This window comes from Salminus brasiliensis, chromosome 23 (assembly GCF_030463535.1).
Source record: "Salminus brasiliensis chromosome 23, fSalBra1.hap2, whole genome shotgun sequence".
NCBI lineage: Eukaryota > Metazoa > Chordata > Actinopteri > Characiformes > Bryconidae > Salminus > Salminus brasiliensis.
Window position 1 is genome coordinate 28,514,530 of NC_132900.1, and position 144,179 is coordinate 28,658,708.

The following is a 144,179-nucleotide window of genomic DNA, read 5'->3' on the forward strand; positions in this document are numbered from 1 at the left end:
TATTCCCAAGTCTTCAGCTGTGTTAAGACGTTAACATGTACTCATCATGGATATGAATGTCATGGCAATATCAGGCTTTCAGTAATTTCTTGAAACTGTGAAGAAGCCCCTACTCCAAAATGGTCCAAAAAGTGTCAAGCTCTCCCAATTCAGTGCTGCCAGTTAACCCAACTAGAGCTCCCCCTAGAGCTTGCACCCAATATGCTCCCGATACTAGCAAAGCCAGGCAGTTCTTGTCCAGTCATGTCGCCGTTGCGGCATTGCCGGGAGCTAAACACGCTCCAAGGAAATTGACACACCAGTCAACAGACTCCTGTGCATGAGCATGGCCAATTGTGCTCTCTTGGACTCTAGCTGCTGATGGCAAAGCAGTCCTAGGCAGTGCATTACACAACTAAGCCACTCAGAGTTTGACTAAAGTTTGTAGCTGATCACCTGGACAAATCCAGCCCACAGTAATGCCCATAATGAGGCCTTCAACTCTAAGAACATTGTACCAACTGTTAAGCATGGTGGTGGAAGCATCATGCTCTAGGGGTCGTTCTGCTGCCACTGGAACATCCTGAAAGAACATCCTTTGGAAATACGGCCCTTCAGTTCAGTGCCCAAAGCTCACTGAAAATGCTCCAGCAGCTCATAGTGGCCCACCACCTTATTTAGCTCAGCATGGCCCATTCAGGAGAACAAGCTCAGTTGGTTTTCTTGGTTTTACCAAGAAATAAGAACAAATAGAGGAACTGCTGCAACAGATTGCGAAACACAAAATGCTCTCATGGCTGACTTTCTGCTGATAAAGGAAGGAAACCACTTTCAGATGGAGCACATCAAGTCATGACCAAGAGCAGAAAACAGAAATCAAGCTAAAGCAAGCTGTTCTCGACCTTGAAGCTTTGCTTTGTTTGTCTAGGGCAGATTGCATTAGCCGTTTGACTGAGGGGCTCAGAGTCGAACCAGCAGAGAGCCCTCTGAGCACGGTGTTTGAGGAACTGCTGTTGATGTGTCCTCAACACTTGCATCGCTAACATGCAGCTGACCTTAACAAGGCCTCTTTCACACTGTTAATGTCTCCGAAGTGTGAGGGTCTGCCCATACTATGGCTTGATACTCAGCAAAGTGTGAACCCTCAGGGTGTGGTGGAGTTGAGAAGCAGCTCTTGAAAACAATTTGCAATAAAAGCTATACATCAGTGAGGAGAGAGATACTGACACCAACAGTAAGTCCATCTTATCTGCCGCTTAAACATTTACGCTTTACACAGGTATTATTTTAACTTAATACTTGTACATTTACTTTTTTTTACTAGTTACATTCCATTACTTCACATGGTAGCATGCAACTGAACTGGGTTTATTAAATAATTTAAAAATTTTAAATATTAATTTAAATTATTAACACTGATAACTAGCCATAACATTAAAACCTTTAAGCCATAACATTAAGTAAATAACACTGATTATCCAGTTCCAATGGCATCCGTCATAGGAAAGGTATCTACATTCAGCAAGTGAACAGTCAGTTGGTGTTGGAAGCAGGATAAATTTTAAAGGGCATGTTTAAGAAGCTGATCCACTTTAACAAGAACCAAACTTGGCTACATGATGGATCAGAACATCTCCAAAACATCAGGCAGCTCTTTGGGGTTTTTTTCTCGCATGCAGCGGTCAGCACCTACTGAAAGTGCTCCAAGGAAGAATCATGGGCACCCAAGGCTCATTGATGCTCATGGAGGACCAAACACACAACCTACAGGACTTGAAGGATCTGCTGCTAACATCTTGACTCCTTCAGACATCTTGAGGGGTCCATGCCTCAACTGGTCAGAGCAGGCAGGGTGTAAGAAAGGCCAGTATTGAAGCATGGAGCTTTTGTAATGGTACATCAATGCTACAGTAACACTCTCCAGCTGAAGGAAATGCTGCTCCTTATACCGCCACAACATCTTATCTCAACTGAAAAACTTTCATAGTTGATTACCACAGATAATTATTTCAAGGTATTTTCTGATACATAGTAAAAGAACACAGAGAACCTTAGAATAGATGGTGCTGAAGCAGTTACCCATTGACTGGAGTATCCCTATAAACCCCTGTTCTGAAAACTATCATAGGACATTTTACCATTAAGAAATGAGAAACGGGGGAACCTGGGCTTTCCTCCAGACTCACCACTCGGCCTGTTGATTTCTGCAGCGGCGAAGCTCCATATCTGTAACCTCTTTAAAGCAAATTGGATAGAAGTGTCATATTGGGTTAGGAATCATAGACTAGGAGAGGACAGGGTGAAGCTCTTCACCAATCTTCTATGGGAAATGTAATCTCAGAGTGTGGCACACTAGCAAGACAGTATGACACCCATCCCTGCCCTTTTCATTAAGTACCTGTAACAGTGAGGGGCAGATACGGTGGAGACTGAAGCTACAGAGAGAATTACAACCTTAAAATCAGACGTCCTGAGCTACAAAAACAGCCTGATTTAAATTCAGTTTCTCTGTTGTCACAAGAAGCAACTCATTTACCTAGCTCCGCCTATTCAACCTACCACAGCAAGGGAACAGTCAGTTCTTGAAGGTGATGTTGGTGCTGGAAGAAGGATAAATGGGCAAGTTTAAGGAACTAAGCCATTTTGACAAGAGCCAAACTGTGATGTTCTAGACGACTGGGTTAGAACATCTCCAAAACATCAGGCAGGTCTTGTGTCCATTATGCAGTGGTCAGTACCAACCAAAGTGCTTCAAGGAAGAATAATCGGTGAACCAGCGACAGGGTCGAGAGCACCCAAGACTCACTGATGATCATGGAGGCCACACCTCACAACTTAGGATTCAGGACTTGAAGGATCTGCTGCAGACAGATGGGTGACAAATACCACAGGACAGCTTCAGAGGTCTTGTAGAGTTTGTGCCTCGGCTGGTCAGAGCTGTTTTGGTGGCACCCCCACCTACTTAACATTCAGCTGGTGGTTTAATGTAGCATGGATTCAACCTACCACAGTTTAGCTACGCCCGTCTCACTGAACTTCTCTGGAGTGTTTCAGCGCTTTGTAATTTTTTAATGATTCAAAATACAGGGAAGCCAATCAAAACAGAACTGAATAATTCCTAATAATTCTTAATTACCTTAATAAACAAAATAAAAGTTTAATTCTAAAACATAAAAAGAGGTGGTAAATGATTGTGTAAAAAATCATTTCTGCCCATTTTTGAAACATAAAAACATACAAAACATACAAAAGTGGATTTCTTGAGGGATAAATTAATAAAGGGTTAAATAATAAATATAACATAAATTCTATTTATGTTGAGTTCTACAAGGTGTTAAAATAACTAAAAATAACTAAAATTCATCTAAAGATGAATGTTAAAATTAGTCTAAAATGTCTAATAAAGTCTTTCCTAAAGCACATTTAAACAAATGTAAACTTAACTTTCTGTTAAGTTAAATAAAGAATAACTACAATTATTATTTAATATCATTTAAAAAGTTAAAATAGTGAAACCAAGATTTTGCAAAACCAGGAATTAATCAAAACATTGTATTTTAAACAGGTATCAATTACACTTAGATTGTCATCCTTCTCGAGAACTGCTGGTTCCCTTTTAATCTTAACCGTAAGTTTTTTCTAACTTTTTATTTATTGGCATTTTATTATTGATAATATATACATTTAACAATAAAACTTGTAACCTGATCAGCTTTTTTTTCTTGTTCCATTAGACAAAAAAAATGGAAGATGACTATGAAGGTGTTTTTGGTATGTTTTCTTTTTTCTACTTCTACTTTTTATTTTTTTTTTTTTGTTTGTTTTACTTCTTTTGTTTGTTTGCCGCACTGACTAAACTATACACTGTATGAGGAGAAAACCTACACAATTAAATACTACAAGCAGTGTACAATCAACAGTGAGTGTTCAATTGAACACAGAACATGTTGAATGTTGAGACAATCATTGCCAGATGTGTTGTGGGAACACAATTAGCATGATCAGACAGTGTCCAGAAATTGGTTCAAGACATTTTGCAATGACTGCGTTCAATGAAATCCAGGATGAGTCCACAGAAATCAGTGACATGGCTCTGGCCATACCGAGAAAAATGGCCCAATGCAGAGACTCTGAAGCCAAATGCTAATCGGCAATTACCTCGGCTAACACTGCTAGCCTCGCCTCAGTCTCAAAGTTATTAAACTGATACCAAACATGATAACTTCACAAAATGAGGTGGAATGTCTTGCACCCTTAGACATTTGCATAAAAATGATGGGCGGAAATCCCCTCAACAAGAACTGAAAGACCCTTAGCTGGCCTTCAAAAAGGTGCTATACTGGCTAAGCGGAGTGTTACTGTTATTGTTATGTCATCTTGTACTCACTTACAGGGATATACAGTAAAATATACTTTGACCTGGGGTGCCCAAACTTTTAATGTACAACCACTGTAAATGATCTTTGTCAATATGAGCAAAACCAGCGTTCATTTTTCACGTCTTCTTTAATGTACAGGTTTTATATCCAGTTGGGCTCACACCTTGCTGATAGGCATCGGGGGGTTCAATATGTTCCTCACACTCATCGTCACATACTTGGAAATAGATTTGAGTAAAAGAGTTAAGAAGTTTGAAAACAGAATGTCTGAAATCAGAAGACACCAACGGTGTGATGACAGCGAATGTGAAAGCTGGTGGTTTTAAAGCTAAGCAAATGTAATTTTGCCTTTTTCTGTGTATAATATATATATATGTATATATATATATATATATATATATATATATATATATATACTCCTTCTATGCAAATATTAATAGCGCTTAGGTCAAAACATACGTGGCTGTAATAAAGGTACTGATTCACAATGAGCTCAGTTTTCTCTTTTCCTTTTTGTTTTAAACAATCTGGCAATAATAGTAAGAACAGTGCTGCTGTGGCTTCTTTGCATGATGGAAACCAGCACGAGCTCTTATCTACATGTCAGAGCACACGTGTAATGAGATGCTTCATTAGTCAACCTGGGGTTTCCACAGCGCTCACCGGCTGCTGAAAAATAATCTTAATTGTTGGTAAGAGCATTCAGATGACCTTATCATGGCCTTATCAACAGAGAAGCCTGTGGGTGACCAGAGCCTTCAGTGTGAGTGCAGTTAGTAACTCCTGATAAAACTCTGTGGTGCTGCGCAGGCTGTAACGTAGCACAATTCAGAAGTGTGTAAACAACTCTCATTGACAGCTAGCCAGGCAAAAGCTTGGCCTCCACATGGCGGGGTTAGTTATAATGTGGTGTTGAAACCAAGCCGCCCCAAATAAACAATGCGAGAAGTCCATATCTCCTCATTGAGACTCAGGAGAGTTCATTGTTTGCCAGTTTTTCTCCACAAATGTAAAGATTTATTCTTTTTATTTTTTACTTTCTGTTTGCATCCACTGATTTTTTAGCTACTGTTATGATAAGCCCCTTTGCCTTTTACAGTTATTCCCACCAGTGCCAGACTCACTACTGAATTGTTCATACACATAAAATTAGCATGAAACCCCTGCTTAATAGCAGCCCAGAACTTTCCACCAGTGCAAAGTGGCCCTGTACTGCTTCTAACATTAGGGCCCTGTCTTACATCCTGTGCAAGGCGCATCATGATGCTCATCTTACACCCCACCAACAGTCTGTTTTCATGCCGTCCGCCTGTATCGTTTAAATAGCAATGCTTGTGAATATATCTCGGACGTTGTGGTCTTTCCAAATTTGGTGTATCCAGGTCCATTTCTGGCATATTGCTGTGTATCTTGGCAGTGAATTGTCAACACAGTCGCGTGCAGCCCAACGCTTGTACACTAAAATAGCAACCCACCAAAGTCAGACCACACCTGGCCCTTAAAGGGAATGGCGAATGACACGCTGATTGGTTTATTGAACGTTACTCCCAAAACACACCCATGATTAATAAGGAGACTTAGTACATGACTTTTGTGCGTTTTGAGCCGAGCAAGGCGAACTTTTACATTTACTCACCTTGCTCAAAAGCTTAAGCATTGAACTACATTATTGAACAAACACCCAAAAGTGTTAGGCTGTGCCTCGCTCTGTCCTGCATTATGTCATGCTATTCTTCGGTAACCACCCAAATGTGGCACAAATTAATCTATGTGGTAATTAAAAAAAGCCACAATCACCGTCACAATTACTTTCACACATGGACGGCGTGCGGTGGCCTTTAGAATCAGTTTATTTTGAAGTAGAATGCTAGTGGACACTATTGTGAGGGAAGAGCTGTTAAGAGCTGGGGAAAAGAAGAAAACATGCATGCCAACTTGAGCGCTAGTTAGCTAAAGTACAACGTATTAAGCTATACGTGCAGCAATATGTGCAGCAACCTGAGGGTCTGTGTCATTTTAACGTGCAAAAACAAATGGATTATGAAAAATATTAAGTCCAACTTAATTTTGGTTAAATTTGACAGTAATTTCAAAATAGCTTGCTAGGACAATTGAGGCTGAAAAGAAAAAGCTGTAGCATGATGAGGGCATTCAGCATTGTAGGTCCACTGCGGAAGCCTTGGTTTGACTGACTGACTGACCCCATGGACTCTGAGAGCGAAATGGGACTGACTTACTGCATTATCAGCCTGCTGGACATTGGGGAACGGTCTCAGGTGGTTCACCATAACAGGCTGAAACCATACATCCCACCGCTGCCACCAATGTAACCAAGCTTCACAAGGGTTTGCCTAATAAACCTGATATTCACTGAAATAAGAAACGTAAATGGACACCACAGAACTTCAACTTTTACAGAACTTCCTACAGCACCCCTAACAGGACATTCACTGCACAAACACATTTAGTAACATATTCTGCCGCTAGAAAGGACTGTTACACTCACATAGCATCACCATTACTAAAGATGAGTGTGTTAATATTAATACTACATTAATATTTCCCGGCACGGCCTCGCAGAATTCCAGCAGGCCTTAAATCTTGTGATTGAGTAACAGCTGGCCTCTTTGTCATTCTATTCCTCATCACATTCCTCGTTCCTTCACCTTGGAACCAAGCTGTGTGTTAGCATGTTTCTCACTGTGAGGAAAAAAGGTTAGCCTCCACCATTATTATACCAACTCAAATAAACTAAATCAGCACACACAGCTCCAAAACAACATGGATGTAGTCCATTAATCAAACGTCTGAGGCTCAGTTAGCTAGCTAGCTTATTTAGTCTTATGCTGGAGCTGCTATAGGCTAATCTTGCTTACAGCATTGTGCAAACTGGATGCCTAATTAATCACACACATACCCTAAACCACATTTACTAGCTGAGTAATCTCAAAACAGCCTGGCCTATGTGGATTCTGACACTTAGGCCTCAAGATGGCCGCTAGTTCCGTTTTTAGCTATATGCTGTATTTTGATTCTGGTACAGGATGTAAAATGCATTCTGTACTACGTCTTAAATCACAGAACTCAGTCCACTAGAGATTACTCAGCACCTTAACGTAACGATTTGAGCCAAGTGTGTAATGATTTAGCCGTGTATTTTCCCATTATGCTACAGTGTATCCCAAAAGTGAGCACACCCCTCACATTTCTGCAGATATTTAAGTATATCTTTTCATGGGACAACACTGACAAAATGAAAAGTAGTCTGTGTGCAGCTTATATAACAGTGTAAATTTACTCTTCCCTCAAAATAACTCAATATACAGCCATTGATGTCTAAACCACCGGCAACGAAAGTGAGTACTACACCCCTAAATGTCCAAATTGAGCACTGCCTGTCATTTTCCCTCCAAAATGTCATGTGACTCGTTAGTATTACTAGGTCTCAGGTGTGCATAGGGAGCAGGTGTGTTCAATTTTGTAGTACAGCTCTCACACTCTCTCATACTGGTCACTGAAAGTTCCAACATGGCACCTCATGGCAAAGAACTCTCTGAGGATTTTAAAAGACGAATTGTTGCGCTACATGAAGAAGGCCAAGGCTACAAGAAGATTGCCAACACCCTGAAACTGAGCTGCAGCACAGTGGCCAAGATCATCCAGCGTTTTAAAAGAGCAGGGTCCACTCAGAACAGACCTCGCGTTGGTCGTCCAAAGAAGCTCAGTGCACGTGCTCAGCGTCACATCCAAATGCTGTCTTTGAAAGATAGGTGCAGAAGTGCTGTCAGCAATGCTGCAGAGATTGAAGAGGTGGGGGGTCAGCCTGTCAGTGCTCAGACCATACGCCGCACACTACATCAAATTGTTCTGCAAAGTGTCATTTTGTCAGTGTTGTCCCATGAAAAGATATACTTAAATATCTGCAGAAATGTGGGTGTACTCATTTTTGTGATACACTGTGTGAGTATATATATATATATATATATATATATATATATATATATATATATATATATATATATAGCTTCATAGCTCCAGTGCAAAACTAAAGTAGCACATTTCAGATGCCAAACATGTCCTGGCTGCATTTTAGGCAAATTTTCTTTCTGAGCTTCTTTCCTTTCACTGAACTAAGATGTAGGGAGTCTCCTGTAGAAGAAGAGCCAAAGCATACAAAGTAGAGCCAGTGCCATCAACACACATTCTTACAGGGCTTACAACAGGCAGGACAACACGCCTCACTTTACCTCCAGGTAAGAGGAAAAAGAAGGGCACTGATTAAAGAGTCTAATATAAAAAACGTGGTAATTTTGTGGTAACTTAATGAGGTGAATTTCCGGACGCTTGTTCTGAACAAAGGCAAACTGCTTCTTGACATGTTTGTCTCTGCAACTGGATCATTATCTTCTAAGAAATCACGCAACAGTGCAACACTAAAGTGAGTGATTCATACACAAAGAACAGGCCTATGATTAACCTATGCAAAGCCCTCTCCATCACTCCGTCTGTTTATCCTTTATGCCATGTCATTGGCTAGATCATCTTATTTGAAGAAAAACTAAAAGAAAAGGTTATTTTATGAAACATTTATGAAATCACATTAGTTTATTAGTGTGATTAACATTCATAACATTTAACAGAAAAAGTTATATATAAAAACAGGTTGAACCTAACTGAAATCATATAATGCAGTATTTCACTAATTTCACAGTCTGAAACAGTTGTGACCTCTGCCAGAAAATAAAAGCTTAAAAAAAAACAAGGGGAAAAAAATATTTAGTGCCCCTTTAGTGCATGTAATATTTAATAATACTTGTAAACAAATACACATTTAGCACTGTAGTATAAAATGACTGTAGTATAAAATTAAGAAAAGGTTAGTTAATATAAATGGTATAATATCAGTTTATGTTTATATGTAAACACGTTCAAACTGAACATGAAATTAGACTTAAACCAACAAACCTGATGTAGCATCAGCATGTAACTGACTAAAGTTTAAAATTGACAAAAACTGGGTGTGTGATAACTCGCCATGGTTGCATCAGTTTGCGTATATACTGATTTTTTTAAAAATCCATTAAATACAGCCATACACACGTAACAAACATGTTTTACGTATCCATGTTTCTGCATTTTTGCCCAGTTTTGCAGTCAATTTAAGCAGAATGAGCCAACAGTAATTGTAAAATTTATAGCGTTTATGTTCCAAAGGAAGGAAGAGAGTGTGACCTATGTTTTACCCGGTGAGTTAATATGATTGCGCCATTGGCTTAAAACCCACTTTGAGAAGCAACCAAACACTTCCCGTAGTTTTTCACCTGACTGAGACGGCTGTGGAGAATTCTCGCCAACTCCTCAACTCGTCAGCACTGAACTGCTTCCATTATGTGAGTTAAATGGGGTTTTTAGAATTGTTCTCATCAGTCTCTTTGCCTGACCTGGGTTCAAATGTTCTTCATGGGCCATGCTAATTAGAACGTGTGGAAAATCACCTCAAATAGTTTATTAAATTTGATTAAAATTTGGTAGGAAACAATCACAAAATTTCACAACTTATTGTGATAAATATTCAGATAAATAAAAACAATGAATACACAAACATGCCTTTGGAAATATCATATTTTACCAAATATTTTGGTAAATTTCAGATTTGTTTAAATGATGGAATACACAAATCTGATATCAAGTAGTCTCAAATGTTGACCAGTTTTTGGGGATAATTTTGGATTTTAAATAAAAAGGAATATTAATATTACCAATTACTACTCATTTTTTTATTTTTTATTTTAAATAAATACATTTAAAATGTGAATATCAGGTAAATATTTTGGTGAAAGTTGTATTTTTTTTTACTGAATACACAAATCTGAATATCAAGAAGTCTAATTTTTTTTTTCAATTACTTAGGTTTTTTTATTTATTATATATTTATATAAACACATTTAAAATTTGAATATCAGGAAATGTTCACTGATTTTTGGTAAAGAGACTGTTGACAGCAAGAACAGTTTCCACTGTAAATTGTGGAAAATAAAGTGCATACCTCACATACATTATAATCAATTCCATAATTCCACAGCTGATCTTAATTCCTCTTTACACCCAGACACACTGGCATTTTTGCAGCATGATTTAGCTGCATGACCATTTTCACACTGATGTCAGATAGACCCGTGGTGTCCCGTTAGAAACTGATCAGCAGAACTCAATTCTTGATGATCAAACCACGTATAACTCTAAATTTAGAATGCCTGGCTGGTTTAATTATGATTGTTTACTCAAGTTTTCTGACAGCTGACCATAATCATTTGTCCAACTGTGTTGATTTCACCAGAGGGAACACATTTCCCCCACACGACTAATTCAGATTTAATTATCTTGCTCTACAAACAAATAAAACAGACCAAAAAATGAAAGCAGCAGTGTGGGAAACAATGAGCAAAAATGCAGAAAAACATTTTCTAATGACTGTCTACAGAATATCCTGACCGATTATTATTGTAGTATAAAGCCAATATGAGCATTATATAAACACAAGCGTATTGCATGGCCTCCATGGTCTTTTCTTGATGGCACTCACACATTACCCAAAACACAGGATGGTTGGTTTTTAATGTTTAAGATTTTAAGGTTATTCAGCTGCTTTGGGGTGGATATTTGATAAGTATGTTACTGCTAGAAAGCTGAATGTCACGTCTGTTTTTATTAGCATCATCGGTGGTTAGCCTAGCAAACAGCATTTTCTGTCCCCATTGGGGGCATTGTATGATGTATTTGGGTGATGCATGCTGGGTATTGTAGTGACGGATGAATGAAATCACTGATTGGTGAACAAAAACATACAAAATCGTGAATTCAGTAAAACTGATGATTACTAGTCCCCTTTTAACCCCTCGGTTCCATAAAACATACAAACACAGTAACGCACCCCTGTTAGATCTGCTTGTGTCACAATTTGTGCAACTAGAATAAACTTTACTTGACCTCGCCTTACTTAATTCAGAACACTGTAGCGTTAAATGCAATGTGGGTGACAGGTTTGAAAAGAATGAAGTGCTCTTTGGTGGTGTTAATGTACGAGTGTGCACTGATGTATGGTCCGACCTGTCAAAAAAGAGCACATTCCACAGTGCATACTTTGGTGAGTGGTGCTTTATCTTTAGAGTAATGGAAGACCTGTGCTGCTACTTGTCTGTAGTGCTTACAGGCCTCATCAGCCCCTCAGCTACCCCGTCCTGGAACAGAGGCTGAGAGCGGTGTCTCCAAATCACCAGAACCACTCGGACTACGAACAAAACGCAGGCCAGCGCCAGGAGAACAGCTGTGGAAACACACAAACAGGGAAACATCTAAGCACAGAAGTGGTGAAGGGTGGTGTAGAGAATCTTCTCCTCGTCTCACTAATCAATCTAGCATGGTGTTATCTACCAGTGACCCTGGCCTGACCTTGACTAGCTCAGCCATATACATCAGCCACTCTTGGAGCTACTTCTACACTCACCATCTTGAAAAGTCTAAGCTCATTACTTAACCTGTAGAGGTCTAGAGATGTTACTGATGGACTGTTTGCCATCTGTTTCATTCGCATTACACATATATTTAAATGTAATTACACAAGGATTACACAATTACATAATGCATTTCATTCAATTCCTCTGTATCAATAGGTTCAGGCCTGCACTTTTAACACAAACAGGGCAAAAAACATAAATAATGTAAAACACGACTGCATAACTTGATCAAATTCAACAGTACAATTAATAACCCCTCAATTATCAAAGGTTTAGGATTCCCCTGCTCATTTAAATGAGCTACAAGTGATTTAGATCAATTTGCAGCTTTGAGTTTGGAAAGCACTTTCTCGATTTCTAACAGTGTGATTAATCCTTGCCTTATTCTAGTCACGCCACCTTGTGGTGGTCTGTGGCACAGACGGTCAGTGGGCCTGTAATGCAGAAAGGAAAGGAGCTGTGAATGGTCAGTGAATAGCGCACCTGTGAAGACAGCGTTTCTGCCTGGAGCCGTGGAGTCATAGTGTCTGCTCAAGCTTCCGACGAGAGCATAGATGACAACGGGGTAGACGGTCAGGATGTAGCGTACGTGCTTCTCCACCACAAAGTTCTCCACAGCAAACCTGTATACACACACACACACACACACCAGTGAGTATGGCTCACTTTAATCAACCAAAAGTGGCAGATATGACATACATAGGTTCATATACACCAATCAGCCATAACATTAAGACCAGTGAAGAGAAGAACATTATTTGGTTCCAATGGCACGTGTTCCTATTAAAACACTGATGCTCATGGAGGTCCTACCTCACAACTTAGGGGATTTGAAGGATCTCCTGCTAACGTCTTGGTGCCAGATACCACAGGACACTGTTCTGGGACGGCTTTTTTAAGTTTTGCCCATTAATCCAGAAGAGCATTTGTGAGGTCAGACTGATTTTGGGCAAGAGGGCCTGGCTCACAATCACCATTCTAGCTCATGTCAAAGGTGTTTGGGGTTGAGGTCAGACTCAACCCAGTCACGCCTTTAAGGGCCTTTGTGAATAGAAGAAAAAACTTCCCCAAACTGTTTCCACTAAAGTTGGAAGCATACAATTGTTTGATATGTCTTGGTCTGCTCACGCATTAAGATTTCCCATCACCGGAACTACAGGACCCAAAGGCCAACCCATGAAAAACAACCTCTACATATGAGGTGGCAAGGGAACAGTCTTGAAGGTGCTGCTGATGTCGGAAGCAGGTAAAATGGGCAAGCACAGTATCTGAGACACTTTGATGGCTAGACAACTGGGTCAGAACATCTCCAAAACAGGATCTGCATCTAATGTCTTGGTGCCAGATACCACAGGACACCTTCAGAGGTCTTGTGGGATCCATGGCTTGGCGGGTCAGAGCAGTTTGGATGGCACAAGGAGTGCCTTTACAAATATCGGGCAGGTGATTTTAATGTTATGGCTGTTTTTTAACTGAATATAAAGCAGTGGGTTTGTATAAAGTCCACCCTTGTTCTCGTGGGAAGCCATACAATTTACCCTACTGCTCTACTGTACAGGTTGCTTGTATACAATACTTTCATGTACTGAATAACTCCTCAAATGTCCTTAAAGTGTTGGTCACTACATGTTATTGATGGTATTTCATCGTTGCCAAACTGCCCACACCAACTTAGCAACTTACCATACAATCACTTCCACCAAGAGAAGGCACAGAGAAGCAGTGGCAGCATTAGTGGGAGACACTGATGCAAGATTCAGCACAACGGCCAAGTTGAGGAGCGTGGCTATCGTAGTCCATGTCGCATAGGCAGCAACACCATTCTGAACCTGAAACACACACAGACACACACACACGTCCGTACATACCATCAGTTCACACAGCAGCCGAAGTTGCCTGGCTACCGCTGCCACTATATCGGCTGTTCGTACACAGCGCTTCACTCTAAAGCCAAAAACAAAGCTTGTCAAACATGACTTGAAGCAATTCAAACAGCAGCCATCCGTCATCTCCACCACATTTGATTGTACACTAGCTGGATTTAACAGGAAGTAGGCTGCCGTAAGCACACACCAGAACGCGGATGCAGCAGAGGTCAACTGGGTGGTTCTGTTTGAGCCTCGCTCCATGCGCTTGCAGGCCGACACAGGAGAAGAAGATCAGGAGGTAGTTGGTGAGCGCAATAAGAGCTAAAACTACTAGTGCTGGGATCATCAACCTGCAGAAAAGGAGATGAATACGACAACGTCAGATCACAGTACTCTTAGTATGCTAAGGCAGCAGTTCTAGTGGCACTTTAAGGCTAATCGAGCCAGGTCCAGTGCCTTAGGGGGTACTGGGACACCTACACATTAAACCTACGGGAGCTTTAAATGGTAAATTCATCTGTGTTACTATGGAGTTTGGCTTTAACAGATTCCACTCTTCTGGAAAGGCTTTGCCAAATCATCCAGAAGAGCATTTGTGAGGACGAGAGGACCTGGCTCGCAATCTCTGTTTATCCCAGTTCATCCCAAAGGTGTTTGACGGGGTTGAAGTCAGGGCTCTGTGCGGGCCAGTCGAGTTTTTCCACACCAAACTCACCCAACCATGCCTTTATGAAGCTTGCTTTGTGCATTGGGGCACAGTCAGTCATGCTGGAAGAGAAAAGGGCCTTCCTCAAACTGTTTCCACAAACATTAGCTGATATGTTGACTCAGCTGAGATTTCAAGCAGAAAAATCGCCCAAAATGTGCTGGACTCTGGACCTCCAAGACCACAATTGATGATCCTAGCTTCCCGGTCGACTGGAGCTCATGAATCAGATTACAATGTGTGTTAGAACTTACTCTCGGTCCCACAGGACGAGCCAGGTGCAGTTCAGAACCATGTTTACCACCCAGGAGAAGAAAAACCCATAAGGAAGGATTGCAGGACTACAGTACATCCATCCAGTCGAAGTCCTGAAGAAAATGTATATAGAAATGTAGATACCAAGTAGTTACGGACTTTTTTCAGATCTAAACATGTGCGTTATACAGATCAGTCTGTCTTTTACTCCACCGCAGTAAATACAAATACAATCACGCTTTGAGCGCCCCCTCATTGATGCCTATACACATGCATTTGCTGACAAGCTGAGACAACGTACAGGACTTAAATGATCTGCTGCTAATGTTATTCTTGGTGCCAGATACCACAGGACACCTTCAGAGGTCTTGTGGAGTCCATGACTTGAATGGTCAGATTGTGGCACAAGGGGGGGGGGATTACTCAATATTAGGCAGGTGGTGTTACTGTTACGGCTGTAAGTTCATAGGCTCATCTGAAGAGGCAGCCTCTACTCACTGACTCACTTACTCATCAGACATGAAAATCTAGCAATTTCCCTCCTTTAGTGTTTTTAATAATAATAATTGAGCTTACAGTTGAGCTCAAATCTTTCCCAGACTACTATTATCTGTTTGCGGAGAAGGCCACAAGTAATCTTCCAGGTTTTGGACACATGATTACTGGAACAGAACATCAGTTTCGTCAACCATTTGTTATGCAATGAGGCAACTGCCAGTAACTCAAGACTGCTGGGGGGGATACTCCAACAGGCAACATTAATCTCACTGACAATGAGCGTCTGTGTTTAATTCCCATTATTTCTACAAAACACCTACCTTCTACAGAGCCAGGTGAGAATATATATGTTCATGAGGAGGAGCCAGGTGTAGAGGAATCCCCATATGGAGAAGGCCCATCCAGCAGGGGTGATCTCCGTCTCATACAGCGCCGACACGTTGCCGGTACTTCGCAAAAACAGACCTAAAAGACCATACAATGACTGACAACACAGGACTGATCTTTACATTGAGACGGCAGACAGTTCTGATAAGCTCTTCAGGAGTGATCTCTGCATTACTGGCAACGGTCTGTGCATTCGAAGAGTTCGAAAAGTTCCTAGAAGGTGGCAAATTTCATTACATTCAATAAAGTAGAAACCAGAAATTGCATTTTCTATATTTTGGAATTTGGTTACAAAATCTAAGCTGGCCAGGCTGGGTGACCAGTTTAGCTCTTGGTCAGCATAGGGTATGTTTGCTTGAGTTATATGGTCATTTCCAAGTATGACCAAGTTTGCTGACAAGGATGACCAACATAAACAAGACAGTCGACCAGCAGGAACCACACTGGTTGACCAGCATGACCAGACAGGTGGTCCACTAGGCTTGACTACCTATCTAAGCAGAACGCCCAGCTCATCATGCTGGTAGACCGGTTAGTCCATCAAGCGCCGATGAAAACACACACTAGGCTAGGCTGTCAATCCATCTTGGGCTTGATGTCCAGTTTTCAGTTTTACCATCCTGACCAGAGACTAACTTATACCAGGGTACTGAAGTACTGAAGTACAAAAGTGTCTCAGAAGACAGTCTTGACCAAGAATGGGACTTTCGTACTCTAGGACCGAACTCAACTCAACTGGAGGACGAGGAACACGTGCACAAGTGCGCAAGGACTCAAGTGCACAAGTGCGCAAGGACGCAAGGACGCAAGTGCGCAAGGACGCACAACAACGTGGATAGAGACACCCCTAGTTTCCACTCTGCCATGAGTCTGCTTACCTTTCCCAGAGCCAGCCAGAGCGTTGATGGCCAAAACCACGGAGTAAGCCAACAGCAACAGCACAATGGCTACAATTCGCAGCAGGTTGTGCTCCCCCATGTTTCCAACACCTAGCCTGGCGTCTCCACAGCCAAACAAGCTCAACGCACAAACACAACTTGACTAAACTTGTGACCCTCGCAGCTGACAGTGATTACAGAGGCACATTAGATCAGCTGTGCTCTCGTTTCCCCTGAACTGCCTTTTACACCCAGACTAATCTAGATTTATTATTGCTGCTATTTTTCAGCAACTTTGTCCAAAAAAAGGGTCAATATTAACCAGTCGACTCCCTCCACGATGTTTTGCTTACAAAAGCGTTCTTCCCCACCCGCATTTGGTCAAGCCTCCTGCGCTGTGATTGGCTGGAAGTGCTCGTTCCTCTCGCAGTAGCCAATTGCAGCGCAGGAGGCGAGGCTTGTCGGAAAACGGGTGTGAAAAACAATGGCGCTGTGCGCAATGAGGTGCACTGAGGCCATCTGCTGGTTTGCGGCCAAAGCTGTCCGAATTTACCTTTATGAGTTTATTGTATGAAATATATTATTTCTATTAAAAAAAAATAAATAAATAAATAAAATATATAAATTTACATCTGTTTTAAACATCCATAGCAACCACCTAGCAACAACAACCGAACAACTCCATTGCAACCACCTACACTATATATCTACATTTTTGTAGACGCCCATTCTAATGAATGTCTTCAGCTGCTTTAAGATATGCAAATCAACACACACACACACACAGACACACACACACAGCTTGTCTAGTCCCTATAGAGAAGTACTGTCAATAGAATAGGACTCTCTCTGGAGCAGATAAACATGAACCTCTTGGCACCATGCTGCTTAATGCTAGGCGTGGGCTAGAGGGGTATAAAGCCCCCCATACAATGCTTGTGGTGGTGCCCCATACAATGCTTTTGGGGAGAGTTGGGGATGATGGGGTGAGGTGGTGATCATCATCAAACATTACCAACCTTACTAACATTTTTGTTGCTGAATGCAATCAAATCCTCACAGCAATGCTCCTTCAGAATCGAGAAGAAAGCTTCTTCTCTGGAGAGTAGAGACAGTTACTCCAAAAGAAGCAGGTTCAACTCTTTTTTACAACCATTGATTTGTGAAGAGACAATAAATGAGCAGGTGTCCCAATACTTTTGTCCCGATAGTGTCACAGCAACCTAGCAGCCATCTAGCAATGCCACAGCTTCCACTTCGCACCAACTGCCTAAAATGCCATTGCAACCTTTTAGCAACATCATAGCAACCACATATCAACCACCTAACAACACCACAGCATACACTTAGCAACTACCTAGAACCCTATTGCAACCTCAATGCAACACCATAACAACCACAAAGCAACTACCTAGAAATACCATAGCAACTACCTAGAACCCTATTGCAACCTCAATGCAACACCATAACAACCACAAAGCAACTACCTAGAAATACCATAGCAACTACCTAGAACCCTATAGCAATGTCCTAGCAACACTATAGCAACCACAAAGCAACTACCTAGAAACACCATAGCAACTACCTAGAACCCTATAGCAACGTCCTAGCAACACTATAGCAACCACAAAGCAACTACCTAGAAACACCATAGCAGCCACCTAGCAAAAACATAGTAACTGCTTAGCAATACCACAGCAACAGCCTAGCAAGGCCCTTTACCCTCTCTGCTCCCCGGGCGCTGGAGTTGGCTGCCCACCGCTCTGGGTGTGTGTGTGTGTACTCACTGCCCCTAACACGTGTGTGTGTGAGTGTGTGTTCACTACCAGATGGGTTAAATGCGGAGGACACATTTCGCTGTGCAGTGACAAATACGTGCACCTTTACCTCTAGTAACCATCTGGCAACACCATAGCAACCACATAGCAAAAGTAGCTCTATGCAGTGACTGCGTAGCAAAAGCCTGGCAATTACCTGCAAGTAAAAACCACTTAAGTTGCACAACCATTCTGCATTTCTTCATATTCACAAGTCACAAGTTTGGCAACTTTACACATTTCACATTGCACCATGAGGATCTGTAAGATGTGACTAATGCTTAGAGATGTGGCATTCTGCAGTAAAGATCTGCATTGGTGAAATATGCTAAGGTTTGCAGAAGCGGTCAACACAGACCTTCAGTGGCTACATGAAAGGGGAAGGCTATTTCAGGCCTGAGACAAAAAACAAAGTTCAAGCAGCCGCTGCTTTCTTTCAAAGCCACCTCCTTTACATTTACTGTTTCAGGGGAACAAATTGCAGAGATGCAGACGTGCACAAACATATCTACTGACCTTCAGCTTCTGCTGTGCTGAAGAAAACTGTAAGTACAAAAAATGCTCTACAAACGTTTGTTATGTAGCTGTATTACACATCAGTCATTTTAAGGATCAGTTAAAATAATATTTAGTTTATTACAAAATGAATAATTGCTTTTGGTTTCTGATTTTGGTTTAGGGACACATGAATGAGTATACTGGTAAGTTAAACCGCATGATGTCATATAATAACAGAGGTGGATAAAAGCTGAACCTCACTTCTATGATAAAATACTGGAACATTTGAGCAGATGGAATGATGCTGGTAAAACTTGCTATCAATAGTGGGCTACTGATGATGGGGGGAAAAAGAAAGTACAAGGGCAAAACCTCTTAAAGGACAAATGAAGTTTTTAATCCAGTATGAATCTACAGTATATAAAGTTATTACTTTCTGATAGTATTATTTATTTGAGTTATTTTACGTTAATTCGAAGAGTTTTTTTTTTTATCCAGCATGAATCTACAATGCTTTCACAGTCTGGGAGTATTAATTATGGAGAGACTTTAATCTTTAGAGTTTTTAGATTAAGATTTAAAGATTTTAAGATTAAGAATATTCAGTATGAATCTGAAATGTTGCAGTCTTACAGTGATAAATGTGAAGTGACATTAATCCAGTATGAATTTGCAGTATGTAAAGTTGTTACAGTCTTACGGTAATAACTGTGAAGTGACTAATCCAGTATGAATTTGCAGTATGTGAAGTTATACTTCTCTGATAGTATTATTTATGTTATTTATTTTATGTCAATTTAAAGAGTTATTTTAATCCAGCATGAATCTACAACGCTTTCACAGTCTGAGAGTATTAATTATGGACTTTAATCCAGTATGAATCTTCAGTATATAAAGTTGCTACAGTCTGACAGTAATAACTGTGAAGTGACTAATCCAGTGTGAATCTGCAGTATGTAAAGTTATTACTCTCTGATAGTATTCATTATGTTATTAATTTTAAGTTAATTTGAAGAGTTTTTTAATCCAGCATGAATCTACAACGCTTTCACAGTCTGAGAGTATTAATTATGGAGAGACTTTATTCCAGTATGAATCTGCAGTATGTAAAGTTGTTACAGTCTGGCAGTAATAACTGTAAAGTGACTTTAATCCAGTATGAATTTGCAGTGTGTTGTTTAACTCTGGAGTGTTTTCTGTAGGATACATTCGTTACTTCTTGTTCTCAGTCTGGCTGTTCGATATTGTGATGATCTTCCTGGTGACGCACATCCACATTGATGTAATACGGATTCAGAAGAGGTGTGAGAGAGCAGACAGAGAATGCAGAGCTCGCACAGAAACCACCAGCATCGGACACGAAGACAACGTGGAATATGAAAACACCTGAGAAAATGAACGACTGTTAACCCATTCATGACCAAATAAATACACTTAGCATTATATAGAAAATACAACAGAACCTGTTCTGATTGGCTGAAAGTGAGAAAATTCTGCACAGTCGCTTCAGATAAAAAGAAATCTGTACACCTCTTAATTTTTTTATTATTTGTTTTTTTTTCAATGTGTAATTTTTATATTTCCATTTTTCAGAACTTAGATTTCTTTTCTCTTGGGTTCAAGAATGATTTTGTTTTATAATAAATGATCAGTGGAAATGTTGGACATGCATGTTATACGCAAAATAGTTTTGTTTAATGTTAAATTGCTCAAAATTATGGATTTATCTGAAGCAAAAGAAAAATTCTTCATTATAAGAAAATGTGCTTCTGACATCGGTAGAATGACCAGAGTACTGCACAAGGTTTCTCACAGGGTTTAGAAGTCTCACTCTTTTTCTTAGGGTGTATTCACAAGTATTAAGTAAGTGTGAAAGCTGTTTCCTGTTCATTCAAAAGGGTGGTCCGGAGCAGCGAAACCCAGCCCTGTTGACCTCAACTCAGGAAGGGCTTGCTAATTAGCTGATTATCTGGATCCTCCAGGACTACTGGCACCTGGTCCTCCTGTGAACAAGTGGGATGGAGTGGGTGTTAAGGAAGCCCTGGTGTGGTCCAATCCCAATGTGCCCTGTAGACTACTTTAACTGTCGCAAAATACAACAGCCTCACGCTGTCATAGGTGGACAAAAAGTAAGGGGCAACTTGCGGGGCCCAAGCACTGACCACAATCAAATGACCACAGTTAGGTGACATCATCTTTGCAGTTCACATAATATAAATATCTTGCGATGTATTTTGATTGTTCAGACTACTTCTAGCTAGTGTTTTTTAATTAAATTTAAATAAATATAAAATAACAATTTTATCAAATATATTTTTTTACTGAAACCCTGTTGGTGACCAACTATGCTGGTGCTGTGAGCTTTTTTTTTTTTTGAGAAAAAACAAGCTGTTTTTTTTTTCAGCAGGGAACTAAGCATCAATCTGTAAGTATCAGGCATGTAGTTATGTGCTGAAACCTGATATTTTACAAATAACAAAGCTGTAAAGGTGTCAGAATCAGAGGAAAGATCTTCAAGCGGTCCATGACTTCAACTTGAAAACCTGGAATAATGACAATGATTTTCTTCCCATGGCCAGCAGATGGCGTAGTGTGCAAACACTACTGAATGACCAGGTTTCCAGGACAGCTCTACTATCAGATCCTATTGGAAGTCTTTTGAAATGTCAGGTTTGTCAGGTTTCATTCAACAGTCTGCAAAATCAAATGTCACATGGAGCTGAGGAGCTGCTCTGATTGACAAGCTGAGCTAAGTGCCAATATGGAAAAAATATTTATGTATGTCATTAGACAAGACAACCATCTTCACCATTTGTGACATTTTGTGGATGGAATTTGGCTTCCGCCCTTTATCCCATTCGTGCAGTGAACACACACACACACACACACCAGTGAAACACACTCAGTGAGCACACATGCCTGGAGCAGTGGGCAGCCATTCCTGCGGCGGCCGGGGAACAGAGAGGGTGAAGAGCCTTGCTCAAGGGCCCAACAGTGGCAGCTTGCCGAGCCCCGGTATTGAACCCACAACCCTGTCATCAATAGCCCAGTGCTCTAATATAATATATAAATGCAACAAATAAAACATGTAAATGTTTTGGGTTTTTTTTTTTTTTTTTTTTTTTTTTTTACAAAATATACAACTTCTGAAGAACTGCATTACAATTGTGCAGAACTAGAAGCCTTAAGTAAGGAAAAATGGGCAAAATGCCCAAACAAGATCTGAAAGACTCCGAAAGACTGAAAGAAAAAGCTTTTATCCTCATTTGCAATAAAAAGATGGAAATAAAGAAGTAAACAAATAATCTTTAACTTTGAGACCTTTTGGAGATCAGATATTTTTACAGTAACAGATATTTCGACCAGGGGTGTCCAATCTTTAGCTTGCCAGTGGAGTCATAATGTCAAGTCAAGTCAAGTCAAGTCGAGTCAAGTGGGTTTTATTGTCATTTCAACTACATACAGAGTACACAGTGAAACGAAACAACGTTCCTCCAGGACCATGGTGCAACATAGACAGTGCATACAAAAACACAAGTGCAACACAACACAGTACAGACAGAGAATAATAAATAATGGCCGGTAGTGTGCAAATTCTGCAGTGTGTATAAATATTGAGTCCAGTGAGGTAGTAAGGTTATTAGTGCAAATGCTTTGTGCAAAAAAATGCTTCCCATTTTATCTGGGGTAAATGGTTGGAGAGAGAGAGAGAGAGAGAGAGAGAGAGAGAGAGAGAGAGAGAGAGAGAGAGTGCATGTAGCAGAAAAGACATCAGTTCAGAAGTTGAGTTGAGAAGTCTGATGGCTTGGGGGAAGAAGCTATTGCAGAGTTGCAAAGGTTTCCAAAAGTGGCCCTTGTAGGGAAGAGATGAGCCCCAGGCCCCCAAAACCGCACACATGCTTTCAGAGAAAAAAGTGTAACAGGGGAAGTGGTCAGGCCTTCTCACTGCGTCACTCATCAGTACCTCCACCGCATCTATTCTGCTGCTTTGTTGGTATAGAAAGCGGAACACACCGGACATTCATGACTGAACTGAACAGCTGTAATGGATTCAACTGTAAGTTCCTCTAAAAGAATTTAATATACTCTAATAAACTTATTACTGAGTGTTATGCAGATCAGTAGTGACAGTACTCATAACCAAGAAGTGTCAATTTCTGATTGGCTTAGGTGCTGGATGAATATTTTGGTAAGTTAAGCCACATCTCTTTCTATTATAAAGGACGATCTTTATAATAACATAAATAATAAAATTTCAGCAGAAGGAAGTATACTGTATTTTGTTCTCTGATAATCACTCATTTTTTATTGCATGGTATTAATAATAATGTTATGAATATTACAACATGGTTGTAATAGACTTTCAGATGGAGTCGGTTTTAGGTATGAGTTAGAAGTCAGATCAGTAGAATTCTCTTTAGAATCAATAAAAACAAGGATCCAAAATTTGCAAAAGTAAAAAGAGAACATTCTTAATCTTTACTGCAATTTTATCTAGACTCTAAAGCTCCTATAGTATGAAAAAAAAACTTAAAATGAGCTTTTAAGGTTTAAAATGTTGTCTTTGTTCACCTCTACTGGTTTTATAGTGTTATTCCTCTAATCCAGTATGAATCTATCTGACAGTAAAAACTGTGAGGTAATTTTAATCCAGCATGAATCTGCAGAGTGAGTAGTTTTTACAGTCTGACAGTAGTGATCATAGAGTAACTTTAATCCAGTATGAATCTGCAGAGTTTTTACAGTTTTGACAGTAATAATTATAGAGTACCTTTAATCCAGTATAAATCCAGTATTAATCTAGTATAATAATGGAGAGCTTAATCCAGTATGAATCTGTAGTGCTTTTAACAGTTTTGACAGTAATAATCATGGAGAGTTTAATCCAGTATGAATCTGCAGAGCTTTTACAGTTTTGATAGTAATAATTATAGAGTAAATTTAATCCAGTGTGAATCTGCAGAGATTTTATAGTTTTGATAGTAATAATTATGGAGTAAATTTAATCCAGTGTGAATCTGCAGAGATTTTATAGTTTTGACAGTAATAATCATGGAGAGTTTAATCCAGTATGAATCTGCAGAGCTTTTACAGTTTTGACAGTAATAATTATAGAGTTTAATTCAGTATGAATCTGCAGAGCTTTTACAGTTTTGATAGTAATAATTATAGAGTAACTTTAATCCAGTATGAATCTGCAGAGCTTTTACAGTTTTAACAGTAATAATCATAGAGTAACTTTAATCCAGTATGAATCTGCAGAGCTTTTACAGTTTTGACAGTAATAATCATAGAGTAACTTTAATCCAGTATGAATCTGCAGAGCTTTTACAGTTTTGACAGTAATAATCATAGAGTAACTTTAATCCAGTATGAATCTGCAGAGGTTTTACAGTTTTGACAGTAATAATCATGTGAGTGACTTTAATCCAGTATGAATCTGCAGAGCTTTTACAGTTTTAACAGTAATAATCATAGAGTAACTTTAATCCAGTATGAATCTGCAGAGCTTTTACAGTTTTGACAGTAATAATCATAGAGTAACTTTAATCCAGTATGAATCTGCAGAGGTTTTACAGTTTTGACAGTAATAATCATGTGAGTGACTTTAATCCAGTATGAATCCGCAGAGCTTTTACAGTTTTGACAGTAATAATCATGTGAGTGACTTTAATCCAGTATGAATCTGCAGAGGTTTTACAGTTTTGACAGTAATAATCACGTGAGTGACTTTATTCCACTGTGAATCTGCTGTGTGTGTATTTTAAAAATGGTTTTAGTGTTTTTTTGTTTGTTTGTTTTTGGAGGATACCATCGATATATCTTGTTCTCAGTCTGGCTGTTTGATATTGTGATGATCTTCCTGTTGACGCACATCCACATAAAGAATAGACGGCTCAAGCTGAAGTGTGAGAGAATAGGAAGAGAATGCAGAGCACGCAGAGCAGCCACCAGCACCGGACAAGAAGACGAAGCAGATTATGAAAACATATAAGTCATTTATGCCCAAGCCCTACAATTGGCGTGATTGTTATTACACATTAGCATAACTTAGCATGATTTGTCAGTACACATTTCAATTGTACTGCTATATCTTTAAAATTTTCATTAAATCAGATTTAACATATGAAATGGATCATTGGAAAGTTTGAACATACATATTAATGGTTGTTTAATGTTTTATATCTTATAATGACGGATCTATATGGAGCAAAAGTAAAGTACTCAAAAATAATATCTTTTAATCATCAATTCTATGTGAAATGTCACATTTGCTAATTAGCTGATTAGCTGGATCCTCCAGGAGTACTGGTCCCTGGTCCTCCTGTGAACAGCAGAATTTGGAGTTGGTGTGGTCCAGTCCCGATGTGCCCAGTAGACTAATATAACTGTTTACATTTGGTCTCATTATTTACTATTTTTTGATGGTCATGGGAACCAAAAGTGGTACAAGGTTTACAATAAAAATACAATGCCTTGGACACAAAGTGAGAACCAAAAATATGAGTATTAAATTCCAAGCAGTCATTTGTGGCGGCCCATCCCTACTTCAAGATTAAAGTAGACTTAAAATGCTACAGTCTAATTACATCACTTTTGCAATTTGCATAGCATGGTAGACTTTAAACTGATATCTTGTGGTTTTCATAAAATTCAGACACTTTTTTTGAATGCATGTTTAAGTTGAACTTGTTTAAGTTGTGAGCACAGGCATTGAAATCACATGCTGGTTTTTAATGGTGAGTTTTTTTAAAAAGGGAATTCATGCTGTTTATTTCAACAGCATGAATTGGTGTGTTGCAACAGATAACACCACTACCTTCCAGTGAGCTACCACACCACGTCGGAGACTGGGGTTCAATTCCCGGTGTGGGTGACTGTGCTGCGCTACACCAATAAGAGTCCTTGGGCAAGACTCCTAACACTACATTGGCCCTCCTCTGTAATATAAGTAACCTTGTAAGTCGCTCTGGATAAGAGTATCAGCTAAATGCCATAAATGTAAATGTAAACATCAATCTGTAGGCGGCGATTCTCTTTAATTTTAGAATGGGTTATAATACTATCAGTAATGCATGTGATCAAATGGTGAAACTTGAGATTTTACAATTAATTGAGCTGTAAATGTATCCAAGTCATATCAATCGTATCTGAAGTATATCAGGTGGCCCACAACACGACATTCTATTTGTAGCCTTATTAGATTAGTTAGATTTCATTAAACTATCAAAATTGTCCTTATCAAATGATAAAAGAGGTAAGGAGCTGCTTTAATTGAAAAGCTGAGCTAATTTTATATGTAAAAAAAAAAAAAAAGGCAGCAAGTAAACTGTCAGTTTTTGAAGGTAATGTGTTAAAAGCAGGACAAAATGGTCTGAGCCAATTTGACTAGAACCAAACTGATGGCCAGACGACTGGGTCTGAACATCTCCAAAACATCGCCCGCTGATGCGATCCATTGTGGCCCAACTTCACAATTAGCAAGACTTTAGCAGGAGAATTTGCTTGGTGTCTTGGTGCCAGATATCACGGGACACCTTCAGTGGTCTTGTGAAGTCCATGCCTCGAATGTTCAGATCTGTTGTGGCGGCACATAGGAGACCTCCTCAATATTAGTGTGATTTTTTTTCATATCATTTAAACAGCCTATGTAATAGCAAGAAAAAAATGATGCTAGTAGAAAAGCCATAAGCCATAAAGTTAAATATTACTGTATTACACATGATACAATGCATGGTACTTCTGAAAAATAGAAAGAATTCTTATGCAAAAGTTTTGGGCACCCCAAGACATTTGATCCCTCATAATACCCTTAGGGCTATGGTTTGTTAACAACTATTGTTAGAAATGGTTAGAAAAGATCAAACCTTACTCCAACAATCGGCAGCCATGGGATCCTCTCAGCAGATCCTCTATTGCACAAATAAAATAGGTAGTTTTCCTATATTTTTTTAAAGAAATGGCAGATAGGAGGAATGGTGGAGGTCAATATGAGAAAACGTTCAGAGGCAAATTAAAATCCCTGTTTGTAATTGAAGAATTTCAGGACATTTACATTTAAGGCATTTAGCAGACGCTCTTATCCAGAGCGACTTACAAAAGTGCTTTGCTATTTACCCAAGAAGAACCTCAGCTAGTTAGAATAGACTAATAATTCACTCTGCTATTCGCCCAAGTACTCTCAGAAGAGGAGGGTCTTCAGTCTGGATTTGAAGACAGCAGGGTTTCTACTGTGCAGCGACGCCTGTTTATAGGAAAACATTTCATACATTTTCAAAGGAACATCTAAACCACCCAGTCCCACCCACTCTCTACCTCAAAATCCACAATGGACCACCTCAGAAGGCACAACCTAAAGATACTGCCATGGCCCTTAGTTCCCCGATTGAAACACTATTGAAAATCTGTGGATCAACCTCAAAAAAGCAGTGAAGCAAGACGTCCGAAGCATCTCACAGACGCCTTTTACAAGAAACAGTAGTTAAAAAAAATCCCCCAAACAAGAAGTGAAAAACTAAGCTGCTACAAAAAGTGTTTTTACAAGCTGGGATCCTCGCCAAAGGCCTTGCTAAGTACTGATCATGCAGGGTGACCAAATGTTTGCTTCTAAGTCTCTTTATTTAGTTTTTTTTTTTTTGCTTAGTTATTTATATGATCTTTTACCTACTTAAATATTCACAGTGAAGCATATTGCAGTTTGCGAAAGTAGGCTTCAGTAAATACAAATGAGCTTCAGTCCCTCAAAACTGCGCATGTGCTATTTAGAAAAAGGGTGTTAGGCTGTTTAAACATTAAAGAGGAAGTGGCATTAGACCTCCTCGCTATTTAGAACACAGAGACACAGACTGCACTGGACACGCTCAAACTGCTAAAGTACTGTAATGGATGTAAGTATCTCTAAAAGAAGATTATATAGTATATAGAGTATATAGAGTTACTCAACATAGAGATACTCTACAAATAAAGCCTATAACTGAGCTTTACTCAAAAAGAAAAACTGTTACTTTGTTATTAATTGGTTTTCTTTTTTGATTTGCTCAGGACATGACTGTGTATTTTGGTAAGTTAAGCCACCCTTCTATTATTTATCTTTGTATTGGTAAGGTAAATTTGTAAAACCGTAATCTAGCAGAACGGAATTAACCTTTTGAACCCTACTTTTATGATTCTGGTATTAATCGTAATGCAGTGGAGTACCACAGGGTTCTATTTTAGGGTCTATGAACTTTATGTTTATTCTTAGAGAGTACTGAAGTGTGGGCAGTGAAGTGTACAGGGTTAAAGGAAGAGAAATCGCACAGTATTTCTAAAGGACTCACTTTGTTCTCTGAGGATTATTTATGACCTTTTATTTTTATTGTGTGGTTTTTAATAATTATGTAGTCAATTTCTCAACACTGACTTTCAGACGCAGTCCAGTTTCAACAACATGTTTGATCTTACCCAGTGCAAAAAAGCAGAACAAGGCTTATGTCCATTTTAAGTGTTAATTTGTGGTTTGAACTGTTATTTATAGTGAAATAGCACTTTTTTAGCACTAAACTGGATCTAATGCTTCCGCATTCATCTTGTTTTTTTTTTGTTTGTTTTTTAACTTGCACTATTTTTTATAGTGTAATCTTTTTGTGATAATCTCCTATTTATTTATTATTATTGTTTTTTTTCTGGAGGATGTATTCGATACTTCATATTCTCTTTCTGGGTGTTGAACATTGCAATGATCTTCATCCTGACGCACTTGGAGAAGCAGTTAATTCGGATCAAGCAGAGGTGTGTGACAGCAGAAAGGAAATATAGAGCTTTTATGGCAGCCACCAGCACCAGAAAAGAAGACAACGATATTGAATATGAAAATATATATGAAGAAAATAACTTTTTGTAAGCCAGTGTTTCTCAACTCTGGACCTGGAGGCACATGAGGTGAACTCCCTGCAGCTCTGGAAGGGCTTGTTAATGAGTCCATCAGTGGAATCAGGTGTGTCGGGAGCAGGGAAAGCACTAAAACATGCAGAGCAGGGTGCCTCTGGGACCTGGGTTGAGGAACACTGTTTTAAGCTACATGCAGGTTTGGAGCATCTGTACATTTTACATCTTACATATCTCACATATAAACATGTATGTTTTCTAACCATAACTAATTTTTACATTACAACCACAATGCTTTATCCTGTACCATTAAACAAGCTGTTTTTGTTACTGCACCTTTAAGTCATATGTAAACAAGTTGTGCTCTGATTGGTTGCATAGTATTATGCTTCTCTCAGAAAGTAGTACAGGGTAAACGGGAGGAGCTAAACTGAAGTAGGCCGAAAAGCTGTGTATATGCAAGTACACTGACTCCAGATCAGCCATAACATTACAACCACCCGCCTAATATTGAGTAGGACTTTTTGATGGATCACGTCACTGACCCTTGGATGCCCATAACCCTGTTGCTGGTTCACTGATTGTCCTTCCTTGGAGCACTTTTGGTCGGTACGGACCACTGCATACCAGGACCACCACACAAGACCTGCCTGATGTATTGGAGATGTTCTGACTCTGAGTCATTCGTCTTGCCGTCACCTTCAAGAACTGACTGTTCACTTGCTGACTGCCTAACATGTAGATCCCACCTCTTCTCGGATTCCACTGGAAGCAGATAAGCAGTGTTACTCACGTCACCAATCAGTGGTGATTTTAATGTTACGGCTGATCTGTGTATATCAAACTCATTTTATTTTTAATAATGGTGCTTTTTTATGTTATGTTTATGAACGTTTTCCCATGATATGGTATCTTTAATAAATGTGTTCATTTAATGAATGTGTTTAACCAGTTTAATGCAAAAAGGCCCTCTGAACGTAATATAGTCTAAATCATAGCTACAGAATTCATAAGCTGTTCTTATTTGTGAAGTGTTGCACTTTATAACAGAGGACTGTGAGCAGTGGGTTTCACAGGATGTGGTGTGGAAGACCACTGCAAATTCAGAAATATCTTTTCAGCATCTAGAACTGTATTCATTAAAAGCAGAATGGCTCTGTGGTCTAAAGAACCAGCAGAGCTGAAGCAGTAGCGACTGGTGGTCAGGTTTGGGCATTAAGCACTATGACAGAGACAAAATATGCAAAGCGGATAGAAGAGCATGAATTCACTCGGTCACATCCGTACCAGCTGTGAGAACAGTCTAAAACATGTTTAAAAAGACAGAATTTACCTGAATCTACCTACAATTGACCTACACTTCCAGGACGAAATACATTCCTTCTTTTAGGAACTGGGCTGCTCCTTCAGGTGAGTTATTGGCTTGATTTTATAGGATGATGAGGATTCGTTGTCCTGTCCGCTGTGCCATTTATTAAACCCTAAAATTATGTATATCTGCTAACTGGTAGAAAATAGTACTGCCATTGGCAGTCTGTCTTGGTCAACTCTATTCTCTTCACGAGTTGGTTTAACAAAAAATGTTTTGTTGTGGTTAATTTAAGGCACTGCACTCACAGAATACTGCATGCGGTACAAAAGTGAAAGACCACCATAGGGCTCTAATGATAAGCTGTAAATAAGCTTCTGTAAATATCACTAGTCAAAAGGGCGAGAACAGCTTGGATCAATTCAATCAACATGTCCATGTTGTACTATCAATATTTAAAATTTTATATCTATATATAAAAATGTCAATGTAGCAGGCGTGTCATTTGGTGGTTATTTTGAGACACAACTGCTGAGTTGGCATTTTTAACACTTCTGATTGCATGAACTCATCTCCGCCACGCAAATATTTGTGGACTAATGAACGCATTCAGCTATTTTGTGTTGCTTTCATTGCTGATACAGCTTGCACACCATTCCCTGTAGATTAGTATTGCCAATAGAATAGGACTCTCTGGAGCAGATAAACATGTACCAATTGGATCCATGCTACCTAATGCCAGGCATGGGATAGTGGGATATAAAGCCCCCCAGCATTGAGCTGTGGAACAGTGGAAGAACTGTGTTCTCTGGAATGACTTTTGGGATGAGTTGGGGAGTTAGGGATGATGAGGTGTAGTAGTGATCATCTAACATTCTGACCTCACTAATGCTCTTGTTCCTGAATGCATCAATCAAACCCTCGCAGCAATTCTCCTCCAAACTCCAGAAAAAAAATCTTCTGCCCTGCACAGCAGAAACAGTTACTCCAACAAAAGCAGGATAAACTTGTGTGTGTGTGCGCATGTTGTGAATTGATGCAAAGGACAAAAGACCCAGTATGAATGAGTTGTATATAATGCTTTATGTTTCATTACAGTGTGACTGAAAACGATAAACGAACGACATACTTTACCTCTGAAAAACAGAGAGGTTGTAAGATGTTCCAGAAAGAGAGAAGGACCATCCTAAAAAGTTGAGACGTTCTGTTCCTCATGCTTTAAACTGCACAGAGAAACGGCATGGATGGAGACCGCAGCATAGAACAATTTAAAATAAATAATGAAACTGATTTTTCAGCACATCTGCAGTTGTGTAACACAGGTCAGAGATGGGTTTCTCCAATACTGAAGTGTCCAGATACTGCAGAACATGTAGATGTTCAGATGCACAGTATGGTTTTGGCAAAGCTAAGGCACATGACAGAGAGATGAAGGAACAGAGGGCTCGGAGGACCGGAGCGTCAGCTCTTGGCTTGTTTCCGTCTCTGCACCAACTCTGCGAGCAGCTTGTAACGGATCATGCACTCCTCCTGAGAAGAAAGCAGATGAGGATTAGCAGTATAGTGACAAAAATGACCTTGCATCTTCAGGTTTGTCATTTCTCATAATTTTGTGATGGCAGTTCCATTACACGTTGTCAGACGGTGCATTACATGACGCATGGACCAATAGAAATGCTCCAAAATGACTTAGAATTAAATCTTTTTATAGAATATAGTACAGAAATATAGTTCAAACATTTCCTGGATCTGTAGAGCCCGACCTTTTCATTGCAGATCATTGCCAGATTGTACATGACTCATACCAGAAATTACGAGGCTAAGAACACAAGTGGACAAAATTGTCTGCCTCTCGCCATGTCTAACTGGTGGATTTGTGTGTGTCTGTCATCGGACACTCATCTGTAATTAGGTGAATTTGTGCATCCATCTATGGGTTTGTGTGAAACTGACCTGTGGACACTTAGAAACTGATGGTAAGCGGGGTAAGCAGATATTTGAACCAGAGATCCTCAGAATTTCATAAATTCTTCATAGAAAAAGGTCAAAAATGAGATAAAACTTTGCAAGACAAGCTTTGGTACCATATTCTCAGAGGTCAATCTCCTCTTAAGACCTGTTTTTTGGAGGTGGTAGAACTGCCCAATGGAGCCCTCAAGGGTTCTAATAATGTACAATAATGTAGTTTGAAGAACTGAATTTTGGTCTTAATCACAGGGTTAAAGGGGTTAAGACAACCAGTTTTACAAACTCCTTTTCTATTTCCAAGTTTAAGAAAATGTGTCACCAGTAGTTTCCAATGGCTTGAAATTGAGTATTGCTCCAACACTGAATCATTTATGGCTACTCCACAAACTAGCCTGCTAACTAAAGGCTTTGACTAACCTTGCTTTTCCCTGGTACCACTTTAGCGATCTTGTCCCAGCGTTCAGCAGTGCCACGTGGGTACTGCTGCAGGGCGAGCTCCAGGAGCTTCTGTTGGTTCTGAGTCCAAACATCATCAGCAGTGTTGGGCTTCTCCTTGGGTGGTGCAGCAGGTGACAGCTTTTTCTCATCCTCGCTGTCCTCGTCCACTGCTGTGGGGTCAAAGTCTCTCTGCCTTCGCCCCTTCATCTTTTCCTCTCCTGTTCCCGCCCCAGCAGCAGACTTTCTGGCTCTCCTCCTCACGGTCTTGCTCTCCGGGTCTCCAGCTGCGTCGGGATCCGAGGGCCCCTGCAGCCCGACCTCCTCACGCTGGGTCATGAGGCTGTCAGGAACAGAGCTTTTTCCAACCATTGCAGAACCCTTAAGTTCTGAAAGCTTCACCAGTCCTAGAAGAGAGAGAGAACAAGAGTTCCTCAGTTCCTCACTCCCCCAAATTTCTGTATTGCTGTAGGGATTTAATTGCACTCAAGTGACAAGAGCGTCAGTGAGGTCAGAATGTTGGATGATCATCACCCCAACTGATCCCAAAAGTGTTGGATGGAGCACCATCAATCCAAAAACAACAACAACAACACCGTTTCACTGCTCGACAGCTTAATGCTGGGGTCTTCATAACCCTCTAGCCCATGCCTGGCATTAGGCATAGTGCCACCAGGTTCCTGTTAACATGTTTTAGAAAGTCCTATTGGAAGTACTTGTGTACAGGGACAAGCTGTGTGTGCGGGCATTTGCACGCCTGTGTCAGCAATGGGAGCAACTTAAAGTAGCTGAATGCATTCATTAGAAGGCGTGCCTACAAACATTTGGACATACATACTTCAACATAGCACTTCAAACAGGACTCACCCGATGTGCTGGTGACTCCGTCTTTGATCTGTTTCACTTTTGCTGTGACCTACGAATGATCAGCGTTTCAGTGGGAAGTCAATCACTCAAAGGTTTAGATAAAACATATTAAACATAATGAAAAGTAATGAGCTTAGTATCGCTGTAATGCTCGAATGCCCTGAATGCACTACTCAAACACTCACATCAGCAACAGATCTGCCCAATTCATGAGCGATCTTCTCCCACCGGCCTGGTGTCCCTCCTGGAAACTTGGCCATGCCACGGGTCAGCAGGCTGACATCCTCATCGGTCCACTCTGGTGTCTAAAAAGATTGGGGGAAAAAAAATGCATTAACAATATACATATCACATAAATCAAATAACAAACCAACCGTAACCAAATATAAATAAAGCATGAAAATGATCTATGAACTAACCTTATTCTTCTGTTTCTTGTCCTCTAGCCAGTCGTCCATTTGATCCTCAATATCCTCAATGGATGCTCCCTGATCATACGCAGGTATGCCAGCTGCCTCACTGGGCTCATAAACTGGAAACTCCACTTTGGGTTTCTTCACCTTGGGGCGTTTCTCTCCTGCACAGGTCAACAAACATTCAACTTTCTCCCGAAGAGCCAAAGAAAAAATCCTTTCTGTATAAACTTAAAAGCTATTGTAAGGACCACACCTCCAGTTAATGGAGTGTGGTTTGCAAAATGAATGGAACGAATTTGGACTAAATTACAGGGCAGGCTTCTGGGTTACACTGGAAGACTAGATGCCCATTGCTAAACAGCCAAGAATGGAGTACAGGTGGGAGCTGGGATGGTAGGGAATGCAAAAAACACAGATGATTGGGTAATATATTACCTAGGAGGAAAGTGTACTTTTGGCTTGGGATTGGAACTCAGGACTCCTGAGCCATAGTGGTAACACATTAAACAGCTGAGCCTGTCAGAGCCCCTTAGATTGGGTTTTATGACACCACAAAAACAATTAACACAAAACACAGACTGTTTTGCGGCTTGGTTTCCATATACACCTGGGTCTTTGGAGTAAACAGCACATTTTGAAACATGCATACATACACATCACATTCTAATATACAAGTACTACTTAGAGGTATCTTTGAATTATTAGTATATTCTAACTAGCTAAGGTTTCTTTCTTGCGTAAATAGCAAAGCACTTTGTAAGTCGCTCTGGATAAGAGCGTCTGCTAAATGCCATAAACGCGACATACTACTTCAAACTAATAAAAACATCATGGTATAATCCCTGTAAGAATGGGCATTTGAAAAAAAGACATAACAGGGGGTGATTAATGACAGTGGAAATCACCTTCTGAACCAGTTCTGACCATCCACACATTTTTGGATTAAACATTCCCATCATGTCATGTCAAATTGATTTAGGAGGGCCTTACTTGGTTGATTTTCTTGCTCTGCTAGCGCTTCTGCTTCCTCTTTCTCCCTCACTTTCAACTCTTTGTAATCTTTGTAGTATTGCTTCACATCCTGAAATCCAAATGTATAAATATTTGACAACATTTCATTTTTTACCAGACAAAAGTTAACAGTAGGGGAATAACCATGACAGCAGATTCATGGTGGTGAAGAAATACCTGTATGACGTGAGGGAGAGACTTCAAAGAGTAGTATAGCCAGATGCTCAGTTTGAGTGGTAAGATATCATGCCAGTGTGGTTTATCTGATCTACAAAAAAAAAAAAAAAAAAAAAAAAGTTATGCAAGCACATACCACCTTTCGTCATAAAGGTCAGATAAGAAGTGCTTGTTACAGTCAATCAGTTACATTACTGACTTACTTGTTGTTACGGTAAGTCAGTTACATTATGAGTGTGGAAACAATCAATCATGCTTGCTGTTTATCATTTTACATTATAACATAACAACTAAAATATTATTTAGCAGCTAGTTTCTCCTCATCACAGACTCATCCATGCACAGCTTACCTCTCGTTTTTTTCCTGTCCATTGTTCTTCAATTCCTCAACTATCTTGCTGCTTTGTTTTTTCTTCTTCTCTTTCTTCTTCTTGCTAAGAAGTTCATCCTAAAAAAAGATGAGAAGCACATCGTGACTTGCTATAAAGTCTAAGATATGTGGTGATGATGGTAAGGTGTTTCAGTCATGTCCATCAATAGCAGGTGTAGAACATCAAGCACACAGCCATGCAATCTCCATACTAAAACACTGGCAGCAGAATAGGTTGTATGAAAAAGCTCAGCGACTCAGTGTGGCACTGTCTCAGAATGACACTTTTACCACGAGTTGTGAAAGTTCAATTCTGCTAGAGTCTGCCTGATCAGCTGTTGGTATTATTATTGTGACATGGAGATTCAACCATGAATCAGTAGACCACGCTAACTCACAGAATGGGGCCACGACTGCCAAAGCGCATATCCGTTGTTGCTTCACTCACAGCAGTGTGTCAAACTGCCTCTTCAGAAAGCAGCAGTATTAGAACTGTACATTAGGAGCTTTGTGAAATGGGTTTCCAGCATGTGTGATTCTCAATATCGGCTGGAGTGGCGTAAAGCACTAGAACAACTATGAAGTTTGGTGGAGGTGGGATAATGGGCTGTTTTGCAGGAATTGGCTTGACTTCTTAGTTCCAGTTATAATGTTAACACTACTGCACTCAAAATTGTATTGTAAGCTTTGTGGTAATAGTTTGGAGTAGACTGTGAACATCCATGTCCATAAAATGTCCATAAGAATGATCATGGCTTGGTGAGTTTGGCGAATGCGAAGAGGCCTACACAAAGCCGTAACCTCAACCTCACTGAACACCTTTGGCATGAATTGAAATGTCCAATTGCCAGCCTAGCCTTTTTATCCAACACTGGTGCGTAACCTCACAAATGCTTTTTTGATGGGCACAAACTCCCACTGACTCCAAAATATCAGGTGAAACGACTTCCCAAAAGAGTGGAGCCTATTACAGCTGCAAAATTGGTTCCAAATCCAGATCAATGCCCATGGTTTCTGGAATTGGATACCCAACAAGCTCATACAGATGTGATATCAGTTGTTAACATGGTTTTGGCCATACAGTGTATTTTCTTTCACACAATGCATCCATCTATCCTAATGACACTCCCAATGTCAGATTACAGTGGCACATGACGACACTCACCAGCTGTTTCTCCAGATAGATGGACCAGATCACAGCATAGTGGCCCACTGTGAGGATGAGGAAGAGGAGGAAACCCAGCTCTCCGTTGCTCATCTTCCTCACGCGCCGGTAGTAGAACACAGGCTGCCTCCAGTCAGGCAGGCCGTTAACCAGGATGTCATCGTATCTGTAAGGAAAGTGTGGTTAGACTTACAGCGTATTGTTATTATTATTACTACACCATAACAGCATCCCTACATATACACTATGCTACTATCCCCTTACCGTTGTCTCCTTTCTTCATCCTTAAGAACCTCATAAATGGCAACCAACTGGAATTGAAAAAGCAGAAGAGAAAAAGACTTAAGTTTAAACATGGTCATTTGCTTGTGATCTTTCTGGTGAAATGCAGTCTCCTGTAAGATCTGAAGCTTTAGTGTACTGCTCATCGCATGCAAAATCCGTTTACCTGTCTGAACTGGGTTTCTGCATTTTCATCTTTGTTTTTATCTGGGTGTAGGACAAGAGACAGTCTTCTGTAGGCCTTTTTGATCTCAGATGATGATGCATCCTATGGAAGACAATGCTTTACTGGATCACAGGAGTATAAGAAACAGTGATAAATTAAGAATAGATGAGAATAGATGAGAGGAGCACCTAATATAATGTAATAATAATAATAATAATGTGCAAAACAGCACAGCTGGTTTTTACCATAGTAAGCTACACCCATGCCATCTGGTAGGTTAGCATATTTAATAACACTTATATTTCTGTGTGTTTGTGTTATTTCTCTATGACTTCCACTACATTTATTCGCCCTCACACCGGCAAAATATGGTAAAAGAACCTGGAGACATTTTTGTTGTGTGTTTTCAGAAAATCAACAGAATGAAACTCAAATGACTGCAAACCTGCAGTGAATTGAAGCTAAACAATATGAGCGTAATAATAACAACGTTTTAAAACGCTGTGCAGGTTCACACTGACTTCAACATTTAAGCCTTGTTTTATGCGCTATACCGCCGAAACAGGAACAGGCCTCTGAAGCCTCGACCTTTCCTGGAGCGGCTAGCGGCAGTCCGGCTGCGTTGCAGGCGGGGGCGGTTAACAAAGCCTGCCGCTGACGAAAGACACGTTGCACATTAGCTACACATTTCGACAAACGGGGACAGGGCTATGGTTTGGGGTTAACCTGCAGGTTTAGAAAGCATCCAAGTAGCTTAAAAGCTTAACTTTAGCTAGCTATATTCAGCACGGTTTAAACTTGGCGGATGTGATTGGGAGCATGTAGGAGAGGGTAGCTAACAGTTAGTAGAAGAAATAATAATAATAATAATAATAATAAAACAACAACATAACAACACTTACTTGACCAACAGACATGAATTCATAAAACGACTGTGGAATTTCCTCCACCAGGTCGAAGAGCTCCAGGTCTGTGTCCCACGCCGCTGTCGGTACAGGCTGGGGGAGAAGCAGGCTGGCAGCCCACAGCAGGGTGATCACCTCCGCTGGAGGCATTTTTTTGAAGGCTTTCTTTAAAAGCTTGGAGAAGTGCTAACAACAACCGTCCATTCCTGTGTTGTAGGTGGATATGTAGCTATACTTTAAGGTAGTCTAACATGCCCTCTCTCCTCCCCCCTCTCTCCTCTCTCGCTGCTCCTACGTGGCCGCTCTGCCGTGCGGAGGAGCTGCAGCTGCAGCCGCGAAACCCGCGTTCACAGCAGCCGCCACACGAGCGACCAATCAGGGCGGAGCGGCGCCGGCACAAGCCGGGCACAAAGAGCCGGGGGATGCTTCACAGGAGAGCGGCAGCGGCAGCAGCAGCAGCCATAGCCATTCATCTCCATTCATCTCCGGGTTAAACTAGAACGAAGCATCGTCTTGAGGAGAGAACCAGACCTGATAGAGAAGAGCTCAAACGTGTTGGTTCAGTCATGCGCAGTTCAAGGGAAGTCCAGAGGAACCGGCTGGGTGCCCCTCCAACCCAAACCCAAAATAGATAAACAACAATAAACACTAATAAATAAATAACCACCCATCTATCATGTTTATTTTAATAATAATTGTAATAATAATCATTATTATTCTGAATTAGGTGTTCATGCCTAAATAAAGTGAGGGAGGAGGGGTGGGTGGGTGTGGGGGTGGGCTATCGGCCTCTCTGACTGACCCCCGGGGAAAACCAAAGACCAAGCCAAATTTAATTGAAGCTCTGGGGGCCTAGAAGTACCCCTGCTGTCCCGCTGGAGATTTAATTTGTGATAATGTATTTATAGTCCACATTATAAGTAGCTTTTAGAGAAAAGGGTGTCTTACAAACCTCAAAGCTGGGTCGAGGAGTATTTATTATTAAAGTATTTACTGGTTTTCTTTCCCACAGGAGACTGGGGCATCCTCCGCAACCAGGGGGTCGAGCTACAGGAAGGGGGCACGGGCCTGTGTGGTGGAGTCGTGTAACAGAGTTAAGGATGGACGTGCGGTGATGCTCGGTGCTCTCCTCTTTATCGTGCTGATTGGGGGGGTTAAATGGTTGTAGTGGCCACGACTTGCCTCCGGCACTGGCTACTAACATGAGCTAGAGGGCAAATCCAGCCGCACGAGTCTGTGTGTTCAGTATCAGCCGAGCTGCAGCAGAACTAGCGCTGTTTACAGTCCCACAGTGAATGAATGAATGAATGAATGAATCAGTGAATCAGTGAGTCAGTGAATCAGTGAATGAATGAATTGGATGTGGTCTTGGGTTTACAGGCCTGATCTAACAGAAACAGAAACTCGAATCTGAAAGCTCTGGGGTCACACTGACCAAACCTCTCAGATGAGTTAAACTGAGCTGAGCTTAGGGTCAATTCCTGATTTTTATTAAAGATTAAAGGTCTGATTGTAGATCAGACTGCTTTCTCGTTAAAGACAATCATCTGTTTATCTGGTAAACGATCCTCATAACGCTGTGAAAATTCCTGGGTTTCTAATGGAGTAAGCTAGTCAGGGTTTCCACACGTTTTTTTTATGGACATGAACGTATAATATAATATTAGTATATATTAAAATATTATTAGGTCTGATCGCTGATGAGCCTCTGGTGAGGGTCTTTATGAAAGCATACGGTCTTTAGGAGAGTCATGCAGTAATAGTGACACTACAACTTTAATGTATAATAATAATAAATAATAATAATAAATAATAATAATAATAATAATTGAGCCAGTGCTGGTATTGGTTCTAAATTACCTTATTAAGGCATACCTAAAAATGTATCGATTTAATTTAGTTAATTAAATTACATTTTAATTAATTCATGAATTACTGAATTAAACCTTACACACACAAATTTATACTTATATATTTATATTTAGACTACTTATTATAGACTGTTAAATACTGTAGCCTATGTTGAACTCAATAATTATAATAAAATAGTAATAACCAGCTAATAATGAGTTTTATTATCAATACTAACACTAATCAATATAATACTAATAAAAATAATAATCAAATTCAGAATCATTTAAAAAGTAATAATAATCACTAATTGTTTATCTTAAATGTTCTAATTACATCATTACCTCTTTGTAATTACAGGTAGTGCTGAAAGAATGTATATTAATAAATAACAAAAAATATAAGAAATATAAAAAATCCCGTGTGAAAAGAGTCTGATGACGAAAGATAAAATCAAACAATACTCGAGATAATAAATAAATAATGATCAATAATTATATAAGGATCATTATCAGGCGCTGGTGTAGAAGGAGAGGGACTCAAAGAGCCTGGGATGATTTCCTACTGTAGGACCCAGTCCGATTCAGATCCAGTCAGACTCGAATCCCCGCAGATCGGACTGAGTTTTGAGAGAAGTTCACAGCAGAGCAGCTTCGCGCTTCAGGGCCAGAGGAGATGTTGCTCACTGGGGTTCAGAGCAGAAGAAAGGTCGGTTGTAAAGAGAGTGAGAAGAGTCAGGCATTCAGATCAGAAAACAACCTGTCGTCTGAATACAGTGATCCTCAGGAATTCGCCATCTGGCGGGACTCTGAGTTCTGCTGGAATTACAAAGCAGCAATCCTGACCTCTATCTGTCATTCATACCACCGATCAATCAATCAATGGATCGACAGATCGATCGGTCGCTAGAAATCACTGGTGGCTAAAGAATGTAACGTAAACATGCAGCGCGACACAGGAGCAGTCCCACAGTACTGCAGTTCACTGAGCACTGATGTCTTACACTGATACACGTGGTGCTTTTTATTTTTAATATTCTTAAATATTCAGTATTTTAGAACTCCTGTCTACGTCATTATCTGAACCTCTTTAAAAGAAAAATCATCAAATAAAAATCATCAAAGCTCTCGGTTTGTTTTTGGTGGTGATGTAAAGTTGTTTGATGATTTAGAAAAGCATTTTATAAAAAGTGCATTTTCTAATTAAATTAAATCCAGACGCGGAATGAATAGATTTCTATACCAAACATATATCTAAAGGTGGTTATAATGTATCATTAGCTCTTCCTAATAGCGCTTATTTAGCCAATCAGGTGAAGCAGATGTTGCATGATGACGTGGATAATATTTCATATCCGTCGTGTTTTGCCATTCGAGGCGATGACGTCAGGAAAATCACGTAAAACCATAAGTCAGCTTTAGGCCAGTTGGCCCCGGTCCAACTGCGTACTTGCGCTGTAACTCGCGCAGAGAATTCAGGCTGCGCACCGCTGGCGCGAGCCGCTTTACGACGCGAGCGAACGTTCAGATTCGAGCACGAGCGTGACGACTTGTCCTCGTGCGCGGGCTATAACGTAGTCCCAACGCTCGGGAGTGATGCCTCGTGGAGCGCTCACAACTGTTCTTAGAACTTCGTCGGAGCGCTAACGCGACGCGCATTTTTACGTAACGCGCGTGCACCGCAGGAGCGCGGCCCTTTTGTTTTTTCGCTGCGCGGAGCGGAGCGCGGCTGACGTCACGTCACGGCACGGCACGGCACGGCAAGCAAGCGAGCACTCCAGTGTTCAAGATGCGGGACCACCGTTTGTCTGAACGGGCTAACGGAAAAGCACGGACTGGGGCTCATATGAGCGAATGTATTGGTAGGCCCGCGACCAATAAGCACAGCCATAGACCTCGAGGTTAAATGAAAAGCCTTATTATTGTGTGCATTAGTTTATTATTATTTACAGCTTCTTTCTACTCTCAGTAAACAGAATTCCCAATTCTTTAAATACATTCTCGTTATTTTAGCTGCTAAGAGACGTGTGTTATTTATTTTTCCTCTCAAGAAAGCCCATTTTTGGGGACACTCACGTGCGACCAGTCCTGACAATAAAGCGTGTCCACACGGTTACAAACGAATAAAAACACCACTGACAAATATCGATAAACTAATCTACAAGACCTGTGGAGTGAGCTGAGTTCCACTACTGGGTTTACGTTATTTATCAGTCTCCTGACCAAAGTCGTCCTGGTCAATAACCTTACAAAACATCTCAGGATGCCCTGTGTGATCTTCAGAGCTGCCTGAGCTGCACTGGGCTAATCCAGAGGGAGGTTCTAAGAGCCTGGGAGCCTTTGATTCTATTTTGCTGGTTAGTTTGATTGTTTATCTGAAAACGTTGCGTTCCTAGTCTTTAAGCTCTGGTGGCTTTGGTTCTCCAAACTCTGCAGCTCTCTGAACTCTGAGACTGGGCTGGTGATTAAGTTGTGATGCTTTATGTTATGTTATTTATTTATTTATTTGTACAGTACTCTTATTTTATAATGTACAGCCTGATACAGCAATGCACCAGTAAATAAAGTCAAAATAAACCGGCTTAAAAACATGGCCGCATTCTTCCCATGCTCCTTATTGCGTCTATATTATTAAAAATAAATAAATAAATAAATAAACGAGCTTCAAAGGCTTCTTTGAGCGATAACATAGAAGAACTACACGTTTGTGAACGACATGTTTGAAATAGTGTGAAGAATCTCTTAACTTCTTTATGGAACCAAAGGAGGTTCTTCTATGGCGTCGCTCAATGAATCCATTCGCTTCTTCATTTTTAAGTCATTGGTTTAATGCTTTACAGCCTCCCTGTACACAATATAGATATACATTGTATTTGTGTGTATATATATATATATATATATATATATATATATATGACGTGTTGTTGTTGTTTATTATGACTATAAAGCTGCTGATTATCCAATAATCAAGAGAGAAATAACCTCGTTATCTAAAACTTCCCAGCATCGTGTGCGAGCTGTAGACCACAGTGTCCATCCATCTGCTGCGTAGTCAGTCCTGGGGGCTTTCCCTTCTTCTCCGAGGCTATGTTGGGGACCCTTGCTGCCCCCCTTCAGCGCCCATTCCCAGACTCCCTGTGAGGAGCAAAGGCACCACGTGACAGATCAGGGCGGGCGGACTAAAGCCATTTTGGGGACGGTGTCAGTTTCCAGAGCTCCAGCAAGCAGAGCAGAGCAGAGCCGAGCCGAGCCACGCACATTCGCGTTTACACACACACACACACACACACGCATATATATATACACACACACACACACACACACACATATACACGCACGCACGCACGCACGGCGTCTTTCAAACCGCCCAACGGAGAGAGCTGCGTCAGGCAGAGCCTGTTCACCACCGCGGCATCGACATCGAGAGGAGCTTTGGTTGGTTGGTTGCCTGGTCGGGTTGGTTGGTTGGTTGGTGCGAAGAGAGGCTACAATGGAGCTGCTGCGGTGGAGCCACTGCAACTGACAGCGTCTGCACTTCATTCCAAGATGGCCGCTTGGGTAGCATTCATTTTCTGCTGATCGACTCTCAACTTTCATTGTCTGCCACCAAACAAGAACTGGAAATAAACCATCGCGGTCTACAGCAGGTAGGTCGCTGCGGCAGCTCCAGCCTACACAATTGAGCTCCTCGGAAGAGCCTTTACACGTAGCCTATGGTTAATGCTGCCGGAGGGAGGCTACGATACACACCGTAACAATGTTGCCCTCCTCCTCCTGCTGCTGCTGCTGCTGCTGCTGCTGCTCCTTGTGTGGTTCCGTGTCGCTTAAACGCCAATTTATTTCAGTTCAAAACCAAAAACGCGACTCCGAAGCCCTCCTTCGAAGACTTTGCGGTGTAACCCGCTCTAATAAGCCCGTCCCCGGCTCCTCGGGTCGGTCGGTTTGGCGTGTTTTGGTGTAAAAGTCCGAAAACGGCGAGAGGAGCCGCGGAGGGTCGAGTGCTCAGCCTGTTCTCTCACTTTCATACGTTTGTTGTGGGTTAATCGTCCACGGGTTGTCGGCTCGTTTAGACACGGCCGTGTTGTTTAGACGATGCAGGTTTGGACGAACTTGACGTGGCCGTGTTCACCGACCCGAGCTTCATTTTACGAACTTAACTTCAGAAGGTCTCCTGGCTTCGTCCAGCAGCTAACCGGAGCGAACACACCGGCTGATATGAGGTGTGTATGGCCCTGAGGAAAACGTCGGATCAGTATTGACCAACTGCTGAATTATTTGCCTTACTTCTGCTGTCAGATTTTAAGCCCGTACTGAACCGGAATTCTGAACCGAATTAAGGATTTGCTTAAATTCGCTTAAAATTGATTAGCCTGAGCAGCATTGTCAGTCAGAAAATTGGTAAAAATGGCAAGCAGTGGTTCAGAACAAGCTAAGCAATATGCTGGCCTAACCCGATATGTCTATTATTATATTGCAGAGAATTAATAATAATCAGCTGGTAAAACGTTTCAATCGTTTACTTCGCCGAAAAGCTGATACAGGCCGAGAACTGGCAGAAAAGAGAAGTTCCAACGTTGAGCTAACGTTGTGTTTCTGTATAAATATACATACATTAAATATAAATAATATATGTATATTTACTATGTGTATATAGCTACATATATAGCTAGGCTACTAGGCTACAGCTGCATCCCTCACCTATTGGCTGTGACTTCAGAAGTGAGTTCAGAAGGATTGATATGGCGAATACTTACACACTCTTACACTCACACACCAATGTAATATCAGTATACTCTTCAAACCTACAGTACTTTATACATCTACTATTGTGTTTTACAGCTAATCTGTGAGGTATGTATCTCTCACCTGCCCCGTTCACAGTTAGCTTTATGCTAAGTGACAGATCTGACAGGATCCTGACAGAGAAAGACACCTGTTCTGCCTCAGCCGATTCTCAGCAGGACCATGGCAGCTTCAGCACCGCATACACTTCATAAGATTGTGAAATTGATATGGAAAAGAAATGGATATGAAGAACCCGCCCAAGACATGAAGAACTTATCGGGCAGGTGGACCGGTCAAAACGTCGGATAGCCAGAAAGTCAGAAAGCGGCTGTTGAGAAAGAGAGGGTGAGACTAGTGGAAGTGTGAACACAAAAACTCGCTTAAAAATAAAACAGGCTTTAAGATAATTCAGATTTGACTAAAAACACACTGTCCTGGTCTTAAACGTGAAGCTGGTTATTTAAACCGGTGAATTGTATCAAATACTAGAAGAATAGTTGATAAAACGGTGCTGTCACCGTGTCCAGCGCGTTGTTTTTATAAGGCTATAATCATGCCACACCGACATGCCTTTCAGTTCGGTTTATTATTCCAGGTCTAAACCTGGATCAGCTCCGCTTTACTAAAATGGTTTAGTACGGGTTTCGTGTTCACACTCTTTATAGAAGCTCTAATCCGTGCCTAAACCGTCACCGCCGGGCTTTCGTGGCGTTTACATGCCGATATTAAGCGGCGGCGGGACCACCGGCTCGACCCTGCGGGCTCCCGCTGCCTCAGTCGGCACTTCAGGAGTGAAACAGGCAGGACAAGCAGCCCCACCGACTCCAAAACAATCATATTCTGGGGTTCGTTATGGGCAGAGGCCGCTCCGTTACCGTAGCCTACCACACCAAAACACAAGCTCAACAATGGCGCGCCGTTTCTTGCCACAAACTCGCCCGTGAGAGGAGACGGTGTGGCAAAATGGCAGCCGCGTTTAGCGCCCGCACGACTCACAGAAACAACGGAGCCAGCGGGCTCGTGCTGTTCTGAGGATGCCGTGTTCTCCGAAAACGGCCGTAAAAGTATTAGGATAACGGGACGAGTGAATCGGAGGAGAGGCTCCGGTCCGCTCCGCTCCGCTACCGACTGGCGAATCTACGCCGTCGCCATAGCAACAGAGAGAGCTGGCGTTTCAGCGCGAGCCACCTCACCTACGAATGGCGCGAAATCGTGCTGTAGTTTTGACTGTTAGCATCTGCTAGCTTCAAATAATTCACCTGATAGATTTTTATTATTTAGAAAATTAAGACCAAACTGCAGATCTGTGTCAGAAGAATATTTAAATCAGTCAGTTCTGTGGTGAAATTATTCAAGGAAAGGCATTTATGTGGGACGTTGGTTCTTTTAAAGCTGAATAGGGTCTGAGGGGAACTGTGTGGCCCTTATTTAAAAACCCGAGGCTGGGGGTTGACTGTATCGACTGAGAGAAAGGACAGTAAATATTTGTTTTTCTTTCTTTTTTTTTTTTTTTTAAAGATTTTTTACACATTTACAGCTCATATTGTCTAAAGACGCCAAGTTACACATTTTTGTACGTTGTTTTTATATATAAAAAATGCAATGTAATGTAAAAATATAAAATATATCATAAGGTTTTAGGAAACGTTGTCCTTTGCTAACTAGGCTAGCTAAATAACTGCCTGCTAAAAAAAAGGACCGCATTAAAATGTGCTAGTTTTGCTCCCGACAGAAATTTAGGCTCAGAGGTTACCATTAGAGAGCCAATACAAACCCATCAGTCATCTCTTAAACCATTAAGATCGTTTATATTGTGTTATTATCAACCCATCAAATATTTTAGGTAGCCATTAGACATCGTGGTGAAAACCACCAGGTTAAATAAATGTAAATAAATGTTTCTAGCCCTGCCCGCCTCAGCGAAGCTAAATCTCCTGCTTGTTCACCTACACCGATTCTTCCTCATGTCTCTCTCAGTTTCCCGACCCTTATGAAGATGCATCGGACAACGAGGATCAAGATCACGGAGTTAAACCCACACCTGATGTGTGTGTTGTGTGGAGGATACTTCATCGACGCCACCACCATCGTAGAATGTCTGCATTCTTGTAAGTGGATTCTTCTCGGAGAGTCTCAGCGTTGCTGTTTTCGTGGCGATGGTTGAGCTGATCTGTACTGATGGGTCGTTTTTTCCACAGTTTGTAAAATGTGTATAGTGCGATACCTGGAGACCAGCAAGTACTGTCCCATCTGCGACGTTCAGGTCCACAAAACGAAGCCTCTGTTGAATATCAGGTAAGGTTGGAGCATTGGACCTGCCATGGTCAGGAGTTTTGCTGAGTGATGAAACTAAATGAAATGGTCTGTATATTCCAGGTCAGACAAAACCCTTCAGGACATTGTGTACAAGCTGGTGCCTGGTCTGTTCAAAAGTAAGTGTCTGGAAGAGTTGAAGTGGTGCAGATTGCTTACAGTTAAGACTAGTAATAAGATTAATAATCTTTGTATTTCACAGAAGCACCATAAAAATGGTGCATCTCCCAAAAGACAACTTTACAGGAGAAGCGGAAAAGCTTTATACCGTTTTTATTGGAAGTCTATCTAAAAAGTTTTTATTGCACATCATTTTGAAGCATTTCGATTGGTCCAATCTTTAGGAAATTTTGGCACAATGTAAATAACATTGATGATTTAAATAGTCAAATTATATTTAAAAAAAAAAAGTAAAAAATTGAAAAACATGCAATAATTAGAGGTACAAGGTTTTTGCTGTGATTGTGTGGTTGTTTCATCCCCCCCCCCAAAAAAAAACACATTTTCCTTTTTTCGTTTTCTCGAAAAAAAAGTCAATTTACTGATCATATGTTTCTTACTCAGATGAAATGAAACGAAGAAGGGATTTTTATGCCGAACATCCATCAGGTGACGGTAACAGACTTCTGTTTATTTTTCAGCAACAATAAAAGCCCCCCTTATTCACAGCATTGCAGTGGAAAGTCCAGTAAATTAAGCAGGTGTTTTGTGTTTTTGCTGTGTTTGTGCTGCAGCTGCAAACGGATCGAATGAGGATCGGGGAGAGGTGGCTGACGAGGATAAGAGAATCATCGCTGATGACGAGATCATCAGCCTCTCCATTGAGTTTTTTGATCAGAGCAGGTGGGGACGGTTAAATGGCAGGTCTTCACTGCAGATGTTGCTGATTTTAAAACCAGGTCCTAATTTTAATTTTGTTGGGTTTTTTTTTTTAGATTTGAAAGTGGTAATGGGGAAGACAAGGAAACCACAAAAGAGGTAATTCATTCTCCGTCTGGCTTCAGGTTCTTAACCCTTTTCCAATAAACATACGAGGTGGATTGTGTTGTTAATAATCTGAATCATTACCTAAACTCCACAGGCAAATGTAAAGCGATATTTACAGTGCCCTGCTGCTATGACAGTCATGCATCTAAGAAAATTTCTCAGAAGTAAAATGGATATTCCATGTACCTATCAGGTGAGCTCATAATTTTCATGACCTACATCATAAACAAAGGAAATGCTGTTGAAGCTGTGGCATGAACAGTGGCGTATTTTTTTTTTCCAGGTTGAGGTTATGTATGAAGATGAACCTCTGAAGGATTACTACACGTTAATGGATATTGCTTATATCTACACCTGGAGAAGGGTAGGAGAAACACTAGTTCTGATGTATTCTTAATAAATTATTTTACAAAGGGTTCGTTCAATAAATTTCTTTTAACACTAGAGTCATAGCCTTATTCAGGTATTAACACAGTAACTAGATTATTTGGTATTATTTAGTAACTACAGCTGAACTAACCAATATGCTAGTTAAGTAGCTCAGAGAGTTGGGAACTGAAGTGTTGACCCGGGCTTAGGCTTCAAAGGCTTAACATCTCACACCGTTTCTGCTAAGTAATGTAATGGGCTGGAAATGGTGTTTTCCAGAATGGGCCCCTGCCGCTAAAGTACAGAGTTCGTCCTGGCTGTAAGAAGATGAAACTGAGCAGCCCGAGGACCAGCGCCACCGGAGGCAGAAAGCCAGAGACGGAGAGTGACTCTGGCAGTGACAAGCCAAGCAGTCCATCCGCCTCTGTCCCTGTCCCTGCCCCCTCCACGTCCTCCTCCTCGTCCAGCCCAGGCGCTCTGGTCAAGACCCCACACCCGACCTTCCCCCACCTCTCCACACTCAACGGAGTCTCCACCAAAGCCAGCCCCAACGGCCAAGTCCCTTTCAGCAGCAAACCCAGCAAAGGCTCTATCAACGGCTCCAGCTCTTTGGGGTGATCTAAGGACTCAAGGACACCAAAATCGCCGAGAGCCGTTCTGTAGATGCTTTCTTTTTTGAACCACCCTCATTTTTTTTGTATTATATATGTTTAAATATATATACTTGTTTTGTCACGACGTGTGGGACGACGTTTAAAACATGGCATTGATTTGTTATGTTTGTGTTGATTACTAAGCTTTGATTGGCTGAAGGAGAATTGTGAAGTATATTTTGTGGATGGATGAAGGAGAACTCCCATTGTGTCATTTTGTATGAACGCCAAACCATTCATTTAGCTTAGAACATAAATGTGTAAAAATCATGATTTTTTTTTTTCCCGTTCTTGTCTTTGATCAGAAGTGCAACGTTTGGCTTACACACATTCAGGATTTGCAGGCTTTCGTAAAAAGGCAATTGGTTCAATCGAATTCAATTGAAAAGTTAAGGGCTATTAAGTTCTTGTCAGCTGTGACATCCTTTCAGTTCAAGCTACGTTTTGCATCAAGCAGTTTAGTGTTTAGGCCTGAATTATGACCTTCCGTTTTTTCCCCCCACATTAGTGGATATTGTCACCAAACCAACTGAGAACTGAACATTTTTGCTTGGATATGTTCCTCATGGATCAGGACTTTTTGTCTTTTTGAAAGTTGGGTTTTTTTTTTTGTGTGTGTGTAAAGGGATACTTCAGTTGTAGTATTTAATGTTCTCTGCGCTCCACATCTCTCTGTAATATTCATCACAACTGTTTGTTCAAGCCAGTGTATCATTTCTTGTTGCACAATATGAAACCTTTATCTGAATAAACGTTTTACATTTTTATTACTAAATGCAGAAATTTCATGTGATGGATTAAGTTAATTGCTGGTCCTGTTTCTTGGCAGGGTATTAGGTTGCATTTTGCACTTACTGCACAGAGATGAAGGTGTTAACATGCTTGCTACCACGGGTTCTTTGAGTAGAGCCATGGAATAACCATTTATGTCACATGAGATGTGAGCGTGAGGAACCTTTACATCAAGTACATCAAAGCACCAGCATGGTTCTTCCTATAACCAAAAATGAGAAGTGCTTCTTTTATGGCATCCCTCAAAGAACCCTTTGTAGCATCTTTATTTTTAAGAGTGAGGGGAGGAGCCTCTAATGAGGCCTTCAGGGGCGGAAGATCCCTGGAAATCCACCCAGAAATAGACTCGACTGCATGTGGTGGATTTGCATGGTTCCCCCTCAGACTGCTGGACACAGCGACCCAAAAAAAATCACCGCCATCATTTCAGACGTTTTGAGGAATTACGCACCAAAGCGAAACCAAAACGTCACTTTTTAACGTCTAGACGTTTTTATTTCGTTTCAGCAGCCGAGTTTTATTTAGAGCTTAGCTCGGGTTGCTGAACTCTGCTCTGAAATCTGGAGCAGATTTCGTTCAGTGCCTCTAACAGCCTTGTTTCCAGCTCCGTTTTCACCGCAGCATCTCTGAACCACCGGCTCGTTGCTTATTGGTTGAATAAGCGGTCGTGCTGAAGGTCAATTGAGCTCGGGTTTGAGGGGGGTTTCCTTCAGCTCGCCACAGACCTGCTAAAACTGCAGTGACATGATTTAGCAGCTCATGAAGAGTCTCACTGAGCTCGAATTCGTGGTCGGATGAAAACACCAGAACTCATCTGAAGGTTCCGGTCCGCTGATGAGATTTCAAATAATTCATAAATAGATAGATAGATAGATAGATAGATAGATAGATAGATATATAGATAGATAGATAGATAAATAATTGCACTGAAACTAGAGGTAATATTTGATGTGGAGAAACCAAACCACTGGTTATAATTAATACAGACGCTTTTTAAATAATGAACAGCCCAATTATCAGAAGCGTGAATCCAGCAAGTCCTAAATATCATTCAACTCAATGATAACTGAATAAGTCTCTGCGATTCCCACGATTTCACTGATCTACGTGTAAATGTGCTTGATTAAACACAGCAAAGCTAAACTGGCTCTTGGCTAGATTGTAAATATATAAAGAAAAAAATATATATAAAATAAATAAATAACTGTAAAATATCGCGAATAACTTCTTGTATGATTTTACGAGCAATTATAAATAAAAATGGAAAGAGTATCTGTATACAGTTTTTCTATAGAAATCTATGGAAATATGTGTGAAGTACAACACGACGATACACGCGGGTTACAGATTACTACACTCGTTGCACTGAAGGCTGTTACTCAAGTCTTATAGATGACGATAAGACAAACTGCAGAAATATTATAGGTCGCTACAGTCGTATTATACAGTCGTATTTCTTTCTAGACATTATATACTGCATATATATATATATATATATATATATATATATATATGAAACCAAGACAGTGCCGTTTCTGATATAAGCTACAAACACTGGAAAATACCGTACTTGCGTTAATGAATTTTATTACATCACATTTTTATTCAAACGTTCTATTAAATGTTTTATACAGAAAACGCACAGATACAAAACGAATGTATAATTCTGTAATTTTAGAAACTACCACAGATTAAATAAACTCCAGGCTGATGTCTGACAGCTCAGACAAAACTGAGATAAAGTTTAACAGAAGGGCCAAAAAGACAGAAAAGCAGATTATTAGACAACAAGATAAGACCGTTGAGTTTCTATTTGAGTTATGAGAGCACTGGATTTTTTATGTTTTAGTCCTTAGGACTATTTTATTTATTTATTATATATATATAAACATGTATATATGATATATTTTAATATATATTTATATATATATCATTTTATAATAAAAGTTTATAATATTTCTTAACCACAGACTTTAACTTTGAGATTCAAACTTTAAAAAAAAAGAGTTTTAAACGTTTATAAAAATAAGAACTAATAAACTAAACGTTCTTGCCGGCCAATTCTGGGCATTTTGGCCATCTTAGACCTAAAGTTAAAAAGCTAGAAACGCTGCGAACCTGCAAACGGCTAAAAACTGACCACTGAGCCGAAAACGAACAGCGCGGATCAATACCTGAGTTATCCGCCCTGCGGAGTCACACAGCGGTTTACAACCCTGCAACTCCTCCAGCGACTTCGCCATTTAGTCACACAAAGTCCTGAAAGACCACCAAAGAACCTGTAGAAAATTAAAATGAATCATTTAACAATCAGTTCATCTTGAGAGCTTTAGAGCTTTGTTTAAAATGGGCCTTTTTTCTCCTTTTTTAATTTGTAGATTTCTACACCTAGGTCTATGTTCGTAGCCTATCCCATATTTGCAGCCGAATTTAATCGATTTTACCTCAGATTTAAAAAACGCAATTACTATAAAATACTACAATACCAAATAATTGCCTACAAAAATAAGCCGGTAATAACGCGAGACCACTGGCGGACCTGGCCTGACCGAGCGCTGCGTCCTCTACTGGCTATACAAAGCACTGCAGGGCAGGACCTTTTCAGAGTGTAGTTGTAAATACTTATCCCTTATCTCTAAATTATTTTAACATATTACCCTTTTAACCTTTCATAAAATGTGTTCATAAAACCCGTCCGTGTAACTATGTCTAATTTTACATGGTTTCTTTGGTTGTCTTAAATAAGTAGCAAAGGCTAATGTAAAAGGGTTAAGATATTAAGATATTAGCAAACAGTCAACATAAGAGAAGGTTAACTATCATTCATGCTGATGGACTTTGAGGATGTATTAAAGGTTTTCATAACATGCACTTCTCTACTGATTTGCTTGTCAGCCTGTGGTTTGGGTAGCAGTATTTTAAACTGAAAATAAAGAAAATATAACTTCTATTGTCTCAGATTTTCAGGATCTTTAGCTTAGATGACTTTGTCAAGATTTGTGGGATATTCTATATATTTTCTATGGGTTTAGATGAAAGGATTGAGTGAATGTTGAGGGACATAACTATAATATACATTTATGTTTATGTTAAATAGATTCACACATTTTTAAAAAGTATTCTAATGAAGATATAGTGTAGTCAGAATGGTTGGGACAGACAAAACTATTTTCTGTTTCAAATGTCTTTCGTATTCACCTTATACATGAGTATAATATATTTTACATAATATATATATATATATATATATATATATATATATATATATATCACAACCTATCAAAATCGACAAAAAAAAAAATCTCAACTTTCTAAAAACTATGATGTTGAGAAACATAATGAACCTGTAGCCTTCCTGGAATTCTGTAATAAAGGTTCCTTAAGGGTTCTCTTCAGCAAACAGCAACACAGTTAAAAATACATTTGCTTAAATGGTTCTTTACCTGGAGGAAGAGGTCTTTACAATTGTGGAAAAGAAAAACCTTTGGAGGAGGTTCTGTGCACAAACCAAAAAGTGCAATACACAGCAATATCCAGAACCTCTTTTGTTGAGAATCTAGTACATATTTGTAGATGTAATGTCAGGGGGACACAAACTGTACCTCAATCAAGGAGTTATTTATATTATTCAATAAATTACTTCATAACTAATCTACCTTCACGTGTGAATGAGGTTCCATGTGGAGAACATTAAAAGTATGTTGTATTTATATATCATCATATACAAATACAACGTTGCTTGTTGAAGTAGAAAGACAGAGTCAGGGTGAGCAAAGCATCATTTTATTCAGCGATGCTGATGAAGGAATAGTGCCTCAAAAAAAGAAATACCGCACATACACATGAGAAAACCGTACGCATTCATGACGTGACCAACAACAACAATGACGAGAAGACCAACAGCTGTTCAGATCTTATTATGCGTCTTTGACAGGATTCTCTGGTAGGGTTTCCGCCTTTTCCCTCTCTATAAAACGTTTCCCAGTAGCAGATTCAAGCAACACACAACCTGGACGTCTTCCCTTGTTATGTGGAATCAAACAGGTTGAGACAAAGTAGAACCGACTGAGAAGGTTTTGTTGTTTTACTATCGGAAAACTCGTGGAAGAAAATGTCTTTGCCTCAAACGTAATGGACAAATATCAAATTCTTCACAAACCATGAGGCGATGGTACAGGAGGAAAAGTCCACAAGGTCTTCTGTAACTTTCAGGCTTAAAAAGAGGCGCCTTTAAAGTTTCCCTTTTCAAAAAGCGGTTAAGCATGGCTTGTAGTTGGAGTTGATAAAGCAGACTCTGAGACCGTAATACAGAATAAACATCTCGGTCGTTTTCAAAAGAGGGTCTGACGCAGCAGCACTGCACGGTGACACACCTGTGGTGCATCTGGAGTTCTGGTTTCGAAAGCAGAGAAAAGGAACGGTGCACTTCAACGCCACTCAAACATTGGGACAGATCTGCCGGATTAGCTCTGAAGTTGGCAAAACGCTTGGTACCTTTAGGAATGCAACATTCAGTCATAAGATCACAGATTATACAGGTTATACATGAAGATATTTACACATCACAGGAACAGCAAAAACCACCGCAGGGTTCGTCCCAGTCACCTCTCCCTTTTAGAAAATAACATTTGCAAACTTTTATTTAAAAAAAAAATTCAAATACAAAATTAAATAGTTCCGAGTAAAAAAGGCACACCCTCGCACAGTGTAGATATTAATGATGATGTCAAAACACGTAAAGTTCAACGGTTCAGGTTACTGTCCCAACAATTTTCTTCAAGAAACGATAAAAAAAAAAAACAGTGTAAATATTTCTGATTATTATATAATACTGGAGGTCACGGAGACCACACACCAAGTTTGAGAAACATTGAGTGAGCAAGACCAAGATAAAGGCTTCGTTCTCAGTTCTTCTAGCGCTGTTTTAAACGCTCTGCACAAAAAAAAGCCCAACCGCAAAAAAGCAGAAAATTCCAAAACACCATTCCAACTGGAAGCACTGTCCCGTTTAAACTTGCCAATGCACTGTTTCAAAGAAAGGGATGTAAAAATATATGCATACACTTTCCGTAGATCGCTCTCTAATCATTAAACCTAAATCTGAACGCTCTACTCGCTCTCCGAGAATAAAACAAAGTGACGATGCTTGTAATATCTCCGATCCTCCCGTTGTCTAATACACTCTACGCGTGTCGCTTCACTCGTAACACGCTTTAACACACAAGCTCACTACTATTGCATGACTCCCCGCGAGTCAGTGGTAAAATTGGTAGAATTTGCATAAATATTTTGGTGCATTAGATCATGTGCAAACAACTTTCGTAGATTTTCTACTTCGTCGGAGTTAGTGGGACGCACTCGACTCCTCTATGAACTGTGCACTTGGCACTAAATCTAAATTCAAATAGGAAATTGAAATCACTACGTGGAGCACAACCGTCCAGTCGATCCGCAGTCCAGACAGACTGGAAAACTATCAGCTCTCTAGTTCCGGCTCTGTTCAGAAAGGTACAAGTGCTTAGTAAAACATTTAAACCTGATATGTGGTCTTAAAGTTATCGTTTGAAATGTATATACTATATATTTAAATATAGACAGACTAGATTTCAAGACAGATTACGTCTAGCCTTGGGTTTAGTTTATACTGTTAGTGGAAATTCCACGATAAAAATAAATAAATAATAATAACAATAAAAAAAAGCCAAGGTTAACTAAGGTTAACCCGAGCCCCGAAATTCGGCCACTTAGGATGACGTTTCTTGCAGTAAACAAATATAGAGTAAGAGTAAAAAGCAGCTCTGAGGATTCCAGATAATAATGCACGATAACGTCACTCAACATCCCACTCAACAATATCGAACACAGAGGTACAGCACAGAATAACGCACGAGTACATGATAATTTGTCCATCCACCGCTTGGTACCATAAACTTATTTGCTTATTTAATATTTTTGGAAAAACCCAAACAAACACATGGGGACAAAATAAGGAGTAAATAAATGTAAACAAACAGATCCCAGTAAATATCCCAGGATCTCAGCTTAGAAGCCTCTCTGTAGGTGTGGAGGCTTCCGTGTTTTGCCTTCACCTCAAAATCCCTCCTATACCTGATCCTGAGACAGACGTCAGGCAGCAGTTAGGACAGAATGGTGGTGATGAAGTCGTAAAATCTCTTGGAATATTGCTCTGGGTTAACAGTTGAAATCTCCGCTCCGGCCTAAGACGCACAGAAAGACAGGGAAAACATGAGGGATAGAAATGTTTTGTGTCAGTTTCACATTCCAGTTAACATAAATTCAGTTTACAGGTTCAAAGTGTTTCCAGTAGATGGCACTGTGGCTCTGAGCTGAATGCATGCAGTACAGCGTCAGAGCAGGGATTTGATCAGATGTCATTTCTTACCCCATGCTTTACTGTCTTAGCTGCATGAGCTGCTTTCTTCTTAGCATCATAAGGGGTGAGGATGTCGATGATTGCCATGAAGTAGACCTCCTTTTTGGGCGCATCTGGAAAAAAGAGTATGTTTATTTATCTCGCTGTGGACTGAAGCATGCTGCCCATGTGCTGGTCCTGGGCAGAGTCCAAAACGGCACATTACCATATTAACGTTCTGGAGTCTATGTGATAGTCTATTAATGTCTATGATTTGATGTGTTTATGCAGTGCAGGAATACGGTTCAAACGCTTCCTGAATCTGTAGAGTCTGCCCTTTCCATTGCATCTCATTGCCAGATCATACATAATAATTCACATCCCGAGTTACGAGGCTGTGAAGACGGGTCCTGATACTCATCTCTGTCTCTAGCCTGTTCTAACTTGTATAGTTGTGTGTTCATCATCTGCCTCTCCCACTACTTAACCCAAATCTCAAGCACCAAAACAATTCATCCACATGAGAGGTATGAGCTACATAGAATTTCTAATATCTGACAGATTATTCTGAACATTTTGCTATAAAACATGAGTATTATCTTATATTCAAGTGCCTTTTAAAGGAAAATCGAGACTCCAGAGGGTTGCACAGCACATCAAAATAGTACACCACCACTGGTGATATACTGGAGAATTTAGTTGCTACATTTAATATTCAGATTCAGATCCTGAAGGCCTTTAGTAGCTGGATCAGGTGCGTTAGACTAGGGCTGGATCAAAACAGAAGATTGGCAAGATCATTTTTGGTTTGATTTTTGCAACGTCACTCACTGTCGTGGCTCCGGGTGGCGTAGACGTCAATGTTCGGGTCGAACTCTCCAGGGCCCAGCGGCTTGTTGCTGTCAAGTGTGTTGCTGGGACTATCAGGTGGGGTTCCTGTCACCCCTCCGTCACTCTCCGTCCCCTCCTCCTCTCCCGCATCATTATCCTCGCTCTCCTCCTCCGGCTGCTCTTGCTCGCCCCGCTCCACGTCATGGAGCCCCACCAGAAGGCTGTAGTCCATCAGCTTCAGCTGAGCCAGGAACTGCCCAAAGAGTCCACATGTCAGGCATGATTTCAGATTATTTTTAATGAAATAAACAACAACAAAAAAAAGAACGGGAGGAGATGGTGAGATGATTTGTGACAAGAAGTATTGTATAGAGCACAGTCCATCAATCCAGGGAACACAGTTCTTTCACTGCTCCACAGCTCAATGCTGCTGGGGGGCTTTATACTCCTCTAGCCTATGCCTGGCATTAGAGGCCAATGCCAATAGGTTCATGTTAATCTGCTCCAGAGTCCTTATCTACTAGCAGTACTTTTCTTCAGAGACTAGACTAGCTGTGTGTGTGTATGTGTGTCAGCAATGGGTGCAACTTAAAGTAGCTGAATGCATTCACTAGAAGGGGTGTCCACAAACATTTGGACATAGTGTATGTGTGAAAAAATGGAAAATGTGTGATAAGAGATGATGAAGCCTGTTAGTGTCAGTCATAAAGGGTTCAATATGCTGACGGCTAGTTTCAGTTAATCTGTGCTATCAGTCATTGGTTTCCATTGTTAATACACTGTTGCCTCCTACTGGACATGTTTTGAATTGCAGTAATGAACAAAAGTATTGACAAACTACAAAGTCTGGTCAATTATTGTACACACTGTTGTTTTTAGGTTTGGTTTTAAACACTAGATCATAGTGTTAAGACTGAACATTGATTAAAAACACCAAGGAACATATGAAATGTGAAATGCTGCTTGGGCCAGCTCCTATAAAATAGACTATTACAGTAGTAATTTAAAATTCAATAACTTTTTGCTACCCCTTTAATTTTAAAACTACCGGCGTTGCCTAGTTTGTCATATTTCATATTTTTTATCTACAAGTGATTCTGAACCAGTATTTCACGAGTATTGTCCAGAAAATTATACTGTTGACCTGGATCATGATGCACCAAATATAGACATTTCTTGTAGGAAAGCGTATTATTACCTACACTAATAAGCTTCGAGACCACAGGAAATTGTCAGACACTCATGTTCTAATGTTTTTGACAAACTGAGCACAAACCTCCACATCATTCTTCAGCTTCTCCAGGAACATCTTCTTGTTCTCCTCGTCTATGTAGATCTTCTGGCCGTCGTTGATGAAGTCATTATCTTTGTAAGTTGGGAGCTCCTTGGTCTGATGTTCAGATTGTGTAGAAAGACAGAGAGATAACATGTTACAACCTCTGTGAACACCTGTAAAGAATTTTACTGCTGTTAGGGGTAAGCGATAAGCAAGGTAACTGATTGACTGATCTTTGAGATTAGGGCTGCACTATATGGACACTAGCTGAAACACCCCTGAGAACTGCTGCATGAATGGGCGGAGCTAAACTGTGGTAAGCAGAATAGGCAGAGACCAGTGTAAATGAGTAAAATCTTGTCACATCAGAGTGAATCCAAATGTGCTGTTTTATAAAAGGGGTCTTTAATGCACATTAAATGAGCAAAAGTATTGGGACACCTGGTCACTCATTGTTTCTTCCGAAATCAAGGGTATTAATAAAGAGTTGCTGCTGGAGCTGAAGTAACTCCTTCTACTGTTTAGAGAAGAAGGCTTTCTACTAGATTTGGAAGGAGCACTGCTGTGAGGATTTGATTGTATTCAGCGACAAGAGCATTACTGAGGTCAGGACGTCCCAAAACTACTGGATGGAGCACCACCATCATTCCAGAGGACACAGTTACACTGCTCTACAGCTCAATGCTGAGGGCTTTATACCCCTCTAACTCATGCCTGGTAAATAGGTTCATGTTTGTCTGCTCCAGAGAGTCTCATTCTAATGGCGGTAGTTCTCTACAGGGACTGTGTCAGCAATAGGTGCAACTTAAAGTAGCTGAATGCATTCATTAGAAGGGATGTCCACAAACATTTGGACATATAGTGTAAGTGTAATCTTAGCCTCTTGAACTCAACACAAACGCCAGCAGTTGCAGACTTTCTGGCTTCTTGCTTCTACAACTCAAGGATAACTCAGTCAGTCTGCATCGTTTTCCATGTTTTGGGAATTTGATATGACTTAATAATAATCCATAAACTTTAATAAAGGTCACAAGGTTAACTAATTGTATATTGTGCAGCCCTAATGCAGTCAGTACACATCTGCATTGCCAATTAACACCAATAAAAAAGCTTCAGCTTTGAAAGCCAAAGCTTAAACAGAGCAGAAGCAGCAGGCACGCTCCGAGTTCAGCCAGGGCAGGGTGTGAGTCAAGGGCTGAAGCAGTGTCACTGCCTATTTGCTCTGGGTGCTTCTTCTGCTCTGCCTTTTCTTGGGGTGTGTTTTTAGAGATTGCCCTGACACTGTCCGAGACTGTCTACTACGTACTGACGGAATCAATTATTCCATGACATGCCGAGGACAGCGTCATTTGGGCTATCTCTTTTGTTTTATCCCAGCTCTCAGCATTAGGACTCTCACTGTAATACTGTATTATGCTATACATCACACATACGGAGTTTGAGCTACTGTAAAACAGACATTAACCATAAATCTTAATAAAATAATACTTATCTGTAATGTGAACTGTTTAAAATATATGTTATTACACCCCAATTCATTTTCATTAGGCAAGCCTGCTAATAATTCAGCCTACTATAAGCCATAAATAGGATTATGGACGCAGGATCTTTCAATTAGGTCAAACATTGTTCTCAGATCAAACAACATCCAGCTTTCCTGTTCTCACAATCCACACATCCCCACCTCTTCCTAGCCAAACTGAAAAGATATGGCCTTTTCACGGGAGTAGGGAAGGTTTCTAAAGGTGGCATACAAGTCCTTTCCTGGGTGCATATCCCAGGAGCTGTACAATAGCTGATCCCAGAGCATACACATGAATGTTTATGTCCTGACACACCAATCACTCCACAAAATCACCATCTAGCGAACATCCTCAGCTCTAGGGCTCAACAACAGAACCCCACAGATTGATTTCCGTTTGTGTACGTGATTGAATTTGGTAACTGTTTAAACAGATTGCACACTAAAGGGATTACGGGGTCATTTGTTAGCATTCTGGATTCTGATCAGTCATGGACTCTACCCGTTTGTGGAATCCCTGCGGATACAGTCGCTATGGAAGAACACATCGCATTATTTCTGGACGAGGGCAGCTCAAAGCAGACACGCTTTTGAGTGTGCTCCTTCGTGGGATCCAGAGAGAACGGTGCTTTTTCCTGAGGCCGGACGCAGGGGGTCGGCACATGCTGAGGGAGGAGCAAGTGTGTGACAGCTCTTTGCTGGTGTGTCCTTACGTGTCTGATGGCGCAGTAAAAACGCGTGGCGATCCGGATGGTTTGTAGCTTTTGGCTCATGCGAGATTTGGGTGGAGCCCCATCGTCAGGTGGGCGTGGCTGCTAGAAAGAGGGTGAGAGGCTTGCTGAAAGATCTCACTGTAGAAACCCTATCAGCTGCCTTAGTATTAAGGGTGTACCTTTTCAACACTGGACTGAAAAAAAAAACATCAACAAAAAACAAACATGCATCGAAATGTGATGATACTGCCTCATCCAGACGGCCAAGACTGAAGAATCTATAGTCAAAGTTAACCATCTGACTGCATCTTATACACCGATCAGCCGCAACATTAGCACCACTGACTGTCTTAACACACTGATTATCTTCATCTGTCAAGGGGTGGGATCTACATTTTAGGCAGGAGATTTTTTAGCTTAAGAATCTGAGGCACTTTGAAAAGAGGCACACTGTGATGGCTAGTTGACTGACTGTGTCAGAAAATCTCCACAACATCAGGCAGGTCTTGTGTTTTTTTTCTGGTATGCAAGTGGTTGACCTACCAAAAGTGCTCCAATAAAGGATAGCTGGTGAACCGGCAACATGGTCATGGGCAGCTAATGTTCACTGATGCAATCCTTGGAGGCCCCACCTCACAACTGACAGGACTGGAACTGAATCTGCTGCTGACAATAGTCTTGGTGCCAGATATCACAGGACACCATCAGATGTCTGGTGGAGTCCATGGCTTGAATGGTCAGATCTGCTTTGGCAGCACAAGTGGGACCCACTCAATATTAGTAATATAAGTACTAATGTTAAGGCTGATCGGTGTGTACTTCTGTATTCTGTATTTCATAAGTTGCTATATCTCTATTGTAGACAAGCTACTTAGACATCTTTGGACTTCAGATAAAATGCATTTTTTGAGCCAGGTAAATTTGTTTTGCTATTTTTAAAAGCTCTGTGGGAATATTATCATAAACAATATTTAAAAATGTTCACCTTAGAAAATATGCATATCATTACACCTCCCGTGCTTCTTCAGAATCAGAAATACTGACAGTACATAGTTGTCTTGGTTGACCGTTAACCATGTTATTTAAAAAAAAAAACAACAGAAAACTATGTGACCCATATTTAGAAAAATATATGATCTCCATTATTTTGCATATGGGCATCATAGATAGCCAGAAGAAAAAGTTGAAACTAAATCTGCATAACGAGGGCGCTTCACCATGCCAACAGGGTGTACATGCACACTGAGAACAGAGACCAGAGAAACGCATGCACATTATTCACATGCCCCCATGTATGCATTATGCATGAGACATCATGAAGCAGACGGATTCCGATGCACTAAAAATAACCTGTTCACTGTTTTTGCAAAAGAATAAACGGTTATCAAAGTCAGTGAATTTGTTCTGAAGCAAAAGTGCTATGGAAACCCAGGCCTGTCCAAACAGCAGTATTCACTGTATTATTTTATTAATACCTATCATTTTAAAATACTAGGGACAACAAGATGAGTGGTAGGAACATAACACAAACAGCCTCAAGAAGTATGTGTGGAGCTGGCTTTAACTATAGTCCTTCCTATTGTTTATGATGCTACCCCGTGATCAAGTATTTTTTAGTACTTTGTGGTGTAATTATTGTTTTCAATGATTGTAATTAGAAAAAAAATTATTGTAATTAAGTAATCATGACTAATTTTTGGCAAAACAGGTCAGTTATACTATAATTATTGATCATAATAATAGTGTCAATATTTTTATACTTTGTGTAAGTGATTGATTCCTTAGTTAGTCCCATTCAGTACTATCTTCAGTCATAAAATACCACTGCACTACAACATACAATTTATCGGTCATGCAAGAGGAGGGATAAAACAAAGGAAATCATTAAGACATTCAACTAAAAAGGAGCTCAAATGGAGTGATTTGGAAAACAAATGGAGAGAGAGAATCAAATAAGGTCTTTCCTTCAAGCATTTATTTATTTGGGGAGTTTATTTATAGAGGATCAACACATAAATGGGAAGCCAATCTAACACGCTCTGAAACCAAACGTTCCAGGATTTTTGACAGCAGCATCCAACTCACACATGCAATGTACTGAACGTGCAAGTGCATGCTTGTCTGCAACATAAACTCACAAATCACACAGGCAACTGGCCCTATAAATTATCTCACGTTTGATACCTAATGTATCACATTTATCTCACCATGTAAGACTTTATATGAAGTGTATGCACAAAAACAATGACTTTACCTTTTCTTTGTCACTCGCCTCTCTGGCCACTGTGGATCCCTGAAAGAGTAAAAAAAACAAACAAATACCCTTTCAATTATTAAATGATAAATATCCTTTCTGATTATCATTGAAACTTGTATTGGTATATACTATTCTGCATATACACTATATGCCCAAATGTTTGTGGACACCTCGTCTAATGAATGTTAGAGGCACCCATTGCTCGTACGGATGTGCAAATGAAACATACGTGTAGTCCCTGTAGAGAAGTACTGTCAACAGAATAAGACTCTCTAAAGCAGATAAAGATGAACCTATTGGCACCATGTTGCCTAATGCCAGGCGTGGGTTAGAGGGGAATAAAGCTCCCCAGCATTCAGCTAAGCAGCAGAGGAACTGTGTTCTCTGGAATGATGATGGTGCTCCAGTCAATACTTTTGGGAGTTGTGGTGGTGATCATCCAGCATGACCTCACTAACGCTCTTGAATCTCTCTGAATTTTGGAGGCACCTCCTACATCTAGTAGGAAGCCCACCCTTGACAGTAGAGAGATACTCCAACAAAAGCCTGCTTTTAATAAATCCATTTTTAATAGCTTTGATTTCGGAAGAAACAATTCATGGGCAGATGTACCAAAACTTTTGTCCATACAGTGCACGTAACAGACAGTAAGTTAAAACAGTCTTTTGTCACTCACCTTCAGATCATATTTCTTGTGGACAGGCAGGCGGTGGCTGAAGACGTTGCGCGTGACGATCATGTAAGTCTCGTCTCCGTCCACGGTGAGGCGGTACATGCCCAGGAACTGAGGAAGCAGCGTGTTGCCATGGCACTCCACTATATACTGGAAATAGAAGACGCACAGACAAATGAGACTCCACTTCACCAGGGTTCATCATAAGGGTGACTCAGCTACTTCACAGGGACAGCCATCTTCCACCGCCTACACACTTCTCCTAGTCACTTCCACTTGGGAAAGTCCGTGTTTCAGGGCTGACCAGATGTCTACATGACTATATGTCATTTTTGCTAAACTAAAGGTCCTCAAACTGTCTTTAATAAGGTGTCACTGCTTGCCAAGATCAACACACGTGCATTACAGTGTGGTTAACAGCTCTGTAAAGGCTGGACCTGACTTTACCTGGTGATACTTCTTCAGGATGTTGTGCATCTCAGCCACATCTTCGCTGGTGATGATCTTGATGACGTATTTTTTGTTGTAGGAGGTGTGAAAGCGAGCTCCGCTGCGTCCTTGGGCGTCGCTGGGAATCGGCGCACTCCGCGTCAGGGAGTTCTGCCAGAAGACAAGCAGTTTCACATAAACAGCCTCACATTGTAGAAGATATGACACAAAATCCATCAAACATATATGTCCAAATGTTTGTGGACAGCCTTTTTAATGAATGCATTCAGCTATCCATTGCTGACACAGATGTGCAAATGCACATACACACCCACACACAGCTTGTCTAGTCTCTATAGAGGAGTATTTCAAATAGAATAGGACTCTCTGGAGCAGATCAACATGAACGTTTTGGCATCATTGTAATAATGGTGGTGCTCCTTTCAATATTTTGGGGATGAGTTAGGTAATTGGGGATAAGTTGGGGTAATGATCATCCAACATCCTGACCTCACTAACATGTCTGTTGCTGAATGCAATCAAATCCTCAAAGCAATGCTCCAGAATCTAGTAGAAAGCCTTCCTACCCTGGACTGTTACTGTTACTCCAGCAAAAGCGGGATAAACACTTTTTTGTATTACCTTTGATTTCAGAAGAAACGAATGAATGAGCAGGTGTTCACATACTTTTGTCAATTTGCAGACATTAGAACAAAATCTTCAACATCCAGTCTACTGTGAAGCGTGTTTTGTAAAAGTGTTTACCTTGACTTGTGAGCTGCATCTGGGGCCAGTGGCCTTTACTGAACAGCCTGTATTAACAAGCCTAGTTTAATTCCTATTAATCCCTTACAGTAAACATAACTACAGCTCAGTGTTGAATATGATTTTGTTCATATTCACAGAGGAACAGAAAAGGCTGATTTCCACAACGACAGCAGCTTGGTCCGGTCATCAGTGGTGGAGAAGTGTGCTGGAGCATTCTGGGAAACAGGCCAAACCTAACCGCATTTGTTCCTCTCTCTGGCATTCACTCAAACACTGAGTACCACCTGCACAGTCTTAAAGATCATACTGCAATCGCATCTGACAGTTCTGAGCTTACCGTATGCTGCAAACCAGCTTAATGCCCTTTAGTTCACGATCTACTTTCAGCACAACTTCACTTCATTGTTTCTTCTGAAATCAAGGGTATTTGAAAAAAAGAGTTTGTTGAAGTAACTGTTTCTACTGTCCAGGAAAGAAGGCTTCCTAATAGATTTTGGAGGAGCATTGCTGTGAGGATTTAATTGCATTCAGCAACAAGCGTGTTAGTGTGGTCGCGATGCTGGATGATTACCACCACACCTCAACATTTTTAACTTTTTTAATTCTTCCCAAACGTTCCGGATGGAGCACCATTCATCATTTCACAGCTCAATGCTCAAGCTTATTTACCTCTCTAGCCCACACCCATTGCATACAGGTTCATGTTTATCTGCTCCAGTGAGTCCTATTCTCTACAGGGACTAGAAAAGCTGTGTGCGTGTGTGTGTGTACATTTGCACATATGTGTCAGCGATGGGTGCAACTTCAAATGAACCAATTACATGGGGGAGTTTTACAAATGTGCCATCTTTTCGGAGTTGGATTTTAAATCTTGGTACCTGATATTCCTGATCATCAATGGCAAACCTCTCCCTAAGATTCCGGAAGACAAGAGGACAGTACTCCTTGAACTTGAAATGGCTTGGCATGTTCTCTCTTTAGGGGGTGGAAAAAGAGAGAGAGAGAGAGAGAGAGAGACAGAAAGATCAGAACAGAACTGATCAGACCAGGGAAATAAACACCAGATTGTCACAAACTATGACGCGATATGCGACTCTGAGCTAGATTAAAATGACAGTCGTACTTGTTGAAGAGGTGATTGTCCACTTTGATCTTGGAGTTGGCTTTGAAGTCATCAGGCATCAGCATAACAGGGATCTGAATATGACTGAGTTCATTTATCTGCAAAAAAGCAAACGAACAAAGAGTCAGGCAGAGTGCTAAATACAGTTATTGAGCCTTTAAGTGTCAGAGTTGAGGAAAATACAGAAGTAGGATTGGGTACCGATCCCATTTGAACCGATATTGTTACCAGTACAGGTACTTGTTTTGTGGTACTTTACTCTTTATGTAAAAACAAAAATGAAAAAACAAATCAGATGCAAATCACATTAGGAGGTGGTCTGAAATCAGATTTCTAAAGGCCAGGCAGTGCCTGGCTTCACAGGTGTTGGTCTTCATCCTCCTAGTGTTGGGGCAGTTCACATTAGCGGGTCATAGGCAATTGGTATATATTGTCAAATTAGGTCAAATTAGAAATTATTATTATTATTTAAAACAATTTTAAAGAGGTTCCAAGTTTCTCGACACAATTGCAAGAGGCGATTCTGGTGACATCACCATGCTGCCTTGTTAGACTGGCCAACAGGCTGTTAGGAAGGAGTCTTCATAGGTCAGTCCAGCCGAGGACCCGCCCTACCTCAGCTGCAGTCTAGGCTTTGGAAAGCAGCTACTGTGTGCCAAAAAAATTGGATTTGTGCCACCTAAGTCTGAACAGGCCAATTGTAATCGACTTCTGCGTCCGGCAGACTCAATCATCATAACTTTGTATGCGTGGGAACAGACCTCTAACGGCAACATCATCAAAATGCCCATCGCTATGGTTACACTTTGCATCTTTCCTTTGGAAGGAAGAGCGAGAGAGCTTGGGCAATGTAAAAACAAGTAAGCACTGGACTCTCTAACAGGAAAAATGAGAGTTTGTGTGTGTCTTTGCAAGCATTCTTCTCCTCAGCAGGTGCACGGAGGAAATGATGGTTCTGTTCCCTGTCTGACAGTCCTCCACAGCCATGTTTATTCTCTTCTGTGCGCTGTACTGAGCGTGGTCCAGATTTTGCTGTCAAGAGTCTATTGATCGCAAGGACAGACAGAAGCCAGCTGTGTGTGTTTTGCACATGCAAGGCAGTTCAGCGGTGTGATCTGTTCAGACTGATGTCAGATAGAGGCCACATTAAGAAGACAATGTAAACGACCAGACAACGCAATTGGATCTGGGCAGTAAATCAGATCTGGGCCTCTTTTAGCTGCTGTGTGAACCTAGCCTAATAGAGCAAATTCTGTCAACAGTCAGCTTCACATCGGTTGTGAAGAGCTTCCTGGATCCGCTCCAGCCGATCAGCTCTGACTGAACTGTCTAGCAGAGAGGAAAGTCACTCAAAATGTGGCGCACTGTTGGCTGCCAGCCAAGCAACACCTTCCACCTCCACAGACGGCAGCAGCATACAGACAGCGCAGTCAGCAGCAATGGTTATGCATCCATCCCCATTTTCCCTACAGTGTCTCATAGGGCTGCATGATATTGGAAAAAATGACATTACGATATGTTGTTTTGCTGCAATATTAAAAAACACAGGAATTTTCACCAGATTTCTCTAGACGTCACAGGATGTCAGGGATCCAACATATAATGATGTAATAATTAAAGTTAATATCATGATTAATAATAAAGATTAGAGTAGAATTAGTGATATTGGGCAGCATTGGGATTTTTCCTTTTGTATCAAATAGCCAAAACTGCAGATGTGTTTGATATAATTTGCCTTATGTGACATTGCACATCCTGCTAATGTTGACTATTGCGTATGTGCACATTTCGATGACGATGCTAAAACGATATACTGTGCAGCCCTACTGTCTTATAAATGAGCGACCACTCTCTTTGACCACAGATATTAGACATTAGAGGTATAGATTTAGGGAAGCACTAAATGCATCCAGCATCAAATTTAATTTGTCACCACAACTGTTATTTTTTTTACTTGATTATTTTTAGTAGGATTGTTGTGAATTTTGGTTAATTTCAGGGCTGCACAATATTGGAAACAAATGACAACAGTTTCATTATATTACAAAATACTTGACTTGTCAGCAGAAGTGAATGATCCAACATAACATGACTTTAATAATGCACTCAGTATATCCAAGATTGGAGTAAATTAAATTATATTGGGCAGATATAATCTGACTCTGGTAGATATGTGATGGAAAATAAGAGTAGTGCTCTTATTTTGCTTTTGTATCGAGCAGGAAAAAAGATTTAACATTTAATTTAATTTGCTTTACATGACATTGCACTTCCTGCGATGTAACTATTGCGAATGCCCACATTGCGATGACGATGCTTAAACACTATATTGCCCTGGTACTAGTCAATTTCATTCTAACATTCCAAAATTCTGGAGTTTTACCAGAGACAGGACTACTACTACTTTCAGATATCAATATTGAAACTTTAAATATCGACTGATTCTGATACAATATTTTGTCTGTTGGTACCACTACACTTTCAAAAAAGCTATTGCATCAAAAACTAGGTTATCATGCTGAAACTCAAACACTCCACAATCTTTTAAAAAAGTATGCACTTAGCTCTGCTGCTATTCATGTTGGGACTAATGAAATTTATCTCAGACTTTGAAAGGTCTTGTACACTATGTACATTCTCATGGAAAGAGACCTGTGATATCTAGTCCCATACCCCGCCTGAGGAAGAGAACTAATTGTTTTCACAGGTTCTATGAGTGGCTTAAACTCAGAACACTTCTACTGGTGTGGCTTTTGTTAATAACTTTGCCTTTTCACTGGCTTTAAATGTTTTTATTATTGTCCGATATTAAAATTGCATGGTTGTATTATCACAATCAGAGAAAATTAAAAAGGTTTTATGTCTGACTAGCTTTTAACCATATTTGGCACCCATGAACTGGCACCCATGGAGTAATAACAGGCAGGGAGTAAATCTGGCTAATCTTAGACCACACACCAAAGCCAGCCTCAGAAGCCGTGTAGTGAGGTTACAAAGCCCGCCAGAAAGTTTGCTCTCAATAACACAGCAGTAATGGAGGACATTCATATATACAGTAGTAAGAAAAAGTATATAAACCCTTTTGGAATCTTTATTGCATTCATTTGTCATAAAATCTGATCTGATCTGCATCCAAGTCAGCTGACGTATAGACACTGTATAATTTTTTGATACACTTGGGAATTCATCTTCCCCTTAACGACTGTAAGCTGGTCAAGCCCTGAGGCAGCAAAGCAGGCCCAAATCATGATGTTCCTTTCACCATACTTTACGGTTGGGATCCAGCATTCTCTGGATAGTTACTCAAACAAAAGCAGGATTAACTCAGAGAAGCAAATACTCAATAAACAAATAAAGTTTGTTTAGAAAAAGACAAAGAGTTTGTGTCCCAATACTTTTGCCCATACAATATATGATACCAATGCTGATTTGCTGTGCCTGACAGAAACTGGGCGAGTGCTAAAACTGGCTTTATCACCCCAGTCCTAAAAACAGCCAGACTTGATACTAACTTGCTTGCCAGCTACAGGCCTATATCTGATCCTCCTTTCTTGAGCAAAGTATTAGAGCAAGTTTCATTTATTTTTCCATCCAGCTAAAAGATTATATTACATATTACAAGCTTTCAGACTCATTCCAATCTGACTTCAGGAAGAACAACATCATGGAAACGGCGCATGTCACTAACATCCTTTTTCTCAGACTCTGGATGTTTAAGCATTTTTATTTTATTCTTATTCATCTTTACTGAATCAGAATCATGCAGAATCTTAAGGGTGTCACTGGCATTTCAGTGCCTTGGTCACTGTCTTATTTGAAGAATCAACAGCAGTTTATGAGAGTCAATGGGATGCAGTCAGCTGGCACTAGTGTTACCTATGGTGTTCTGCAGGGTTCAGTACTTGGGCCACTCTTATTTTCCATTACATTATTCATCATAAGCCAAGCATGAGCTCCCATTTGTATTCAGACGATACTAAAATTTACATCTGCACAAAGCCTGACAGCCCATCCACTTCTAACAAATGTCTGCAAGACTTCAAACCCTGGAGTAGCAGCTTCCTTAAGCTTAATCCTGATAGAACTTGTGCATTGTTGAATATGATAATACTGGCGTTACTCTATCTGAACATTAAAAAACTGTTCGCATTCTTTCACATTAGGAATACAACCCATATTTGGCCATGGTTATAATTTGCAGAAGCCAAGTGCTTCATAACATGCATTCATATCCTCACACCTCGATTACTGTACTGCTCTCTTTATTCTCACACTATAAATAGAATGCTACTTACATCCACCCAGCGCATCACCATATTACACCCACACTTAAAGATCTGCACTTCTTACCCATGACCCACCAAACCACTTATAAGGTGTTAATGCTCACATTTAAAGCCCTACATGACAAACTGTCTCCATACTGTCCACCTCAATCCTTAGCTGTGGTCTACTTTTAGTAAAGACTAAGCTTTGCGCTGTAAATAATAGAGCATTCTTTCTGCTGCTTCATGTCTGTGGCATCAACTCCCACAATCCTAGCTGTGAATCATGTTGATGCTCCTCTGGCTGAAATAGGAGGAAAAGCGTCTCTATCATTCCCACTCTGTGCTTGGAACGCCGGATACTCACTATGTTAGTCTGGAGAAGTGGGCAGGAAAACACTGGCGAGAATTGCGCAACACTGCATAACTCAAGTCATAATAGTGTAAAATCCTGCAATAGTCCTTTACCGCCTCAGCCCACATGCTTCTTTCACTTTCAGTGATGCCTCCGTATCTCTCAGCTTGTCCAGAAATGCGTGTCCTTTAGTGGTGGCTTGAAGCGTGAATAACACTTCCTAACTGCAGGGGGAGCCCAGAAGCAAGAAATACCAATTCTTTGTACAGTGCTGCTTCAAATGTTATGCTTTTGTCGTTGAGTGTTGCTTGGAGAAGGTGCTATTTATAAGTAAAAAATATTATTTGTTACTATAGTGTGCCATCTATATTTTTTACAATAATCAGGTGTATTTAGGAGTGCTGAGCGAAGTGACCTCAAATCAGTATCACAAATAAAACCGATATGATTAACAAACTTGCTAGTTAATCAGATGGGTCGGTGTTTTGAGTTTTTCCCCATGTTGCTTCCATACTGCAGACTGGACAGGACAGGCGGAGCCACGTGACTACATACGGGTTAATAAATGAGAAAAGTACTAACAGAATAAAAAAATAAAAAAATTAGACAGCTATATTTAGCCAGATTACAGGAGATTTTGAATGCCAGTTTGATTAATTACCCAGCCTTAGTATTTAGTATTTAGGTGTACATAAGGTTATTTTGCCTCAACCCAATCCAAGTCTCTTAACGCTGAGTATCAGACGATCGCGATCTGTTCTTTGTGTTTGTTTAAATAATAATACAGCTGTTTAGATCAGATGAGCTTTTTAATAGCACTACAGACACACTTAGACGTACTAGTAGCACAGTTCTTGTGCATGGCTGTGATATATAAACCTCCTCAGAGAAGAACGCTTTATGCAGCGCTTTTGCCCAGGATGTGCCCAGACAGGTGGGCATATTTCCTCTGCCTTTCACTCTGGAGTCCAACCTGCTTTTATGACACTCCCTCTGTCAAGCCAGCACACACATACTCGCTCTCTCTGACGCAGAGGGCTATTTCTGTGTACTTTCCTCTGTGTCTCCATCTGTCCTTACTGCATCAGGGGTTTTTGCCCTGCATCCGTCAGCAAACGCCACAGTCAGTTCATATAGCCGGCGGTTCAAGCTGTTGATACTAAAAATGTACTTTAAGAGAATTTAGAAAGCCAGATGGTGAAGGACTGGTTCCCCGCCCTGTACCATTTCATTCTTCAGTTCAACTTGATAATTTTGTGTTTAGAATTTCCCACTGGAACGAGAAAGGTAGTGATCCGTAAACTAGCTTACACCACTCCACCTCTTTCATAGACAGTAAATATTAAATACGTCTTATTGACAAGGCTGAACAGTCTGGAGCGAGAGAGAGGGAGGCACACAGGAGCACACAGGAGTCTCTACCAGACGCTAAAGGGTTAACTCATATTCATCTTAGGGGAAGGACATACTGTAACACTTTTTTCCACAAAATATATGCCAGTGTGTCATAGCTCAAGGGACAGTCGGTAAAGCTAACGTAGTTCCCAACTTTCCCCAGCTAAACGCACCACACAATCGTCCTAAAAATATCTGCCCCAGTTTCCTAGAAACATCCAGTCTTCCACCACAGTGAGCTTAGGCTATGATCATAGTGCAACATGAAGCCGAATGACCATTGAGCACCTCAGTGATCTCACCATGTCCTTTGACATGTCCTTGGCATTATTATCTTCCTATGTACTTACATAAAGAGTATTTTACCATATACGGAAGCTTCCTATTTTATGGGTATTGAAATTTTATTATATAATAAAAGGCACAAAATGTTTGTGGACCCCCCTTCTAATAAATGCATTTAGCTGATTTAAGCTGCACCTGTTACCAACACAGATGTGCAAATGCACACACACTCACAGCTTGTCTAGTCCCTGCAGAGAAGCACTGCCGATAGACTAGAACTCTCTGGAGCAGATAAACATGAACCGATTTGCACCATGTCTAATATCAGGCGTGGCCAAAAATGCTATAAAGAGGAACTACTGTGTTCTTTGGAATGATGGTTGGTGCTCCATCCAATACATTTAGGATGAATTGGGGAGTTGTGCATGACATCTTGACCTCACTGATGCTCTTGTCACTGTGTTCTCTGGAATGATATGATTAAAGTGATTGAAAACGATGGTTGATTTGAGTTGCTGTCTGATTATATCAGTGATTTAAACCTACCATTTTTCCACAGTTCCCCACAGTTACACCACACCATATATACACATATACATACATACACACACTGTTAACTGTATTGTTCCCTGCAATTAATTATTCGTTTTTGTCATAACCTTAATCACATACACATCATCACCACCACAAGACTAGCACACAAAGAACAACCTGCCTGCAAAGGCAGAATGCCCTACAGCTCAGTGACTTCACGATGGCAGACCTCACACGCCTTAAAGGAAGCAGCCCCTGGTCCCCTAGGTACTGTGGCAATGCAGAAAGAGACTATGTGTGAGACATGTGTGTGTGTGTGAGCCTAAACCTATGTGATAAGTGCGCTAGGAGGAAAGCATGATGCACTGCATCTGCGCTTTTAGTAATCTCCATGGACCATCTATCCAAGCCATCCTGTGAAAACAAACATAATAGCCAATCTGTGAGTAATGTGTATATGGAATTATCTCAGAGGGTGGTAAGCTGCTTACAATCAAACACCACTTCATGAAATGTGTTAATAATGTGGCCGCTGCATTGCTATGAGTAGCGCGCAGGGAGGTAACCTATTTGCCGTGTAATGGAAAGGGCTCAGTGTAATTACAATCAGAGATGATCTGCCCTGCTGGATACGCATATAATCAACGGAATTTCATTTGATATGGAAACTCGGGTTTAATCCAGACCAAGACTTCTGCTCCTGGACTACAGATTTGTCCATTAATACAACGAAGGCACCCTGAAATTAGCCATTTGGTCCACTCTCATATCTGGATATCACTGGATAGAAGGAAACATGCTCCTTGCTGTGCTTCTTATGATCTACACTATATAGAAAAAAACTTTTGGGACACCTCCATTCACCACCACCACCACCATTCATTGTTTCTTCCTGCTTTTGTTGGAGTAACTGTCTCTATTGTCCAGGTAGATAGGCTTTCTGCTAGATTTTGGAGGAGCATTGCTGTGATGATTTGATTGCATTTAGCGACAAGAGCTTTTAGTGAGGTCATCCCCAACTCTCAGAAGTATTGAAGGAGGCACCACCATCATTCCGGAGAACACAGTTCTTTCACTGCGCCACCGCTCAATGTTGGGGGGCTTTATATCCCTCTAGCCCACGTCTGGCATTAGGCAGCATGGTGCCAATAGGTTCATGTCAAATTGCTCTGAAGAGTCCTATTCTATTGGCAATACTTCTCTACTAGGACTAGACAAGCATACAAGCTGTGTGCTGTGAGCATTTGCACATCTGAGTCAGCAATGAGTGCAGCTTAGTAAAGCAGCTGAAGGCATTAATTAGAAGGGGTGTTCACAAATTGTTGTTCATACACTGTATTATTAAAATTGGGACACATTTAATTTAATGGACGGACTATGATCTGACAGAGGAGGCAAAAGATAAAAGTGCATACTAGCCCTAGGGATGTGATTTACTCTCTTGCCTTTGGATTAAGCATTTCTCAATCCTGCCAGGAGGAAAGTCCTGCCACGTGAGGACCAGGCCTTCTTCATCCGTTTCCATTTGCGTTACACTTCAGACACCCTTATGCAACCACGGCGCTGAAAAGGCTCCTCTGCGTCACACTAAAAATGTGGACAGGAGAGGGGAGGATGGGCCAAGAGGAAAGACTGTCAAAGAGACAGAAAAGCTGCACAACTTAGCTGGAGGACAAGCGCAAAATAAGGCAGAGGAACAAAAGGGATACAGGGAGCAGCTTAGGAGAAAAAATAACTGGGTGCAGATCAAGGAGGAGGGGAATCTAATGGCCTAATTAATACCCGCACCAGCAGCAAGCGGCAAAGCATTAATCAGGTCAAAACATAGCCCTGATCAAGCTGTGCGAGATAAGAGTGCCGCCACAACAAAAGCACAGCAAGTAAAGGTTACACAACCCTCGCTTCTTACAGGGAGAAATGAACAATCTCACCCATCTTCTCCCGGCAAGACGAGAGAAACCACAACGTTTGTGAATTTTAATCAGCAGGCTTGATTAGAAATTCAACAAAACCTGACGGCCTGGCATGGAAGAGTAAGGGAGGTAGCTGTGTGGAGTGTTAGCGGTAGCTACAGTTTCCAGTCTCCAGGGCTGAGGAGAGGATGAGTCAGTCAGTTCTCCTGGTTAGCACTCCACTTCTGCAGAGATCTGGCTGTGAAAGGGGCTCAAAGCCCACTCAAGAGAGCAGCTCTAGGAGACGAGAGCTGGCACTCCGAACAAGAAACCGAGTCTGCTTTTCAAAAACAGTAATTTCCAACAGACAAGGACGTCAGCTAAAAGGGAATGTTTCTGAAGTGGTGCTCAGCAGTGGATGCGGTAGAGCCTCTTCATGTTGGTAAACAAATAAAGCGCCTGCATACGCCCACTTGTGTCATCCCCACCGACCTTCAGTTCAGAGACTCAGATAGACAGAAAATACCCAGCAGCCATTAACATTACTTAGACTGCGCAGCAGATAAACTCGGAGTGCTCAGAGCATCACACTTTGACAGTTTCTTACACAGAAGAACAAGGAAGAATTGCCAGCTGAACACTGGCTAGAAACCTGCAGCGAAACTGATGCTGCTGTTGTTATGGATACTAAAAATGAGGATAACTCCAGAGAAAGTCTGGAGGAAAGTCCTTAAAAGGTCTTTTCGGCTCACCCTTTAAAAGCGGCGGAGTGGCAGGTCATAGGTTAAGCTGGGTTCAAGGTTCGTCTTTCCCCATGTGCTGCTTACGGCCAAAGGTAGTGTTGAACAAGTAAGAGTCTGCATATTTACATCGGCATCTGTGCCGCCCTTCGATTTTCCAGTCATAAAAGCAGTTCTGTGGTCAGTGGGGTTTATAATACAAAGAAAAAGAGTCCACTGGAAAGCAGATTGAAAAAGAATTTCTTCAAAAACTGACCAGGCCTCTCTGTAGATGTGTTACACACAGCCTTACAAACCCAGTCCAGCCTTGATACAGCTGTAAAGATTCACAGCAGTGTGACAGCTTGAGAAATCTTCTCATCTCAGTTCCACTTGGAAATGCAACGCTACGCTCACAAGTAGTCTAATCTGCTATTTTTATCCTTTATTGTTCTGCAGCAGGATTTTTTTTTGTAACAGGTTTTGTACGCTACGCTAAAATTAGATGAAACGTCCTGAAACTGTACTGTAATTAGAATATCATCACTGTCTCAATAAAAGCCTTCCATCTCCAAAAATACTGTAGAAGCACAAATCATTCTGAACTTTCAGTGTAAGACAATATTTTTCTTAATCAATTTCATGCTTATTCATCATGAAATTATGATATACGAGGAGTGCTGGCATTTCGAATGTATGTAAAAAATGAGACTTTGTTCCAACATAAACAATCTTAATAATAATTATGAAATTGACTTATCATACAATATACAGACATGCCTTCAGTCATTTTTGGTGGCGGCAGTATTGCTTTTTGTCTTCAGATAAAAATCAACGTCACCAATATTTTAGACAGTCGTGCTATTCTATTTTCCTATCTGCTGTCTGTCTGAGGCTGGGGTCGAGTCGGGAGCAGCCAGCAACAGCTATCGTGTAGAAAAAGTGATCAAGCTTTTACTGAGTTTTAGAGTGCTCAAAATATAATTAATTTTAGAATTAAATTATAGTTCTAAATTAGGAATTATAATAATTCAAAGATAAGTGCTGTTGAAAAGAGTGTAACTGTTTCATTATGTTTTATTATCATATTTTTATTATTATTGTATCAGCAGCATAAAATGGTCTTGAACTGGCATTTATTTCTGGGAAAGCATATCGTCCATTATTGTGATGAATAAACTTGCTTTTTTATTATATTAACTAGTGTTGGACAAATTAAGTTGACAAATTAACATTATAACATACATATATAATACATCATTATGACATGACAATGTAAAGAATATAAAACTGCCAAGGACAGAAAAAAATCATCTGTATCCATTGTGGCAGTCAAGCAAATAGTTATAAACATGAACATTGGCTGCAGCACAGATACACTACTAACAGGTATTTAATTGGTGAATATGTGAGGACTTCATCATAAGCCCTCCATAAATTAACACTATCAATTTAATGTATTTGTATTGTTGGGTTGCATCATGTCTAAGATCTCAATAACACAGACTAAAACACCATAATTTGCTATAAATGTTCCCAGTGGTGTCCTTTATCCTATTAGTATAATATGTTACTGCTATTATTTCACAATATTTAAAATCAGATCAGGTTAACACTGCCTAGACCTCACCAAGCCATTAACAAACCATCAATGCTGTCAGATTTCTAACTCTTTATTTTTAATATCAAATATCAAAGTGTGCTGAATAATGTTCAAGAACCCTCATATTAAAGTACATAGAAATTATAAAGATTCATCAGTGGTTCCTTAGCCATTAATATGGACCTGGTCCCCCTTTGCAGCTCTAACAGCAGCAGGTCTGGAGCTCTGCAGTTATTGAGTCAGCAGAGCATTGGAGACTTTCCTGCACTCTGCACTGCTCTGAGCTCAGCACTTGGTCCCGACCCCGCTCTGTAACTTTATGTGGTCCGGCACTTGGTGGCTGAGTCGCTCTCTCTGGTTCCTAAATGATCCCACTGTTCAGTAATACCACTCACAGTACAGAAGATCTAGGAGGGAAGAAATTTCACCAGCTGATTTGCTGTTGCAGCGGTGGCTGCACTGGAATTCAGTGTAAGATCTTTAGAACCTCCTATTCTTTCAATAATGTGTGGAAAGACAGTGCTTGATAGACCTGGGCAATGGTACAGAATGAAACAATGACTGAAGTAATGATTAATGATTTGTCCCAATACTTTTGTCCATACAGTGTACTTGCCACAATTTGAGCAAAGCCCTCAACCTCTCTGTTCCAGGGATGCCACATCTACTGAGAGTGCTTTTGGGCCATTGAGGTCAGTGCTGCTTCAAGGTGAATGCGTGAAGCTGAAGCAGGGCTGGGCGATATGGTAAAAATACCATATCACAATATTTAAGCATTACATTTTCATGATACACAATATTTATCACAAAACATGTCATTACAGACTAATTACATCATTAGGGTCAGACTCTTAAAAAATACCATTTAGATACTGAGTACAGTGATTCTTACTCAACATCTGCTGCTCTTCATCCAATTAAACCAATCACTGTTTGTAAAGAAGGTGCAGTTGATCAGTGTTTTTTAAGCACTAACAGTATCCTCGATTTTCTTAGAAAAGACTATTGTGCGTCACGATACGATAAAATATCGTCATATTGCCCAGCCCTAAGCTGAAGCCCCCCCCCCCACACACACACTCACACACACAAAAAGAGGATGCAAAGACGTGGTGATGAAGTGAGACAATAGCACTAACAGATGTTACTATGCAGGGTTCATCTGAAGACCCCCTGAAACTATATGACATAGGCCTCTATTGCTCTCAGGGCCTTAACCGAGTAAAGTGCATAAAACAGAAAGCTAAGACTAACCTGCTCGGCTGCAAAGACGTTGCGATTTTATGAGCACTGTATTACAGATGTAATACTCCATATGTATCAAACGAATCGCTAAATAAAAGCTCCAAATATCAAAAGCATGATCAGTGTACTTACGGCTAAAAAGCTCACTGTTTGCATCTGCGTAAACCGCAGGCTTAATCGAACCATCATAACCTTGAAAAGCTTTTCATCTGGGGATCAGCACCAAGGCCCCCCCAGACACCAGTTACCAGAGTCCCAGGAGTCCAATTAGAGAATGTCCATCTCCTACAAAAAAGCATTCTGCCACTGTATTAAGAGCAATATCATCGCATTCCCGTATAAGGGGCATGGTAAACTGCATGTTAGGACAGGTCTGGATGGCTTACAGCAGCACTTAAAGGCGTGTCTATGTCAGCATATCAATCATGCAAGACAGCAAGGCTTCCAAAACCCACCAGCATCTGGACCCCAGCAGATCTGACCAAATGATTTTGGTTAATTAAGCATAACTTCTAAAACGGGCTTCATTTGTTGTTGTTTTTTAATAAACAGCTTTCAGATATGGAGACTACGTCCAATAAAGGTAGCTAGCAGGTCCATCAGGATCAGAATCAGAATATTTCCAGGACATTTTTAGGACTTCTACACACAACAACATTGCATTCATTCAATCAATCAGTGTATTAAAAAAAGCCCCTCAGTACAACCTGGTCTACTGGATGCAGTGTCCAACACCTGGTACCAGCTACATCCAAATCCCTGTAAATCCTTCGCTGTTTAATTAAAGGGGGATCAGTGGCTCATTATTTCCAGGATCTTACTAATATATATATTATTAGGTATTATCATTATTAGGATTGTCCATGACTAGAAATAGTCTCCAGGTTAGATTTCCTGTTCACACTGGATAGCTATCTAGCTAAATCACTGCTACCCATTCATTATACCAGGCATGCCATATTGCAGCCACAGGCTCCAAATGCCGGACTCACCGAGTGATTCACTCCCCACATTAACACGCTGAGCAGAGGGTCGCTGGCTCGGAACAGCTTCACCTTCTGCGACACGAAATGCTTCTTCTTGGTTTTCGTCTTGCTGGCGATGGAGGCGGCGAGGCTGCTGGCCGCAGAAGCCATGTTCAGAAGCGGGGCTGGCGGAGGAAACGGGCGAGAGCTGAGGGAAGAGCCCCTGATCGCTAACTAGCTAGCTAACTAACTAACCGCTTACTAGCTGGCAGCGGCTCCTCACCTGAAGCTGCCCCGAATCACACGCGTCCGACGGGAGGTCAACGAGTCGTTCGTCCCCTTATTTCGTATTCCTTCGTTCATCCCTCTAAAAATGGTAAAAGGTGATAATTATCGACGCGGTTTGACACCGAATAATCTGGAGTCGTGAGACGGCGCGAATAAAGACTAGCTAGCGGTCATTGACGTTAGCTTGAAGGTTAAGCGGTATCAGCAGCCCGGCTGCGGCCAGCTTTACCGTGGAGCTAGATAGCTAACGGCGGCTACGTTCACCACCCTCGCTAACCCAGAAGAGAGTCTTCATGTCGGGAATGTGTGGAAATGTCTCAAATTAGCTGACTTTTGCTCATTTTTCAGAGGGAAATCCGCACATCGCCCGCTGCCCGCCGCTCGCTGCCCGCTGCCCGCCGCCCGCCGCCCGCTGCAGAGGCTGAGGTAAAACCGTTAGGGCGCCTGTCGTTGGCCAACGGCAGTTGCTGGGAGACGCGATTTGAATGTCTTAACGGTCCGTCTCGCGCTCGGTTAGGAGAGGCGCTGGGGCTCCGGCGGTCTGTCCGTCAACACCGAAAGCTGGAGAACGGGTATCGTGAAGGGAAGAGCTGGCATCTCCGCCATCCCCCCCTGCGCTCGGGATGCAGCAGCTGGATGGAGGCGCAGTGCATCAGTCCCCCTTAACCCCACCGCAGCCTGCTCCGGCTTCGGATACAGTGGCTGCTGGAGGGAGGCGCAGTGCATCACGGTGGTGGTCGATTCGATTCGCCAACGAATCGTTTCTGACCGAACTGCTCATTTAAGTGAGTCGAGGGAGTCGAACAGGGGTTTGCTTTATTCTTGATTGTTTATTTATACTTTATCTATCATTTATTTTTACTTTATTTATACTTTATTCTCCAACACGTCAATTCTCGTCTCCTGCTGTACATAAGTACAATTAAATAATTTGATTGTATACTTATACACAATAACAAGCATACTAATAATAATAACTACTACTACTATTATTATTAATAATAATAATAAAATTAAAATAAATAATTAAAACTATTTAGCCTATTATTTAGCAATTGACTTATGCTATGTCACTAAGCACTAGCAGGCGGGGCCAAATCATCTCAGCCAATAATATCACGTTTCACCTTCCCCACCCACCACTTATAACTGAGCAACAATGCTTAGCTAGCTCAGTGATGCACCCTAATACAGTGTTTTTAAAATTGGCACAAATAAATATGACTGATACACTTTTTTATTTAATCAACTCACTCTGCAAAGCTGCAAGGCAATGCCCCATAATCCTTGTTGCGTCACACTGCAGCATTCAAACTTTGTATTCTTATACTTTGCCTAAATTGTGCAAATGATTCATTCATGCTTTTAATGAACAGCTTTCAGTGGACTGAATAAACGATGGATAGGTTAATTGATATGAAGCGAAACTAAAGCCTGTGAACTGCTGTGAATCGGACGTTAGATTCCTAAGCGCGCTCTGGCCAAAGGAATCGGTTCGTTGAATTGACTCGAGCGTTCCATCACAAATGCATCAGGCAGTTGGGTGCGCGCAGCGCGTTCACAGGTGAAATCGCGTGTTTCACGTTAACGCTATTAGCTCGTTACCCGCACGGTAGGTCAGAAAACCGGTTTCTGAAGCGGTGGGGCTTTAATACGTTTTAAAACGACTGTATTAAACAAAAACTCAAGTAAAACTCGTGTTTTGGGGTTCAGCTCGACAATTTGTCGAGTGAGGGCGTACAGAAAGCGAGCTCCAGAGGAAGAGGACGTAAAGCGATTAGCCGGTGACAGAAAACAAAGACTTTTAGGTCGCCAGCAGCTTTATTACCATGAGGCTGGAGGACGTGGGCGGCAGCCTGAAGCTTATGGTTTAAACTCCTTCACCACTTCAGTATCAGTATCTATCTATAGGAAGCTAAAGCTGCGTTCACAAGTACCTTTAGTCTTATAATGTAATGAAAGTTTAATTAAAAATATATTTAATTGGAGTCATACTAAAAAACTGACTATTTTAATGAATCTATTCTAATGGAGGTGGACTATTTCTGATATAATATGGCAGTATGTGGCTCTAAATGCAGCCCCAGTGTCTCACCTAAAATTGACCTGACCTGACCTCTACTAGAGATTTGGGCCTAGGCCTCCATTGTCACACTGTTAAAATGTCATATAGTGGCTCTGGACTCTGGTCCTATAGTGGGGCAGTATTGGCTCAGCGGTTAGAGCTCCGGGCTGTCGATAACAGGGTTGTGGGTTCGATTCCCGGGCTCGGCAAGCTGCCACTGTTGGGCCCTTGAGCAAGGCCCTTTACCCTCTCTGCTCCCCGGGCGCTGGAGTTAGCTGCCCACCGCTCTGTGTGTGTGTGTACTCACTGCCCCTAACACATGTGTGTGTGTGAGTGTGTTCACTACCAGATGGGTTAAATGCGGAGGACACATTTCGCTGTACACTGTACAGAAAAGTTGGGGCAGCGGTTAGAGCGCCGGGATATCGATAACAGGGTTGTGGGTTCGATTCCCGGGCTTGGCAAGCTGCCACTGTTGGGCCCTTGAGCAAGGCCCTTTACCCTCTCTGCTCCCCGGGCGCTGGAGTTGGCTGCCCACCGCTCTGGGTGTGTGTGTGTGAGTGTGTGTTCACTACCAGATGGGTTAAATGCGGAGGACACATTTCGCTGTACAGTGACAAATACGTGCATTTTTATCCTTTGAAAGTTGTCCTCTTCTGTGATGTCCTGCTCCAGCTAAAGCTAGAAACACTGAATGATATGTGTCATATTTTAAAGTTTAATATTTTGATATTTATCCTGCAGTGCCTTGCTCAGTGGATGAGAGCAGTCATTTGATACCACAACAAAAATGTCTGCCTGTTTGAGAGGGTCTGTCCTTTAAAAAAATAAATATATAAAATACTTTATCTGATTTATACGACATATTGTAATAGTACTGGGCATGTACACCATACTGAGGCATACCTGATGTCTCATCAGTCAAAATTTCCTTTAAAAGTCAGTGTGTAATATTCGCTAGATTTATTTATGGGACTGTATATTTATATATTTCATTCATTTGAATATTTATTATATTTATTTAAGCTTTGCCTGTATAAGTGAACCATAATATACCATCACTACAGAATACTTTAAGATATGCTCACTAATCTGAAGACCATTGACAATTTTCTCAGATGCTCTGATGCTCCAGGTCTAGCTTCAAACCTGCAGCCAGAAACCTGCACTCGTCCTTATGTGTGTGTGTGTGTGTGTGTGGTTATGACACAAGTTATATTATATTTTTACAGGCTTATTTAAACAGGTTATTTTTATTAATGTCTCATGCAAATAGGTGTGGCACCATCAGAAAACACTCTGCAGGCTGAAACACTCCTTATAACTTAGCGTGAATGGGCGGAGCTAAACAGTGGCATGCTGAAAGAGGCATATATATATATATATATATATATATATATATATTCAGTAGTTTATGGGTTGGTTTATAGTGTGTATAGTGTTTGGTGTCCACAGTTTTTGTGTAGTCTCTTTCGCAGACTAGGGTTCGACTCCCTGGTTGGGCAAGCTCACCACTCTGCACCAATAAGCGTCTTTGGGCAAAACTCTTAACATGATATTTATGTTTAATATGATGTAAGTCACTCTTGCTGTAAATGAAATGCAGCTGCAATGGTGGGATCCAGGCCAAGAGCTTTGTATGATGAACAAAGCCAAATTATGGTCATCACTGCCCCCTGGTGGCCTGGCAGCATCAATGCATGTTGTACTGATCCACTTTTTTGTAAATCGATATTTCCTGCAATCCAGTACGAAGTGCACTGCTGACAGCTAACCATTTCTCATTATCTGTATAACGCTCTGGTATAGCCGGGCCAAAATAGGAAAAGACCCCTAGGTCATGGCATCATTAGCACAGAGTCATCATTCACCATGACTGCTCATAATCACATGACTCACCATGTAAAGTCAACCAATCCTGACATTTCCCTCAGGAAAAAACCCAAACGCTTACTATAACCAACAAGCTATTTTTAGTGTTGAGCAAAATCTAAGCCTATATATTCTTAATAAGCACATCTGAAATGAATGATGTAATCATAACACCATCATTTCAACCCATAAACCCATTTAAAAAAATGTCTCTCTCCCCACATTTGCATATCTCCTCCTCCTCAGCCTACAGACAGGTTTGCCCCATGCTTTTAAGTTGAAGTTACAAGAGGGGTTTCAGCCTGGACTAATAATTGAATGAGGCATGATACCAGGCCAGCCAATCGTAACAGAGATTACGCGCATAAATCAGTCTTAAAGGCACAGTAACAAAAGCAACTCTTCATTTCTTTTCTAAAAGGCATAGAGGATGGAAAATAGTAACCTGATAATATTTATGTTTGTTTTTGCTGCATGTTAAATGTTAAAAATGGAGCTTGCGGGAAAAATAAAAAAGCAAGAAAAATGTAGGATATAAGCCCTTTAACCCTTTAAACTCTAATAACTTTTATATGGGTCTATAATTCAGTTCCTCACAACATAAGTTACATAGTAGTTTCACAGGAGTTACTGAATAATTTAAAGCAGTTACTGAATAATTAATAGCAGTTATTGAATAATAAATAGTAGTTACTGAATAATTTATAGCAGTTACTGAATATTTTATAGCAGTTACTGAATAATGAATAGTAGTTACTGAATAATGTATAGCACTCACTAAATAATTTATAGCAGCTATTGAATAATTCATAGCAGTTACTGAATAATTAATAGTGGTTACTGAATAATGTATAGCACTCACTAAATAATTTATAGCAGCTATTGAATAATTCATAGCAGTTACTGAATAATTAATAGTGGTTACTGAATAATGTATAGCACTCACTACATAATTTATAGCAGCTACTGAATAATTAATAGCAGCTACTGAATAATTAATAGCAGTTACTGAATAATTAATAGTGGTTACTGAATAATGTATAGCACTCACTACATAATTTATAGCAGCTACTGAATAATTAATAGCAGCTACTGAATAATTAATAGCAGTTACTGAATAATTAATAGTGGTTACTAAATAATGTATAGCACTCACTACATAATTTATAGCAGCTACTGAATAATTAATAGCAGCTACTGAATAATTAATAGCAGTTACTGAATAATTAATAGTGGTTACTAAATAATGTATAGCACTCACTACATAATTTATAGCAGCTATTGAATGATTTATAGCAGCTACTGAATAATTTATAGCACTCACTAAATAATTTATAGCAGTTACTGAATAATTAATAGCAGCTACTCAATAACTTATAGCACTCACTAAATAATAGATAGCAGCTACTGAATAATTAATTGCAGTTACTGAAAAATGTTTAGCATTCATTCAATAATTTATAGTGGTTACTGAATAATTTATAGCAGCTACTGAATAATTAGCATAAGTTACTAAAAAATGTATAGCACTCATTAAATAATTTATAGCAGCTAACTGAATAACCTGGTCTAAAAATGTAATTGTTTGGCATTCAAACCACTGAAAAACCTGTGAAAACAAAATGGAAATTGTATATAAATTAAATTCTGTGATTAATCATTCAATTATAGAATTACATATGAATAATTGTGTAAATTGCATGTATATAAAAATCAAGACTAAGAGGTAAAGGAATAGTTTTTTGGCCATACAGCAAACACATCATCAGCCTATTAGTCAGTATAAGCTTCCATTATTTAGTAGCTACACCAGCCTCATAGCTCTAGTGCAAAATTAAAGAAGCAAAATGAGAACATTTCTTGGGTGACCAACTGCATTTGGGTTGAGTGGGGAAAAGTGTATAAATTTGATGTTTCACCAAAGGATCCCTTTAATGCCAGCTTTCTTTGTTGTTGTTGTTGTTGTTGCTCATTTACAGTTCATTTGCTTGTGTTCTGCAGGCTGTTCATGCTCTGTTCGTGCGCCTCGGCGGGGAATGGCTTGGCACGGATTCACATCAGGCTCGTCCTCATTCCCAGTGCCTTCCAGAGACTCAGCAAACGCCCCCATAAGCCGAGCATCCAACGCAACTTCAATCTCTCACTGCTAGAGGAAGCAGGCAGGCAGCGTTGAAGCGCACTAAACCCGCAGCGGTTTAGTCAGCAGTGATCCGGATCTAATGCTCCACGATGAACCCTCACTGCGCGCGCTGTGGCAAAATAGTCTACGCTACTGAGAAGGTGAACTGCCTGGACAAGGTAGGTATATGTTCTCCCTGCTTCTCCCTGCTGGTTATTTCAGTGCATGTGACTGTGTGTCATATAATGGATGTGTGGATGATATGCATGCACGCTTGTTTGTTTGTTTGTTTGTTTGTTTATTTATTTCTCAGTACTGGCACAAGGGATGCTTCCACTGCGAGGTGTGCAAGATGACCCTCAACATGAACAACTACAAAGGATACGAGAAGAAGCCCTACTGCAATTCGTATGTAGCCAAGCATCCTCATTATCACATAAAGTCAGCAGAACTGTACACGTGCCATCCCTGCCTCCACAGAGCTCTCTTTAGATGATCTGCAAGCACGCGAGGTGGACCAACAGTCCATGTTGCCTTGTTAAATATAGACCATGCTTTGATTTCTGTGTAGCACTTTAGAGCTACTGATGTTACGCCAGTTTGCTGCACAGAAAGCATAATTCATGCGCCTCTGCCAGCTCTTGAGCAGGCTATTTTAAAGCTCCCCATAAACAGAGCTTTCTGTCCCCTCAAGGCACTACCCCAAACAGACGTTCACCATCGTGGCCGACACCCCCGAGAACCTCCGACTGAGACAGCAGAGTGAGCTGCAGAGTCAGGTAGGGTCGCAACTCTCCCACTGTTCTCTAGAGGAACTGTTGTTTCGTGAGTGGTGTGGTAAAGCAGCATTGTGGAGCATTCTTACCGTGAAATAGCAGCTTCAGAATTTCTGAATGTATGGCATTTCAGGTCTTACGACACTGTATGACACTGTAGACTTATCCATAAAAATATACAAATGTACAATGCCTGCTAACACCGTGTTTAGCTATGTGGTCTACTGTTGTCTCTTTGTTTTTTGTGTTGTGGACAGAAGCCACGTAAGCAAGTCTATTAGAGACTGGTTATAGAGACGCTTTAAATGAGGAGACCGGGAACTTGTTGAAATATGAATGGGAGTTCTCGTAACGCTCAACTTGGCGTCTGTTTACGGATAAAGTCTCACCCTTCAACAAAAACAGCCAATCAGCTTCCAGCTAGCCCTTTCTTTCCAGCAATGGCAGATCACGTACTGAACGTTTTTTTAATGCAGTGAACTGTATTTCCGAATATTTTGCCTACGTACATTTATTTTAAAGAATATGGGGAACAATTAGACATAGATATGTAGCACATCTTAAAAGTTAAGTATTAGCAAATATACATTTAACATAGAGTGTACAAGTTTTATAGTTTTATATTTAATACACAGTAAAGATGCAGATGGATTACTTGATTTTTTTTAAATGTGTGATATATATATATATATATATCACACATTTAAAAAAAAATCAAGTGTGCTAATTTTACGACATTGGATAAATGGCATTAAGAAATGGGAATTTGCCATTAATAGGCTGTTTGTCGCTATGTGGTCTACTGTTGTCTCTTTGTTTTGGACAGAAGCCACGTAAGCAAGTCTATTAGAGACTGGTTATAGAGATGCTATAAATGAGGAGACCGGGAAAATTCAAAATATGAATGGGAGTTCCCGTAACGCTCAACTTGGCGTCTGGTCTCACCCTTCAACAAAAACAGCCATTCAGCTTTCAGCTAGCCTTTTTTTCAGCAATGGCAAGGTTTTTTATGCAGTGACCTGTATTTCAGAATATTTTACCTACATACTTTTATTTTTTAATATATGGGGAACTATTAGACACAGATATGCAGAGCATCTTAAAAGTGAAGTATTATCAAATATACATTTAAGATGAAGTTTTATAGGTAAAATACACAGTAAAGATGCAGATAAATCATTTGATATATATCTTGTATAGCAAAAAAAAAACATGTAAAACATCTATATTCAATAAAATATATTCATTGGCCAATTTCATATATGCCAAATATATGTAAAAAATACATTTAAAATGTATGTGCCTTATTGCATATGTTTATTTGATTCTTTAAACATCTTAAAATTTAGAAGTGCATCATAAAAGGTTTACTATGCTGCAACTGTACTCCGCTGCTGACGTCTGCTGCTAAATTCCAGAAACTATTGAGAGGAAACTCCACAGTCCACCATTTCTATAAAAAAAGATGAGTTTCCATTACTTAGCTAAGTTAGTCCCAGTGCAAAACAAAAGAAGCTAGCTAACTACACACAAAAACTTGCCTTAGCTGATCAACTACATTTAGGGCAGGGGGCAGATGTGTGGATCTGATTTTTAGCTGTTCCGTAAAGACAGAATTAAAGGATGATAGTATAAACAGGTATTAACAGGGTGGCTATTAGCAGAATGAATGTAACAGTGATATACAGTATTCACTATATGTCCAAACGCTGCTAACTTAAGCATGTAACATTGGTGGAACACGCTAAAGCTTGGGTCATGTTTGTGTAAAATCCTGTAATAGTACAAGTTCGCCTCAGTCCACATGCTTCTTTACCTTTCCGTGACGGTTCTGTATCTCTCAGCTTGTCCAGGAATGCATGTAGAAAGCTTGTGCTTGTCATTGGCTCAAATCGCATACTGCTGCTTTAAAGGAATAGTTGATCAAAAATGATGATAAGGCACGATTGTTTGCATTTTTATTGCAAACTACATGCGACTTCTTTGAATTCCTGATTAATTCCACCACAAATATGGAATATGACATTTTCAGAACACATAAATCACAGGCAATTAAATCAACATGTAGTTTTTTATTTTGATACATGAGGAAACGCAACAGGAAGTAGCCAGATTACATTACATTCATATTGTCATTATTAAACAGGAAACCCATGATCTCTTCTGGATTACACTTCGATTTAATGTAACCTCCTCCCCAAATCTAAGTGCACTTAAAAAAAAGCCCAAGCAACAAGCAACAAGACACAGCAGATCAAGCGAAGAGGTAACACAATCAGGGAGCGAGAGCCTCTGCTCGTGCGGGGAGTGCTTTGGTTGCCAGTGTGAGGCTGGGTGTGACACTTTGAGGTCAGCATGGAGAAAAGCAAGGCAGCTGTCCGCTCGGCAGTGTGCTGGCCGATCCCCCTCGATTCTCCACCTGGCAACTCGGGACACGCTGCCAAGCCCCTGTTGTTCAGGTTCTAGCCCAGGCTCCCGGACAAACACTTCACAGAAACTAGCAACCAGGACACGTGTTTGTAAAATCACTCTGATTTTTTTGCAGCATTTTGGCTTAATGTGAGTCTCAACAGATCGGAAATCGTCCAGCTCGACTCTGGCCGACTCTGCTCCTCACCTTTATCAGGAATAAGGATGGCTGTGTGCAGCCTCTTCAGGCAGGGCTGCATTCGTGTTGGCAATGGTCAGAGTTCCCTCATCAGAAAGACACTGAGCTAATAAATAGCCAATAGGGAGACTAAGATGATACAGGGACTTCTGGACAAACTGGTGGGGCTATACTCTGGTAATCGGTCCTTAGACCATTTGAGGGGTTAATAATTTTTTTTTTTTCAATGAAGAAACAATGAATGAGCAAGTGTCCCAATAGTTTTGCCTATATAGTGTATATATCACACATACTAGAATCATCAAATTCATGGGTTACAGAATCCAGTCTTCTGTTGTAACGCCTCAAACATTCCTGATTTCTCCTTCTCCTCTGATCCGCAGGTGAAGTACAGGAAGGATTTTGAAGAGAGTAAGGGCCGCGGGCTCAGATTTCTCGTGGACACACCAGAGCTGCAGAGACTGAAGAAAGCCCAGGATCAGATCAGCAATGTCAGTCCTGAGCATGAAGTTCGCTCATTCACAGTTCTCAGGCAGTTGTGTCATTTAAATGAGTTTGTCTCTTAAATGGTTATTGTTCTGGGACAGGGGGGGTGGTGGACCCCAGAGCAGAGCCCCTGGTTTATTTAGTTATTTAAAACAGGGAGATAAATAAATAAATAAACTGAGAAATGAACCATTAGAAAGGTGAACAGGAGACAAGGATGATGGACTTCTCTTTACCAGTGTACCATCTGCCCCTCTACAAAGGTGCAGCACGGAGCCACTGTTTGGGAGAGCTTTTATGGTTGGTGTGGCGCAACAGATAACACCACTAACTGACAGTAAGCTAGCACACAATGTGGGAGACTGGGGTCGATTCCCGGTCCGGGGGACTATGCTGCGCTACACCAATAGGAGTCCTTGGGCAAGACTCCTAACATTACGTTGGCCCACCTCTGTAATACAAGTAACCTTGTAAGTCACTCTGGATAAGAGCATCAGCTAAATGCTGTAAATGTAATACAGAGCTCAGCAGGTGTGTCTGATCAGCAGTAATCAGTGCTGGGACTTCTGGGAAATGGAGTTTTCAGAGCTACTCCCAGCCGCTTTCTTACTATACTGCATTGCCCCCTTGCTGGTGACTGGTGGTGTTGACTGAACCCTTACACTTAAACACAATTAAAGATTATTATGCAGTGAATACATGGTAAACAGTGCAAACTGGTTGAGTTCTTCCTCGACCATTAGAGGAGTTAGGAAAGCAGGTCTGGAACCTTGATTCCGTGCAGGAACTGCAGGCTTATTATTTAGTGACTATGATAAACAATTTAGAGATGGCTACAATTCTTGAGGTTTAAGGGGATTAACAGGCCTGCTGGGATAAACTAAAGATCTAAATCATCTTCACCTGACCACAGAACACTAAGGGCTGGTTTCCCAGACATGGATTATGTCCAGTCCTGGAGAAAACAGCATTCTGAGAGGGGATTCCCAATGCAATAAAAAGAAAATGTATTCTGGGACAGTGGTTCCCAGGTACGCCATTGAAGGACCCCCTGCCCTGCTCCCAATAGACCTTATGCAGTAATTCAGCTCGTTAACGAGCCCTTCCTGAAGGGTTGAAAATGTACTGGGTAAGGGGTCCTCCGGGACAGGGGTCGGGAACAGCAGGCCTAGACTGGAGACCTGGCCCTCTGTTTTTCCACTTACGGTTGTCTTTTCCCCATGCAGGTTAAATATCATAAGGATTTCGAGGTGCCAGGGTTGCATGGCGTCACTCAGGGGGCACAAGGGGCTTATCTGGTGCGAGCACAGGGGAGGCCCAACCATCAGACCATGGGGAGCAGCGCAGCACAGCAGGGTGTCCATCAGTACATCATGGACGTAGATCGGAGGCCAGGGGTCATTGTGGGTGAGCCCAGCTCCTTCAAAACGAGTACCACTGAACAAACCAGCTGTGAGAAAATGTGTAGATGGTTCTAGATTAAAAAATTATACTTAATATAATGACGTATACAGTACACATGCATTGCATGCTTTCTCACTGCCATGTTTCTGTCCGTTCCTTTGCAGCCCCTGTTCTGCCTGGGGCGTACTACTCAACTGGACACAGCCAGGGTCACAGCTATATGCATCAGGCCAGCATGCACTCCCTGAGGTCCATGCAGCTGCGATCACATCCAGCAACCATGGTGAGCCCTTATTCAACTGACCACAATAAGCTTTTTTGTGCAGCGTGGGCCTCGTTAAGCGTCTCATGGCTCCCTACGCCCTACATAGTGCACTACATAGTGCACCGATCAGCCATAATATTAAAGCCAACTGACAGATGAAGTGAATAACACTGAGTATCTGGTTATAATGGCATCTGTCAAGGGGTGGGATCTACATATTAGGCAGTAAGCAAGTGAACAGTCAGTTTTTGAAAGTGAAGTTGATGTTGGGAGCAGAAAAAATGGTCTAAGAATCTGAGCCACTTTGAAAAGAACTACATAGTGGCGGCTAGACGACCAGGTCAGAACCTCTCCAAAACATCAGACAGGTCTTCTGGGGTGTTTCTGGTATGCAGTGGTCAGTACGAACCAAAAGTGCTCCAAGAAAGGACACCAAGTGAACTGGCGACAGGATCATGGGTGGCCAACGTTCATTAAGGCGATCCAAGGAGGTCCCACCTCCCAACTTACAGGGCTTAAAGGATATGCTGCTAATATATTGAATATATATTGTGAATCAAATTATGGCAGGTTTGGTGACAGATGTTAATCTAATCAATAAAACGATTTGTTAATGACATCTTTTTTTTGAAAATGGGTCATAAAATATGTTGTGTTTTATGGCTGACATATAAAGTATTAGATTTCGTGAGAATATTAAAGTACTGTATGTAGGCCGTTGCCTACCTTTATTGATCTCTCCCATTTGTCAGGATGAATCTGCACCCCTGGTGTTGATTTTTGCTTTCCTCTTCATTACAGTTATTGGAATGTACTGTCTGGTACGGCTCGGGACATCCCTATTTGTAACCATTCGGTGCTGTAACCTTTACTGGGATGTAGCTTTCAGAGCCTACAGCACGGAGAGGCTTATATTATGCTGTACTGCTACACTCCTAATAGCTTGTAATTGTAACCTTAAGCCTGGTGCTTGGCTGTACTTGTGTACGAAACATGAATATTTGATCAATATCAAAGCTAGACTTATCTGAATATCTGTCCAAAACACACTGATCCTAGTCCTGGTCTTTGTTTTTGATGTTCTCAGGCCATCTTTAGTCTTGTTCTGATGTTTTTTGACAGCCAGGCTTTCCTCATTGCACACCTTTCAAGGAACCCTTCAGACCCTTTCTGATGGTGGATCTTGTACTTTGACTTAAACACAGTTCAAGAGCTACCTGTAGGTCCTGTGATGACATTTTAGGATTGTTGGAGTCTACTTTACTCGTTGTGAGGTCTGCTCTAGGGCTGAACTTGCTAGGATGGCCTGACCTGGCCATGTTGGCAGTTGTTTCACTTGAGATTCTTTCTGAAAGCCTCTTCAGATCTGCCCATGGTGATCTTCACCACTCACTTCCAGCAGTCTTGCTCTTGCCTGTTGGAAATGAGTGGGATCACCATGGCCAGATCCAAAGAGCTCTCATCAGACTAAATGCCTGAGGTTTAAATAAGACCGGCTCATCCAGAATCCTCTCTAATCATGTTCTAATCAATAATATAATAATTCAATTTCTATTAATTACATTTTACAAATGATTTTGAAATACATTCTGTCAGTTGTATGTGTATGTGTTTAGGTATAACACCTCCATCAATGAATCCTGTTCAAATGAAGCCCAAATATCCAGTAATTCCATGTTTGCACATTTGGGATCACAAAGCATCAGCAAAGCATGCAAACCCTTGCTGAGCACTACCTTTAACACCTCTTCAACCTCTTCCAGAGTGTGTACAGGGCTTTGTACGACTACACCGCCCAGGACTGCGACGAGGTGTCGTTCAGAGACGGTGACCTTATCCACAACGTCCAGCCCATCGACGAAGGCTGGCTGTACGGGACTGTGCAGCGGACCGGCCGCTCTGGCATGCTGCCCGCCAACTATGTAGAGGGCATTCGCTAGCTCTCCTCTTCCAAACGCCCGAGTCTCACCCCCACTGAGCCTCAAATTAAACCGCTTCACTGCAGCCGATACAGGGATCAGACAGACAGACTTGTACATAGACAGAAGCAGGCCTCTATTTTGCTAGTATACACCGTCAGTCCTTCTGTCTTTTTAAGAGGTGTCCCTTCTTCTGTTACGATGTGCCCCGTACACTTTAGGTTGGTTTCCTGGACATGGATTAAGCCTTGGACTAAATTCGTGTGCCAGTAAGGACTACTGATTTTTTTTTTTTTTTTTTTTATCTAGGCTTTAAAGGAGGCTTGATTTGGGTCTGGGGGAACCGGCCTGTTATGTGTAACCTAAAATTTGTTAGTGACTGCATGCAATGTCATGTGATGATGTTTTGTACCTCATATACCCCATATTTAGTACTTATTTCATTTGAATTGAGGTGAAGGTATTGCGATGTTACCAAAGGTAGAAAATCCACCTCAGAATTTTGTTCCAACTGCCTGGGCAGCTCTGGCTAAGGCAGGCACTTGGAACAAAATCCTGGGGCAGATTTTCATCTTCGGAACCTGAATCTCCATCTCTTTTTAAAGGTAAACGGTCATTCAGAGTGGTTGGACTAACCTAATCAAGCTGATAAATACTAATAAATTTTCTTTAGAGCCTAATTTGCCTCACCACATCCTACACGTACCGCTCCAGCATGAACTGCTAGCCTAAACGCCTGCAAATAGCGTCTCATGCATCAGTTTGTAAATAGGGATGTCCCGATCACGGTATTTTGTGCTTGTATCCAGTCCCACAGTTCAGATCAGATGAGCTGCTGATTAATCGGTTCAGTAAAATCCCTTTATTTTCAGTATCAGTTTCTATAATCAGACGTTCTGGACTGACTGATTTAGTTTAATCGAGACTTTGAGTCAAGACTGTTTTATAGTGTTTAATATCTTCTAATCCAGTCTGACTTTCCTCCCTGACCACTCAGCTCCCATCTCCTTTACACACTGCAGTCTAATCACTTCCTGTGTGTGTGTGTGTGTGTGTGTGTGTGTGTGTGTAAGGTGTGTAGTGGTACACACTCTGGACTGATATCTGGTATTGTGGGTCTACTGGTGTGTAATAACTGGCTTATAGTGGGTGAATGCTGTGTGATTAGGGTTTCTATAGCATGTGGGTGTGTGTATAAGCATTAGCCTCCACTCGGTTCTGAATGGGTTCTTCAGCACTGGTTTATAAACAGAGACAGGCGAGCGAGCGGTTCTCCGGTTCTCCCGCTGGTAAAACAGAGCGTTTAAGTGAGAATTTTATAAAGGGTGAGATATTATGGTCTGTTTTCATGTTCCACTGTAAAATAGCTCCACACTGCTCCGACTGACTCTCAAATCTTTTATTTACCTTCTGAGAACGTCCGCACTACTGTAGCCGGCAGGACAGTAATGTTAATGAATGGTTCCTGGAACCCACCAGAGGGCGCTCTAATAACTGTGGTAAAAAAAAAAAAAAAGACTGGGAACTGGATTGGGATTCAGATATGCCTGGAACGGCTCAGGGCGGCTCGGGACATCCTTATTTGTAACCATTCGGTACCGTAACCTTTATTGGGATGCTTTATTAACCTTTATTGGGTAGCTTGCAGAGCCACTGGCTCCGGCTCCGTTCACCACCACTGTGAATAATTCTTATTCCAGAACTGCAAAACTTTTCACACCAAACCCACTCTGAATTACTTTGTTTACTTTGGGCTTTATCATTTAATTTTGCAGGAATAAATTATGGAAAATTGTTGGAATATATTTGCGCGAAAAAAAAACCCAAAAACATCCCCCACACAGCCGCGTCCGTCCCGTCTCGATTTCCTGACTGAAGCTTTACTTTTGTATGCATTTATAAATAAGCTTTTGTCTCGCTGTCCGATATCTTAGATGACGCAAAATCCGCCGTTTTTGTAGCATGTCTTCGTAGCCATTGTTAAAATGTATGAAAGTGTATGTAGTATTTGTAAATGTTGATGTACACATTAAAGCGTATTACTATGCTAGGTTTCCTTGACGTTAATCAGAGAATGGCATGCTGCGCTTGGTAGACATGGCAGAACTGGCACAGAGGCTGGGTGTAACTGCAGGGCATGGTTTTGCCCCTGTTATTTCAGTCCTCATAAGCAGCCAGCGTGATCATCTCATTGATTGTGCCACTCTGATCAATGCCCACATCGATTCAGTGCCCTTGCTGATAATAGTGACAATGTCCCTTTCTGAGCGTCTGAGTCTGGAGCGTCCTCATGTTTTTTTTTTTTTATCCGCTTCATCTTCCTTTCTTCATCTTGGCCACCTTCTCCTTGCGCTTCTTGACGTGCTTCGGCACCTTGTTTTTCCGTTTCTCCCTCTGAGCTTCTTTGACCTGTTTCTTTCGTTCCTGGGGGCAGGGAGAGACATTTTGGATTTAATGGGGGGGGGGTAGAATTAACTACCAGGGATGCACAATGTGTCCAAAATGTTCTGGACACCCCCTCTGATAAATGCGTTCAGCTGCTTTAAGCTGTATCCATTGCTGAGACAGATGTGCAAATGCACAGGGGTAAAAAGGGGTATAAAGCCCCAAAGTACTGAGCAGTGGTGAGCAACATCCACTTCTCACTAACACTAAGCTCTTATTGCTGAATGCAATCAAATCCTAACAGCAATGCTCCTCCAAAATCTAGTAGAAAGCCTTCTTCCCTGGACAGATTTCATTGTTTCTTAATAAAGAAACAATGAATGAGTATGTGTCCCAATACTTTTGACCATATAGTATATTTGCCAATAAATGGAAAAACTGTGACAACTGGGTCTCATTTCTAGCTTGTATGTGTAGAGGTGTTTGCCTAGTATCCTGTAGCGCCCTCCGCTGGTCGCTCTGTGCTCCTGTGTGATGGTGACTGTTTTCCGTTCCACCTCAAATTTATGTTAATGAGTGAATGTTAGACTGCTGTTTCACCCAGATGCAAAACTATGGGCATGGTTTCCAACATGCAGCATGAGGAAGATACATCTCACTGATCAGCAGTTCAGTTCTGGCACCTATACAGAATGCAGGTAACTGCCACATCATATAAGGTGGACCATTTTCACTTTTAAAGCTGTTCTGCAGTCAGAGCTAAAAGTTTATGCATATAAATATCAGTAAATACAATAAATGGACAAAAGTACTGGGACACCTGATTAATTCATTGTTTCTTCAGAAATCAAGAGTATTAAAAGTATTATCCTGCTTTTGTTGAAGCAACTGCCTCCACTGTCCAGAGAAGAAAGTTTCATACTAGATTTGCGGAGCATTGCTGTGAGGATTTGATTGCATTCAAGTGTTCGTAAGGTCAGGATGTTTGATGATGATCACCACCCCACCTCATCATCCCCAACTCCTCACAAAAGTACTGGGTGGAGCTCCACCCATCATTCCAGAGAACACAGTTCTTCCACGACTCCACAGCTCAATGCTGGGGGGCTTTATATCCCTTTAGCCCGCCCCTGGTATTAGGCATGGTGCCTATAGGTCCTATTCTATTGGGAGTACTAAAGAGAGACAAGCTGTGTGTGTGCAGTTGCACATCTGTGTCACATAGGTGCAGCCTAAAGTAGCTGAATGCATTCATTAGAAGGGGTGTCCACAAATATTTGGACACACAGTGTGTACCTTTCTGTCCAGCGGTTGCGTCTTGTCTGGGTCACTGTTTTCCTCTGCGTCCTCTGCTCCAGAGTCTTCTTCATCGTCCTCGTCTTCATCGCTGCTGGAGTCGCCCTCTTCAGCGCAGTCCTCCAGCAAGGAAGGAACCTGCAACAGAATGAAGGTGGTCAGCAAGTCTTGTAAATACCACAAACTATGGGGTCTCTCTGCCTCCCTCACATGCCATTCAGATTTTCCCATTCTTCTCTCAGACAAATGGGGGGCTTTATACCCCTCTAGACCATGCCTAGCATTAGGCAGCATGGAGCCAATAGCAGCTTAAAGTAGCTAAATGCATTCGTTATAATATAAAAATATTTGGACACTGTGTGTGTGATTGATGGGCTTAGCTAAGGTTAGCATGCTAGAACTTGCTAAGATAATTTGTCTTACCGTCTGCACGCCTGAAAGGTTCTTCCTCATGCCCGTCACTGTCTGGTACAGGATCTATCATTAAACAGAAAAAGAAGCTGTCAGCATTTCACACATGCTGATTTGCTGGTCAAACAGTCTGCGGGCCGGACACTGGCACTCACGCGGTCATCCCGGACCTCCTCAGAGGACTCCTGCTCCTTCTTCATCATGGTGTCCACGTCACGTTCGTAATGACTGACTTCATTAAGGGTACGGGGGATGTAGGCCTTCTTAAACACCTAATATCGACACAGAGGACAGGGACCAACTTACTGAGACATACACAGCAATTATCCAGCACAGAAGCTCAGTCTGAATTATTATTATTATTATTATTACTATTATTATTATTAATGTTGCTGTTGATCATTTGCGCTTTAGCCTGACGATACCTCCTCATCCACTTTGTCTTGGTCGGATCTTTCCTCTGATGTTCTTGAAGAAGCGATCTCCATTGCCTGTTACAAAGTATAAGCAATGTAAACACAGTATTTATTAAAAATATTTATGAACCATAATTACACCTCAAATCCAACTAAACCCGGGCAGGAGTGTGGGTCTGTAGCTACTCCTCCTTTTATGTTCTGCAATGTGCTGCAGAGCACAGTTTTAGAATTTTCAACAATAAATAAATAAATAAATAAATACCATCTATTTAATATTGATGCAAATATTGAGAAATCTTAGTGGATCAGACAAATGCAGCCCACCTGCACCCCCTGCCTTTGAGCAACAGTTTCTAAAGTCACACAAACCTTCTCTAGGTACTGGTTGATGTTGTTAGTTGTGATGGAGGGGTCTGTGACGAACTCAAACAGCTCCCGCACCGTCATCACAGCGACGCTGTGCTTTTGAAAGAAGTCTGATAACATAAAAAGAGAAGATTAATGCCATAAATGAATTACGGCAACTCAATTTATTCAAATCTTCTTTGTAAATATTTTGGGAAGCCATCCTGCCAAAGCTGTGTGCAGATGTCTTACACCTCAAGGGTTCTTCTGGTTCTGCCTAACAGATTTAGACTGGAATTCCCCTCGTAATGAATCAGTAGTGCATAAAAGAAGCAAAGCACTCAAGCACTTAACCACCATTACAGCTTCTTCCTCATACACTACAGCGTCACAGGCATGCGAACACCATGCTTCTCCCTTTCTGCTGTTTTTTACATAATGTGAATCTGGGAGTTGTTCTTTACATTGTATCAGAATTTCATGATGAAAGGACCAATAGAAATGCTAGAAAGTCTTTTTACATTGACTTCCACTGACAGTTCAGAAAGTTTTTTTTTCTTCTGTAAAGTTGACGTTTTGTTACACTATCTTTGTGTGACAGCGACAATATGGACGTTCATCCTGCTTTTGTTGGAGTTACTCTCTCTACTGTCCAGGGAAGAAGGATTTCTACTAGATTTTAAAGAAGCACTGCTGTGAGGATTACATCCAGCAAGTGAGTGTTAGGACAGGATGCCTATGCACATCTGTGTCAGCAATGAGTAGCTGAATGCATTCATTAGAAACAGTGTCCACAAACTTTTGGACAATAAAGCATCATAAAACAACCCACCGTTGACGTTGCTGCAGTCCTTGCGGAGAAACTCCAAGGCATGAGGGTGGTCATGCTCCACTGACTGGGACACATCTATAATGTATGCGTCTCCATCATGATACCTGCATGCAAGAGTAGAGGCAGTTAAGCAAGCCAGTATGAATTCTTATGATGGTTCTGATGGACGGCATATTAGCGCAGGTGACGCTGCACAGTAGAACAGTGCACCACCTCTTTTGGAGTCAAACAGGGGCTTTTCTTGCTTTTAAAAAGATGCTGACCCAAATTTTTTGCCAAATGAAAAAGCAGCAGAGGTGACTTACAGCATGTTAAACTCGCTGAGGTCAGCGTGGACCAGCCGAGCGTCCTGATACATCAGCCTCATGTTCTGGATGACTTGCAGATAGAGCTCTCGCGCTTTGGATTCCGACAGTGCGGCGTTCTTCAGTAAAGGAGCAGGCCTGGCAATGAGAGCACACACAGGTGAGTAAACACCTCCCATAGTCGTCTACAAGGGGGTCTCATGAGTAAAATACTGCGACGCTCGATGCGACTGCAGACTTACATTTCATCTTTTCCAATGAAGCCCATGACCAGAACGTGGCTCCGGAGCATGATGGGCTCTGGGCTGGGAATCCCTGCTGTCTGGAGCCTTGAAACAAAAAGAACACAAACAGCACACTGAAGGCTCTGTAGACTCAACCCAGGCTTTGTGAGCTTGTGCTTTGCCTAATTACTGAGTCTGAGAACTGGGCAGACTGGACAGAGCACAAGACTGGGAGATAGGAGCTAAGAAACACATATGGGATTACAATGGATTGGTGAAGATGGCATCCAAGAGCCCATTTACACCCAATTGACACCCGGTCACTTTATCCGTCTTGAGAATCAGGATTATATCAGGACAAGGCCAAGCCACATAAATGATGATCCTCACTCCACCATTAAGGGGGAGCAAAGGGGGCTCCAGGACCAGGACAGAGCCTGGTACACCTATCTAACCCTGGAGTGAACGCTCTCCACTTGAGGTTATGTATGTTCTGAGCGGTAAAAGCCAACCTGATCAAATTCCTCATCTCCTTCTCCGCCCAGGTTCGCACCATTTTTCTCGGGTTGCCTTTACAGTAGCCGTGCCGAAACCTAAAAATAATAAATAAAAAATTGACCAAGAATCAATAACGACCCGGTTGTGGAGTAAATCTCCTGGAATGTCCAGCACAGGCCACCCTGCTTTACCTGAACTCTCCGCTGACGTATTTATCTCGGTCCTTGAAGAGCAGAATGGACGTTTTGTAAATCTTAATGGCACGACTCTCTCCCTTGGCTGTGCTTGCATGGTAAACATTGGCCTGAAAAAAAAAAAAGAAAGAAAATGATTAATGCACAATTTATACAACAACTGGACACTAATGACCACTACATGTCCGAATGTTTGCGGACACCCCTTCTAATGAATGCATTCAGCTACTTTAAGTTGCACCCACAGCACACATAGCTTGCCTAGTTCCTGTAGAGAAGCACTGGAGCAGATCAACATGGACCTATTGGTGCTATGTCTAATACCTAATGCCAGGCGTGGGCTAGAGGGGTATAAAGCCCCCCAGCATTGAGTTGTGGAGCAGTGGAAGAACTGTGTTCTATGGAGTGATGGTGGTGCTCCATCCAATACTGTTGGGATTAGTTGGGGAGTTGGCGATGATGTGGAGGGGTGGTGATGATTGGAAAAGCTGGTCATACAGGCGGTTCAGTGTGGTCAGTCTGGCTCAGTCTTGTCTCAGTCTTGGCTAGTCATAGTCTGGTCTGGTCTGGTTCTCAAGAAGGGTGGTCGTTACAACAGGCCTACACCCAATGTACCACCAACCAGTTACGTAAGACCAGTTAAGATGAACTACAGGCATGGTATGGTGGCATGGTGGCATGTTGGAGAATGCAGTTGATTAGGGGGCTTTAAGTCCACATTGACAATCTGCACATGGGTCAGTCTGTCATCATTTAATTTATGTAATTTATAATGATATGACATCATCACGGTCAATCAAAAAACTTGTATCTCCAAAAAGGGCAACTTCATAGAACAAGAAAAAAAACAAAAAAAACCTTCATTCATTTCATAACTACCTCTTTTCCCGTGCTGATGCAGCCGTTGATCTCGGAAATGACGCCTCTGCTCAGCATTTTGAAGAGAATCATGCGAGTTCTGGGATCCAAAACCTGCCCAAGTGAACAGACCCAATGTTATCTTCAGAATTTCCATGATCCCTCCCAGCAGACTCACGGATAACCACCAGAAGCTGTAAGGCACCTACCTGTTCCACTGTAGCCCTGTCAGACTTATCCTTCACTCGATACCTGCACCAGAAAGTATACAGGATGATAATACACTATATGGACAAAAGTATTGGGACACCTACTCATTCATTGTTTCCTCTCAAATCAGGTTTATCCTGCTTTTGATGGAGTAACTGTGTTAGTAGTAGATCTAGTCGAAGGATTTCTACTAGATTTTGCTAGATAATTGCTGTGAGGATTTGATCACACTCAGCGTCAGAAGTGTTAGTGAGGCCCAATCCCCCAAGCCATCCCAAAAGTATTGGGTGGAGCCAGAGAACACATGTAGTTTCAACTGCTCCACAGCTTTCAATGCTGGGGGGCTTTATACCCCCCTATAGCCCACGCCCGGCATTAGACAGCACGGAGCCAATAGGTTCAATGCTTATCTGCTCCAGATAGTCCTATCCTATTCCATCGGCAGTACCTCTCTACAGGGACTACATAGGTGGTGTTTGTGTCAGCAATGGATGCATTCATTAGAAGTAATGTCCACAAACATTTGGAGAGTGCAACTGGGTCTGTTCAATGAGAAAATGAGATGTGGATTGTGGAAATGTCTCCTTACGTGTCTGCGTCCCGCTGTTTTTGCATCACAGTGACTTTGTTGATCACAGAATCGGCGTAGTTCAGTTTATCTGGGAAATGAGAGCAACAGAACAAAAACGCTCAGCCTGAAGAGAGTCTGTTTCATCTCTAAACGCAAACCATGGAACTTCCTTCCTCTTTATTTGAAGACCTCAGCCTCCGAGAAGTGAAGATGCTGACCTTACCCAGATTTATTTTGTGCTCAAACTTCCTCAGGACCTTGTCTGACGGTGTGGACATCTTGTCTGACTTCGAGCTCTGCGGATTAGCCTGGGAACACACAAACAGGCCGAAAAGTACACTCAGGCTCAAAAGTATTTTGACAGTGACCAAGTTTGTTTGTAATGTTGCCTTTGCACCCCACAGATGGAACTGAAGCGGAGGTCTTCAGCTACAATTCAGGGGGTTTAACTTAGTCCAACCATTTTCTCAGGGTAAAAAGAAATAAATAAATAAAAATAAATGGACAAGCTCACAATTATAAACATGAACAGACATTTTAATGCTGAGTTTCCTCCCTTGAGGTGCATTGCCTGGACCTCAGACCTTCTGCAATGGTCTTTAGTTGCTGAGGAAGTGAAAAGCTGCTCAGTGGGGGTTAAGGTCAGGTCTTAGCATTGAAGAGCTCCTGGGTTACTTTGGTGAAATCAGACCACTGCTCTTTGGGAGCTATTTTACTGAGCTCAAGGCAGGAACACTCACTGGACACTTGCTTGCACCTATAGGGGCATTTTAGCAAAGCCAATTCACTGTTTCTGGGAGGAAGGAGGCAGCCTGACTCCCTAGAAGTGACCAGCAAAATAAATAACCCCCAAAACCCAAGGCCCCTGGAGCTGTGTGGCAGCACCTGCTGTACCAATGTGCTCCTCTAGCGTTTGATGTCAGACCCTTGAATTTGTATAACAGTCAACTGTAGTGTGATCATGGTTTTAGGTTCTAGATTCTATATAGAACCAGTACTTTCACTAACCGACATCTCAAGAACCCCCTTAGGAAGAGCCCCAGCAGCTCAAGTGGTTCCCAGTTCCAGGTCAGCTGCTAGGCTGTTGCTACTAGGGTGTTCTTGCTTGATGGTTGCTATGGTATTCTAGGTGGTTAACATGATGTTGCTAGGTTGTTGCTATGGGGTGGTTGTGTGTTTATTTTCAGGGTATTTTTACTATGTGGTTGTAAAACCTGGTATCCTACTAATTGGTTATCATGGTGTCCCAGGTGGTTGCTAGGGTGTAACTAGTGTACCTATGCCATCATGGCACAAACTTCTGCACCCCCATTTAATCTGTAGAAAATCAAAAAGCTTTATATAAGAATCACATTTACACACACACACACACACACACACACACACACACACACACTAGAAAAGTATAGTATCTTCTCTACAGAATACCTGTGGGTTGCTTCCAGTCCTCACTGCACCGTAGCGTTTAGTAAAGTTCCCTCCAGATGATGCACTCCAGTCCCATTCATCATAGTCGTCATCATCATCATCATCATCCTCCTCCTCCTCCTCTTCCTCATTATCACCACCACCTTGCTGCCCAGGTTTAAGAGACGAGTGCTGCAGGTTCACCCCACTGAGCTGGTTCTCCAGTGCTGGAGGCTTGTCTCTGAGTTCTGATTCACTGAAGAACAAACACAGGTAATGGCTGTACTGAGGTTCTGAGCGGATACTAATAAACCCGGTGATTTGATGGTTTGATTAATTAATGGTTATTAAATGATTCCATTTCCATCATTTAGGTCTCCAACAAAGAAACCCACCTGTGAATGATCTGATACAGTTATTATACGGCCAGTGGACAGTACACCGCTGACCATATTCTGCTTTTCAAAGTGAGGACATGGGCGCGCTCTCTCGCTCGCTCGCTCTCTCTCTCTCTCTCTCTCTCTCTCTCTCTCTCTCTCTCTCTCTCTATCTTGCTCCCTCTCCTTTACGCCTATTCATTCTCTCTCTCTCTCTCTCTCTCTCTCCCACCCACTCTTACTCTTTCTCTCTTCCTACCCCCTTTTTTCTCTCGCTCACCCACTTTCTCCCTCTCTCTCATTCCTTCTCATATTCTCACCCACTTTTTTCTCCCCCCTTTCTCATCATATGCTTTTCTCCCCCACTCTTACTCCCTCTCTCTCACCCACTTTTACACTCTCTACATCTACACCTCTCTCTCTCTCTCTCACATACACACACATACCCCCACACACCTTTCTCACCCACTCCCTCTCTCTTCATATCTCTCCCTCATCCACTCTTACTCCCTCTTCATCGCTCTCTCTCTCTATCCCTCTCTCACTCTTACCCACTCTCACTCCTCTCTCTCTATTCCTCTCACTCTTACCCACTCTCACTCCTCTCTCACTCTTACCCACTCTCACTCCTCTCTCTCTCTCTATCTATCCCTCTCTCACTCCTCTCTCTCTATTCCTCTCTCACTCCTCTCTCTCTATTCCTCTCTCACTCTTACCCACTCTCTCTATTCCTCTCTCACTCTTACCCACTCTCACTCCTCTCTCTCTCTATCCCTCTCTCACTCCTCTCTCTCTATTCCTCTCTCACTCCTCTCTCTCTCTCTCTCTCTCTCTCTCACTCCTCTCTCTCTCTATCCCTCTCTCACTCCTCCCTCTCTATCCCTCTCTCACTCCTCTCTCTCTATTCCTCTCTCACTCTTACCCACTCTCACTCCTCTCTCTCTCTCCCACTCTTACTCCTCTCTCTCCCCCACTTTTACTACTTCTCTTGAGCCGTCTCTCTCTCTCTCTCTCTCTCTCTCTCTCTCTCTTGGTGTAGATGCAGGTACACACAGGCCAGGTGTGGCGGTGAGAGGGCGGGGCTTAAGGACTCGCTGTAAGAATACGGGCGGATCTTTAATGGCTGTAGAGGTGAACCCCGAGGTGAACCCCTGCTCACCCTCCCCGCACAGTGACAGCGAGACAGGACCCCACCGACCCCTCAGTCGCAGCTTCATTACTGGAGCCCCCGTTCCTCCTTAACCCGCCCGGCCGCCACCTCCTTTAAGGTGGAGGGATCAGTAGAAAAGGCTCGGCTCGTTTATTTAAGCACACAGTCCAGCATAACAGCATTAATAACCGACGGGGATGTTTTACCAGCTGCTGCTGATAAAGCGCTACCCTGTCATTAGCTAGCACCCACAGCTAGCACCCACAGCTAGCAGCCACAGCTAGCAGCCACAGCTAGCAGCTCGACAGTTAGCCTGTAGCTAATGTTTACAGCTCTTACCTTCCCGATTCCTCTGCGTCGTCAAACTGTCCGGGGACTATCTGCGGCATCTCCGTGCAGCTCCTACTGTCCATCCTGGAGAGAGACAACACGCCCGAAAATACAGCAAACTGACCAGCGTTAGCCAGCGAGCTAAACACAGGCACTGGACACACTGAGGACAACGTGGGTACGGGTGGCGAGAGGGATCAGTCCAGGGGAACGAAACGCGAAATGCAAATCTCGCTGTTTACCGTTTGCTGCCACAGCCTCAAAGTGTCAGGATAATATAATAATAATAATAATAATAATAATATTTAAACACTTTAAAGGTTTCTTAAAATTTAAGAAACAATTCCATTTAATTTAATAAATAATCCCCTGATTATACCATTCCCTTTCATTCAAAATATAATTCCCTCAATTTAATAAATCGCTCCCTCAGTTTAATAATTCATCAATTTAATTCCCTTCGTTTAATAAACCGTTCCCTCCATTTAATAATTCAATTTAGCTAATGAATAATTCCCTTAACTTAAATCGTTCCCCCAAATTAATAAATCATTCCTTCAATTTAATAAACCATTCCCCTTCATTTAGTTAAAAACATAATTTCTTTAATTTAATAAATAATGATCAATTAAACAATAATTAAGCTTTTTAGTTTAATAAATAATTTCATCCATTTAAAATATTATTACATTTAATTTGATAAATCATTCTCTCAGTTTTATTAATTATTCCCTGATCCTTTAGTAGCTCAGCAGAATCATTTTAATGTTTTTAATTGAATCTATTTTAATGTTATTTGAAGAGTTTAATTCATAATGACTTTATTTTTGGTGTTCTACAGCTCACTCCACCAGCTCAGACACATTAAACAGGCTTTTTATATTTTTCTCAGTTTCTCACTTCCTGTTCATTATTTAAAGACGCACAGGACAAACATTGGACTGATTGTACACCTTAATTATCTGCAAACAGACGAGACTTTTGTGTGAGCTCTACTGTACAGCTCTGCCTACAGGACAGGATCCACATGAGCCTTAGGTCACCTCAGCCAGTGTGAAGCACCTGCCTGCCTATGGATGGCCTGCTGACAGTGGAACAGAGCACAGTACTCTGGGGTGATGGAGCTCTAGCCACTACCGATAGGTACCTTCAGGATGAGCTGGTGTGGTGTTAGGAGCTACAGCTAGTGTGAAGGGGGACAATCTTCACACCAATACCCCTCATTTTAGAAGAAACGTTGGATGCCCCCAAGACCTTATGACCCATTATGACCCTTACAAAAAAAAAAACAAAAAAAAATATATATATATATCAACCAATGGTGATCCTAGTCCAAGACTGGGAAACCAATTCTCCAAACTTAAATACAGTGGGGAGCTCTCCAGTCAAAGTTTTCTAGAAAGCATTTTTACCAAGCACCTTGCTGAACCTGTGAAGTTCTGCCAGCTCACTTCATGTCCAAATGTTTGTGGACACCCCTTATAATGAATGCATTTAGCTACTTTAAGCTGCTCAGATTGCTAATACTAGCCTCTGTAGAGAAGTCCAGCCAATAGAATAGACTAGACTCTCTGGAGAAGATAAACATGAACCTACTGGCACCATGCTTGTAGCCTAATGCCAGGCATGGGCCATATGAGGGGTATCCTGGACAGTGGAGACAGTTTCATCAACAGAAGCAGGATAAACTCTTTTAGTAATCCTCTTTATATTTCAGCAGAAATAAAAGAACTGAGGCGTGCTGAATTTCTCACTCTTTCTTAGTGTATATTTATTGTTTGAATGATTGTATTGTATTGTATCAGAACAGGGCCAGAAAAAAAAAATCAACACACTAGCTTTCTAAAACTGAACAAACACGAGAGAGACAAACATGTGCAATCCCTTTGACAAATGCAGTCGTTCAACAGTGATGAAACACAAACAGCTGAAAGGTTTAAAACATGCAGAATCACGAGGAGAAGGACGACGGTGAAAATGAGGACAACAACGTTTGAGATGAAGCCAAAAGGCGGTCGGTTTCCTGAAGAGATTCACATTCGTATGCATGTAGTAACTGTAGTGACTGCTTTGCTTGCTGTAGAAGCGAGAGCCAGTAGGTCGCCGCCCACAAAGCTCAAGATTATCTTACATATGCATAATTTGAGGAGCCCCTGAGAAAGAGAAGAACTGGTAACCACCAAATTAATTAGACATGCAAAAATAGAATAAAAAGAAAGGGAAAAAGAAAAAAGAAAACCATCCACTAATCCAAGTAGACGATCATCATCGACTCGACTGAATCCGTTTCAAGGTCCAGGAACGATTATGTACTTAGTTAATGCACGTGTGTGTTGGTGGGGGCTGCATTATAAACAAAGACAGACAAACAGACAAACAAACAAGCAAACAAGCAAACAATCATATCATAAAACGTAATTTATGGCAAATAGCTCAGATAAAAAGAACTGATAATATAAAGAACTTCAAGATTGTTCAGTGCTACGGTCATCGTTCTTCTACGGATTCTCCTTGTAGCACATATGGAGTCCACATGGCTTCTTCGCACAAGCTCTGACCACTCTCTCCAAGATCAATAAATACATAAAATATTCAGTGTGTTGTCTATCGTTGATAATTGCGCGTACACACACACACACACGCACACACAAATAAACAAACAAACAAACACACTACGTAAGCAAGCACACATTTCTCATAAACCATACCATAGTAATGACTTAAGAAAAAATAATAATAAAAAAATTGATTTGTTTTCGCAAATATAGTTTTGACGCATCTCCGAACTCTGTGTTGTGTTTCGTTGGGTAAACACTAAACACTGTTCCATGAACCCCAGCTGCTGGAACCTGAACACAATCCGAGAGAACCAGGCCCAGCAGTGGCTGGAGCTCAGAGACTTTTCTCCAGACGGAAACGGGGCGAGGGGGCGGGGCTTGTATTGCTGGTCTGTAACATTGCATAGGTGTGCTCTGCTCGGAGATGCAGCGTTTCCATTGCTGGTCGAAGTGGGGTGAAGCGCGTTCTGTCACATCTTAATATTTACACAAGTGACGCAAGGCCTGCTTCTTTCTAGCCAACCGGACGAAGTCTACGAGGCGAGGTCTACAAGGTCACGGATGAAGTGTAAGGAGGGGGGCAGTGTGAACAGCATCGTTGTAGTAGGTAAGGCAACCAACAGCAGGGCGATTTCAAGTATACAACCCACGGATCGAGCACAAACATCACTGGAGGAAAAATATCTACAGGAAAAAGGAAAAAAAGAAAGAAAGAAAGAAAGCAACTTTGATTCAAATTGTAATTAAATACAAAGTGTGGCGGAAAGCCAGGATGCAGCCGCCGTGTGTGAAAGCTTGTATGGCCTATTCATCGAATACAGTGCACATCCTGAAGCTTAGATGATGCCTAGGTGGGAAACGCAGTGGCCAACAACAACAACAAAAAAAATACTACACTGGATTTGAGGTGTCAGTCAACTCCTCAGCGATGGATTAAAAAATATCCAATGAATTGTATGAACGCAAGCTCAGATTAATCCAGAAATGAGCATATACAGGTCTGCACACTGCAGCAGTTTCCCAGCTACGGAGACTAACAGCGGGGGAACTCTGGGAGTACAAGCTTTCACCCATGGACTGCGTCTTTACGTCTGGATTTACACCCCGAACCACCAGGGGGAGCTGTCTCAACCGCCAGCTATTATAATCACTTTGGAGAACATCATTTAGCACTGAAGCTCAAGCGGAAGGGGAAGGAAAAAAAAAAAAAAAAAAAAAAAAAAAAGATGGTGGGGGAAAAAAAAAAAAATGTACACGACAGGCAAATATTGCCAATAAAGAACTGACCGACGGTCACCCCAACTTAAAAAAAAAAAAGACCAGGCCACTGGGTTACACAGTAAGTCCTCCAAAACCTAAATAAGCCTAATCTCTGAAAACTCTGCAGAGTAAAGGCCTCTTCATCAGAATGCCGTTCGAGCGAATCTAAAAACAAACTGGAATTTACGTAAGAATAATACATTATAAATGGTACTGATATATAAACCATCGGCTTATCATACAAAACATACTAATTTGATATAAAGACTTACATGTGATCAATTAATAAAAAAACCCAAAAAACAATCATATACATTTGATTAAAATAGCACTGTCCAGTTACATGTTGATCCAAATCTCTGGAAAAAAAAAATCTAAAAAATTTAAGGCATTGAGAGAAAAATTGCTGTTGCCAAAAAAAAAAAAAAAAAGACTCTCCAGTTTTGGATATTTCATGCATGACAAAGCCTGCATGAGGAGATTACTGGTGGATGCCACCGTCTCTTAGTGTTTGTGGAAGATCAGTGAAGTATGGCACAGGATCATTAAACAGTCAATCAGTACGTCCTCCTTTTGCCCGTCTTACAGAACAGGCTTGTCTGCGGTTTCCTGGTTGTCCGTGAGCCCGGAATCCCCTGTCTCTTTGGGTTTGGTGTTGTCCGCAGGCGGGTGGGAGTCCACAGGTGCATCTGCTTTAGATTTTTCTACTTGAGGCTCCTGGAGAGGCTCCGCCGAAGAATCGTCCTTTTCCTCCATGCCAGTTTCACTGTTCACCGGTTGGTGCTTTTCGTCGTCTGCCTGGAGCGCTGAGCCATTGCTCTCAGTCTCGTTCTCAGTGTGACCAGCTGCCTCGCTCTCACTTCCAGAGGAACAATGAAGCTCTTCTCCCTCCGCTGCGCTAGCGTCCCCTCGTCCCCCGTCGGTCTCTTCGGGGTCGTCGCCCCCCTCTGCCCCTTTGCTGTCTGGCGTTTTCTGGTGGATGCGCTGATGCCTCACCAGGCTGTGCTTCAGCGTGAAGGTCCGCTCACAGGTTTGACACTTGTAGGGCCTTTCTCCTGCGAGGAGACCACGAGGACAACAGTTACAAAAGGCACTACATAATACACATACATTCTCATGTCCAAATGTTTGTGGACACCCCTTCTAATGAATGTATTCGACTACTTTAAGTTGCACCTGTTGCTGACACAGATGTGCAAATGCATGGGTGCACACACACACACAGCTTAATTTCTAGTCTAGCACCTGTAGAGTAGAGTAGAGTAGACTCTATGGAGCAGAAAACATTATGAACCTACTGGCATTGTGCTGCCTAATGCCAGGCATGGGCTAGAGGAGCCCCTCAGCATTGAGCTGTGGAGAATAGTGTTCTCTGGAATGACCGTTGGTGCTCCATCCAATACTTGGGACGACTTGGGGAGTTGGGGATGACTAACTAACTAACTCACTAACGCTCTTATCACTGCATGCAATCAAATCCTCACAGCAATGCTCTAGCAAAATCTAGTAGAAAGCCTTCTTCCCTGGACAATAGAGAGAGTTACTCCAACAAAAGCAGGACAGATTCTCTTTTTAATACCCTTGATTTCAGAAGAAACAATGAATGAGCAGGTGTCCCAATACTTTTGTCCATATAGAGCATAATGAACAAGTTCTTACCTGTATGGGAACGCATGTGCCTGGTCAAGTCTTGTAGGCTCCAGAAGCGCTTGCTGCACACGCTGCATATCTTCTTCCTCTTGTCAGCTTTACCTCCTGGAGACTCGTTCTCCTCTTCTAGACCTCGGAGCTCTGAGGAGCAACCCTCTTCCTCCTCATCGCTTCTCTCCTCCTTCTGTGCCTCCTTTTCTTCTTCTTCTTCTTCTTCTCCTCCGCCTTCTTCTCCTTCTCCTCCGGTCTCCAGAACACTGCTGCTGTCCTCCTCTTTCTCAGCAGCACTCAGCTGCTGCTCCACCTCGTTTACAGGGCAGGTGTCGGTGCTGGTGTTGGTGATCGCCGCTTGGCTGCACTCCAGAGGCTGTGTTCTCCCTTTCTTGCCTGCGTCATCCTGCTGGTTATCCGGTGAATGAATCTTCTGGTGCCGGCTGAGGGTGGCGGCGTGGCGGAAGGTCTTTTTGCAGGTACTGCATGTGTGAGGAAATTCCTCTGATGCAGGTTTCTCAGGTTCCACAGGTTCCACAGGTTCCACAGTAGGTTCGGTATCTTCAGGCTGCTGCTGCAGCTGCGGCGGCGGCGGCTGCAGCTGCGGCTGCTGCTCAGCTTCGGACAGCTTGAAATCCATGAGCTTGCTTCCAAAGTTCATGTCAAGACTCTTATTGCTGTGAGAATCGTCGTCGTTCTCACTGATATCAGTGTTCGTGTGAGCGCACTCGACAGATTTCACACTTTCAGCGTCTTTCATGCACTCTGCTTGTTCTGTGGCTGTGTGCTTGGGCTCCTCGGCCAAAACATCAGTGACTATGCTTTCCTCCTCTTTTCCAGGAATCACAGAATCGTCCATCGCTGTGAGCTTGGAATCAGAAATGCCCTCTACAGACAAACACAAGTAGATTAACAATCTCCCTGCAAAAGACTGAGTGTCACTGTGTAGATGGAGGTACGCGGGTCATACCTGTACTTTCCTGGGACCCATCATCAGCTTTGGGCTTAAGATGCGCTTCAGCGTTCGGCAACATGTTGCGACTGGATAGGCCGTGCTTACGGAGAAGGTGGCGCTCACAGTTGGATTTGGTGGAGAAGAAAGCATCACACTGAGGACAAGGGAATGGCTTTTGGCCTGAGAGAAAGAGCAATACAACTGTTTACGGTGAGCTGCATCACCTATATACGGCACTTTATCAGAATAAAGAACATATAACCCATCAGCCACAACATTAACACCACTTCACCGAGTCAGCAAGTAAACAGTGAGTTACTCGAAGGTGACGATGGTGATGGAAGCAGGAAAAACGGTCAAGCGTAAGAGTCAGAACGAGATCCGACATCTCCAAAACATCAGGCGGGTCAGGTTTTGAGGGGTGTTCCTGGTATGCAGTGGTCAGCATCTACTACCACCACCTGTGAACTGGCGCCAGGGTCATAAGCACCTATGGGTCGCCGATGCGACCCATGGAGGCTCCACCTCACAACTTACAGCACTTCTAAAAAGGGATCTGCTGCTAACGTTAGTCTCGGTGCCGAGACAGCCTCGAATGCTCAGATCTGTTATGGCGGAATAAAGAGCACCTACTCAATATTAGGCTGGTGGTGTTAGTGTTATGGCTGATCAGTGTACAACCCAGCTGTCTATATATATTGATTGAAATCGGTCATTTTTGTTTTGTACTGTAATTTGTCCTCATTTTTAATTACTAACTCCAAGTCGTATCTTTTGGTTTGAATCTAACCAAAGCTGACAAGCATAAACACACCCCAAGTCACTTCACAATTTTTATGGAGGTAATGTCTGACCTGTATGTGTCAGCATGTGCCGCTGTAAAGAACTGGTCCAAGGGAACACCCGAGGGCAGTAGGGGCACTTCATCTTCTGCACAGAGTTTGAGTAGGCATTCTTCTTCCCTTTGCTCTGCAGCTGGACCTTCTGCTTGTCCTCTTTTCCCTCCTTCTCTTCTTCACTGGTAGACTGTTTCTCCTTCTCTGGCTCCACCTGCCTGGGCTGCAAGTATGGGGTGAACTTGTTAGCATCAGTAGTGGCCAGCATTTTCTCCACACTTGGAAACTCCCCGCTAGACTCCAGGTCGAGCCCACCGACAGCCGCGGCCGTAGGACTGCAAACCTCTTCCTTGAACGGCCTTTTCTTCACTCTCCTTTTCGAGGAATCTAGGGAAGAACCACTGAAAGTGGACTCTGAACTGGAACACTTCTTGTCATTGAGGATTTCACCACCCATTAGTCCATCACTTTTCTCAGTGCTTATGCCCGTCTTGAGCAGCACTGGGGCAGCAGACACTGAGGAGATTATCTGGGCAATGGAGGCCAAGGGGGGCATGTCTGAAGTGTTGGAGGCAGCAACTGGTTTGGGCAGCAGTGGTTTCAGGCGTGTGGTGGGCTTGGTCAAATCACAAGTGAGAGCAGAGGCAAGGGCAGGGATCGAGAGTGGAAGAGCAGCATGGACACGGCCAACCTTTCCTGAAGACCTGTCCGTGCTTGGGGAAGGAATCTCTTTCTTGATCTCCTGTTGAAACAGTGATGTGGTATCCATAACTTCCCTCTTTACCTTCTTCGCTTCGGGACCCTTCGGAATGGAAAGGTCAATGGGCTCCATCGAGCAGTCGTTTGCTGATGACATGGAGGAAGCAGCGGCCTCAGGTTTCACATCTGGGCCATTGGTCTTTAAAGACTTGCTAGAGAAATCCAAGGGCTGCTCTTGATCCGCATCTCCAGAGAAAGCGTCCAGGTCCTGTTTGCCAGATTGAGTCTGAATGGATTGCGGGAGCCCATTTGAGGCTGGAACTGGAGAGCTGGCCTCGACAGATGAGGCAACAGTGGCGGGGACTGAAGTGTTGATGTGTTCCTCTATCTCCCTCTCTGGGACATCTGGGTGCTGCTTCAGCAGGTGATGAATACAGTTCCTTTTGGCCAGAAAGGCTGCTCCACACTGGCGGCATTCAAATGGCTTCTTCTGGCACCCGTTGTGAGTTCTCAGGTGAATCTGGAGAGCCCTGTAGCTCTTCAAGTACTCTCCGCAATAGCGGCAGGATGTGCCTCCCGCACCAGCAGAATCCAGGAGCTCCTGTGTAGTACCACCAACTAAACCACTTGTGCTGGAGGAGGTGGTAACATACTCAATGTTCTTCTCGATCTCTTTCCGAGTGTTCTTCATGTGTTTCTTGCGCAAATGACGCTCACAGTTGGCCTTGACCGTGAAAGGGTAGTGACAGAGGCGGCAGACGTACGGCCGCTCACCGCTGTGCGTCCGTAGATGGCGGATTAACGTGGCATTGTCTGGAGCAGCGTAGGTGCAGATGCTGCACTGGTAAGGAGAGGTTCCCAAGTGATGCCGCATATGTGCCTGGAGGCCTCCTGGGAAGGAGAAGACCTGTGTACAGAAGCGACAAGGGTATTCAGTCTTGGAGATCTTCTTGCCACTTGGTGCTCTTATTTCTTTCTCTTTACCCCCAACCTCCTCCTGCTTGATATTTGTAGTAGATGGGTTGCAAGCCACAATTGTTGCCCCTGATCCATCTGCCCCTAGATGGGTGTTCTCCCAGTTAGTAGGAGAGGATGAGGATGAAGAAGAAGGGGAGTTTGATGACTGCTTGGAATTGAGAAGAAGTTGGCCTGCAAGCGGTGGTAGGCCAGGGCTTATGCAACCCGAAGAAGCTTGCTGGGCATTCATGACCGGTGGGGGTGTCGTGGAGGTTCCCATGCTGGATCGCGGCGTCACCAGAGGCTTCGGTTTGAGAGGGGTGATCTGTTTGGGATCGGCCTGCAGGGGACTTCCTGGACCTTTAGAAAGCAGCGGTAAAGACACCTGAGAGGCAGCCAACTTCAGGATCTGCTGGATATCAGCCAGGTCCACACCTGCTGGATTACTCACCGGCCGGACAACCAAACCACTGTTGACAAGCCCCCCTTGAAGCGGCTGCAACGACAGGAAGCCGACTCCAGTGCTCTTGTTCAAGCCTTGAATAGAGATAGGGTCTAGAACACAGAGGCCGAGACCGCCACTGGTCTCTTGAGGTAGATTGGTAGCAGGGGACTCGACATGGATAAACCGGATGCTGTCTAACATTTCTTGCTGTATCTCGTCCTCTGACCGCTCGGGCTTGGCCAGCGAAGAAAGCTGAAGGCCGAGGGACTCCATGAAATCTTTCTGTCCGTTCACAGCATGGGTCTCCTTGTGTGGTGCCGATTCAGCTACCTCTTTGGGCTCCGCAAAATCACGGCCTGTAGGTGCATCTGCGGTAGTGTCAGTTTCTTGTTTCTGGGCTTCAGCACAGGAGTCTGCACTACCTTTGTGCATGGCAGTGTGTAGATCCAGGGATACCTGAAGAGGAAAGGCCTTGTTGCAGACTTCACAAACAAACCTATGGAACTTGCTGGAGCAGCGCCGCAAGTTCGTCTCACACCAAACCTGAAATAAGAAACACAAAGTTCATGAAGGCATCAGGACAAGTCATCATAATACTCAAAGCTGGTTTCTGGTCCAAGTGTGCAATTTACACGGTTCTAACCTGTGCAATTTGGGGAAACTTGTGGCAGGAAAAGTCAATGAAGGACAGATCGCTAAAGCCCAGGGGGATTGAAGGGTTGCTCTGGATGAAAGGCTTTCCTGTGGGATCTGTGGGCAGTTGCTTATGAATCACTGAATTGTGGCGAAGGAGGCCTCGGTGCGTACGGAAGGTGACGCAGCACAGGTTACACCTAGAATAAAAAAACGAAAACAGTCTGTAAACAAAGTCTCCAAGAAAACAAAGAACACAACAATTAACCACAAAGCTTTGCGCAGGTGCAGAAATCTGCATACAAGCATTTTAGTGCTCCCACCTGAGTGCAGTATCAGGATGAGTCTCCATGTGCGACTCCAAACCATATTTACAGATGAAGGTCTTGAAGCAGATTGGACAGTGCAACAGTTCTTCCTCATGCTTGACACTGGCTTGTTCTCCTGTCTGCTGCACCACCACTGCCTAAAAAGGGAAGATTAACCATTAAAATGAACTTATGAATAAAAAAAAAAGCATATTAAGAATTTCCAATAACGACAAATCAGTTCAGCTAATGTTCCTTAGTGACTGTAATATACTATTAGCCACAGCGCTACTGTCTGAAGTACTAAAATGTTTGAAGATGTTAAGAATTAACAGCATCATAAACAGAAGCTGGGGTTTGCAGAAGTCCCACCTTTTTAGTGGGTGGTTCATCAGTTTTCTCCACATCATCCTCAATACTGGCCTTTCTCTTGACGCTTGGTCTGCGGCGCTTGTTTGGGGAGATAGGACTGGAGGCAGGGACACTATTTGGGTCCTTGTCATGAATTTTCATGTGTCTGTAGAAATCAAAAGGTCACATAAGTCATCTTTGCAAATATAGACTAGAATACAGGCCATTCGTCGAAAAAAAGAATCAAGAGCGACATTCGGAACCTCTAATCCAGCATCCTGACTTCTCTAGCTAATGTTCTTGTCGCTGAATGCAATCAAATCCTCACAGCAATGCTCTTACGAAGTCTAGTAGAAAGCCTTCTTGCCTGGACAGAAAAGTCCACCCCCAAAAAAAGGATAAACTCTTTGTAATACTCTTGATTTTAAAAGAATGAGCAGGTGTCCCAATACTTTTGTCCATACAGCGTACCAACAATGGCCTTCCTATTCAGCTGCTATGTTAGCACTGCATTCGAGTTTATTCAAATGCAATGGCTCTAACTTCTCCTCTCTGAGGCTGGTTTGCTCTTGCGAGGCCCCGTCAGTGCCTGGAGGTGGGGTATGGAGTATGGAGTTTTGTGATAGGAGTGAGCTGGAGGAAATGCACGACCTACAGTCAGACAGCAGAGGGCTTTCTCTATAAGGGGCCAGACGGTAGTTAGCGGAGGTAGAGTCACATTACGACATGCTGGAACATGTGCAGCCCCCTCCCTGAAGCAGCTCGCAGAAACAAACCCACCTTTCAGGTTCCACCAGATACGAGGCTCCTGATGCTCAGATGGTTTCGAAGTGTTGCTCAGCGAGTTACTGAATGATCCGGACTTGGTTCTGTGTTGAGACTACACCAATTCTGAGTGCTGATGAGGGTGTGTGTACTATGTGGCCTACAAGACCTATGCAGTCTCCTGTGTCATTGAGTCAAGGTCGGCGACAGCATGCATTAGGAGTGAACCCATTACACTGTGATAACATGCTTACGCTAAAACGCTGAACCTGTGCATGCCACTGGATGCTGAAGAAGGCGTCTATTAGGCAGACCTAATGGCACTGCTGTACACCATTTAATTATACGTTTAGCAGCACACCTGTCTTGGGGGCACCTGCAAAACCACAACAGAACACAAATCTGAAGATATGACCTGCCTAAGGCCAGAAACATGCTCAACGCAACGCCAGGCCAACGGTCCTGCTGTACAAACTCAACATGCACTCTTATGTTACTGTGGCAGTTAAACACTCCGTACTCAGGGGGGGCTAAAGAGAGACCCATCGAACTGGTCCGCCATGACAGTATAGGACAACTCAACTCTGCTGTCGCGCCCTTTGTGGCAACATTTAGAATGCAGCTTGCGAATGCGCCGTGTTATGACAACTACATGCGAAACTCAGACTGCGTAGCCTGAAGCGCCCCTGCGTGAAATACTTCCGGGCCTAAGGATAAACTACTACTATCATGTGCACCCCATCAGTGCAAATATTGTTACTTATAATACACTGCATGTACAAATGTTTGTGGACACCCCTTCTAATTAATGCTTTTATCTACTTTAAGTTGCACATAAATGCTGACGCAGATGCTCGAAGCTCAGAAACACACATAGCTTGTCTAGTCTCTGTAGAGAAGAAGTACTGCCAACAGAATCTGCTCTCAGGAGCAGATCAACATGAACCTATTGGCACCATGCTGCCTAATGCCAGGCGTGGGCTAGAGGGGTATAAAGCCCCTCAGTATTGAGCAGTGTAGAGGTGGAACAGTGTTCTCTAGAATGATAATGGTGCGTCATCCAATACTTTTAGGATGAGTTGGAGAGTTGGGGATGAAGCGTGGTGGGGATTCTCCTGGCAACATCCTGACTTTACTAACACTCTTGCCACTGAATGCAAATCCTCAAATTCTAGTAGAAATCCTTCTTCTTCCCTGGACAGAAGAGACGGTTACTCCAGCTAAAGCAAAATAAGCTCCTTTATAATACCCTTGATTTTGGGAAAAACAAGGAATTAGCAGGTGTCCCAATACTTTTGTCCAAATAGTGTATCTAGATAACGTTTGAAACATGGGCAGTTTTATGTTGTACAAAAATTGAAATGACATTGGTAGGGGGGCATCTAAACATGTTCGACTGGGAGAGGGAGGATAAATGTCAGTGGGCACAGTGCTGAGAAGCTTGTTTTACATTCTGCAGTCAGGGATATTAATAGCAGAGATGGAGCGAGGGCCGCCCATATGTGGACCGACCCAACCCCGGCAGCCTGAATCCTGTTCCATGTCACATCTTTGGTCTCTGGCCTCACTCAAACACTTTGCCTCTGAAAACAAGCAAACAGCAGAGCCAACAGCAGCAGTTTAACTGGAAGGGCTTGGAGTACAAGCTGAAAGCGGTCACCTTTGGTCATTTCTTGTGTGTAGCCTGTAGAAGGGCCTCTGCTCTGAGCCACCCTGCAGTACCTCCACTATACTGCCAGAGGGTGCTGTGATGTACTGGTCACAGTGGGGAAATATGATGTTATGCTCAGCATAGTCTCGATTCCAGCAGCCACGGGTTTCGCAATGACTGTACAATTGGATCTGCAGGAATTTCCCTGAGGTATTGAGTAGTAAGAGTCTGATTGGTTGAGTACATCATAGATGCCTCCTTGCAGTAAATCCTCCTGACTCCCTGCGTCTGTGTGGGAAGAGGCCTAAGCATAGTCCAGGCATCCAAATAACACTTAGCCAATAGAATGGGATGCTGGTCAGCAGTCACACTTGAGCCTAGTCCTATGGTCACCATAGCCAAAGCTCCCCAGCAGTGCAGCCATGTTCTCTGGAGTGATGGAGCTGATGAACGATCTTCTCATTGAGCTGGAGTGACGTTTGTGATCCCGAACAAATCCAACATCCAACATGACCTGATCTCAATAATGCTCTTGTGCCTGAATACAATCAGACTCTTATATTGCAATTGGAGCAAACTTCTAATTGATGCCCTTAATTCCAGAGGAAACCCTGAATAAGCAGGCCAGCTCAGTTCTTCCAATTTCTAGAAGTACTGAAGCTACCCCTAAAATACTTGAAAAGCATGAGACAATGAAAACGCCATCATATCCTCCAATCTGAGCCATGACAGAAGACCTGCCTGGCACTAGGCTAAATCCTGACTCCCAACATCTGAGGCCCAAACCGCCCAAGCATGGTCTGAGCATCCAAACCATATTCTGAACAGCTTTTTATTTTTTTTTAACCAACCCACCCCCTCTTTTTCCCTTTTTTACACCCATTCACACACAGACTTGGACTGTCTTTCTTCTCCCACCCCCATCTGGAATGCCTGCATGTCTCAGCTGCACAAGGGAGGCCTCTATGCTCATCCCATAGACACACCACCACAAATGGACCAGCGCACACAGCCGTAAACACACAGCGAGGCATCTCACACAAACACACAGCCGGCACAAACTACAGAAAACACACAGGAGCACAGGGGTCAGCGCATCTGTATCTTAGCAATTAGGGGGGGGCACTATAGCAGCTCAGAGACCCTCTATTGCATGAATTTAGAGATATTTAACTCCCTCCTACTTCTACTTCTGGCCCCCAGCCACAACATCCTAACTACAATGGACCCCTGTGTGTCCTCAGTGTCCTCTTTTATTAAGGAAAGTTAATTTAGGATCAGGTTAAGATTCGCAAACTCAAGCACCCAGAAAACAATAAATAAAATACATTTTCCATATTTATTATATTATTAATATTATTATAACATATGCCACATTACTTCATTTATATAATATATATACATTAGGTTTCTCTCAATGTTTTCCTAAATTTATTTATAGTTTTTATTTACAGAGTTTTTTTATTTATAGAGTTTTTTTATTTATAGAGTGCTTAATTATAGAGTGTTTATTCTTACATGAACGGGTGCAACTGTAACAACTCCAATTTCCCTCCTGGGATCAATAAAGTATTTCTGATTCTGGTATCCAAGTGTCATTTGCAATTCGCAGTTAGCCACATCGTACAATATATCGCTGCTGTCACGCAAAAAACATGTATCTCCAAAACGACAACTTTACAGAAGGAGAGAACCTAACTTTTAATGGAAGTCAGTGTAAAAAGATTGTATATATTGGTCCATTTTTCATGACATTTTGAGACAATGTAAACAACGACCCAATTTAAATTACGTCAAAAAGTCCAAACTGCATTTTTTTTATCTGACAGCAATGATTAAAAAGAAAAACAACAACAACAAAAAAACACTGAACAAACAATGAATCTGTCAGTCTAGCCAAAGCCCCAGAAGCGAGACTCGGTTCTAAATGAGAAAGCTAAGGAGGGATCAGTGGCTGATCAGCATATGTGTGTGCGTTTTTAGTACCTGTGCATGTTTCCATTGGTGGTGAAGGTCTGGCCACACACACTGCACTTGTAGGGCCTCTCCCCGCTATGTACCAGCATGTGGCGGTCCAGAGAGCTGGCCGAGCTCAGGGCCTTTCCACAGATGCTGCAAGAGTGGTCAGTGCCACCACTGTCGGTGTTGTGCTGAGGAGAAACCAAAACAAAGAGAGGCATGGGTCTCCTAGCTTCACAATTTTGCTGCATGTCAGAGCAAAAATGATACATTAGGAGTTTGAGGGAAAAATAGACAGGATTTAGGATTCGATTTCTGCACTGGGATGCCGGGATGCTCCATGTCAAAACACAGTGTACGATGAAAATGTCTGTAAATATTGTGATATAATATTTTCCCATATCGCCTAGCCCTATGTGGTATATTAGCATCTGATCCTTTAATCCAGTCAGTTGCGAGGTGGACCATGAGGTTCCAGCACATTCCACAGGCAGCCCTGACACACGTCCACCCTTACGATTGATATAAAAGAAAACTGGACTAATCAGCGCTGTAGACAGGGGTTAGCATGGGCACTCCTGAATAATCATAAGCACTTCTGAAGGTCTCCAGCATTATAGTGCCCATTATTAAATGTTTTTCTTTCTTTCTTTCTTTGTTTATATATAAATTTAATAAATAAATAAATGTAAATATTGTGTGTGTATATTATATATCCCATTATTTATTTTTTTATTTTTTACACAGTCAGATCTCCCACAGAAACTCGGCCGGTGCAACAAATCCAGTGCTTCAGTCACAACTTGCCTAATTCTGAATGTGAGTCATCACCAAACACACATCTGGAGCATTGGTTTCAGGGTGGCTTTCGGGCTGTACCTGTCTTATATGCATAGTGAGCTGGTGCTGGGTCATGCAGTTCTTCTCACACAGGGGGCAGATGAAGGTCGAGCGTTCTTTCAGTTCCTGTGACAAAGAGATAAGTCAACTCTTATTTAGAGACAAAAGCATGCAGACACAACAACCCCCGTAACCTCGAAACCTCTCAACCTTATCCAGGCAACAGGCCGGCAGTTGCCTGCAGTGAGCTGGGATGTAATGGACTGACACAAGCATCCCGTCAAGATTGACAGCAACAAGTGACCACTGTCACATCGTCAGCTGGGTCAGTCTCTTTATTACACCATTTAAAACCTGACGGACTCAAGGATTATAGAGCGGGCAAGCGACTTTAAATGCTTTGACATGTTCATTAAATACGTAACCTGGAAATCTCCTTCAGTTGAAGGCTGTGGTTAAGTTACATGGAGGCTTAAGGGAGCAGAAAAACATGCAGTTGCTACATCAGCATGAAGGCAATTCAATACATGATATGTGATGCAATGTTTTTTTCCGTGCAGAAGATAAACAATTACCACACATGTTTACTAAGAGGGACGTAATAAAATGTATGATGCTGTAGAACTGTTCTGAGCTCAGCAAAATAAGGATGCCCTGCTTCCTTAAATAAGGGAAAACAGCACAGTTAATCAATATTTCAACCAACATAACGTCCAGAAAAACAAAAAAAACAAACAAAAAAAACAAACAAAAAAAAACACTGACACAGGCTTGGGGGGGGGTGGTGGGGGGCAGTTGGAGGGTGAGTGGACCCCACTGATAAAGACACTGTGTTCTGAGTCCTTGTGGAAACAGTCGCGCTCTGCAACAACAAGTGCTCTGCATCTGTCTCCAGGAAAGCAGCGGCTCCAGCTGGGAGAGCGCATCAATAATGGAGTGGGACAGGCCAGTCCAGCACCGCGGCAGTTAAACGTATGGAAACACACTTAACACCGCAAATGAAAGCTGCTGGGAGGTGGGAGGGGTGAGGGGTGGGGGGTTGAAACACCTGTTTTTTTCCTCCACAGAGGAGCGTTTCAGAGTCCTGCACTTTAATTGGAGGCGTAAGGCGCACATGGCTGCTGACAAAGGGGGGATTGAGAGGGCACATGGACCATTTGCTGCCGCTTGTTCAGCACAGCAAACAGGGCGGCCTTACTGACGGATAGCTCCGCCTTGTGCCCTCAGTGGGCCCTCCTGCGCGATCCGGAGCCAGGAAAACAAACAAATGTCTATGCAGTCGTCTGAACAAAAACAAAAAAAAAATCTATCATGATTAATTGTTATGTAATTTGTGAAAAACATTCATTAATATGCAAAAAAAAGCATATAAAAAAAAAGACCTCTCAGTAACTCCAAACAAGCCCTCTGTTTTATGCTGTGGGGTACTTTAATAGTCTTCAACACCGCACCGAGAAAGCAATGCATTAATAATAAATAAATCTATCATAAAATAACAGCATTTATGCATATATTTAACATGGATTACTACACAATATGGACAAAAGTATTGGGACACCTGCTCATAACTATCTCTACTGTCCAGGGAAGAAGGTTTTCTACTAGATTTTGGAGGAGTGTTGCTGTCAAGATTTGATGAATGTATGTATTAGAAAGGGTGTCCGCAAATATTGGGACATAGTGTATTTTTTGATGAAATAAGGAAAGAAAGAAAATTACCTGACTCCGCCTCCCGGCGCGATTGGCAGAGGGCGACTTGCTAGGGGTTTTGACCGAAGCATTTGAAGGCGCTCCATTCATTTGGCCAGTTTTCAGGTCTGTACACAACACAGAGTTGGCACAGGACTCCTCTCCGTCCTCTCCACCTTCCTCTTGCTCATCTTCCTCCTTCTCCTTTTCTTCCTCCGTTCCGTTTTCCTTTTGCAGAACTCCAACATGGTCTATTTCGCCCTCTAGCTTTTCTGCGAGTTAGAAGAGATGAAGGATGATGGCAATGAAACATTTCTTATTAAACCCAGGTGCAATCTGAGCCTTAGTCTGGGACTAAAACTGAAGAGAATTTAGGCTTAGAGTCAATTTAAAGGCTGGCAGTGCCAGTTCAGGTTGACGAAACTGATATTTGGTCAAAAACCTCTTGTAGTGATGAAGTCCTACCTTCCATGGGCTGTAGAGGTTTTGTGGAGGGTTGCTCGGTCTGCTGAGAGCACTTGCTAGTGTCAGCCCCACATCCACCTTTACTACTGCGCTTTTCAGGTAAGGCACTCTCCATGTCTGCAAAGGATAAGACAGTTCAGAAATGACTACAAACAAGGTCGTAACAGGGTTGTAAAATGTATTAGTGCACAGGGACTCATCCATTCAAAAGGTGGCGATTCTGCACTGCTTCTGAACTGCACCACTTTTATAACTGATTAGAATCAGGTTCCTCATGTTCCTCTGGACTTTCCGACACCTTTTATAAAATATGGAAGCCTTTCAGTTTTATTGAATATGACGTTACAGGCATCAGCTCATGCTGCATGTGCGATAGGAGCATCTGTAAAGAGTCAAACTTAGATTAGGGTCTCTCATTGAGTGTGGACCACAATAAACTTCAACATAATAAACATCTGCAAGCTGAACCAGGGTTCATTTGTTAGCGCACTGAAACCTGCATTTTTTGGGAGACTGCCGTCATCATGTTTGCAGTGTACTGAAGTATAGGTAGAGAAAAATTTGATAGGTTTGACAGAGCCACACCAAACAGGGTACCAGCCTTAGTGGCAACATCCCACCCTAATCAAACATACAGGAGAACTGGAACGAAAGACAAGCCGAGCCGCGCAGGCGGATGGTTCTGTATTTAAAAGCAGTGAACGAGCTGGTAGTACATTGTTTCCTGAGAGTTTAACTAATAAACAAATAATTTTATTTTTTTAATTAACAAACAAAAACAAATAAATACATATTTATTAATTTATCATTTTCAAGCATATCCATTTGGTCCATCCATCATAAAATCATAAACACACACACACGCTGCTGGATAGGCCATCAGCCAGTGATATGCTCCTCTACCAACAAAATATCACCATCTGACCAAATAAAGGAGGCTAACTAACTGGATACACTAACTGGACAAAAGTATTGGGACACCTGCTCATTCACTGCGTCTTCTGAAATCAAGAGTGGATCTGTTGGAGTAACTAGAGTCTCTACTGTCTACGGTTTTTCGACCAGACTTTGGAGGCGACAAGTGTGTTAATGAGGTCAGGATGCTGGATTGTTCACCAACTCCACCTCATCCCAAACTTTGGGCCCATGTAATTATGTATTATGATGATCTGTCAATCCACAAAGATACCTATGATGCATATAGCTGTCTAGGTCTAGGTACCTGGAACGTTACAAATTAAATAAGTAATTGCTGAACCTGAGAGAAGCTTACAGACACTGGCCAACACCACCCAGTCACATTTCACTGCCTCTTCCCATGTTCTAGACACCTTCCCGCAGAAACAGGGCATGTCTGAGCTCGCCTTCTCCAACTAACTGACAAGGTTTCAGAAGAAAAGAGCAGAGGATAGACTGCAGATGAGCCACGAGGCTTCGCCTTGCCTATCCAGTGGGCCGACAGGTCCGCTGGGCCATTTGTGACTCACTGCTTCTGGTGTGTGGGGCTCAGGTATGTGCATGCTTTCCTAATATCCATCTTACAATCTTACAAGGTGCAGGCAAACCGTGCTGCAAAGTACAGCCCAATTCTACCCAGAATCTCCTTGAAGATTGACTACAGCACTTTTTTGGTAACCTGGATTCATTAAATATGATCAGTAGATTGTTAAAATTGAGCAATGAGCTAACGGGGACATCTCTGCTTTCCTGCTGTTAACACCTAATGGAAACTCCCCATGCAAAATGCTGCTATCTTGGCAGTGAATTGTCGACACAGGTGCGTGACCAACGTGCGAACATCCCTGCCTCGCACCATTAAAACAGCAATTTGCCAAAGTCAGGCTGCACCTGGCTCTTAAAGGGAATGACGAGTGACGCGCTGACCGCACTGTTTATTGCACCCTACGCCCAGAACACACCCATGATTAATGTAAAGATTTAGCATGACGTCTAAGAAAGATTTCTTTCTTAAGATACTTTTGGGACGCCGTCCAGTCCCAGGTCGCAGTTATTAGCGGCTATTAGTGACCACAGTTCAAAAGCACTTCATGTTTGCTTAAAAAAAAAAAAAAACTAACTGTTATTAATAACCACTTATTACACCGCGCACATGAGCGGCTTCTCTCTCTCCTGACAAAGCGGGGTTTACGTGTTACGGGGTTTTATGTCCTGTAAGTCGCAGTGTTTTTGTACGTCTTCGTCTTGAGGCTTATTTAGTGTTATCTAATGTTTATTTACATATTTGATGTTTTTTCTTGCACCATGGGTCTGAGAGTAGCACTATTTCAACCCTGGGCATGTCCTGTACATACTGCAGCTTTGACAATAAAGCTGACTTTAACTTAGGCTTAAATGCTTGCAAATACGCTGCCTGGTGGCTGAGACACGGTTTTACACCAGTTCTGAGGTGAGATTTTGGCCTAAATGTGTTTCTTTAAAAAGTAAATGCAGGCTGTTTTGAGAGAGAGAGAGAGAGAGAGAGAAACGGAGCGAGAGAGATGTGCTAGCTGTACGCACTTGGAGGGGCCAGACTGTCAGCTGCTTGCTGAGTGAAATCGCACTCAGGCTGGAGAGAGGAACAGCAGTTGGGGGGAGGCTGGGTCTGACTCAAAAGCAGGAAGTGGCTTAGAGAGCAGTGGAGGGAAGCCTGCTGCTGTGTTCTTTGTGTGTGTGTGTGTGTGTGTGTGTGTGTGCACGTACTACAGAAGGGTATAATTTGCTCTGGACCCCCCCGTTATCATCATCGTCCTCGATGCAGAACAAAAAAAAGGAAGAGACCACATCCATTCTTCACGAGCGCTCCAAACTACTGCCCCACCCATATCCATTACTGCACATGGAGAGCAGCATCGGGCTCGCTCACACACACACACACACACACACACACACACACACACACGCTGCTGGATAGGCCATCAGCCAGTGAAATGCTCCTCTACCCACAAAATATCCCCATCTGACCAGATACAAGTAGGCTAACTAACTGGATAAACTAACTGGACAAAAGTATTGGGACACCTGCTCATTCACTATGTCTTCCGAAATCAAGGGTGAATCTGTTGGGGTAACTAGAGTCTCTACTGTCCAGGGAAGAAGGTTTTCGACCAGACTTTGGAGGAGCATCGTTGTGAGGATTTGATGGCATTCGGCGACAAGTGTGTTAGTAGGGTCAGGATGCTGGATTGTTCACCAACTCCACCTTATCTCCAACTCATCCCAAACGTATTGGATGGAGCACCATTCAGCATTCCAGGTGGGGGGGGGGCATGTCTATGCCAGTACTTCTCTACAGAGATTACACAAGCTGTGTGTGTGCACTCAAAGCAGCTGAATGAATTGATTAGAAGGGGTGTCCAAAAACATTTGGACACAGTGTATATACCCATGCAGCTGTTCAGCGCTCTCAGAAAAGTGTACCGTCACGTAATTTATCACAATAATGGTATCATCACACTGCCCACCCCTACTCACTGGAGCACGCGCACACACAGACACACCATATTCCCTGGGGGACGCCACTGTCGGGCGCTGAGATAGCACTACAGAGAGGATCCAGGGATTACTAGAGGATTAATGGGCTGTTATTAGCCAGGCATCCACGTGTTGAAGGAGAGGCTCTAGCGGTAAGACAGTAATTAATTATCCACCGGAGCCAACCGCAACAGATGCAGGGACATCAAATGAAAAGGGGGGGGGGGCATTCTGAGCAGGATGGGCAGGGCAGAGGAGAATCTGGAGAGACAGGGAGCGAGAGAGAGAAAAAAATGGTGGGACATGGGAGGAACCAGAATCTAAAAATAAACAAATAAGTAAATAAATAAACCTAATCTAGAGTCTAAATCTGCCTCCTCGGGACCCCCAGTGTAAATGTTTAAAGTATGATTATATTGAATATCTTCCCAAAGCCTACTAAACGTCTGCTGCATTTCACCAGTACTGCTCTCCTCTCCATGTTAAATGGGCGGTCCTAAAAGTGGGTCAGGGATACGTCAGCATACTCCTGACCAATCAGGAGGCTAACATGGCTCCACCCTCTCTCCTCGAGTCTGAGCAATCTGGAATGCTGATGCTCGAGCTGTAACCGAGGGAGCAGCTGCATCCGCCGCCTCTCCGCTTAACTACAGAACGTGGCGGCTGGGTCGTAACAGGGGAGATCCGCGGGCCAACGCCCACCTTTACTCCACCCTACCGGTACAGTGCGCAGCCGGCCGGGAGACCAAAAATCACTGACCACCGGTTTCATCTCTAATGATTGTGCAGGGAGAGAAGATATGCAGGCACGTAAAAAAGTTGTAAAAACATTCATAGAACGAACACACCCACACACACACACACACACACACACACACACACACACACACCTATACGCTTTTATACAAGGCTTTCATTTTCATCTCAATGTTTTCTAACACAAAGGACTGAAGAGAGTCCCTCTCTCTCTCTCTCTCTCTCTCTCTCTCTCTCTCTCTCTCTCCCCTCCCTCTGCCTCTGTCTCTCCCCGCCTCTGTCTCAGAGTATGGAACTCGTGCATTTCCTGTTTGGTGTGGCGGCTGGGAAGGCCTGGGGAATGCCCGATCCATTCTCCTCCTTCCCTTCTTCTTGTTCTCTCACACTCTAACACACCCACACCCACACCCACACACACACACACACCACTGCGGCTGTGATCTCGCCCTGCAATCACCCTCAATCTCACACACCACCCCTCATTCTACATCTCTCACTCAAATCCTCCCAAATAGCTGCCCTACAGCAGCGGCCCCCTGAGACAGCGGCACTTCTCTGTACAGCCCCTTTCAGACGTGCCTGGTAACCCAGAAGAACTTGTCCAGACATCACCCACCAGAGGAGCTGCATGCGTGAGCGCGAACGTCCAAATCAGCTGTACCGGACAGCACCCGGCCTTCTTCCTGTCTGGCTCCTAGTACAACGTCTGGATAAAGTCCGAGTGAGCCCATTTGTGAATTCACAGTGGGTCACGCCGTACTTCCGGTCTGTATGACCTGAACCAGTGGAAGAAGGCTACTAGGTTCTGATTGCACAGCATTGCTGTGAGAATTTAATGGCATCCAGCGACAACAGTGTTTGTGAGATCAAGATGCTGGATGATCACCACCCCACAACATCCCCAACTCATCCCAAAAGTATTGGATGGAGCACCATCATCATTCCAGAGTGCTCCACAGCTCAATGCTGGGTGCCAAAAGTTTTGTTTAAGCAAGATTCAGATCCGATCACTCAAACTGCTGTCTGATCTGAGACACATTGGAGCCACGTTATAGCAGTGTAAACACATCCGTCTCGCCAAGATGTGTCCCACAACCAAAACCCCTCCCAGTACAACCCAGTAATAATTGCAGTGCAAGGAGAGAATTTGCATGTTCCGTCCCACACAGTTATCAGATTTCAGTCTGACTGACCAAAGATGCATTAGACCACTGAGTGTGCCCAAGTGCATGTGGATACAGTCCAGATACTAGCCATATGAAGTGACCAGGTCTAATCGAGGTCTGAAAGCGTTCATTAGAAGCGGTGTCCACAAACATTTGGACATACAGTGTAAGTGAAGTGTCTCAATCAGGCTCTGATCCTCAGAAGCCTCCTCTGATCTACTGCTGGTGTGTCTCATACTCCCTTAGCAATGCTGAATACAGCTCAGAGCAGAGGAGCAGCTTTGCTCACACAGTGCATCCCAAGAGCTGTGTGGATCAGGGAGTGTCTGGAATGCGCAGTCACCGAGCACACACACACACAAACTTGTGCACACACACACACACACACACACACACACACACACACACACACACACACACACACACCATGGAGAACACTGAGAGATTGAGCAACACCTCCAGAACCTCCAGAGACATCACCCTTACATTCTGCACCTGTATCCAATAGAGGTGTATGTTTCTGACCTCACCAGGATCCTACGCTACATTGACAAAAGTATTGGGACACCTGCTCATTCATAGTCTTCCTAAATCAAGGGTATTAAAAAAAAAGAGTTGATCCTGCTTTTGTTTGAGTAACTAGAATGCTTTTCAGCTTCTAGATTCTGCCACATTTCTGTTAGAATTTGATTGCATTCAGCGACAAAAGCACTGATGAGGTCAGGATGTTGGATGATCACCACCCCACCTCAACCTAAAAGTACTGGATGAAGCACCATCCAGCATGGGGCTTTATAGCCCTCTAGCCCACGCCCGGCCTTAGGCAGCACTGAGCCAATAGGTTCATATTTACCAGCTCCAGAGTGTCCTATTCTATTGGCTGTACTTATGTACAGGGACTAGATAAGCTGTGTATTAGCACCTGTGTCAGCAACGGATGCAACTTATAGCTGAAAAATAGCTGAATGCATTTATTAGAAGGGGTGTCCACAAATATTTGGACACAGTGTATTTCATGTTAGAGTCGGCAGGGATTAAAAGCGACCTCTGAAGAAACTTGTATGGAGCTTCTACTTATTTACAAACCCAAGGCCACATACTGCAAGCAACACACTCATACACACTTTACGCTCTGTGGCGACAGGTGTTTTGAATATACTTACCCATTTTGAGATCAGGGCTAAACAAGTCAGTAGGTCACAGAGGTACAGGCAACAGGCACGGGGTGATAGGAGCACAACGGCAGCCTCTGCTCATACTGCAAGAGAAACAAACACAACAATCATCATCATCTGGAGCAACAGTGGTAATAACTGTCAAACCATCATATCCACAACCATACAGAATATATCACTGCTGTCCTGCAAAAACTTTGTATCTCCATTTTTGGAGATTCTGTTTTTCACTTTTTGCCATAATGTGAATCTGGGAGTTGTTACTTATATTGTGTCCAAATGTCATGATGAATGGTCCAATAGAAACACTCCAAAATTATTTGTACATTAACTTCCATTAAAAGTTAGGAAGGTTTTGTCAATGGAAAATGGGTGGAGTTTTGTCCTTAAAACATATGAGGATGGGCGGAGCTACACATCCTATTGCAACCAGCCAGCAGAGGTGCTAGACCTGTGATGCGCCGTCCATGCTTTCTACGGTCATTGGTCCAACCCATGAATTTACACCCAAAGCGGGGTCACGAAAGACACTAATTTGCAAAGGTTGCGAGAGCAAGCGCGAGGGTGAGCGAGAGTGACCTCATCCCGGTGTGACTGTGTTTGGTGGGACGATGGTAATGGGAGAGCTCAGCCCGAAGCCCTCTTGTTAAGCTGGTAAACTGAAACTTCCTGCCACCGCACAACACATCAAAGCCAGGTGGCCTGCCAAGTTTCCTTTTCTGGAAGAGAGGCGGCCACTGCCACGGGCACTCATGAGACGCGCCATCACTGACGGTATAATAGAGGCACATAGGGGATTTAAAGAGAGAGAGAAAGAGAGAGAGAGATAAAGGGATAGAGGAGAGGATGGATGGAGGAACGGCTCAGATGAGGGATGTGGGTGAGAGGGCTGTGGAGACAGAGAGTGAGGCAGATGGATGGGATTAGGGGATTACGAGTGGGCAAAAGCAAGCTAATTCAATCCCAACCCCACACCTACAGCAAAGGAAAAGTCCACACTCGCTTGGATGCTGATCATTTCCCGCTATCGTCACCAACAGTTACCCCGTAAAAGGATGAGGTTTGAGATAAGGGTGCAAATCCTCGGCCTTAATGACTCAAAATTATTCTTTCACAGTCATTCCCATTTGGAGGATTTCAAAAACTGTGACGGGAGGAACCATTCACACCAGACTAACACACTGTTTTCGGACTAAATTAAAACCCCAATACTCGCATCCAATATATCGTACTGGATACATAGTTAAATTATATCATTGTGTTAATCAAATCATTAATTGATATTTATTATATAATATCTTGATAAAAAAAAAGCCCCATATCCAATAATCCATACCCATGCACTGTATGCACCACAAAAAAATACATACAGATTTCTTACCCTGTGTTCACACTAGCAGGCGGCAAGTAGCTTACACCTCCCCAACACACTCACACAAGCTTCCGACAGGAAAATGTAACCGCCAAAACAAATACTGTAAATATACATCACACACACTAATTAATTTCTATATTAAAGAGATTTTCTTTCTTAAAAATGTGTATTTAATAACTACATTTAAAATGAATGAAGTAATTAAAATAATGGTGATTATGAGCCTCTCATGTTTAGCACCATACTATTGAGTATGGAAACCAGTAGGAATCAAAAATTGATGGTAGGAACCAGGAAATTCAGTAGGAACTAATGGGATTGATGGCAGCAGAAGCTGGGGACCTCAGACCCCCGTGTCCACGACTGGTTAGACGAATTTGTTGGAGCCACTCGTTTAGCATGACGACTCACCGCTGCATAATTCATTTGCATAAAAATAGAAAATCTCTGAGCTCTGTTATTATTTTGAAATTAAATAAGTATTACATTTTAAAGGGTTCAAAACATAAACTAAAGATATAAACTACAAATTAAAAGTCCTATATGAAAAGTGTTATTTGTTTATTTATTTATTTAATAATTGAGAACTAAAAGGTTTTTATAGAATTTGAATTTTTAGAATTTTCTTTATATTTCTGGCAATAATTTGATGCTTCAGAAATGAAAGGGTTAACTTTCAATGTTCGTGAATGTGAAAAGTCAGTCATGCTGGATCATTTCTGTTTGGAAATTCATCCTGGAATTTGGACACAGTGTGAATCTGGCAGTTGCTCTTTACACGCAGAACCGTACACCTCCAGTTTTACACCTGGCTGGATTCAGTCTCGTGAATCATGCTGAAAAGGAGCAGAAAGTGCTGGAGTGGGAGCCGTGGGCTCTCGCTGCTCCTGCATCCCGCCTTGAGTGGCACGGGCAAGTGCAGGCTGCTGGCAGGTGTTGGCTCAGACGGCTATCACGTTCTGCTGGCTCCACACTCCACACTGCTACTGGATCAGTTTCAGTGGGTGGAGTGAGGAGATTGAGGGGCTTCGCTGGGCTGGAGGATGTTTGGGTGGGGGAGGTTCACTGGAGATGGGGGCTGCTGCTGCATGAAAAACCTAGGAAGAGCGTTCAGGCTGAACTGGTTCTACAGCCCTGTCCTCTAGATCTGATTCCCTCTCCCTCTCCTCTTCTTTATAAAGACGTTCTCTACTCTAGCTGATGTTAGCTAGACGTTATCTAACCTAGCTGATGTTGGCTAGACGTTATCTACTCTAGCTGATGTTAGCTAGACGTTATCTAATCTATCTGAAGTTAGTTAGAAGTTACCTAATCTAGCTGATGTTGTGGGTAGATGTTATCTATTCCAACTAGAGTACGCAACATCTAGCCAAGATCAGCTATTGTTGGCAATTTGTTAGCGTTGCTACACTGCTATACTGTTGTTGGCTATGTTAACTATGTTAACTACTCTGGCTGATGTTGGCTAGACGTTTGCAATTCCGTTGTTGGCTAGACATTATCTACTCCAGCTGATGTTGGCTAGATGTTAACCACTCTAGCCATTTATTTCTAGACGTTATTCACTCTGGCTGATGTTACCTAGACGTTATCTACTCTAGCTGATTTTATCAATTCTAGCTGATATTGGCTCGATATTGTCTACTACAGCTGATGTTAGCTAGACATTTTGTACTTCAGCTGTTACTGGCTAGACAGTCTCTACTCCAGCTGGAGTACGTAACGTCCAGCCAACGTCAATTTGTTAGCAATACTAACTGTTGTTGGCTAGATGTTTTGGACCTTAACACCAACCATCACCTATTAGTTTTAATTGATCTTAGCTTTGACCCCCCCCCCCCCCCCGCCCGCCCCTTCCCCATGGTTAAACAAACCCCCATTCTTTTGTTCTTACGGTTTCTCAAACACCAACCTCCATCAGGATGCTCACCCCTACGCCTGCCTGACTGATTATATTTGTGGTCGGGGAGAAATTGGGTAAGTGACTGTGTAAATGTGACTTTTCAAACTACCACTTTCACACCTTCTCATTTTCCCCTCCTCCATCCATCCTCTCCTCCTCCATCTTCCCTCTAGCTTCTCTTCCCCTCATCTTGGACTTGCTTCCTGCTTGGCCTCCCTCCTGCCCAGGCAGCTCTGAACCCCTCATTGAGCAAAATGTGTGACCCAGTGTTCCGCACCCCTCTACTACACAAACAAGCCACGGGCAGACAGAGCCGCTGCATAAATCAGAGCGGGCCAATACACACACACACACACACACACACACACACACCACTTACTACATGTCACGCTTCACATACGCACACCGAATTCATTTGGTCCTGTGTTCAGCTAGCTCACGCTCACGCTCTTGGGGTGGAAGTGTGGTGAAGTTTTTCTTACGAAGGAAATTTAGCGGAAAGAAAGCGTAGAAAAAGAGAAGGAAACCAGTCAGAGCTGGAGAAAAGAAGTGAGTGCGTTTGCACATTGGGTGGACCATCCCTAAGGGGGTTAAGAGAGAACAGCAGGGGAGGGGTGGGTGGGGGTGGTAGAGTAAAGAGAGGCCGGTGAAACTGCACTCAGCTGTCACTTCTAACAGGTGGCCCTGACGCGACCTTTGCCTTCTTTTGCATAAGGCTGCCATGTTGATACAGGCAGCACTGCCGGGAGCTCCAGGGTAAAGCAGGAGGTCAGCGACAGGGAGAACGTCTGGAGCTGACGGCTGTCCTCATCATCCTCCATCTATTAGAAGCATGTTCTTCAAATTGGCTTAAACTAACTAGGTTCTTCTCTTTTCATTCTTCAGCCAGTGGGGTTTGGCGGCACCCACTCCACCCAACCCCAACCCACCCCACCCCACCAGACCGTCCAACAGTTGTAACGCCATAGCCAGTAAGCTAGTAAGCATTGCTTGCCAGTGTGGAAAATAGAGGTGGAAGAATAAGTGACTAGATGATTGGATATATTGGAATTTCCTAAAATCTGATCTCCACAATCTACTGAACCGTAACCCCTGTATTGTGATGCATATAGTATCACAGGTCCTTGCCAATACACAGCCGTAGAAGGCATCTGTTAGCTGACATCAGAACACAACTGGCAGTGTCCAATGGCAGCAGTTTGAGAAGAACCGGGAGGTGCTCGAATTGAGTTGGAGGAAGCACTGCTAGCTCTCACCCTACCAGCACTGGTAGCATTGTGATAGCGACAAGGTGGGAATTGGAAATTGGAAATGAGCCACTGGGGTGAAAACTGGTGAAAGTTTTACAACAAATAAATAAATAAATCTAAATAACCTGACTGCCGCGACCTTAGGCTTCTTTTACATATGGCTGCCATGTTGATACAGGCAGCGCTGCCAGGAGCTCCAGGTTAGGTGTTTGAAGGACAAGTGTGTGTCCCTTCCAACTGGCTTAAACAGGCTAATGTCTTCTCTCTTGATTCACCAACCAGTAGGGGGTTAGGTAAGGTATCAGTCAGCATCGCTCTACTCTTCTAGCTAGCACTGTGTAACACGTTTTATTAAGGTTTATTCCTTTCTGATCAATGAACTGACCACATGCAAGGAGGTGTGGGACGCACTGCAATGTGGCAATTCAAATGCATCGCTAATGTCCGAATTTATTCAAATCTATTATGGGTCTATTAACAGCCTATTAAACCATCCCGATATTGCAATGCAAAGACGTGACAAGTGATAGTAAAATATCATAAGCAGTGAAAAAGGTGACAAGCTCTGAAACTAAACCCTGGTAGCGTGGCCCAGCAGCACGGTGTCTCGAAGAAACATCGGCATGTAAAGTCTGGTGCATTCTGAGACTTAAAGATAAGGATAATTACTGTGGAGTGATTTGGTTCATTGAGTTCAACAACTACGCAATATGTCATGTCCAAAAACCCTTGAGACAATGCATGTATAATGAGTAAGAGTAGTCGGGAAACAAAACGTTACCCATCATTTGCGTTCTACTGGCTGCATAATGGCACACCGTGCTTGGACCCCTTATGATTGCCGCTCAGCTCTTAGAAGTCCCTGGGAACACATTCTGATACATTAAATGTTTATGAATAGTCAAACCTAATACTGACTTCACACTTAAAAACTGAACATTACTATCTGGGATTACTTTAACTAAATAATAATTAAACTACGATACAATAATGAAGTTGTCATCTATAAATTTCTTTAAAATTAAGCACTTACTTGATTGAATATTATAATAAATTAAAATGACTTAATTAATTCCAACATCAGAATCACTGCATCATTACACACGGGTGCATGCTTGCATCCCTCCACCTGAGACGCACACATACACCCGCACACAGAGGCGAGAAGGACTCCCTCACACACACAGCTGCTGTCCAGAGCAGAGCCTCACACTACTGCAGCGTAGCAGGGGGACCGATGGCCACTGAACTCCCACCCACTTCCAGCACTGTGCATTCCAGGCTATTTAAAACTCCAGTCCCAGCGCAGACTGCAGCCCAGCATACACTTCTGCTCATTATTTTATAATCATTGCCTCAGCTACCACACCACCCCCCCCACACACACACACACACCCGCCCTAGCCTTTCTGATCAAGCCCATCTTTTGATTACTAGATCGCGTCAGACACGTTTGTGCGGCTGTGGGATCGTATCAGACAGCCCCTGTCTGTAGCCAGACAATACAGCGGGGTAGCAGGGAGCTGAAGTAGGTCAGAAAGTGTGTTTGGCAGCAGTAGGAGCAATGTTTTTGCTCCATCTCTACTGTAAAGCTCCCCCACACCCACACACACACACACACACACACACACACACACTTCCCTGATTCTTTTAAAATGTTATCTTTTAATAGATCCTATCAAGCCCTTAAATAAACAATCTCGGGAGCGCCTGAGAGGAGCCGTCTAATGTGAGTGCAGCCGTCTACAGGGTGGGCCCTATCATTAGGAGACCACCAGTTCCAGAGAGCATAGCTGGAACCCCCATCCACTCCCCATCAATCTGTATGATGGTAGCTGATGTAACAGAACTGGAAATTCTATACTAGTGCTCTCCTCCAAGCGTGTTCAGCTGTCCAATGACGCTGCATTAGCATGCAGTCAGAACAGAAGCAGTGGCTCATTTCATGTGATTTGGAAGAGGGGGGTCCTAGCTAACGGGTGGGAACTAAAGATGATGTAGTACTACTGTAGCATTTCAGTCGCAATTCAAGCTCGTATCTATATATGGGCTGATCAGAGATCAGAACCTCAGTAAACCATTAAGATCTATGAAATCACAACTGCAACTTGAAGTAAAAAAGATGAAAATGTAAATGTGATTTGTCACAATAGTGCAAAAATAAATAAATAAATAAATAATAATAATCAGATTTGGCACATTCACACAGCCCTAAAAAGAATGATGTGTGTCACATTAAGGTAAAAAATCAGATTTGTCAAACATTAGGCCAAAAAAATAAAAATCAGACTTGACCTGTTCACACAGCCCTGAAAAAACTGATCTGACATGTTTAGACAGCCGTAAAAAATCTGATCTGTGTCACATTAAGACATGAATATTAGATCTGATCCACAATGAGGTAAACAAAAAATCCGATTTGCCACATCTGCACAGCCCTAAAAAATCTGATGTGTCACATTAGGGTAAAACATTGGATTTAACACGTTCACATAGTCCCTAAAAAATCTGATCTGTGTTACATCAAGGAAAAAAAAATAAAAATCAGAGTTATAATAAGGCAAACAAAAAATCTGATTTGCCACATTCACACAGCCCTAAAAAAGAAATCTGATCCGTGTCACATTAAGGAAAACGAAAATCAGATCAGAGTTGTCATAAGGTCAAAAAAAATCTGATTTTACACGTTCACACAGCCATTAAAAAAATCTGATCTATTTTACATCAGGGTACAAAAATCAGATTCCACTCACTTCCACCTGGTAAAGTAAACGTACCACTGGTAGATCAGACTTAGTCAGATCAAATGAATGAATCAGTTTAGGGAATTTAAGACGAACAGAGACTCTGGAAGGATTCATACACTCTTATCCTGCACACTTGGGGGCAAAGGCACCATTCAAAGTGCAGCAGTAACTCGTTCAACCGTCCTGTGAATCAAACGAGTCACTGATTGAGTTTAATGATAAACTCAGACCAGCCGTCCCTCCGAGTACAGTGCATCATCTACTGGGCCCGCATGAGAGACGGGGCCGAGACGGGGCAGAGACCTCGAAAACTCATCTGGAGCAGGACTTTCTTGTCTCATCAGGACTCCACAGAGGAGCCGGCTCTAGATCAAAGTACAGGGCCACATCGCTGACCGACAGTCTCCATAGAAACACCCGGTTACACACTTACTGAATGAATCCCACAGAGTCCCACCCACTGCTGGCCTCTACTGCCGACGCCCACACATACACCCTGTTCCTCGGCTGTGACCAATGCAGCTGGAGCAGTCAGGTGACTCTGCAGAGCTTAAATGAGTGTGTGTATGTGTGTGTGTGGCTCCTAGAATCAGCAAGAAATCTTCAGAAGTGTTAGCGCCTCTGAAACTAATGTACCCCCCCTCACAGACACATACACACACACATGGGAGCCCCTCTGGAATAAGAGACATTGTGCAACCACCCTGTTACTGTAAGTGTGTGGCGTTGATTAGAATCAGCCAGCCGGCTCCTGATTCCTCACCGCACTCCAGGGCAGTTGGTCAGGAGCAGAAGGGGGCAGTGCAATACAGGCTCGCGGGACGACGCCCTCGCAGCACTGTTAGAGGCAGCTTTAATTCCCATCGTAAACACATGAGCACGGCCTCACCGCGTTATCACCCGGAGTAAAAGGTAACCACACTCTTACAGACGCTGCTATCTCATATGGGAAGTCCAAGCACTGATAGGTGGCGGTAGGTGCACACAGCCGCAGCCATTCTATGCGGGCAGAGTCCATAGGAATCTGTGGAGTAATCCACCTCAAACAGTGCTTCGCTCCTAATCTCCTGCACTTTGCCCTGGTGAGCACACTGATGAGATTTAGGGACAAGCAAGCAAGCTCCAGCAGAGCAATTTACTCGGCCTGGTTAATGTGAAGTGCGCACAGATAGTTAATCCATGCAGGGTTGCACAATAAGGATGGAAATGACGGCTCTCGGGGACCATTTCATATACATATATACACATACATACATATATATATATAAATATATATATATATATATATATATATATATATATATATATATATATATATATATATATATACACAGTACAGTCATCTTTACCTGCTGGCATCTGGAGTTTCTACAGTAAAAACTCTCTCCTTGCTGAGACATGGTTTCAAATTATGTGCTTAGGTGGCAAAAATGCCTACACAGCACTATATGTACATATACACACAAACACACAATAAATTGACAAAAGTATTGGGACACCTGTTCATTCATTGTTTCTTTTGAAAGTTTTTACTGTCCAGGGAAGAAGGCTTTCTACTAGATTCTACTAGAATTTGATTGAATTCCGCAACGAAAACATTACTGAGGTCAGAATTCTTGATGATCACCACCCCACCTCATCCTAGGGCTGGGCACTTCATCGAAAATGAACCGCAACCGACTTGCAGAACCTCTAATCGATGCAATCTTCCATTTCAATTAAATATTTTAATTGTATAAATTTATATTTTATATATATATATATATATATATATATATATATATAAAATCAAGGTAAAATGTTCAACAAATCTGGAGACTGATTTGAGGTCATATCGCCTGCCTTAGCTCATCCCCAACTCATTGCAAAAGTACTGGTTTGAGCACCATCTTCATTCCAGAAAACACAGCTCCTCAATGCTGGGGGGGTTTTATACCCCACTAGCACATGTCTGGCGTTAGGCAGCATGGTGCCTAGAGTTTTATGTTTACCTGCTCCTTTTCATTCAATAAAAAAAAACGTAATTGGGTGTAATTAGGCTTGGTTACGTACCACAATATTTATCATCATTCAAACTGTCAAGTAAATCGCTGCTAATTCAGAGTAAACTTTAAAACTGATTAGTTGCTGCGTACAGAAGACTTTCCAAAATAACCAGCTTTGACAGTTTTACCAAAAAAAAAAAAAAAAAAAAAAAAAAAATCTCAGTTTTCTAAGTTTAGCACTTTACAGGCAACCGGAAACCACAGGTATGAAACCACTCAGCTTCCTAATCAGACCTGAACTGCTGAGAAAATGCAGAACGTCTATTCTCAGTCATAAAAACGTTACAGGACTCCACCAATCAGCTCGCAACACTGAATATACGGTCCTTAGCAAAAGCCAGTCAGTTTTCCGGCGCCATTTCTGAGCAGATCAGATAAAAGACACTCCCCTTTCTTAGCAAAGAGCCAATTCAAAGTAGAGCTGGGCAATATGATGATATTTGATCATATTGTGAATAATTCTGTTATTGCGATACACAATAGTCTTTTCTAAACATATCGAGGATATGGCCAGTGCTTAATAAACACTGAACAACTGCAGGCTTCATTACAAACAGTGTGATTAGACTGGTTTAACTGGATGAAGAGCAGCAGATGTTAAATAGCAATCACTGTACTGAGCACTGAGTTGTTTTTATTGTGTATCTGACAAATGTCTATAAATATGATGATGGAGCATTTTTTGCCATATCGCCCAGCCATAATTCACCTAGTACACCCTCCTAACATAGCCGGAATCAGATAAACAGCACTTACACCTTTCATTTTAGAGAGAGTGAAGAATCTAGGTGTACTCTCGTAAAAAAAAAAAAAAAAAAGAATAATAATAATAATAATAAATATATATATAAAATATCTATTCCTCAATTTGAGATATTGTAGTAATATTAATAAATTTATGTTGAACTTACAGCAATATAAATATGAGACATATCAGATATGTAGAATACTTTTACGAGGATTTCACTTGCTAAGAGACTGTTTTTTTCCAGTGAAGGAGCTGATCCATAAGTAACTAATCAAACTAGGACTAAAAATGAATTGAAACAGACATTCAAAACCTCTGAACATTTGTTTTAAAAATCTGTTAATACTCTTCTCAATGTGTGTGTTCATGTACTGTACCCTTAAAAACATACCACCACGTGTGTTGCCATGTGACTCTACCCCGTCCAGTCTTCGACATGGAAGCAACATGGAGAACACAAACAGCGAGACAACTAAGCAATTTAAGAAAAATGCTGTGTCCATCAAACAATGGTTCATTTTCCGTAATCGAGGTAAAATGCTCGAAATGATCGTGATATTGACTTTGGGGAATATCGCCCAGCACTAAATCAAACTGCTGAAGCTGCTGCTGCTACTGCTGATCTTAGAATGACGCTCCAGACCTCAAAATCATTCAATGTTTTGGAATTTTTGGGATGATTTGTATGGTGGAAAGCAGAAAACGCTCCCAAACGTTTCAAAGGCTGAATTTTGGATGTGTAGGAACATCTCCCCTGAAATCCATCTCCAGCTGTAATGAAGGTAAAGGTGGACGTTCTAAAACGCTCAAACCTCTGATATTAGACTCAGCTGTCGAGGTTACACTGCTATGCCAGGTCACAAAAAGGCAGAGGTTAAGGAGAAAGTTCAGAGTTCAGGTCACTGCTGCTTACTTTTTCCATCCAGCACAGACACGAGTGTTCAATGGCGGACGTGGAGGTTGCTTTTTTGCGCAAGAACGTCATGGTGCAAGACAGTGAAGTACATTTCCATCAATGTAACCAAACCATCCCAGACTAAATCAGGCCTAAATTCGGCTGTTTTGACTGAAGCTTTTCATTCCATCAGTCCTTTGTGGCCTCTTTGTAGCACGTTCCCCATGCCTTGCACACCGGCAGCATGTCCCATACCCTGTGATAAGGGAGTTAATATTTACTGCAACCCTGTGATGAACCAATCTACAAGAGAGCCAGCAGTGAACTTTGCCTTGTTTCCATGTTTTGTTTTCTGTGCTTCTCCAGCCTGATCTCTGGCTCCGCTAAAGCTTTAGCGAGTATTCATTCATTCATTCATTCTACAAAAAGAAGCAAAGTGAAGCCCAAACAACTTCCTCCTTTATCTCCAGATGCAGGTAAAGCATGGCAGATTGAACGTTATGTGTGCTACAAGTGAACCATCAAACTCTCATGAAATAAAGAGAGAGAAGAGGTGACGTTCAAAGCATTCGCCTGTTCTGCAGATCAAGATACGCGTCATAGGAATCTTCCTCTGTGATCACGCAGAGAGAGAGAGAGAGAGAGAGAGAGAGAGAGAGGATGGAAAACGTATGCCATCAAATGTGGTCTTCAACTACCGGTCTATTAACTACCAGTGCTACCAGTAAAACCCAGAACCACAAACTGGACTTGACAACCAGCGCAACCAGTGTACCGGCGACAGGGTTATAGGAACCTTAACACTCACTGATGCACATAATATGTCCAATTGTTTGTGGACATCGCTTCTAAAGAATGCATGCAACTACTTTTAAGCTAAGTACCTATTGCTGACACCGATGTGCAAATGCACACACACACACACACAGACACACAGCATACCTAGTCCCTGAAGAGAACTACTGCCAATAGAACAGTACTTACAGACAAAATTGACAAAAGTATTGGGACACCTGCTCCTTCATTGTTTTTTTTTCTTTCTGAAATCAAAGAATCCTGCCTTTGTTGGAGGAACTGTCTCTAATGTGCAGGAAAGAAGGCTTTCTACTAGATTTTCTACTAGGAGGAGCATTAGCTGTGAGGATTTGATTGCATTCAGCGACAAGAACGTTAGTAAGATCTAGATGTTGGATGATCACCAATCCACCTCATAATCCCCAACTCATCCAAGTCAAAAGTATGGGATGTAGCATCACCATCAATCCAGAGACCACAGCTCAATGCTGGAGGGGGGCTTTATACCTCGCTCTTGTACAAGCCTGGCATTACTAGGCAGCATGACAGTACTTCTCTACAGGGACTATACAAGCTGTTTGAGTGTGCATTTGCACACTTGTTGCGCAGGCGATGTAACAGTGCGGGCGAGCTGGAGCTCGTTTCCAGAATCTTGCAGAAACCAAGATGCTGGAGAAAGCGGCCCTGCTCTCCAGCTGCACAGCGAGCGACTGGGCCGCTTTATGCTGCGGGAGACGGAAGCGGCCTGGTTTTCACCTCATTGAAAGGCCACAGTGTTCGGGCCATTGTCTACATTGCCTCGGGGCAGTTAGCAAAGGCTGCTAAAAGAGATGCCTGGCTCAAATGAATCCCTGGGGATGAGGGCGGTATGTTCGCGTCCTTTGGCTAGCGCACCTTTTCATTATCTCGGCTCCCATTTTAACTTGAATAGAATGCACAGGGTTAAAAAGAGTACTCGGTGAACGCTGGCTCTGGCTTCCGCACACCTCGGCTTGTCTCGGCGTTATGCGCTGAGCTGATTAATGTACATCGTCATGGTTACGGTAAAATCAGAAATAATCATCGTAGTTCAGCAACAAAAGTCGGACGCCTCCTAACTGCATCCAAGCGGAAGATGGAAGCCTCTTCGCTCGAGGCCGAGAGCCGAAGCTGAGGAGCACATCTGTTTCCCATTGCCCATCCGGCCTACAGCCTCTGCGCTGCTGCGTGAAGCTTCTCCTCACTGTTGCATCCAGCAAAGCCACACAAGGCACATGCGGGATGACTCACTGTCCGAACGGGCCAGTTCTACGACTCCGCTCAGGCTTGTGGACGTCTAAATGCTACCTTTGACTAATGCTACGCGCTACGTGAGGTGGGGCCTGGCTTTCCCCGGTAATGGAGGCCTGCGTTTTCCACATAAATGACTCTCCTCTAAACGCCTTCAGTCAGACCCTTCTCCACACCCATCATTGCAATGAACATCACTGTGTGATCATGCAATTACAAAGTCACACGCGAGTGAATGGAGTCTTGTGACAAGATCAACAGTGCTCTCTAATGTGGGGGCGTCGGCTTCTACTTTTGCTTTCTCTGACTTTTGTCAAAGCTGAAAAAAGCTCTGCAGCTGACCAGCTGATGACCCTACGAGAGCAGGGGCCGCTAAATTGGCGCAAGCGTCTCTTTGTATCTTAAAAGCATCTGTTGTTTGTTCAGCGAATGAGCTGAAGGCTCAGAGAGAGGCCTAGAGAACACAAGACTGCCGCTTCAGGAGAAACAGGTTCCGCTGTGCTGCCACCAAGCCTACCCTTGTTACACCTAGCTCCTTTCTCTTGACGGGATGCACATATGAGGGGAAGAAAAAAAAAAAAAAGAGCACCACAAATGAATAATGACTGATGATTAATCATCATCATCATAACAACAATACATGCTTACTCTGGATCTAAGGTTTATCAGGTTGAGTATCTGATTTGTCAGAGCGTTCACAAGGCACTCAAATGGAAACTCCCGAGATTGGTGACAACTTTAGTGCACTTGTTTGAATTCTTCACATTCCTACTGGAAATGCCTATGTGATGCAGCAGGCCTGCTACAGGAAAGGCACTGACTGCACCCCTTTTAGAGTGATACTGGTAGCACCAAAGCATCAAATTAAATGATAAATAATCTAACAAGTTCATTTGGGGTTATTTAAACATCCCAAGCTGGTTCCTACTGAGCTGCACAGTTCATCAAAATTTAAAGCATATTAATCCCAACAACATGGTAATGAAAATCATATTTCTTTCATGTAAACAGATTTATTCTATTAAATAATTAAAGTTAAGGCTTAGTTAAGGCTACGTCCACACGGCAGGTAAAAGTGGCCCGAATCCAATCTTTTTCGTCATATGTGACACAGATGTGTTATATGTGTGGCTGTATGACCAAAAAGAAAATATACTAAACTGGAGATATGGCGATATGGTACAAATATGAATATTTTCACGACACATGATAAATATCACAGTATATGTGATTGCAGACAAAGATGCATTAGTAGTGACTGATTCTTAAAAACTACTCCAATACCATCCCATACTGAATACAGTGACAACAAAATTCATAAAATAAAATGTAATAATATGTCGTTCTCTATATTGCCCGCCTTAGGACACTTTCATGGTTGGTACGGAAATCCGATACACAAGTCTCAACAGCCAGATTGGAATTCATGCAACCTTTACATCAACCCAACTCAAACATTCTTCATGAATCAAAAATGGACAACAGCAGAGATGGAGGTTTTCAAAGGCAAGATAGAGAGGTAGCAGACAGCATCCCAAATATTTGAGTTGTCTATTCAAACTTAATTTAAGAAGCATTTGAAGGAATTTCGAAAGAAATAGTTGAACGTGGCTACAGGAGGACGTGGCTGCAGTGTTGAAGGAAAATAAAAAGCTTAAGACAAAGTCTAAAGAACTGTTTACCTCCAGACTCTTTTGCGAATTTGCGGCAGTTTAGGAGCATGAACCGTTTTCAGTCCAAATGTAAACACACCCGAAGTGAATCAGGTTGTGTAACACACTTTAAATGTAATTTTTGTTTGGAAGGATTCAGATGTATACCACACTGCAATAAAACACTTGGTATCGTCAGGTAAAAATATTCTGGTACGCCAAACATACATATCACATCTTTGTTGATTTGTTGGTAGTTATTTGAGCCAACACCAGCCAAAAACACTGACTTCGAGAGGGGTAAAAAGACCAAATCAGATCAGATCAGACTCAGTTCTCTACCATCTCTAATGACATCCACCACAAACGTAGTGTTTACTGAACCTCCCCAGGGTAATTAGGCAGCACTACGTAAATGCGTAACAAGTGTGGGCCCTCAGCATCCTCCCTCTGCCTTTGAGGCCCTAGAAGCGATCGCAAATCCACAGACTGCAAGCCATTGCCAACTGCCAAAACTGTTTAGTCAGCAGCAGCAGCAGCAGCGCTCAGGCTGTGAGAAGAGAGCGGGTGGGGGATTGGGGAAGGGGGGCGGCAGCAGGGAGGGAGGCCCTGCAAAG

At 42.2% G+C, this 144,179-nt stretch overlaps 7 protein-coding genes and 2 long non-coding RNA genes across 10 annotated transcripts in view; 4 read left to right on the top strand and 5 right to left on the bottom strand.

The window, feature by feature from the left end:
• Positions 1-8,950: 8,950 nt before the first annotated feature.
• LOC140545760 (uncharacterized) lies at positions 8,951-16,794 on the bottom strand. Its single transcript, XM_072668730.1, has 7 exons — positions 16,465-16,794; positions 15,520-15,664; positions 14,701-14,814; positions 13,946-14,090; positions 13,556-13,701; positions 12,356-12,495; positions 8,951-11,682 (listed from the first exon to the last, which is right to left on the bottom strand). The coding sequence occupies exons 1-7, from the start codon at positions 16,562-16,564 to the stop codon at positions 11,546-11,548; spliced, it is 927 nt and encodes a 308-aa protein (XP_072524831.1). The 5' UTR covers positions 16,565-16,794; the 3' UTR covers positions 8,951-11,545.
• A 1,939-nt stretch (positions 16,795-18,733) lies between these two features.
• Positions 18,734-20,316, top strand: LOC140546102 (uncharacterized). The gene is made up of 3 exons (XR_011978303.1): positions 18,734-18,826; positions 18,961-18,982; positions 19,982-20,316. It is a non-coding gene; the product is annotated as an uncharacterized lncRNA (long non-coding RNA).
• Positions 20,317-27,611: 7,295 nt separating this feature from the next.
• Positions 27,612-29,581, top strand: LOC140546017 (uncharacterized). The gene is made up of 3 exons (XR_011978299.1): positions 27,612-27,667; positions 27,822-27,840; positions 28,451-29,581. It is a non-coding gene; the product is annotated as an uncharacterized lncRNA (long non-coding RNA).
• Positions 29,582-31,019: 1,438 nt separating this feature from the next.
• On the bottom strand, positions 31,020-38,249 carry dnajc1 (DnaJ (Hsp40) homolog, subfamily C, member 1). Its single transcript, XM_072669266.1, has 12 exons — positions 37,715-38,249; positions 36,813-36,914; positions 36,629-36,675; positions 36,365-36,530; positions 35,180-35,277; positions 34,830-34,920; positions 34,632-34,722; positions 33,645-33,802; positions 33,411-33,530; positions 33,226-33,274; positions 32,341-32,765; positions 31,020-31,485 (listed from the first exon to the last, which is right to left on the bottom strand). The coding sequence occupies exons 1-12, from the start codon at positions 37,865-37,867 to the stop codon at positions 31,417-31,419; spliced, it is 1,569 nt and encodes a 522-aa protein (XP_072525367.1). The 5' UTR covers positions 37,868-38,249; the 3' UTR covers positions 31,020-31,416.
• Positions 38,250-42,747: 4,498 nt separating this feature from the next.
• Positions 42,748-49,449, top strand: bmi1b (bmi1 polycomb ring finger oncogene 1b). Its single transcript, XM_072668649.1, has 10 exons — positions 42,748-43,214; positions 46,330-46,460; positions 46,551-46,647; positions 46,729-46,784; positions 47,230-47,280; positions 47,400-47,508; positions 47,601-47,643; positions 47,747-47,845; positions 47,936-48,016; positions 48,301-49,449. The coding sequence occupies exons 2-10, from the start codon at positions 46,343-46,345 to the stop codon at positions 48,637-48,639; spliced, it is 993 nt and encodes a 330-aa protein (XP_072524750.1). The 5' UTR covers positions 42,748-43,214; positions 46,330-46,342; the 3' UTR covers positions 48,640-49,449.
• A 3,784-nt stretch (positions 49,450-53,233) lies between these two features.
• Positions 53,234-79,694, bottom strand: pip4k2ab (phosphatidylinositol-5-phosphate 4-kinase, type II, alpha b). 2 transcript variants are annotated; one of them, XM_072668812.1, is made up of 11 exons: positions 78,717-79,694; positions 65,432-65,529; positions 65,187-65,283; positions 63,559-63,711; positions 63,115-63,261; positions 62,436-62,474; positions 60,182-60,280; positions 57,947-58,060; positions 56,671-56,923; positions 55,870-55,973; positions 53,234-55,684 (listed from the first exon to the last, which is right to left on the bottom strand). In XM_072668812.1, exons 1-11 carry the CDS (start codon positions 78,858-78,860, stop codon positions 55,604-55,606), a joined length of 1,329 nt encoding a protein of 442 aa, XP_072524913.1. In that variant the 5' UTR covers positions 78,861-79,694; the 3' UTR covers positions 53,234-55,603. The 2 variants fall into 2 exon arrangements, with proteins under 2 accessions (XP_072524913.1, XP_072524911.1); XM_072668810.1 differs by having other exon boundaries at positions 60,182-60,283.
• A 5,319-nt stretch (positions 79,695-85,013) lies between these two features.
• On the top strand, positions 85,014-94,538 carry nebl (nebulette). Its single transcript, XM_072668733.1, has 7 exons — positions 85,014-85,212; positions 85,347-85,441; positions 85,728-85,812; positions 88,801-88,908; positions 90,130-90,310; positions 90,472-90,590; positions 92,336-94,538. Exons 1-7 carry the CDS (start codon positions 85,144-85,146, stop codon positions 92,510-92,512), a joined length of 834 nt encoding a protein of 277 aa, XP_072524834.1. The 5' UTR covers positions 85,014-85,143; the 3' UTR covers positions 92,513-94,538.
• Positions 92,154-104,472, bottom strand: riok1 (RIO kinase 1 (yeast)). The gene is made up of 17 exons (XM_072668732.1): positions 104,313-104,472; positions 102,468-102,702; positions 101,263-101,347; positions 101,058-101,127; positions 100,468-100,510; positions 100,280-100,372; positions 99,398-99,510; positions 99,221-99,301; positions 98,727-98,813; positions 98,485-98,622; positions 98,180-98,283; positions 97,372-97,478; positions 97,009-97,074; positions 96,739-96,855; positions 96,596-96,649; positions 96,173-96,310; positions 92,154-94,915 (listed from the first exon to the last, which is right to left on the bottom strand). The coding sequence occupies exons 1-17, from the start codon at positions 104,384-104,386 to the stop codon at positions 94,805-94,807; spliced, it is 1,716 nt and encodes a 571-aa protein (XP_072524833.1). The 5' UTR covers positions 104,387-104,472; the 3' UTR covers positions 92,154-94,804.
• Positions 104,473-106,057: 1,585 nt separating this feature from the next.
• The window catches only part of rreb1b (ras responsive element binding protein 1b), a 42,829-nt gene continuing 4,707 nt past the window's right edge, over positions 106,058-144,179 (bottom strand). Inside the window, exons 2-13 of the mRNA XM_072669153.1 lie at positions 128,872-128,966; positions 122,316-122,432; positions 121,881-122,122; positions 120,201-120,287; positions 119,349-119,512; positions 114,968-115,112; positions 114,611-114,753; positions 114,298-114,487; positions 111,572-114,197; positions 110,733-110,897; positions 109,781-110,650; positions 106,058-109,176 (exon numbers count right to left, since the gene is read on the bottom strand). Of these exons, the coding sequence (XP_072525254.1) occupies positions 108,704-109,176; positions 109,781-110,650; positions 110,733-110,897; positions 111,572-114,197; positions 114,298-114,487; positions 114,611-114,753; positions 114,968-115,112; positions 119,349-119,512; positions 120,201-120,287; positions 121,881-122,122; positions 122,316-122,432; positions 128,872-128,875 (5,226 nt within the window). The 5' untranslated portion in view covers positions 128,876-128,966 and the 3' untranslated portion in view covers positions 106,058-108,703. The remainder of the gene's footprint in view (positions 109,177-109,780; positions 110,651-110,732; positions 110,898-111,571; positions 114,198-114,297; positions 114,488-114,610; positions 114,754-114,967; positions 115,113-119,348; positions 119,513-120,200; positions 120,288-121,880; positions 122,123-122,315; positions 122,433-128,871; positions 128,967-144,179) is intronic.

Excerpts from the sequence above, each read along its gene's own strand:
- nebl (XM_072668733.1), top strand. The coding sequence starts at position 85,144 with ATGAACCCTCACTGCGCGCGCTGTGGCAAAATAGTCTACGCTACTGAG. Across the intron at positions 85,213-85,346 it reads AGGTGAACTGCCTGGACAAG|TACTGGCACAAGGGATGCTT; the intron begins GTAGGTATATGT and ends TTTATTTCTCAG. Across the intron at positions 85,813-88,800 it reads AGAGTGAGCTGCAGAGTCAG|GTGAAGTACAGGAAGGATTT; the intron begins GTAGGGTCGCAA and ends TCTGATCCGCAG.
- dnajc1 (XM_072669266.1), bottom strand. The coding sequence starts at position 37,867 with ATGCCTCCAGCGGAGGTGATCACCCTGCTGTGGGCTGCCAGCCTGCTT. Across the intron at positions 36,915-37,714 it reads AATTCATGTCTGTTGGTCAA|GATGCATCATCATCTGAGAT; the intron begins GTAAGTGTTGTT and ends TGTCTTCCATAG. Across the intron at positions 35,278-36,364 it reads TCTATCTGGAGAAACAGCTG|GATGAACTTCTTAGCAAGAA; the intron begins GTGAGTGTCGTC and ends ATCTTTTTTTAG.
- riok1 (XM_072668732.1), bottom strand. The coding sequence starts at position 104,386 with ATGGACAGTAGGAGCTGCACGGAGATGCCGCAGATAGTCCCCGGACAG. Across the intron at positions 98,284-98,484 it reads CTCAGCGAGTTTAACATGCT|GTATCATGATGGAGACGCAT; the intron begins GTAAGTCACCTC and ends TCTTGCATGCAG. Across the intron at positions 94,916-96,172 it reads CGCAACCGCTGGACAGAAAG|GAACGAAAGAAACAGGTCAA; the intron begins GTACACACTGTG and ends CCCTGCCCCCAG.
- bmi1b (XM_072668649.1), top strand. The coding sequence starts at position 46,343 with ATGAAGATGCATCGGACAACGAGGATCAAGATCACGGAGTTAAACCCA. Across the intron at positions 47,644-47,746 it reads ACAAGGAAACCACAAAAGAG|GCAAATGTAAAGCGATATTT; the intron begins GTAATTCATTCT and ends TAAACTCCACAG. Across the intron at positions 47,846-47,935 it reads ATATTCCATGTACCTATCAG|GTTGAGGTTATGTATGAAGA; the intron begins GTGAGCTCATAA and ends TTTTTTTTCCAG.
- LOC140545760 (XM_072668730.1), bottom strand. The coding sequence starts at position 16,564 with ATGGGGGAGCACAACCTGCTGCGAATTGTAGCCATTGTGCTGTTGCTG. Across the intron at positions 13,702-13,945 it reads TCTGCTGCATCCGCGTTCTG|GTTCAGAATGGTGTTGCTGC; the intron begins GTGTGTGCTTAC and ends TGTGTGTTTCAG. Across the intron at positions 12,496-13,555 it reads TTGGTGGAAGTGATTGTATG|GTTTGCTGTGGAGAACTTTG; the intron begins GTAAGTTGCTAA and ends GTGTGTATACAG.
- pip4k2ab (XM_072668810.1), bottom strand. The coding sequence starts at position 78,860 with ATGGCTTCTGCGGCCAGCAGCCTCGCCGCCTCCATCGCCAGCAAGACG. Across the intron at positions 65,530-78,716 it reads TGTGGGGAGTGAATCACTCG|ATAAATGAACTCAGTCATAT; the intron begins GTGAGTCCGGCA and ends GCTTTTTTGCAG. Across the intron at positions 56,924-57,946 it reads AGCTGAAGAATGATGTGGAG|TTCCTGGCTCAGCTGAAGCT; the intron begins GTTTGTGCTCAG and ends CTCTTTGGGCAG.